This window comes from Dasypus novemcinctus, chromosome 7 (genome assembly GCF_030445035.2).
Source record: "Dasypus novemcinctus isolate mDasNov1 chromosome 7, mDasNov1.1.hap2, whole genome shotgun sequence".
Taxonomy (NCBI): Eukaryota; Metazoa; Chordata; class Mammalia; order Cingulata; family Dasypodidae; genus Dasypus; species Dasypus novemcinctus.
The window spans coordinates 6353441-6497619 of record NC_080679.1 but is presented as its reverse complement, the minus strand read 5'-3'; the positions used below and the strand labels follow the sequence as shown (position 1 = coordinate 6497619).

The 144179-nt window shown below is 46.5% G+C and overlaps 1 protein-coding gene across 6 annotated transcripts; it reads right to left on the bottom strand.

Moving 5' to 3' along the window:
• Positions 1-50219: 50219 nt before the first annotated feature.
• COL6A3 (collagen type VI alpha 3 chain) lies at positions 50220-134971 on the bottom strand. Of its 6 annotated transcripts, XM_058299841.2 has the most exons (45): positions 134859-134971; positions 134541-134671; positions 119936-120053; positions 117851-118468; positions 111601-112203; positions 105945-106532; positions 103646-104245; positions 101801-102373; positions 99421-100029; positions 96345-96950; positions 94057-94671; positions 92084-92683; positions 91102-91439; positions 90376-90454; positions 89299-89444; positions 87892-87984; positions 87307-87360; positions 86373-86444; positions 85659-85685; positions 85393-85437; positions 85220-85273; positions 84715-84777; positions 84026-84091; positions 83545-83598; positions 81263-81298; positions 80605-80667; positions 79825-79887; positions 78420-78482; positions 77232-77294; positions 74914-74964; positions 74651-74686; positions 74115-74177; positions 72748-72810; positions 71502-71534; positions 71378-71414; positions 71265-71276; positions 70668-71161; positions 68790-68886; positions 67513-68211; positions 65652-65754; positions 62975-63321; positions 61452-61715; positions 60294-60389; positions 52215-52379; positions 50220-51008 (listed from the first exon to the last, which is right to left on the bottom strand). In XM_058299841.2, exons 3-45 carry the CDS (start codon positions 120021-120023, stop codon positions 50962-50964), a joined length of 9486 nt encoding a protein of 3161 aa, XP_058155824.1. In that variant the 5' UTR covers positions 120024-120053; positions 134541-134671; positions 134859-134971; the 3' UTR covers positions 50220-50961. The 6 variants fall into 6 exon arrangements, with proteins under 6 accessions (XP_058155824.1, XP_058155825.1, XP_058155826.1 ...); XM_058299842.2 differs by lacking the exon at positions 134859-134971 and having other exon boundaries at positions 99421-100023; positions 134541-134753; XM_058299843.2 differs by lacking the exons at positions 103646-104245; positions 134859-134971 and having other exon boundaries at positions 134541-134752.
• Positions 134972-144179: the final 9208 nt, after the last annotated feature.

Below are 144179 nucleotides of genomic sequence, written 5' to 3'. Positions count from 1 at the left end.
CAAGAAGAGGAGACTAGATTTTGTTGTCCAGCATCCCTCCACTATAATGTAAGTTCCTTGAAGACAGTAACTTTGTCTGTGTTATTCATTGTCATATCCACAATGCCTAGAACAATTCCTGGAACATAGTAGATATTCAACATATTCTCATGAAGGAATTTAAAATGAACAAAAGCACATATGATTAGAATATAGCCTAAAGAAGCTACGATTATCATCCAGGGCATAAAAGAAAACAAATTCACCAAGACTCACAACCCTGTTTATTTTTCTCCATGCTCCTTCAGGGCATTAAATTCAGAACTCAGGGAGATTAAAAACCCCCAAAGCTGCCTAGGCAAGTGCAGTTTCCTTTAGTGGGCCTGGTGATTAAAAATCATCATTATCCGACATTTCTGACATTGAAAATTGACAAATGTATTCCTCAAGAACAAAAGAGAAAAGAATCTTACCAGCATTTGAAGGTAGTTACATCACCAGAAAACTCTCAAACTTAGCTAAGAGGGTATTGAGACTTTTCCATCAACCTTCCAGGTCTAAATACCCAGGAATAAATTGGGCTGATAAATAGTCCGTACAGTCCCAGAAAAATCTTTCCTTTTCCAGTGTCTCTCTTAACCCTGCCCATAAGGACACTTGAACAAGGGAATCCTTCAAACAGGCAGAAGCTACAGGCACTAGATGGACTTACCAAGGAGTTCAGTCCATTTCCAAGGCAATGAGTCAACAAAAATACATGTGTTGCTTTTTCTGTGCAGAAGAAAACATGTGCTCTGGTCCTTTGACCAATGCATGGTGCTTCCCAATAGTTACTTTGTTTAGTCTCCAACAGTTCACATCAAATGTGATGGACATTTAGTGCCTGTGTTTCAGGCTGGGAAGAACCAGATCAAGACTGCACAGGGGCAAATGGTTTTGACCAGAGATCCTGTACTTGGTGAAAAACAGCTATGTGATATCACCTGTAGATAAAGTGACTGCAGTGACTGTGTATGTGAGCATGAGTCTGTGCAATTGCATGCCACTAGACACCCAAGGGTTTGGCTCTAATGCTCTTCTATCGAACTATTTGGCTAACCCTACTTTTCTAGAAAAGCCCTGTCTTAGTATTCATACAACTGATTAGATCAGGTTTGGGTAGGTACCTGAGCCAAAGACTGGCAGGTGGGCCAATCTTTCCCCAGATATTGGAACAAGAAAGTCAGGTGAGCTGTGGATCTAGATCCTAGTGATGATATTTTCTTATGCAAGGGAAGCATGAGATGTATTAGGAGGTCCTCTCAAGGTAGAAGACTATATTGATTACTCTTACAGATATTCTGTGACAGCTAAATGATGTTGGGGGAAAATCACACATTAAACTGATTTTCATAATAATGACAGTGACTCTCATTTTATTGGACACTTACAATATGTCAAGTAGGACAATATGCAAGAATTCTAGGAAGTACATATTATTGATATCTCTGTTTTTATAAAGGAGAAAATTGGCTCAAATTAACCTAAATGCATTAGTTTTCTATTGCAGTTGTAACAAATACCATAATTTAGTGGCTTAAAACAACACAGATTTATTATCTTTCAGTTCTGTAGGTCAGGCACCCAACATGGGCCGCACTAGGCTAAAATCTAGGTACGGGCAGAGCCATGTTCCTTTCTGGAGGCGCTAGGATAAAATTAATTTCCTTGCCCTTCCCAGCTTCTCGACACTGCCCACCTTCTTTTACTCAGGGCCCAACTTCCACCATCACATCCCTTTCTCTGACTCTCTTTTCCTGCCTCCATCTTCCATTTTTAAGGACTCTTGATTATGTTGGGTCTACTCAGACTAATTAGAATAATCTCCCTATTCGTTGATTACCAACTTTAATTCCACCTGAAACCTTAATTCCCCTTTGTCATGTAATGTAACATATTCACAAATTCCAGAGATTAGGGCATGGATGTCTACCGTTATTCTATCCACAAGTCCAAGTTTGCGTAGCTAGCAAGTGACAGGGTTTGGATTCAAATACAAGTCTAACTACAAAGCTCATATTCATAACCATCACATTCTCATGCCTCTCACCAATTGCTATGCTCCTTTTTCTTCCTTCTGAATGATTTCTGGATATACTTGTAGCATCCTTGTATCCAAAGCCTCATTCTTCAAAGCCCAGTGTGACTTTCATCTCATGAAGCATTTCCTGAATAAACTCTCAGAGGGACCTGAAAGTCATGTGGTCAAACTCCCATCTGCAGTATCCCTTTCCAAGTGTTTGTATAATCTGGACTAGAGTGCATCTAGGAAAAAGAGATGCATCCAGCCCTGTGTAGCCTTCTTATCTTATAGCATCTCCCCATCTGGCGTAAGCCTTAGGGATAAAGAGAACAAGAAGACTCTTTCGTCCATATGAAAGCTTCTTATGTATATAATGGAAATGGCCATTGACCTCTTACCCCACAGCTTCTCTTTTCCAGTAAAAAAACTCTCATTCCTTCAACCATTTCTTGTAGACCCAGGGCTAGAAACACCTCCCCAGCCTGACGAACTCTCCTGCGCGAACTTCAGTTTGCCTAAGGGCCCCTTAAAGCGTGGCAATGAATTAGATGTGACCTAATCAGACTCTATCCAGTTACCATATTTCTATAAACTTACAGGGGATCAAACTAGACTTTTAGTGGGCCCATTGCAGTGTTCATTCACTCTGAATTGATATTGATATGGATTAAACTCGCTGTGCTATTTGCAATATGGTACTATTGCTTTAGCCTAGTTTGGAAGGCAATTTATTTGAGGGATTTGGGAGTGGGGAGCAAATAAAGATATTTATATTTATGGCTGTTAAAACATATCTTTTTAGATTCAACTCTCCCAGTTTCATGTCATCTGTAAATGTGACAGTTGTGACTTTTATGTTTCTGTCCATGGCACTGATAAGAGTGCTAAACAGAATAGAGTTTCTAAGATCTAGAATAGACAGAGTTCTGCAACACAGGACCAAACCCTCCTCCGGGTTGCTGAATCACTGATTCCTTTAGACATCTTTAACCAGTTAGTAATCCCTCTAAATCTACCAGCCTCCACCCCACATTTCTCCTGTGTGCCTACAAGCTTGTCAAATGCCTTGATGAAGAACAGATGATATAGTGTGTCAGCAACATTGCCAGCTCAACTCTTGTCAAAAAAGGAAAAGGGATCTGGGGATAATAGCAGCTCTACTTAGAGTGGGGATTTTTCTCCTATCTTCCATTGGAGAGCAAAGCAAATACATCGATTTCAAACTAGTCACCTTATAAATAATTACAAGGATCTCCCCCAGCCTTGTGCAAAGAATACCAGAGTCACATGACCAAGTCTGCCTTGCACACCCTTGAAAAAGACCTGAGCTCCTTGATTTCCTGTCAATGAAAGGAAAATAGTGCATGTCTGCCAGTCTCGCTGAGATAACAAGCTCATGCTGTGACAATCACAGATACGTCCTCAGGGGCTTTGTGCTTGAGGCAAGCGACATCCTCCGCAGCACACCTTCACCCTTCTGCCCTAGTATCTTCAGCCTGCTCACCCCAGGTGAGTTCTATTTGCAATGACTTCCCTCAAAGTGCATCTATAACATATGGATAGCTTTGAGATAGACTACAATTGAAATGACTGAAAATGTTAGTAGTACGAATACCAAGAGAAAGTTAAGACTACTTTGCTTTGGTAGAACAAGTTTCATACTTCACAGCCCAATTTCTACTAATGAAAGTACTTGAGCCACATCTTTAGCATTGTTGGGATGGTTCATTTAAAAAAAAAAAGGAGTAAAGGAGTTATACTATTGATCACTTATGGCACGAATGGGGCTTGTGCTCTGAGCTGCAGGATAGGCTAAAACGTCATCCCTGCCCCCCAAAACTTCAGGTCACTCAGGAGATCGCATACAGGCACAGGATGCTTGCTAATTGGCAAGCATTGCCAAATAACCAAAGAGATGATCCATACTGAGGACAAGTGTATGTTTTCTAGAACTCCCATCTGCTGCTATTGGAAGTGGATGAGATGTGGTAAAATAAGGATTATAGGCAAGAGACGAGCACTCCTCACTCACCAAAAGAATGACCTTGACTTTAACTTAGTCTCAGAGCTTAATTTCCTTGTCTGGAAAGTAGGGTCATAGAACCTTCTTCATCACGGTATCTTTTTCATAGGACTATTGTAAGAGGTAAGTACATGAAATAGCCAACTCCCAAACCATGCTAGACCACAGGATTTTCCATGACTAACAGCAACAAATGTTTTCCTTAAAATGAATCATGCTTAATTCATACAAGACTAGCTTCTACAGATGCTTGAACATTCCTTTTGTCTCGAGCTTAATATTCATCATGGTGTCCATTCTTCCAGTCTTTCTATCACAATCCCAGGTTGATCTACATTTAGTCAAAAATAAAAACTTTCTAGAATGTATAAGCACTTTGAGATAATAAACGGAAGTTATTGGGATTCATAATGAAACTTCTCAACTTAAAAAGTCACTTAAAACTAAAGTACATGATACTAGTTGCTCTTTAAAAATATTAAATAACAAAACTGTACTGCGTGATGGAGCTGGACTCAGATGTGATCTCTTTTCACAAGCCTTTCATGCTACTTTACTGGAATTGTATTTGGTGCTGGGGTTTAAGATATATCTAGGGTTATTTGAATCTCTGGACTGACAATATGATAGCCAGGCCCTGAGCCTCAACAGACTTCAGCTCCTACACTCTGATTTATTGGACTTACCCCACTCAGCTAACATGGAGTTGAAGAATGTCAACCACCACACCATGAAGCCTAGAGTGCCTACAACTGAAAGCAGGAGAATTGCATCCAGTATCCATGTGGAATCTAAGCCCCTCTTGACATAGATGTGGAATGGACACAACCAAGGCAAGGTCCACAGGAAGGAGGAATACAGTAAGGAATAGAGTGGACTTAATGATATTCTATTCATGAACTATTGTGGTTAATAATCGAGAAAATGTGGCGTTGATGTGGAAAAAGTGGCCATGGTGGCTGCTGGGTGCGGGGAATGGGAGGAAGAGATGAGATGTGGAGGCATTTTCGGGACTTGGAGTTGTCCTGAGTGGTGCTGCAGGGACAATTGCCGGACATTGTATGTCCTCCCATGGCCCACTGGATGGAACGTGGGAGAGTATGGGCTATGGTGTGGCCCATAGGCCATGGGGTGCAGCAATGCCCAGAGATGTACTCACCAGATGCAATGAATGTGTCATGATGATGGGGGAGAGTGTTACTGTGGAGGGAGTGGTGGGGTGGAGGAGGTGGGGGTGAATGGGGACCTCATATTTTTTTAATGTACCTTTTTTTTTTAAATGAATAAATAAAATAAAATTTTCAAAATATATATTAAATAACAAAACTGTACCATAACTGCTAGCCTCAACATCAATACTAGAACACCTTTTGATAGTGAGGAAAAATAGCATTCTATACTATAAAAGTAAATATTCATTAAATACTTAAAATAAAATATTACACTAAATCGTGCAGTTCATGAAGAATGTTTCACGTACATCGGCTCCATGAACTTCTATTTTTCAGAGGAGAAAACTGAAGCCTGGGTAGATTAGGACACCTTCTGGACACAGGCATACCCTTTTTTATTGTCCTTTGATTAATGTGCTTTGAGGATAATGTGGTTTTTTATAAATCAAAGGTTTGTGGCAATCCTGCATCGAGCCAGTCTATTGGCACCATTTGTCTAACCACAAATGCCAATTTGTGTTTCTGTGTCACATTTTAATTAAGGTATGAACATTGAAGTTTTAGACATAATGCTATTGCACACTTAATAGACTACAGTAAACATAAACATAACTTTTATATGCACTGGGAAACCCAAAAAATTATGTGACTTGCTTCATTGCGATATTCACTTTATTGCCATGGTCGGTACCCGAACCTGCGACATCTCTGAGGGAGGCCTGTATTCAGTGCCTGAGCTGCCATTCAAGCCCAGTGTTTCCCTCTTGCTTTTCCTGCTACAATCCAGGTTCTTTCCACTATTCCAGACTGCCTCCAACTTCTAAACTCAAATCTGTCCTCCAGAAGTTTGCCTTTCTGGTTGCTCCTCAAGAGGACTTGGGCACAAGGCAAGCTGGAGGCTGCTCTCTTGACCACACAGGCCATGGAGTTGGGGAGGGGTCAGACCTGGCTGGAGGCAGCCAGGAAGACTAATGTCTGGTGTCCATCAGACATGTCCAGGCAGATGGCCCAAGGAAGGACCATCAGGTCATGGGGCAGTGCATCAGCACGTACCTGGGATGGGAGCGTAGTGGGCAGGCACCTCTGCAGTCAGGGGTCACCATAGAGGAACAAAGACCCAGCCCTCCTGGAGGGATGGGCAGGACCCAGGCAAGAGTCAGAGTGTCGGCCAGGAGGCGGGACTTCAGGCTGACCTCCGATCTCAAGGTGAAAGGCAGCATCAGGCAGGGAAACAGGTAGGCGGTCAGTCACAGGGACAGGTCACACTTGAAGCCAGGGACGCAGGGATTAAATATCGAGCAGAAGTAGAATTCAGGACTGTACCAAAGGATAAGCCAAGGATGCTGTCCTATCTCCTGCTCTGGTCAGACCTGACCCAGAAAGCGTGAGCACTGAACCGTCTAAGGTGGTAGGTCAAGGTGAGCCTGGCTGGGTGGGGCTGAGAAACAAGGGGCTCTGTGCCTCCCCCATCCCTGCTCCTCTGTCAGCCCCATTATTTGGGTCTCAGGAATTCAAAGTTCTATTTATTTGTTTTAATAATTTAAGGTTATCCTGGCTTTCTCTTCTGATAACAAAATAATTTGTGCACTTATCCACCAAGATTCATTGAGTTCCAGCAATGTACCCAGTGGTGTTCAGGCAACGGTGAGCTCATTAGAACATTCTGTCACCTTTGAGATGTACAGGCCGCGAGGCCACTGGTGATGGGGTGGTGCATAGGCAGCCACCTTGGGCGTGAAATTTCAGGGGGCACCAAAAACTCAGCCATCAAGATAGACAAATGATTAATGCAATATTTTTAAGAATCAAAATGAATGCAATGAAATCCATGATGAGCACAATATCAAAGTAAAGGCAGGATCCAGCAGGGAAAAGGAGCACAGAAAAGGCAAAAAACATCCACTTCCAGATGGAGGCACTAAAGTGGTGAATCTTCCTTCTTGTTTTTCTACACATACACACACACACGCACACACACTTATATATATATATATATACATTTAAACCTTTATTGGGGAAATTTACAACATATGTAAAAATAGAAAAAGAAGAATACTAGGATCCTCCCTGAACCCAAAAACAAGTTCCAACTATCACTAGTTTTCTTTTTTTTTAAAAGATAAATAGATCACACAAAACATTACATTAAAAACCATAAGAGGTTCCCATATCCCCACTCCCCACCCCACCCCCCACTCCTCCCACATCAACATCCCCTTTCATCAATGAGGCACATTCATTGCATTTGGTGAATATACCCTGGAACACTGCCACACTGCATGGACCATAGTTTACATTGTAGTTCACACTCTTCCCCCATTCATCCAGTGGGTTATGTATGGCAGGATAAACAATGTCCTGCATCTGTCCCTGCGATATCATTCAGGACAACTCCAAGTCCCAAAAATGCCCCATATCACTCCTCTTCCTCCCTCTCCCAGCCCTCAGAAATTCCCATGACCAATGTCTCCACATCAATGATACAATTACTTCCATTGCTAGAGTCACAACAGTTCTATAGTAGAATACCAGCAAGTCCACTCCAATCCATATTATATTCCTCCATCCTGCAGACCCTGGAATGGCGATGTCCACTCCACCTCTAAACTGAGAAGGGGCTTAGATCCCACATGGCTAATGGATGTGATTCTCCTGCTTGCAGTTGTAGACACTCTCAATTCCCTGGTGTGGTGGTGGTTGACCATTCTCACCACCCCATCAGCTGGCCTGGGTATGTCCAATGAATCAGAGAGTAGGTGTTGCAACTCTGCTGAGGCTCAGGGCCCAGCTGGCACATGGAGCGTCTAGAGATTCAAATCTCCTGAGCATACACAAACCTCAGAGCTCACTTCAAGTTCAGTAAAAGTGACAGAAAAGTCATGTGCAGACAGGTCAAATCTGAGTCCAACTCCATCACACTCAAGAACACAAATTCCAAAGTAAGACCCACTGGCAAGGCACTGAATTCTAGAGTCATCTGTCATGACCATAGGACCTGTGTGCCTCCATAGCCTTCAGGAGCACCAGTACCTGGGATTGTATCTACTTTCGCTATCTCTGGGGTCCTGCTGAGGTGTGCATAAATGCAACCCCTCTAATGACCTCCCAACTCATTTTGAAGTCTCTTAGCCATATAAATTAATTTACCTTTACCATTTCCCCCTTTTATTCAAGGTCTTTTTCTAGTTGCATCACCAGCTGGTGATGGTAGTAATTCCTCAGTGCCAGGGAAGCTCATCCTCAGGAGTCATGTCCCATGCTTGGGGAAGATAATGTATTTATATGCTGAGTTTGGCTTAGAGAGTGGCCATGTCTGAGCAACATGGAGGCTCTCAGGAGGTAACTCTTAGGTACCCTGCAGCTCTAGGCCTAGTTGAAATTACAAGAACACATGCTCATAAGCATAGTCATCAGTATCAAGGGCCCATCATTGGACTATCCTTCTTCACTGATCTTTGTCCTTGCATTTGGGGGATTGTTGCTGTTTCATTGGGGAATGTAACAGAGCTCCCCAGGATGGGAACTCAGCACTCCCTCAGTTGTCATGTGTAACTCTATCCACTATGACAATACCCAAAGAACATCCAAACATATCTATATACCCTATATGCATGCCCTGGAGAATTTCTTCCCACCCATGCATCCCCCATCAATGACACCCCATAATAGTGCTCCTCCCCTGCTATAGTTAAATCCCTCTATGATCCAAAATTTCTTCAAAAAAGAAGCCTAATATATTGCCAAATTCCTTCAGTAGGAAAATGAAATAGTATTGACAGGTTTAAAGATTAGAAATAGAATACATAATAATTTAGGAAAACTAAAATAATGTAAAAAATGAATTGTGGTTTTAAAAATGAAAAATATCATAAAACTTTGTTTTTGGCACTTTGCCTTTCATCACAGTAATAGGTATTGCCCTACATGTACAGTGGCAAGGCAATCTCCTCCATTCCTTCCTCTGTATCTATATCCTTTTCTTTTTTTAATTTTGTCTTGTAAAAAGTTTTAGACCACAGTAAAGTCACATATACAAAATAGAAGACTCCCATACACCCAACATCAAACCCTTTTCCCACTTCCCCAGCAATGATCTTTTTACATGTGGATGTTAAATATTTGCTACAACTGATATATAGATATTGAAACATAGCTATTAACCATGGTTCCATTATGGCTTACATTATAGTTTCTATTTTAGACTGTACACTTTTCTAAATTTTTTGTTACATAATGGTTTACATTATGGTTTACATTTTACAGTATACACTTTCATATATTTTTGGTGAAATTTAACATGACTTATATCCATTGTTGCACAGTCTTGTGGAACACTTCCATCTGGAGGCACTAATGTGGTGAGTCTTCCTTCTTGCTTTCCTACACATACACACACTCACATATACTCATATACATTTTTGAATGTATAATAGGAGTGACAGCCTACCTTCGGTTGATCCTGGATTCAAAGTTTTGTTTTGATCAGCCTTCGTCACTCAAAGTGTTTTCAGTTTCACCGCTTACTAGTTGTGGTTGATTTGCTGTGGTTTGAATTCTCCAAGCTTATTACACTCATGCCTTCTTGCTTAATTACTGTTTTTTCCAGCGTGAGTTTGCAGGGAACTGTACTCATCCTAGCCCCTTGAAGACCCAGACTCAATTGAGAGGCAGGGAAAAGGAGCGTAGACCATCGTGCACTAACTCATCAAACCCCCACCCCAAGGCGTGGCATGCTGGTCCCTATCACATAGTCATTAATCAAAGCTAGGTACTTGGCCATGAATGACCTACAGGGGCAGGTTAGGACCATTCTACCATGTGCCAGAGGAGGGGAGCTGGAATTGCTGCAATCAGCCTTAATAACTACCACAGTCATCCTTTGGCTAAGCCAGGGCAGTGAGGTGCCACTGTCCCATCTGGCTACCATGGAGGGAGGTGGGCACCAGGTTTGCCTTCCAAGAGCAAAGAAACTGGCATGGTGTTTGGAACTGGGCAGTCAGGAAGTGACAGTTGTCCACTCCAGTGAAGCTCTTGGGCTGCCCAATACTATGTGTCCTTTATAAGGGCATTCTCCACAGAACATATGCCCAGTTTATGTTTTCCATTTAGAACATCAGGGAGCTTTTAATAGCCAAACCTCATATTGTATTTCTTACTACAATGCACTTCAGTCCATGTTTATATAGGAAAAACTATAAAGCATGAACATCCCCCAAACTCAACAAAACAATTTTACCAAATTATGTGTAGGAAAAGTCTTAACTTACATTCTAAATAAATTGTTACAACATTTAGAATTACAGGAAGACATTTGAAAAAGCATGTTGGGGTGAGCAAAGGTGATGGGCAACTGTGATATTGCTGGTACTGAGAAGCATCACACCATGTAAAGAAACTGCTATTAATAGCTGCCACATAAAATAAATCGTTTGAGATCAGAAAGTGCTGTTCTGAATATTTTACAGCCCAGTGTGGTAGTTTGTTACTCATACGTGAGTGTTTTACTGTTGGGTTGTAGTTCCATTTAAGGAAGATATTTTGGGGTTTTGTTTTGACATGAAATGTGTCATATTTTCTTCCACTTGAAATGATGATAAATGGGCTCCCAGTTAGCATTTTCCTTCAGAATATCTGATTTTCAGAAATGAATTACTTGTATTAAGTGATAGATGCCTGTATTTCCAAAAATAAGCCACCCAACTCAAAGCAACTCTTCTCTCTACAACTGAAAATGCTCTCATTTCTCCCAAAAAGGAATATCCTGCATCCCATTGGCATCCAAATGTAGCCACAAGCCTGGGTTCTTGTGGGTGACCAGTCTTTCTCTGACTCTATAATGATTCCTTCTCAATATTCTGCAAACTATGGACTAAAGGCACATCTAACTACCATCAATGTACTTCATATGAAAGAAAGAAAAGGAAGGAAGGAAGGAAGGAAGGAAGGAAGGAAGGAAGGAAGGAAGGAAGGAAGGAAGGAAGGAAGGAAGGAAGGAAGGAAGGAAGGAAGGAAGGAAGGAAGGAAGGAAGGAAGGAAGGAAGGAAGGAAAGGATAAAAATCAATTAAAACATGTAGGTAAATAGATCACATAGAAAGGAAAAAAAAATATTGGTAGATGCTTCAGTCCTTGTTTCTGGTCAGGAAGCCACAGCTGGTAGGTCTGGCCTTCTCTCCTCCACTCTCCATCCCACGGTTTTCCTGCTTGGCACTTCAGTTGGTTGGGAGGGTGGATCTTACTCCGGGAGAAACCTCAGTTTTCATGGCTTAGGAGTCTTCTGAAGACCTTGTGGTCCTGCCTCTGTGAAATTGCAATAGTCTTTAGTTAACCTTCAGTTAACCTTAACTAATGGGATTTTTGGTCCAGGGGGGCAAAGCAGGGAAGCCTGTGGGCCCCACCCATATTACCACCCACCCCAATTTCTAGTAAATAGATTATTTATCCTTGAACATCAACATCAGTTAACCTAGGCACTATAACCCACTTCTTTTGCTGATTGGCTCAATAGCATGAAAAACCATGAATGATCAATAGATGTATTACCTCCTACTTGGTGGATGGGAGCATTTGCTGTGAGACCTGGTAGAGGCAGTCCTTCCCAGAGGACTAAATTCTCTAATCCAGAAGAGCCCAGAATCATGGGTTGAGAAAGTAGTAAATTGCAATCGGGTTGTCAGAGATTCATTGTGGGAAATTCCACATCCTCTCCCATCTCGTTGTTCCTGGGCCTATATATATTAGTTGTGGGAGAAGCAGCACCCTATAGTCATCCTTGACTCAGTTTATAGCACAGCCTATAGACAACACCACAAATTCATGAGGTGGCATTTCCCAGCTGACACAGAACCTGTTTTCAGTAAGCCATTGATATTAGGCATTAGGGTGATCACACATTTTCTAGTTCTCTAGTTTTCTTCCTCACCTTCTAAAAGTTAAGTTTGGCCTTGTGACTTGATTTGACCAGTGACATGTAAGTGCAAGTGATCACCCATTTTTTTCCAAACTCAGTGGTTTTAGAAGCATTTGTCAAGATGAAACCTGAGTCAGCCCAAGTCCAGGCTGGGTTGAGCCTGAAAATTGAATGAGAAATCATTCTTTGTTGTTTTTGAGTTTGTGGTGGACTGAATTATGTACCACAATTTAGACTGTGCTTGGTCTTGATCTGCATTCACATGGGTGTGAACCACTTGTAAATAGGATCTCTTGAGGGTGTTATTTCAGTTAAGGTGTGGCCCAACCAAATAAGAGTAGGATTTAATCAGATTACTGAAGCCCTTTAGAAGCAGAAGAAATTCAGACTTAAAGAGAAAAAGCCACAGGGAGAAGCTAGAAGCCAGAAGTCAGCAGGAACCAGGAAGAGAAAGGAGAGGGCATCTCCAGTGATGGGAAAGCCAAGTGAGTCAACGACTTCTAGCCAGAACACTGCTCTCCCTGGGAGGAAGCAAGCCTTCTAGCCTCCAAAACCATGTGCCAATAAATTCCTGTTGTTTAAGCCATCCTGTTGTATGCCATTTGTCTTAGCAGCGAAAACTGAAATTACTTCACCATAACCTAACCCATACTAACTGATTCATCATTTCTTCTATAAAGTCAGCTGCTTTTGGACTACAGAGTACCTAATAAGACTAGTGACCACTACTTTTGCCATAAAGTGATTTTTCTTGATTGGAAGCAATGGTGCATGGCATCCCATGATAGAGAATAAGGCTATCAGATCATGGTGCCCAAGAAAAGCAAACTCAAATTCAGAATGTGTCCATTTCAAGTACACAAATAACTGTTCTCTCATGGTGGAATATGTCCAATGTTATCAAGTTGCCACCAGGTTGTTGGTTGACTCCTTCAAGGTACCACATCAGGAAATCAGGGTTGGTCATGGATGCTTGGCAGGTTGGCCACACAGCAGCAGCAATGGTCAGGCCAGCTTGGAGAAGTAGATTCCATGTCATTAATCCCATACAGAGTCTCCATTCTAAGACCCAAGGCCACCTTGTCTTTTAGCTCATTGTAAAAATCCTTGGGGCAGCTGAGGAAAGGAAGAATTAACCTCACCCACTTGATTATTATGAGAATCCCATGCATTGGAAGTTTTGGGGTGAGGTTTTATATGGAATGTGAATATTTTCAGTTTCTAGGTTTATTTTCAAAGGACCAGTCTTTTATCCCAGCCTCCTTTTCTTGTTCCTTGTGGGGGCCTGACTCTTCTATCACAGCCCATGAATTACTATAGATCCTCATCTCTTGCCATTTCTTTTCCCTGACTCTATGAAAGCAGTTAACCTGACAGATGTGTGGTCCAAAGCACTAAAATGCCATTTGGTATTATCCTCACTGTCATGATTAATCCATGCAACATAGACAAGACAATCCCTTCACATTCTGCCACCTGGGGCTTTTTCCATTCTCTGCCATCTTTCAGGGGCACCCTTGAATAAAGGCTAAACATTTTATTGATCCACTTCCATGGGACATCGGCATATCTTGCAGAGACATCTATAAATTATGTAGCGTATTTCTTCTCAGTAAACTGGTCGTAGGTGTGGGTTGAACAAGGTATGGCATGTGGCCAAAGTAAGCAACTTGGGAGTGTGAGTTGCTTGTTAATGCCAATTTTTTGTGTCTGCAGATCCTAATTGGGCCAACCCACACCTTCACAGAATGACGGAGTGCTGCTGGGCACCCCAACTCCATGGCTAGGGGGTTGGGTGACACCTGGTTCCAGACTGATGCTTGGAGCATGACAGGAGATGCTTTAAAAGGAGAGTCCCTTTGCGCTTGAGGGGATATGGATTGGCTCCAAAATCTGCAAGAGTTCTGCTCTAACTCTGCGCAACTTCCCACAGGCTCCTTCCAGCTTCCTCTGGCCACAGAGAGTTTGAGAAAGATCAGGTCTGCTGGATCAAAGGAACACACAGGGCTCACAGCTGCTCCCCACATCCTAATTCCAGCTGTCTTACAATAAACTAAAATGTCTTTAAAGAAAACAAGCTAAAATAAGCTCAGATAACAATAGTGCAGCAATTTTACAATAGCAGTAAAAACAAATGTAAAAGACACAAAGCCTGAAGTTTATAAAGCTAATTTTTAAAGAAATGGAAAAATGATTAAACAGCAAAAAAGTTTTTAAATTTACAGAGGTGAAATAAAATAACATAAACTGGGTGTATGAACAACTAAGGTACCATGACAAAGGGTTAAAGGATTATAAAATGAAACTTTAAAATGATCCAAGAAGAATAAAATAAAAATAATTTAAAGACTAAAGGTAATACAGTACTATATATGTCTCCATTTATATAAAATGTGAATATAAATCAATTTATAATTTATAAAGATAAAAGATTAGTTGTTATGTAGGTCTGAGAAGGGAATGCTAAGGGGTTTGGAGTCTTTTTTTTTTTTTTGGAGTAATGAAATTGTTCTAAAAAATTTGAGATGATGCATGTACAACATTGTGATTATACTAAAAGCCATTGATTATACACTTTGGATAAAATAGCCAGAAACAGCAGCTATGTACAGTAGGGGAAGCATAGAGAGATTGAGAGGTGAGGAATTTTCTTATTTGTTTGTCTGTTTTTTTTTATTGTTTATTATTATTATTTAAATACTGAAAGTGCTCTAATAATGGCTGAAGTAATGAATGCACTGCACAACTATGTGATTATAGCAAATACCATTGTACACTTTGGATGAATTGTATGCTTTATTAATATGTATCAATAAAATTGATTTGTTTAAAAAAATTTTTTAATGGAAAAACTGAAAGACGCTAGTGAAATAGAATGGCATTTCTATTCCATACACTTGGCTTGAAAGGATTTATAGGAAATATTATGTTCAATAATTTCAAATTTACAAAAAATGTTGCAAAAATAGTACAAAGAATTCCTCAGATGTTAACATCTTATTAAAGTACAGCATAACAATCAGAATCAGGAAACTGGCATTGATACAATATCTAGTCTATAGATCCACTTCAAATTTTATTTCATTTTTCCATTCCTAGATCCAAGCCAAGATCATAATTTTCATTTAGTTGCTATGCCAACACAGCATCCTTTACTATGGAGCAATTCCTCTGTCTTTCTTTGTCTTTTGTGTTCTTAACACCCTTGAAGAGCTCTAGTCAGTTACTTCATAGATTCTTTCTTAATTTTGCCAGTTATTTTGTAGAATCATTCTCCATATATACCCTCCAACCTAGTAGCAGCCCAGGCATTGACCTCAGTTTGGCATTGAATCAAACAAGGAGCTTCCTGACTTACTCAGGCAAGGATTTGAAAGAATCTGTAGCTGAGGGAAGAGGCTGCCCTCAGTAGAACTTGAGGTATCCTAATATCCAGGATATTCCTAGAGATATCCTAATATCCTTCACCACCCAGCAGCCAACATCTGCTCATGCATTCAACATTCAATACATGTACATTGAGCATGAGGCCTTATGGGTCTATGAGGGACATAGACATGAACCAAACTAAGACCTGCTATTTTAGTTTGCTGAAGGTGCTGGGAGCAAAATACCAGAAATGGGTTGGTTTTACTATAAGGATTTATTAGGGTAAGATCTTATTCTTCTGAGTCTATGAAAATGTCCAAATCAAAACATCATCAGAGAGACTGTCTCACCAAATGTTGGTTGCGGGTAGATTCTGGTCTCCTGCAAGGCAAAATGGTGGCCAATCTCTATGTTTCCTTTAGGCTCACTTTCTCCCCAGGCTCAGCTATGGGAAATCAGGCATATGGCTTATCTCTCCCCAGTCTTTGTCTCTTCAGCTTCAGGCTGCTCCAATGATTCCAACCCCTGTCCTCTCTCAGCCTCTCAGGGTTTCTTCTCTTTCTGCAGCTGTAAGCAATCCTGGAGTCCTCTCTTACATGGCAGGGTAAAATGGCCATGGCTCTCTTTTTCTGTGCCTCTCTTTCATGTTTCTACCATTTATAAAGGACTCCAGCAAGAGGCCCAGCCCACTCTAGGTCATGCTTCACTGAAATGTTACACTCAAAGGTCCCAATTGAATCCAATGCAATCAAAGGTTCCATACTCACAGGAATGGATTTCTGGGATTCATAAAATCTTCAAACTTCACACCTGCTCCCCACGGCCTCATGGAATAAGGATTATAAGTTATTATATTATATATAAAAATTATTGGAACCCAAATGCCTGTTTTCTCCACCTCACTAGCCTCCAGCCTTGGTCTTCTCCCAACTTCATGGTATGACTTTGTTTTGGTTTCATGCCAACCTTGAACTAATCAGTCACATAAGGAGGGTCCTTTTTTAAAAAGTCTGTGGGGCCTTAGGAGGCAACACATTACATATATAGCCTTTCACTGGTAAAGTCCCCATTCACACCTATTTGCCAGATCTCTCTTTCACGGCACCCAGTCACTAGGCATCTCCTTATTGCCACCAGTCGTGCTTATTGAAATAGAATCTGAGATGGAAATTTGCATGCAGAAAGCTTATTGGGGCAGGCATTCAGGATCAACACCTATCTTGGGGAGAAAGAAGCAGGGTTGGGCATAGAGAAAGGCTAGACTGTGATGCAATTGCAAAGAGACTCAGCTGACCCCATAGGTAGCTCTGAAGCTGAGATGGCCCTTCAGAATTGTCCCAGATTGAGGGAGTTGTGCCTTTGTGCCCACCAATGACTGGTGGTTGGATGAAGGCTACCCCCAGGGAAGAGGTACAACCTTTGGCTGACGGCAATTCTCAGAGGGCATCTCAGCTAAGAGCTGAAAGCAGCTAGCACTCACGGTAGCTGGGGAAATGAGTGCCTCGGTCCTGAAGGAGGACTTGGGCAGCACAGCTTCACGTCCCCTCCTTCTGCCTACCTTGGCCTCCTTAATGACGTAAGTAGCTTTCTCCCTGTGCAGGCTCAGCAGCCTGGGGTTATGCTTTACGTAGGAGAATTTTCAAACAAGCTGCTACAGAAGAAACATTTCCCCCTCCTCATTCCTGAGTGAATTCTCAGCAACAGAGAATCCACAGTTACAAGCTTATCAGAAAGGCAAAAAAAAAAAAAAAAAAAAATTACAACCAGAAAATATTCACTGAAGAACTAAGCACTATCAAATTAGCCCCCACCCAATCACTCCCACCTGCTTAACAGCTGCAGCTTTCACAGGTCATTCTCCTCTTGATTGGGGGATATTATTAATACTCAACAATGCAAATTAATTGCAAGCTTAAATTTTCAAATTTGCAAGGAGGTAGGATTTTGTGTGCTAGTGTTGGTAAAGGACTGCTGAAATCACAGAAACCAATAGACCATGGTAATAGTCAGTGCCCTAGGGAAACAGAACTGATAGATTACTATCTATCTATCTATCTATCTATCTATCTATCTATCACATAAATATCATAAGAGTTTTTGTAGGAGTAGGCTCATGCAATTGTGGGGATGGGCAAGTCTAAATTCTACAGGGCAGGCTGCAAACTGGAATTCCAACGAAGATTTTGATAAATTCCCTAGGGGAAGCTGGTGACTGGCTGAAGTAGAGATGGAAATTCTCTCTTCTGACTGCTGAAATATTTCTCCTTGTAAGGCCTTCAACTGATTGGATGAGACTTCTCTCATTGTTGATTGCAGATGTAAATATCTTCTCATTTGATTATAGATGTAAACAGTCATAGATGCAATCAGTTGACTGATGGTTTAAATCCGCAAAATACCCATGAAATAACTATCAGGCAAGTGCTTGCTTTGACCAGACAACTGGACACCATAACCCTGCCAAGGTGACATATGAACTTAACCATTACAACTAGTTATAATCGAAAAGGAAAAAATTAAAGAAACTGGTGGCATTATCAGGGATTCACAACAGAACACTTCAAATATCAAAGGATTAAGAGAGGGAAGTGGCTGTGGCTCAATCAGATGAGCTCCCATCTACCGTATGGGAGGCCCTCGGTTCGCATCCCAGGGCCTCCTTGTGAAGGCAGTTTCGCCCACACACTGCAGAGAGCTGCCCAGCCCACAAGCACCACAGAGCACCACCGGGCATGCAGATGCCATGGAGAGCTGACTCAGCAAAGGTGATGCAACAAAAGAAGGGAAACAAGCAAGAACACAGGAAGAGCTGGCATCGAATGAACACAGAGAGCAGATGGCAAGCAAGCCGCAAGGGAGGAGGGGAAAATAAATAAATACAGACACAGAAGAACATACAGTGAAATGGACATAGAGAGCAGACAGCACACAAAAAGTTGCAAGGGAGGGGTAAAAAATAAAAAAAGATTAAGAGAGACCTTTGAAAAAATGGATGAATCTTTGGAATATTTGTACAAAAGTGACCAGCTCCATGAATTTGCTGAGAGTCAGATAAAAGAATTTACATTTTTTTAGTCTCAGATAAAGTCTAGCTTGATCCATTTAAGAGTCTGGAATAAATCACGCTGTAAGAGTTGCTTTGCCTGGAGGAGAGGTTATGAATAGAATAAACTTTCAAAGGCATTAAAGAAATAAAGACGTTTTCTGAATTGTAATTGTCTGTCTGAAGAAAATATTGTGATAAAATTCAACATTTCCTCCTAATTTAAAGACTCAATAAGCTAAAAAGAGAAAAAAAAAGTGTATCATGATTTTTAAAAATCTTATTTCAGAGATAATATCAAACAATAAGGAATGGGGCATTCCCAGTGAAGAGAGAAGAATTTATCATCATTATGTATATCATTATGTTTATTAGTACATATTACTTATTTGTATGAGGCAGTTTAATAACACAAGTGTTAGAGGTTTGCAATAATTAACAAGCTGTAGCTCAGTTTCCCCTGATATGCACTGGGGAAAGGCTAACCCCATCCCCCATAAGCCTACGTGCCTAAGGGCACAGCCCTTCCCCACAGGTTAAATAAAGAAACCACCTAGAGACAGGAGTAAAAGGAAATGGAAACCTTCCCTACATACATATCAGAGGGAAATAAAATTCCTACAGAACAAAGAAATATCTGCTCCTGCAGCACTCCAAGAAACCATAACTCCCTAACCCACTATCTTCTAGTCACTATCAGGAAAAATTTTCACCTCTAGGGCTTTCTATTGGCCCCTGCACTTCACTCGGACCCTCGACCCCCTCCCACAAACTATCATTTCCCAGCCTAGGAAAGTTCTGTATAAATTCAAGTTCCCCCCTTCCAAGGGGGGGCTAAAGTCTCTTCTTCAGACTCCCTCCATTGGAAAAGCTTCTCAATAAATCTTTCTTTGTCTATAGTCATATCATTCTCTGGGTCCCAGTTAGCACTATATTTTCTCCAACAATAAGAAAACTAACAGCTATAAAAGTTGGAAATTAATAGCAAAATGCTATTATTTATAGTACTATTATATGGTAGTTTACCAACATATAGAATTGGGACAATTGCCTAAAAATTTGGGGAAAACTAAAGTCCTTATCTTATACCTCACACCAAAATAAAATCCACGTGCTGTAGATAATTGTTTTAGTTTGCTAAAGGCTGCCAGGCCAATATACCAGAAATGGGTTGGCTCTTACAGTGGGGACATATTAGTTTAAAAGGCCGAGAACAGTGTCCAAATCAAGGCTCCATCAGGCAATGCGCTTTCTCCCTGAAGACCAGCCGTGGGCGATCCTGGACTCCTCTCTACAGGGCACGGCCCCTGGAGGTGTCTGCGGGGTGCTCCCTCCTCCAGGCTCCATGCCCACAGCTTCCTGCTTCAGGGCTTTCTCTCTGCTTCTGTGTCCCATTGCCTGCCGCTTCTGGCTTCTGGGGAGTTCTCTCTGAATCTGCAGCCCCTTCTCTCCATATTCATCCATTTATAAAGGACTTCAGTAAGAGGATTAATACCGCCTGGGGTCACTCCTTGCTGAAGTAATCCAATCAAACAGTCCCACCTGCACAGGGAAGTTCACACCCACAGGGATCGGCCGGTTTCAAGAACCTGCTTTTCTGGGGTACATACAGTCTCTAGTTATATTTGAAAAAAATACCAGAATAACATAGAGGTGACTATTTTATATGGTCATTACTATTTTGCTTGCAAGTAATAGAAAAACACTCAAGCTACATAAAGATAAAAAGGGACTTTCTTACAATTTACGATACACTACCCGCTCTTTCATTGAAAGGAAGGTGGTTGCAGTGAGGTCCCAAAGGAACTGAAGTAGGATCTGGTTGGACAAGTCTGAGAAATCAAGATGGCTCTTCTCTGGTCTTGCCTTCTCCTGTCCTTCATTCCCTTCCCTTTCCTCCTTTCCCTTGCTTTCCCTCTCCTTCCCTTCCTTTCACTTCCCTTCTCTCAGTTTCTCCCACTCTCTCTCCCACCCCTTCTTTTAGTGCCACATTTCCTGTCTCTAAAATTCATCAACTGAGAATGAGAGAGAAGAAAGGATTTGGAAGGTGTGAGAAAAAAAGGAAGGTGTGAAACAGTCATCTTGTAGAGTAGGAGATTAAACCTCTTAGAGATCCATAGATTTACAGGCACCCTTGAGTACCAATATGACAACCGAGGGCATTAATTTCCTCTCCACAAGCAGCTCGGTTGCATGATTTTCATCACCAATGTAAAGGGGGCTGGAGAAGACAGAGGGAAGAAGGTGGTACTTTGCCATACTTGGGAGAGAAAAAAAAAGTATGTTGGTGATAGTTTTGGAAGTGTAGTAGACTCTCTTATTGTTTCCAAAATTCCCAAGTCTACTCTTGGGGGATGATTATACTTACTGCCTTCTCAAGATCATGCTGGATCATGTATTTCCTCCGTTGAATGATTGTGAGCAGAAGTACATGTGTCCCTTGCAGGAAAAAACCTTTTGAATCAGCTTGTAGTTTACTGTGTTCTTTCCCTCTGCCATTATGACTGGCACAATTCCAGAAGAAGCCTGTACCACCAGCCTGGGTCCTGTCTCAGCCTGGATTGGAGTAAAGACAATGTGGAGTAGAGTCACAGCCATCCCATAAATAAATGCCACAAGATTCGGGGGTCATTTGTTACTGTGGCAGAACCCACCCTAACCTGACTGATACAAGGATAGAATAATTCTGATGGAATGTGGAAACTAAGCTAAACGAAGAGGAAACTAAAGCAGGCTAAAAGATAAAGAAGAACTGAGACAGGGAGTGGTTCAAAAAAATGGAGTATTTGCTGAAGAGAAGGATTGTGGTAGTGGAGGGACTTGAACAGGTTGAACCAGGATGTATGGATGAGACTGCAGAAGGATGTTTGAAACTGAGTTTTTTAAAAAGGTAAATTTCCTGAAGTGTCATGGTGGGCGTGGGTGGCTAAGTGAAATTAAGGGAAAGATCCAGAGTCATAAGGAGGTCAAGGAACCAAAATTCCAGGTTCTTGGTTGGCTACTTAAGCCCTGTCTGAGAATGGCAAAGAGCATCAGGGTGGAGAAGGAGAGTGCAATTCCCTGATGACAAAGAGGTGGGTAGATGCAACAATGGAAATGGAAGAGAGTAATTTTCACGAGGTTAGGGGTGGGGTGGTGACAGCTCTGGGGAGTAGAGATGGAAACAAAGATGGCAAGCCCAATCTTGTGGCATAGCTAGGACTGAAAGGGAAATCTTTGACAGGGCTGAGGCAGAAAGCATCACTCTGGGCAGAAGTCAGCTTTCAAAAAAGGCAAATGGGAGAAAAGAATTATTCTGAGAATTTTATAGGTGATACAAAGAGAGTCTGATGATTATAGAGGCAATTCAGAAAGCACAGTGGAAACAGTGGAAAGGGCGGGGAGGCATGAGTAGGTGGAGGATAGAGGCAAATTGAAGGATGGAAAGAACAGCCTGGGAGGGAGATGAGGGCAGCAAATAGGCTTGGGCCGCTGTGATAACACCTCCCATTTAGTAAACTCCCAGAGCAGCCTCATTCTAACCAGTCCAGGGTTATTGCAGAATGGCTTCTGGGATGCTTGTGTAACTTACAAACAGCCTAATTCTATTCTTCTAGCCTGCCTGCATTTTTCAACCAAATATAGCACTCTTCCAGACCCTAACTAAAGAAAAGGAAGCTGATACCCTAGGGTGTTGGGAATCAAGAAGGAAAAGTCAGATGTGGCACCACTGGTCACTTCTCCCATGCCTCAGCCATAGAAGGGGTAAGAAGCAATCTTGGTCCAGGCATCCTGCCATGGGCAGCGTGGCTGGTGACAAATTCTCCACCATGTTGCTACTGATGGCCTGTTCTTTTCTCCATTAGCAAGCAACTACAGCTGGCATTGACCCATTTGTTCTTGGCCCCAAGGGTGTCCTGAAATGCTGTTTTAGTTTCTTTGGCAGCTCCAAACAATGATCAGCTTAAACAGTGGGAATTTATTTGCTTAAGGTTTGAGACTGGGAAAAGCCCAAATGAAGGCCTGGTCAAGGCAATGCTTTCTTCCCATAGACTGGCTGCTGGCAATCCAAGGCTCTTCTGTCATGTGACAAGGTGTATGGTGGTGTCTCCTGGGCTTTTCCTTCTCTTCTAGTTTCCCTTCCAGCTTCTTGCCTCATTGACTTTCTCTCTCTCTGTCTGAATTTAATTCTTTTATAAAAGAGTTCCAGTAGTAGGATTAAGATCCACCCTAATTGAAGTGGGTCACATCTTAACTGAAGTGCTTCATCAAAATGTCCTACTTGGGAAGCAAATTTGGCTCAATGGATAGAGCACCCACCTACCACATGGGAGGTACAGGGTTCAAACCCAGGGCCTCCTGAACCATGTGATGTGCTGGCCCATGTTCAGTGCTAATGCCTGCAAGGAGTGCTGTGCCACATAGAGGAACCCCATGTGCAAGGAGTGCGCCCCATAAGGAGAGCCACCCAGCACAAAAAAGTGCAGCCTGCCCAGGAGTGGCACCACACACACAGAGAGCTGATGCAGCAAGATGACGCAACAAAAAGAGACACAGATTCCCAGTTCTGCTGACAAGAATACAAGCATACACAGGAAAACACACGGCAAATGGACACAGAGATCAGACAACTGGGGGGGGGGGCGGGCAGGGAAGGGGAGGGAAATAAAAAATAAATCTTTAAAAAAAAATATTCTACTTACTATGGGTTTGCACCCATAGGAATGGATTAAATTTAAGAACATGTTTCTCTGGGGCACACACAGCTTCAAACCATCACAGATGCCAAGGCACCTGGGACCTCCGTCCACCCACCTGGGTAGGTATGCCCGCAGAGCCCCAGCCCCTCCCTGGGACCTTGGGGACTGCCTCTCAGTTTCAGTTGCAGTGTCCACAGTTTCTGAGCCACAATCAGAGATCTCTGAGTATCAGCCACTCCTAAGCCCCTGGCTGCCTAATGTGATCAGTGAAATCCACTGTTTTTGGTCATGAACTCTTTATCCTTGGATTTTACACTTTGCTGTGGTTCGTTGAATAAAACATGGGTCTGGGGCCTACATATGGGGATGGAGGTGGGCAAAAGACATGGGCTTGGAAGATATCCAACAGCCTCTACTACACCATTTTGCTAAACTGAAAGCAGAGGTGGCACATAAAAACATGGCAGCCAAGGGGGAAACCAAGATAGCAGCAGAGAAAGGAGCTCCTAGAGTCAGCTTGTGATACACAGTGATTGGTGGTCACCCAGAGTTACCTAAAGCACCTGTTTGGAGGACCCAGGAGACCAAAGGAGTAGCCTGCAACATCCTTGAGAGTGTGGAAGGAGACTGCCCATCTGCACAGAGGATTTGTGAGTAGAGTACTCCACACTGCAAAGGTTGGTGCCCATGGCACGCAAGCCACCTTGGGAGCTATTCCATGGTTGGAGTTGGAAGCTCCATTTCCCCCCAAAAAACAGTGGAGGAAGACACAGTGTGGCACCGACTTCAGCTACTGATTAGTGGATTTGGATGACTGAAGTAGAATCCTAGGAACAACTAAACTTTGAGCCTGTCCAGGTCAGAGGGAAGCGGGTGGCTGCCATTCTGACTCCACCCCAGGCACAAGGGGAAGCGGTGCTGACTGAAAATCATAGTGTTTGTAAGGACTGGGCTTCTTTCCACCCAGGTTGGTTGCAGGTCTGGTCTAAATCCCAGCTACCTCTGGCAGGGAGGAAGCTGGGGGAACCTGCACCACCTCTCTGGGAAGCTGCAAGCCACACCACAGAAGCTGGTGCCCATCCTGCTCTAGGGACACAAGACGCCTCAGGAGATATTTTGTGACTGGAGTTAGAAGCTCCATTTCCCATAAACAGTGGAGGAAGAGACAGTTGTTCACTGAACTCAGGTACTAATTAGTGGGCTTGGCTGGCTAAAGTATAATCCTAGAAACAGCTAGGGTCTGAGCCTGTCCAAGCAGGAAAGAGACTGGTGGCTGCCATTTTGATTCCACCCCAGGCGTGAGAGGAAGCCTGGCTGACTGAAATCGAGTGAAGTTAGGGACAGGCTTCCTTTCACCAAGATCAGACTGCAGCCCTAGCCTAGGGTCCAGCCCCACCTCCAGCAGAGAGGTAGCTGGTGGGACCTGTACCAGACTCTCCAGACAACTGCAAGTGCTCTCCGCTAGCACAGGCTGAATAGTCTAACACATGGGACTGCATCCCCACACCCCAAGAGAATAGGAGAGGATTTGGGTATCCTTGACCTCTCCAGGTTGGTAGGAGATTTCAGCCCACACAAATGGGTTTGTTGAGTACCTTTAAGCCCATTTCCACCTCTGTCCTCCCACAGAATATGAGGGGGCTGGTGTACCCTCAGCCTCTCAGGGCAACCTCAGGCAGTTTGGGCCTGCACAATCCTGACTGTTGGGTACCTGTGGCCCCACCTCCATCCCCAAAAGGACAAGAGATGGATTGTGTTTGCTCAACCGCTCTGGGTAACTGCAGGTGCTTTTGGCCCACACAGCCTGGGCTGGTGGGTACTTGTGGACTCACCTTCACCCCCTAATAGGAAGTAAGGGGGCTGGTGTTTCCACAGACTTTCTGGGCAACAGTGGACCTTCAGCCTGCATGGACTGGACTACTGGATGCCTATGAATCCAATAGTCTGGAGAGGAGGGGGTCTAGTGTCTCCACAGCCTCTCTGGACAAAGGTGGGTACTTTCAGCCAACAGAGACTGAACTGTTGGGGGCCTGTGAATCCAACCCTATACCTTACTAGGATAGGAGGGGGCTGGTGTTTCCCCAGCCTCTCTCTCAGCAACAGCAGGTATTTTGGGCCTACAGGGACTGAACTGTTGAGCATTGGTGGTTCCGTTCCCACCTCCTAAAGGGACAGTACTCCCTCAGCCTCTCAGGTCAAGTGCAGGCATATTTAGCCCACAGATATTAGAATGTTGGGCACTCTAGAGAGTCCATTCCCACCCCTGGCAGAGAGAGGGTCTGGTGCTATGTCAGTTTACCTGAGCAACTGTGGTCATTTTGGACCCACACAGCATAGATTGCTGACCACAACTATAGCTCCATCCTTGCCTAAGGTAGGGGAGAAAGGGGTGTGAAGCTTTATTAGTTTCTCTGAGTGACTACAGACAGTCTTGTTGTGCCCAACTTGGATTATTATACACAGCTGCAGTTCTGTCCCTACCCCTGCCAGAGGAAAAAGGTGGGAGAAACTTCATCAATTCCTAGGACAACATGGGAAGCTTCAGCCTCCATAGCTTAAACACCAACTATATCCTTGGTTCCTACTACACAACCAGCAAAGGAGAAAAGACAAGAAATCCCTAAACTAAAGGGAGAAACTGCACCCAGAATAAATACATCTAGCAAGTCAGATGCAGAAACACCAACAAAAAAGTACAATCCATACCAAGAAACAGGAAGAGATGGCCCAGTTAAAGGAACAAGATATGTAGATGACATAAAGGAGTTAAGACAATGAATCTCAGATGTTCAAACAAATCTCCTTAATAAATTCAATGAGATGGCTAAAGAGATAGAGATATTAAGAAGACATTGGATGAGCACGAAGAAGAATTTGAAAGCATACATAGGAAAAGAGAAGACCTTAGGGAATTAAAGGTGCACTAAATGAAATTTAAAATACACTGAATCTCTGGACTGACCATGTGATAGCCAGGCCCTAACCTCAACAGACTTGCAACTACTACACTCCGGTTTATTGGACTTACCCCACTCAGCAAACATGGAGGTGAAGAAGGTCAACCACCACACCAGGGAGCCAAGAGTGCCTACAACTGAAAGCAGGAGGATTGCATCCAGCATCCATGTGGAATCTAAGCCCCCTCTTGATATAGATGTGGAGTGAACACAACCATTACAAGGTCCACAGGATGGAGGAATAGAGTATGGATTAGAGTGGAGTTACTGATATTCTATTCATGAACTATTGTGATTAGTAATTGAAGAAACTGTGGTGTGGAGAGAGTGGCCATGGTGACTGCTGTGGGTAGGGAGTGGGAGGAAGAGATGTGATGTGGGGGCATTTTTGGGACTTGGAGTTGTCCTGGGTGGTGCTGCAGGAACAGTTACTGGACATTGTATGACCTCCTATGGCTCACTGGGTGGACTATAGGAGAGTGTGGGCTATGGTGTGGACCATTGACCATGAGGTGCAGCAGTGCTCAGAGATGTATTCGCCAAGTGCAATGAATGTCTCATGATGAAGGAGGTTGTTGTTATGGGGGGAGGAGTGGGGGAGGGGGGTGGGGGTATATTTTTTTAATGTAACATTAAAAAAATAAATAATGACAAAAAAAAGAATTAAAAAAAATACACTGGAGGTGTATACTAGCAGATTTGAGGAAGCAGAAGAAAGGATTGGTGAACTTGAAGACGTGGCCTCCAAAAGCCAATATACAAAAGAACAGATGAAGGAAAGAATGGGGGAAAAAATGAACAGAGTCTCAGGGAAATAAGTGACTGCAAGAGATGTGCAAACATATGTGTATGGGCATCCCAGAAAGAAAAGAGAAGGGAAAAGAGGCAGAAGGAATATTTGAAGAAATAATGGCAGAAAATTTCCAACCCTATTGAAGGACATAGATATCCATGTCCAAGAAGCACAAAGTACTCCCATCCAAATAAATCCAAATAGACCAACTCTGAGACACATAATCATCAGAATGTCAAATGCCAGAGACAAAGAGAGAATTCTGAGAGCAGCAAGAGAAAAGCATATAAGGGATACCCAATAAGATTAAGTGCCTATTTCTCATCAGAAACCAGAGGCAAGAAGGCAGTGGTATAATATATTTAAGATACTGCAGGAGAAAAACTGCCAGCCAAGAATTTTATACCCAGCAAGATTATCTTTTAAAAATGAGAGTGAGATTAGAATATTCACAGATAAACAGAAACTGAGAAAGTTTATAACAAAAAGACCAGCTTTGCAGGAAACACTAAAGGAAGTGTTACAGCCTGAAAAGAAAAGACAAGAGAGAGGCCTGGAAGAGAGTCTAGAAATGAGGACTGTATCAGTTACAGTAACTAAAATGTTAAAAATTAAATGACATAAAATTTAAAGAAAAAAATGGATGAAATAAGAACCGTCTTTACAGTAATAACATTGAATGTTAATGGATTAAACTCCCCAAGAAAACACATAGACTGGCAGAATGGATAAGAAAATATAAGCCATCTATATGTTTTCTGCAAGAAACTCACCTTAGACTCAAGGATACCAGTAAATTGAAATCAAAAGATTGGAAAAAGATATTCCATACATGCAGTAATGAAAAAAAAAGCTGAGGTAACTATACTTATATCAGATGATATAGATTTTAAAAGCAAAATTGTTATTAGAGACAAGGAAGCACATTACATATTAATAAAAGGAATGATTCACCAGGAAGAAATAACAAGCATAAATATATATGTACCTAACCAGGATGCCCCAAGATACATAAAGCAAATACTAGCAAAACTGAAGGGAGAAATAGACATCTCTACAATAATAGTTGGAAACTTCAATACACCACTCTCAGCATTGGATAGAACATCTGGCCTGAAGATTAACAAAGAAACAGAAAGCTTGAGTAACATGATAAGTGGACTAAACCTAATAGACATATACAGAACATTGCACCCCAAAAGAGCAGGATATACATTCTTTTCAAGTGCTCATGGATTTTTCTCCAGGATAGACCATATGCTGGGTCACAAAGCATATCTCAATAAATTCAACAAATCGAAATTATACAAAACACTTTCTCTGATCATAATGGAATGAAGTTGGAATCAACAAGCAGCAAAAAAAAGGGGGGGGGGGAATTCACATATAAATGGAGATTAAATAACACACTCTTAAATAATCAGTGGGTCAAAGAAGAACTTTCAAGAGAAATCAATAAATATCTCGAGATGAATGACACTGAGAGTACAACATATCAGAACGTATGGAATGACACAAAGGCAGTGTTGAGAGGAAAATTTATAGCCCTCAATGTTTTCATTAAAAAAGAAGAAAGAGCTAAAATCAATGACCTACTTACACAGCTGCAGGAACTAGAAGAAGAACAGCAAACTAATCCCAAAGCAAATAGAAGGAATGCAATAGCAAAGATCAGAGCAGAAATAAATGAAATGAGCACAAAAACACAATAGAGAGAATTAACAAAATCAAAAGTTGGTTCTTCAAGAAGATTAATAAAATCAACAAACCCTTAGCTAGACTGACTAAGAAAAAAGAAAGAAGATGCAAGTAAATGAAATAAAAAAATGAAAAGGGTAACATTACTACTGACCCCACAAAAGTAAGAGAGATCATAAGAGGATACTATAAACAACTTTATGCTAAAAAACTAGGCAATATAGATGAAATGGAAAAATTCCTAGATATGTACAAACCACCTATACTAATGCTAAAAGAAATAGAAGACCTCAACAAACGAATCACAAGTGAAGAGATTGAAACAGTCATCATCAAACAGATCCCCAAAATGAAAAGCCCAGGACCAGACATTTTCACAGGTGAGTTCTACCAAACTTTCAAAGAAGATTTAATATCAGTCAAAGAAGATTTAGTACCATTTAATACCAGCTCTTCCAAAAAAATTAAACAAGAAAGAACACTACCAAACTCATTCTGTGAAGCCAATATCACTCTAATAGCAAAGCCAGACAAAGATATTGCAAAAAAAAAGAAAATTAAGGACCCATTTCTCTAATGAATACAGATGTAAAAATCCTCAATAAAATACTTGCTAATTGAATGCAACAACACATTGAAAGAATTATCTATCATGATCAGGTGGGTTTTATACCAGGCACGTGAAGCTGGTTCAACACAACAAAATCAATCAGCATAATGCACCACATTAATAAATCAAAGAAGAAAAATCACATAATCTTATCAATTGATGCAGAAAAAGAATTTGACAAAATATAGTTTTCTTTCTTGATAAAAATATTACAAAAAATAGGAATTGAAGGAAACTTTCTCAACATGATAAAAGCCATATATGAAAAACCCACAGTTAACATTGTACTCAATGGTGAAAGACAGAAAGCTTTCCCTTTGAGATCAGGGACAAGACAGATGCCCATTTACATTGTTCACTATAGTGCTAGAGGTTCTAGCTAGAGCAGTCAGGCAAGAAAAAGAAATAAAAGGCATCCAAATTGGAAAGGAAGAATTAAAACGTTCACTATTCACAGATGATATGATTGTATATCTGGAAAGTCCCAAAAAATCTACAACAAAGCTGCTAGAGGTAATAAATGATTTCAGTAGAGTACAAAAATCAGTGGTGTTTCTATACACTAAATAATGTGCAATCTGAAGAGGAAGTCAGGGGAAAAAATCCATTTACAATAGCAACTAAAAGAATCAAATATTTAGGAATAAACTTAACCAAGGATGCAAAGTACTTGTATTCATAAAACTATGATGCATTGCTAAAAGAAATTTTAAAAGACCTAAATAATTGGAAGAACATTCCATGCTCATAGATTGAAAGATTAAATATCATTAAGATGTCAATTCTACCCAAATTGATATACAGATTCAATGCAAACCAATAAAAATTTCACCAGCATTTTTTAAGCAAATGGAAAACATAATTAACAAATTTATCTGGAAGGGTAAGAGGCCCCAAACAGCCAGAGACACCTTAAAAAGGAAAAGTGAAGTTGGAAGACTCTCTCACTTCCAGACTTTAAATCATATTACCCAGTTACGGTGGTAAAAACAGCATAGTATTTGTCATAAACATAGACACATAGACCTATGGAACCAAATTGATGGTTCAGAAACAGACCCTCATATCTATGGCCAAGTGATATTTGACAAGCCTGTCCATCCCACCCAGTTGGGGCAGAACAATTTATTCAACAAATGGTGTTGGGAGAACTGAATGAATATCCATAGCCAAAAGAAAGAAAGAAGACCCCTACCTCACACCTTATACAAAAATTAACTTAAAATGGATCAAAGACCTAATTTAAAAGGAAGTAAAATAAAGCTCCTAGAAGAAAATGTAGGGAAACATCTTCAAGACCTGATGGTGGGTGGTGAATTCTTAAACCTTATACCAAAAGCACAAGAACAAAAGAAAACATGGATAAATGGGACCTTCTCAAATTTAAACAATTCTGTAATTCAAAGGACTTCACTAAGAAGGTGAAAATGCAGCCCAATTGATGGGAGAAAATATTTAGAAACCACTTATCCAATAAGGGTTTGATTTCCATTCTATATAAAGAGATCATACAACTCAACAATGAAAGAGCAAGCAATCCAATTTTAAAATGTGCAAAAGATTTAAATAGACATTTCTCCAAAGAGGAAATACAAATGACCAAAAAGCAAATGAAATAATGTTCCATATCGCTAGCTATTAGGGAAATGTAAATTAAAACAACAATGAGATATCATCTAACAAAACATAGAATGGCCATTAATAAAAAAAACAGACAACAGTAAGTGCCGGAGAGGTTGTGGAGAAATGGGAACACTCTGTCACTATTGGTGGGAGTGTAAAATGGTGCGGCCTCTGTGGAAGACAGTTTGGCTGTTCCTCAGGAAGCTAAATATAGAACTGCCACATGATCCAGCAATTCCTCTACTAGGAATATATCCAGAAGAACTAAAAACTCTGACACGAACAGATATCTGCACAACGATATTCATTGTGGCTTATTGACAATTGCCAAAAGATGGAAACAACCCAAGTGTCCACCCACCAATGAATGGATAAGCAAAATGTGGCATGTACATATACTGGAATACTATGCTGCAGGAAGAAGAAATGAAATTGGGACACATGTATTAACATGGATGAATCTTGAAGACATTATACTAAACAAAGTAAGTCAGACACAAAAGGACAAATATTGCATGGTCTCAAATGTGAACTAAATGCAAATAATAAACACATGGAATTAAAACCCAGAGTATAAGTTATTAGGAGATAAGAGGAGGGTTGAGAAGAACTACTGATGCTTAATGCATGTAGAAGTTTTAATTAACTTGACTGTAAAAGTGTGGAAATGGTTAGAGTTGATGGTAACACATTATAGTGAGTAGAAACTGGGTATATAAATGGGATTGTGGCTGAAAAAGGTAGTTTGGGGAAGTAAATGTCAATAGAAAGAAAGCTAAACAATAACCTAGGGACTGAATAACACAGTGAACCCAGAGATGGATGAAGATAGTGGTTGAGGATACAAATGCAAGAGAGTCCTTCTGTGAGCTAGAGCAGATGTACTTCATTATTGCAGGGTGATGGAAATATGGAGAAGCCTGGGAAAACTTCAACTGGTGTAACCTATTGACTGTGGTTAATTAACAGCAATACTATAATATTCCTTCATCAACGCCAAAGCTTACTGTGTTGATAATGGAGATGTATGGAAAAAGTGTGCCAAATGTATGCTATGGACCAAGGTTGGTGGTAATAGTCTGATGATATTGTCTCATAATCAGAAACAAATGTTCCACCATGGTGTGGTGTTGCAGGGGAAATCTACACACATGTATGATTGTTTTGCAAGTTCACAACATCTGTAAAAAAATATATTTAAAAAAAAATAGTGTGAGTTGGGGTTAAAATACACCAAATGTAAGATAAGGTCTATAGTTGTTAGTAATATTTTGACAATGCTCTTGCATACTTTGTAACAAATGTTTCACAACAATGCAAAGTGTTGGTAGAGGGGTGATGTATGAGACCCCTGTGTGATGCTATGTATGTTTATTTTGTAAGTTCACAATCTTTACTACACACTTATTGTTTATGCATGTTCATATATGAATGATATACTTCAATTAAAAATACATTTAAAAAAACAAAAACATGGCAGCTGAGCTGAAGATTATAAAGAAAAAAATGTACTAGATTTGAGTTCATAAAAATTTAACGCAATAAAAATAAAATAAAAGGTAAGTGATAAGTAGTTTAAATATTTGCAATTTTGTCAAAGTGTTCAAGAATTAAAGAACTCTAAAGACAATGATCAACAGGCCCAAAGAAAAATATAACAGGCCACCCACTGGCAACACAAATGTTCAGACTCTGTAGAATTCAAAAGCCAGATACCCCTCTTACCAGCGGCACAGCTCAGGGCGTTTGCGAAGCCCCAGTCCCCCGTCTACAGAGTGAAGGGCTGTCTTCAACACTGCAAGGATTGAAGGTGATGGTAAGAGCCGGCAGGAGCATGGTCTCTGACCCAAGGAAGTCCTTCTGCAGGTTACTGTTCTTTCTGCGATTGTTTAGGATAAATTTGGTTTGTTTGAAACTTTAACCTCACTAGGAATTAAAGCAGGGGTTCTTAACAAGGAGTCAATGACCTTGGCTTTAAATTAAAAAAAAACATTACTCTTATGGGGACGTGTTGGTGCAGGTGTGATATGTTTATTGAATACTACACAGTACAGTGTGGACTTAGTAAGTAAGGCATCTGTGGTTTTCACCTGACTGGCAAGGGGGTCCGTGGAACAAAAAAGTTTAAGAGCCCCTGAATTAAAGAAACTAAAATAATGCAACTTTATTTCTCCTATACCAAATTAGCAAAGATTTAATAAAATGAATATATCCTTATCAGAGAGATGAGATGTTTCAAAGACCGTTATTGGCAGTATAAATGGGTATAGCTTTTCTAGCAGGCAATTTGATCCTATCTACCAAAAGGCTTAAAAATGTGCATGCCCTTTGAACCATCTATTCTATTTCCTCTAATTTACACTGAAGTAATAATCAGATAGCCGTGTAAATATCTATGCACAGGGTTAATTATCACTGTGTCATTAATATACGTATATGTAAACTCAAAGAACTCAAAGAGTAGGAACGATGTAGTAAAAAAATAAATGAGATGGTATACCTGTGGTATGTGCATGTGAAGGAGCATGAGTTTATTAAAATGATACTGCAGAATCGCAATCAGTAATGAGACACATAATCATGACCTTTTTATAAATGACTACCAAGCAAAAGGCACTGCTGGCAGCATTCTTCTTGAAATTCTCCCCCACCCTTGTTTCCAGAATCAACCCTCCTCCTCTCCTGCTCCCCCTCCCACTCCCCATCAATCTCCCTGAATGTTCCTCTTTAATCGCTGATGTTTCCCAGTGCCTGCCCTTGCTCCTCATTACTCTCTGCCTGTTCTCTCCCGACACTGAAATCCAAGGTTTTGACTCTACAGGGATTTCTCCCAAATCTATGTCACCCGACTGATTTTCTTTTCCAGCTTCAGATGCAGAAATCCACCTGCCTGCTTATTGGCTTATGCCCCATAAGAACCTCAAAACCATTACTTACTTGGAGTCATTATTTTCGTGTCCAGTCTCTAACTCACCATGTGTTCCCCATCTCAAGGAAGGGCTCCACCACGCACCCAGCTACACAAACCAGACAGCGGGAAGCCACCTTCCACCCAGCCCTCTGGTGACAGCCACATCAAGCCAGCCACCAAGTCCTCTCCTTCTGTCTCCTTTGCAGCTCTTGAGCCCATGCACTTCTTTCCGTTCCCCAGACATGCTCTAATTAGGACCTTTATCATCCCTCCGTAGCTAGCCTGATAATAGCCTCATTTCCTGCCTCTCCATTCCCTTGATATGAAGTTAATAGTTCATTACAGCAGAAAGTGGAGAGTAGACTGACCTGCTGTAATGAACTATAGTCATGCCATTTGCCTGCTTAAATGTTTTGGTCAATGTCCCTCTCCCTTTGCCCGATTGAACGTAAAGTCTTTCCTTGGCTAACAGTGTCCATCAGCATCCACATCTCTCCATCTTATCTCTACCCTCCTAGAGGAGTCCAGCCATCACAGACTTCACGTCCCCTAAACACCCTCCTCTCCCTGGAGCCTCCAAGCTTTCCACGTGCTCACCGAGTGGGAACATCTCATCCTAGCCCCTCTGTTAATTAAATCTCCCCTGTGCTTCTCCTCATGTCCCACTCTTCTTCACACACACCTCCATCGGGGCAAACATCACCCTGCATTGACTTGCCTGCACGTCCAGAACCTTTTCATTTTCTTGTCCCTACAGCCTTGCACGCTGCTCAGAGGACCTCGTCACATGCTTGCCTCTGCCACAATACTTATCACTCTGCACCACAATTAGTTTTTGGGAAGTGGATTTGGCTCAACTGATAGAGCATCCACCTACCACATGGGAGGTCCAGGGTTCAAACCCAGGGCCTCCTGACACGTGTGGTGAGCTGGCCCATGCACAGTGCTGATGTGCTCAAGGAGTGCCATGCCACACAGGGTGTTCCCCACATAGGGGAGCCCCAGGAGCAAGGAGTGTGCCCTGCAAGGAGAGCCACCCTGCGTGAAAAAAGTACAACCTGCTCAGGAGTGGCACCGCACACACGGAGAGCTGACGCAGCAAGATGACTCAACAAAAAGAGACACAGATACCCAGGGCTGCTGACAAGAATACAAGCGGACACAGAAGAACACACAGTGAATGGACCCAGAGAGCAGACAATGGGGGTGGGGGCAGGGGGAAGGGGAGAGAAATAAATTTAAAAAATAAATCTTAAAAAAAAATTTTTTCACATCTGCTTCCACCACTAAACAAGATAAAGACCATCAAATTCACCACTGCGTACGTGATATTCAGCAGATGCCACCAAGCATGGAGTGTTTGCCAACTAAACACCAGCGTAGTTATTAGACATGCAGACTTCTCACATGGCCCACCCATGCTCTCACGATTGTGCTCAGATCTGCCTGGATTTCAAAATGACCAGATATGACGATGACCAGTGGCGGCCAAATCCCCAAGGCCAATTTGAGGAGAACCTGGCCTGCAGCTTCCCTTCCAGAAGCTTCTTTCTACAAGCTCTTCATTGATGTTGCTGCTTGGTCTCCTCTGTCCTTACGACCCTGAACAGTCAGTACCTCCAGGACACTCACCTGCTTTTGGGTCAGGCTCTCTGGTTTTTACACAACTAGACCTTCAAACTGCCTCAGTAACTTCGCCGTGCAGGCCCATAGCCATTGGGGCCATGCCATTGGGGCCAGTCTTTTGCTCAGATCATTCAATGAACCTGATGTCAAGGGGTGTCCAGGCCACAACTGCAAAGTTCTGCAAAGTCATACATAGCAGATCAGATGCAACAACATGCAGTCAGAAATCAGTTTTAACTCTACCTTTAACCAGGGACTGCAAACTGTTGGTTCACGGCTGGGTTTGCCTAGAAAACGATTTATTTGCCAGCAATACGTTTCAATCTTCCAACCTGAAAATATTTATTTAAACACAGTAAATGAGTAAGGCTACAGGATAAGGCAACAGGGACTGCTGGGGCTTGAGACCAATTAAAGAGAAAGGTCCAAAATAAGGATATTCAAGTTGGAAAATTTAAATATATTATTTTGACCTTTCTCTCCAATTTGCCTCAAGCCCCAGCAGTCTCTGTCGCCTTACCCCTCTAGCCTTACTCATTTATAAAACCTGGCTAGTCCTTGAAGGCATTTGAGCCTGTGGTCTCATCTCAGATAAGTTGCAAAACACCCACAAGGGGTTGAGACTGAGGGTGGTCTCTGAGACCGTCTTGGTGGCCGCCCTGGCTGCTAATACGTGTCCTTGGCTTTGTTTCGTTCTGCCCATTCTCTGATGAGAAAGGTGCAGACTCCTGAGCTCTAGGAGGCGAATGGGGCATGACCCTCGCTACCAGGGAGATTCTAAAGGGAAAGCCAGGCACACTCCACACTGGGGCCACTTCTCTGAAAACCAAAGATTCATTTAAAGTGGGGTTTGAATACAGACTCTGCCAAACAGGGGGCTCGCAGCACAGTCCCAACGAGACCCGACAGACAGCCCCTGGAGCTTAGCAGCAGATGAAACGGTTGCAGCGGCAGAGCCCGTCGAGTGACGCCCGGCTATTTTTAGCTCCGCTCTCTGCCACGCTGGCAGATTCTCCTGCTAAACGGCAGGCAATGGGTTCCATGTGTGCAAGCTGGAATGCGGCGGCTGAAATGCTTCCAGAGGCAGAGCGTTTCCTTAAAAGGCATGAGAAAGTCAAAGAGGACCGCCACGGGACCGGAGCCTGGACCCAGGACCCTGGAGCTGGGAAAGGACGGTTTCCATCCTGGAGAGCGCTTTGAAGACAAGAAATGAATTAAGGAGTGCCCCCTACTCGTGAACATGCTTTATGTGAAAATACATGTCTCTTTTGAAATTCAAATAAGGACGGGATTTGAGCCGATGGTGATAGTCACTTTGCATTCTGGTCCTTGGAGGAAAGACAATCCTGGTGTGATTCATTTGCGGTCAGGACTCCAGAGACACTCATTAAATGCCCTTTAGACATTTACTTTACATATTGAAGCAGTTTGGCCAGTTGGTTGGAGCTTGATGCTAAACAGTCCCAGTCCTCAGCACAAGGCTCTGCCAGGAGAACCTCACAGAAGGAAAGTTTTCTGAATATGTTCTAAGACCGAATGGAATGAACAAGATGGGATGAGATGGGATGGGATGGGATGGAATGGGATGGAATCAAATTGTGTAGAACAGAATAAATTAATAGAATAGAATACAACAGATTTAGAATATATTCTAATTTGGGAACTTTCTTTGGAATAATATAAAAAGATACATATGCTTTTGTATCTGAGAATAGTTCATTCTTTTTGTAAGCCTGAGGTCTTATTAGAAGAATTAATGCCCTTTGAGTTGGGAAGCTCAGCACTCATTTGTGCACAGATAAGGCACAGATACTCTACTGCCAAAGTCCTCTTTCGCCACACTGAAGTACAGGCAAACCAGGATGGAGAAAAAATTTTTTCAAGTCTTTTTACACAGATATAAACTCATACTCAGCCCCGTACTGTCTTCCAAATCACTGACGACGGTCACAAGACTTCAATCTGGCCCCAGCGTTAACAAAAGTCACCAGAAAATCAAAAAAGTAGGGGGTCAGATGTGGCCCTGAGTGTGGGCACAGGCCACCGATGCCTGAGTCTAGAGATGCAGCAAAGCTAGCACCTACTGGAGGTGGCTGCTCGACAGCCACGGAAGGGCCCGGATGTCCTGGCATGTACGGAGGGCACCAGCACCGGTCATTGAGTGCTTCCCTTTAACAAAGCAGTAAAAGCTTTGCTTCTGCTCTGTTTTTCCCATAGGAGCCTCATAAAAACATCGAGATGTCTAGTCAGGCAGACGAAAGCTGACACCACAGGATGAGCCTTACATGGCGTGTTGAAGGGTGCATTTCACTGGGCATGGGGGTGGGGACACATGAACCCAGGCACGCCCAGGCACAGGCACCGTTGGCAAAGGGCTTGGCCCATATCCTCCTGGCCAGGGCCCCACTGACATGCTGGGCACCATCACTCCACCACGGGAGGCGGGCTTGCGGGGTCTAAGTGTGATCCCTTCATCCTGCCCGTGATTGGCTTCAGAAAGGCCAGTGGCCCAGTTTTAAGCAGTGGAATGCCAGAAGACACCTGCTGGGAGCTTTGGGAGAAGTTTCTTACTCCTGAGAGAACCCCAGAAGAGGCTGGTCTTCCATCTTCCTTTAAATACTGCCTTGTCTGAGGAAGACCTTTTTGTTGCCAGCCTGGGAGTGGAGCCCATGCTGGAAACCAGCAGAGTCGAGTGATGGAAAAAGCCTCGGTCCCCCATGACATCACCAAGCCTCTAGCTGTTGCTGAGCACGGCCTCTGCTCTGGACTTCCTGTGAAATGGAGGTGATAAATGTCCCCCTGGTCTATGCCAGCTTGAGATGGGGTTCCAATTCCTGGCTACAGATACATGGACAGACACCTGAAATCCACATGAATACTTCTCATCTTAGCAAACCTCTCAGCAGCAGGCAACACAGCAACCCCTCCATTTTCTTGAAATAGTTGCATTTCATGCTTTCCACAATCCCTCTCTCTCCAGGTTATCTTTCCATTTCTCCAAATGTTCCTTCTCAGCCCCTTTTGCTGAGTCTGTTTCCTCTGATTAACCTCTATGTTAGCGGATTGAGAGTTCCTTTGTGACCCCCTTTCTCTTCTTTATCTACATCTCAAACCAGGTCATCTCCTCTGGCTACATGGCTGAAGACAGTCTGGTCCAAGCCTGCCAAGAGTGGTCCTAGCCATAGCTGCTCCTTGCTACTTCAGCTGCCTTGGTAATATCTCACTAGGCATCTAAGATGAAATATGCACATAGAATTCTTGATTACACCATTTTACCTCCAAAGCCAAACAAAAGCCATGCAAAAAACACTATTCCTCCCACAATTTTTCTCCTCTCAGTGAAAGACATCATCAGCCACTTAACTTCTTTTCCTTACCCAGATGTCTAATTCATAAGCAAGTCCTATTCACACTACTTCCAAAATAGGTCCAAATCCATCCTTTCTTTTCTCTCTCTATGGCCAACACTCTGGTGCAACCTCCATCCTCTCCAGCCAGTGTCAAGCCCTCAGCATTGTTGCAAGTATCTGTGAATCTGTCCTTCAAGCAGTGAAGCTTGGTTGTCACTAGGGCCCTGAGGGAAGGGGGAGAGAGAAATAGAATAGAGGGAAGAGGGGGTATTGGGGGGCAAAAAAAGTGTTCTGCAAGATCATGCAATGGTAGATAGAGGCCATATTAAATTTCACCAAAAATTTATTGAAGCGTATAGTCTAAAATGTAAACCATAATGGAAACAAAAATGTATAAATGGGTACAGTCTAAAATGGAAACCATAATGGAAACCATAATGGAACCATGGTTGGTAGCTGTGTTTCAATATCTGTACATCAGTTGGAGCAAATATAACATCCAAATGTAAAAAGATTATTGCTGGGAAACAGGGAAAAGGGTTTGATGTTGGGTATATGGGAGTCCTCTATATTCTATATGTGACTTTAGTATGACCTAAAACTTTTTTGAAAACATAATAAAAAATTTTTTAAAAAGGATGCAGATACTGAGGAAGAAATGGAAGAGGTTGCCTTGCCACTGTACATACAGGGCAACACCTATTACAGTGATGAAAGGCTAAATGTAAAAAAAAAATTGTAATATTTTTCATTTTTTAATATCCCAATTTATTTTTTGTTTTATTATAGTTTTTCTAAACTATTATATATTCTATTCCTAATCTTTGAACCTGTCATTACTACTTTTCATTTTCCTATTAATTGAATTTGGCCATATATTAGGCTTCATTTTTAAAGAAGTTTTGAATCACAGAGTGGTTCAACTGTCGCAGGAGAGGAGCACTGGTGTGGGGTGTCATTGATGGGGGATGCATGGGTGGGAGGGATTTCTCCAGGGCATACATATAGAGTATATAGATAGTTTCGGATGTTCATTGGGTATTGACATAGTGGGTAGAGTTTTACACGACAACTGAGGGAGTGCTGAGTTCCCATCCTGGGGAGTTCTGTCACATTCCCCAATGGATTAGCAACAATCTCCCAAGTGCAAGGGTAAAGACCAGTGAAGAAGGATGTTCCAGTGATGGGCCCTTGATACTGATGACTATGCTTATGAGACTGTGTGCTTGAAATTTCAACTAGGTCTAGAGCTGCAGGGTACATAAGTTACCTCCTGAGAGCCTCCATGTTGCTCAAATGTGGTCACTCTCTAAGCCAAACTCAGTATATGAATGCATTACCTTCCCCCCAGCATGGAACATGACTCCTGGGGATGAACCTACCTGGCACCAAGGGATTACTACCAAGCACCAACTGGTGATGCAACTAGAGAAAGACCTTGAATGAAAATGGGACATGGTAAAGACAAATGAGTTTATATGGCTAAGAGACTTCAAAATGAGTCAAGAGGTCATCAGAGGGGTCACACTTATGCACATCTCAGCAGGATTTCAGAGATAGCCAAAGTAGATACAACCCCAGGTACTGGTGCTCCTGAGGGCTACAGAGACACACAGATCCTATGGTCATGGCAGATGGCTCTTGATTCCTGTGCCTTGCCAGTGGGCCCTACTTTGGAATTTGTGTTCCTGAGAGTGATGGAGTTGGACTCAGATGTGACCACTCTGTACATGCCTCTTCTGTCACTTTTACTGAACCTGTGCTTGGTGCTGGGGTTTGTGTATGCTTAGGAGACTTGAGTCTCTGGACTGTCCATGTGCCAGTTGGGCCCTAAGCCTCAGCAGAGTTGCAACACCTACTCTCTGGTTCATTGGACATACCCAAGGTCAGCTGATGGGGAGGTGAGAATGGTCAACCACTACACCAGGGAACTGAGTGTCGACAACTGCAAGCAGGAGAATCACATCTATCAGCCATGTGGGATCTAAGCCCCCTCTCAATATATACAGGTGGAGTAGACATTGACATCCCAGGGTCCTCAGGATGGAGGAATAAAATATGGATTAGAGTGGATGTATTGGTATTCTACTATAGAAATATTGTGACTCTAGCAATGGAAGAAATTGTGTCCTTGATGTGGAGGCAGTGGCCACGGGAGTTGCTGAGGGCAGGGAGAGGGAAGAAGAGGTGTGATATGGGGCATTTTGGGGACTTGGAGTTGTCCTGAATGATATTGCAGGGATAATGTAGGATATTATATATCCTTCTATAAGAAGGATATCTCTTTTATAAGAGAGTGTAAACAACAACGTAAACTATAATCCATGTGGTATACCAGTGTGCCAAAATATGTTCATCAAATGCAATGAATGTACCTTACTGATGAAAGAGGTTGTTGATGTGAGAGAATTGGGGGGTGTTGGGAGTGGGTTATATGGAAACCTCTTATATTTTTTAATGTAACATTGTGCGTGATCTATGTATCTTTTTTAAAAAGAGAGAGGTAAATAAATAAATAAATAAATAAATAAATAAATAAATAAATAAAAAAGAGTGACTCTACCCACTTCTCTCCTTAGAGTAATCAGTAGTGGCCAGAATAAGGTCTGTTATAGTTATCATCTAGAGAACCCTCACTCATCAACTTGATCATATGCCTCCACTTCAATTTCTATAGGTTCATGTCCAGGCTGGCTGGTAGCCAGTGCTATTTACGTCCTGCCACAGCCCTCAGCCCTGTGCCTGCAGGGCTCAGTGCAGCTCTAGTGGACAGTTCCAGGTGTGCTGACAGCTGCCAGTCCCCCAGCCCACGGCTGTCTGCTTCCCTGCAGCTGTGCATGCAGGACACCCCGGGCGTGCTGGGCATCCACCACCCCCATGGCGTAGATAAATGCCAGCTTCCTGTCCCTCACTGTGTTCCCGGCAATCCCTCCACAGATCCACAGTGGGTCCTGGGAGGTTGGGCCCCTGTTGCCCGCAGTGGCAAGCTGCTCACTAACACACATTGTAGAGACTTTTCTCACTTTTTGTCTTGGTTCTCAGTTTCCTTATTTGTGCTCTCAGGATACCTTCACAAAGTGACTAGCTGGAACCAAAATTTTGTCAGGATCCATTTTTGAGCGGTACTAAAACCAAACTAAATCTGGTTTACAAATGACCAGCCAAGTCCTTAAACCAGAACTCTTCCATCAAATGCAATTACTCCAAATTGAGATTTTAAAAGCAGAAATGTTTTTTCCAAGTGTATAGTCTCCTCCAATTTTTTTTGTTATGTTATTTCTGTTTCTAACATCACCTGGAAAATTCATGCAAATACTGGAAATTCAGCATTCCTCCTGAATTCAAACATGCTTGGCTAATGCCCTTTGCAGATGCCCCAAGGCTTCTCTGAGATGTCTCTTTGCAACAGCAGTAGCGCGAGGGTTTTTGCAGACACCCATGACTTAAGGCAAGAAAATTGTCTTGATTCTCCCAGCCCAGGATTTGTTGCAAGGTGGTCCCAGGACACAGAGGCCCATCCTTCTTCAGTTGTTTCCCACCACCCACTCCCTAATGTTTCTGGCTGCCACAGCTGCTCTTTAAAATGCTACTTCTTTGGTGTTTTGCTCTTCAGTAGCTTTACGTCCACCACTTGGGTCACAGAATCATTAATCATGTGGAAAGGGCTTTGGGAACTGGGTCCAAGTTGGGTCTCGGGACCTCTAAAGGGTGGTCCAGCTCTGATTTCACATGATTCCAAGGAAGACCCCCTGGGAATTCAGTGATCTAAGATCAGTTCCCCAGAGCACTTCAGTTCCCAGGGAAGCAGCAGGCCAGGCAGAGCTCAGGCCAGCCAGCCCCCATCGGGAAGGGGCAGACTAGGGGGCAGCAGGCAACTGGACAGTGGCCCGACTCTCCATGCCCTTCTCCAGAAGAGTGGCCCTCGGGAGCCTGGCACCTGGGAGGCTGGCTCCTGAAGAACAGCTCAATCCAGTTGGAATTCCGACTACAAGGGAAAATTGGCAGGAAAATAGGAACCATTCCCCAAAAATGAATCATCACGGGGAAAGAAACTGAAAATTGATGTTGAGGGGTCAAAATATTGGCTTCATACAGAAAGCCTGGCAGTCATTCACATGGGTTGTGATCTCTTTTTAATTATATAGAAAATTGTAAAGGGTGGGGGGGGGAGAGAAGAAGGCACTTGTATTCACAAAGACAGAGAAGATGATGACAGAATGACCAAAATGTGCTAACAGTTGAGTCTGAGCAGATGTCTCAGCGACTGGCCTCAGGGCAGCCCGTGCTGGCACAGGTCACTTTCTGCAAAGCTCCTAACCATGCACCAGACACCCGAACTTTCCAAACCCCTTCCTTAGTCGAGGCAGCTCAGGATAATGAAAAAAGGATGAAGGGAGACGCTAACAGAAGGAAGAGGGAGGACTGGAGGAACAGAAGGTCTCAGATGGGGTCTGGGGAAGCACACCACCAGGTCTGCTTTGCGAGGGAAGAAAAGAGCCTAATTCAAATCCCACTTCCAGAATCAGTGAGAAGCCTTCGGCAAAAGGCAAGAGTCCCGGGGGAACCAATAAGCTCCTGGGAGCCCTGGAAGAGCTCCTGGATCAGGACGGCTTGATTAGAAGCAGCCTCTGCTACGTAGAGGTTGGGTGAACTGGACCACTCAGCCTCAGTTTCATCATCTGTCACGTGAGGATCTGATGGCTCCTGAATGGTAACTTTTCACATGGCCAGGCTGGGGGGATCAGTGTGGTTATTGGGGTCAGGAGTAGTGTGGAACATGGTGGCCATGTCCTGAATCCCTGACCATCCTCTCTCCAAAGCTCCGATGCTCAAATCATGCTCTTCTGAAACTTAAATTGGGACATGTGAGCTAACAAAGTGTTTATTTGCTTTTTAGAAATAGAAATTGTGAAACACTGAGCTGAACGCAAACATTGTATCAATTCTTGCATATTTTGTATCAAGATGGATGGGAGTCTTGCTTGGCACTGCTTCCTCTTTTAGCCTCTGGTCCCAGTCGCCATCGCCACTGCCCTGGACATCTGCAGAAGCCTCATGACCGCTGGCCCTGCCCAGCTCTGCTGCTCGGTCATCTTGTACACGCACGGCAACCCGGGGGCCTTTTAAAACCCAAGACAGTCCTCCTGAACAAGCTGCAAAGGGTCACTTTTCCCTGGACAAAGGGCTACCGATGACTCGCTGGCCCATCCCCATGCCTCAGTGTCCCTCCTGCACCCTGGGCTCCTTGCTCTAGAGGCTTTCTCTGCCACAACTCCCTCACCACCGAGACCCACTAGACACCCCTCACCTGCTTCAGCTCTTTCCTAGGCCACCTTCTCGATGACACCTGCTGAGCGATGCCCCTCTTCTGAATCCTGGTGACCGAGCACTGACAGCACTGCCAGTCCTCCTTACCTCCTCGCTCCGCCATCTCTGTCCCCACCCCAGTTATCACCTTCCGTTGCAATTACTATTTTGCTCATTTGTCATGTTTATTGCATTTTGTCCGTCTTCCTCCACTATGCTATAAGCTCCTCGGGGGCAGGACTCTGCTTTGTCCCCAAAGTCTGGTGCATCTGAAACACATTTGCTGGGCTTCTGTTGAATGAAGTAGGCTACTCAATTCATTGTCCTTATTGGAAAAAAAATAGAATAAAATAGAAATACATGGAAATGGGGCCTTCAGATAAAATTGAGAGGCTGGGGCGGCTGCACCCATTCATTGGCCCTGCGGTCCATCTTAGAACTCGTGCTGGGTGCAATGGCACCTTTGGGATTAGCGTCTGCACGGGCAGGGAGGAAGGGGCTGCAGCTGGAGAAGGGGAGGGGCCTGGCGGACAGCTCTGAGAAGCGCTGGCGGCCAGCGGGGCTCTGGTGCCCTCGGCCCACCCCAGCCAGTTCTCAACTCCACATGCCAGCACCTCTGTGTGGGGGTACAAGGTACAGACATGGGGGGCGGGGGGCGTGCACCCTCGGGCACCCTGAAGTCCAGGCTTTCTCTTCCTCTGGATCACCAAGTGCCAACTGCATGAGGGTGGGATGAAAAACCGAGGGAGTGGGAAAGGCCACAGGGGTTCTTTGTCCCCTCCCACTTCCCACTTCCTCACGTTTTAAAGCTGTCCTTGAGTTTTGCCTGCTGCCCCTCTAGGTCTGTGTTCCATCAGAACTGTGATTCCAGTGACCAGCCCAAGGTCAGATGTGGTGGACATTCAGTAAATTCTTGTGGGAGAATGAACCAAGGAGTGAATGAATGGTTAAGTACATTCGTACACACAGATTATAAAGCAATTCAAATTTACAAATAGTATAATTCATACAGGAAAATAGCTGCAGATTTGAAAAAACGTTTAACCAAAGTACCATGTCTGGTGTAGAAAAAAATATTTAATTGCGGAAATATATAGAGAAGAACATTTAAATCACCACACTAGAAATAGCCACTGTTTCAATTTTTGTATTTGCTTCCAGTAACTTTTCTTTGCAAAACAGCAACATATACCTGGGTTGAGGACATGTGCACATACACATACGTAGGGAATTACCATATTACACACATGGATTTGTATCCTCCTCTTCAACATTCTATTATAAATATTGATAGATTAATTGCATGGAACATTTACTGACATTACACTCTATTAAAGGCTACTTTTTAATTTCATGGAGGAAGCATGTTGAACTTAAGCAACTGCCTCTTGCTGTCCATTAAATGATCTCCAATACATTTTTCTCATTTTGAACCATGTCTTGATGAATATCCTTGAAGATCAATCTTTGCGACTCTGATTGTTTCCTTAGTATACATTTCTGGATGAAAATCTACTGGCAGAAAAGTTAAGAAAACTCTAAACGCTCTTTGTACACAATGCCAGAGGGGATGATGAAAATGCTGCATGTCTTAAGACCAGTGATGATTACATGATTAGCCAAAACTCATCAAACTCTACACTTAAAATGGAGTATTTTATTGCATGTAAAGTATCTCTGAGATACATGTCATTGCATGTAAAGATGATTTTTTAAATTTTGATGGTGTGAACAAACCCCATGTGAATATTCTGATAAGCAAGAGAAGTCCTGGGAGCCAGACGCCCACCAGTCGGCCACCCCTAGACAAGGCCGGGTCTTGTGGGATGTGGGCTGGGCGTCCTCTTGTTTCCAAACCCCTTCTCCTCCTTTCTCCTTCAAACCGCCGGGTTCCTTGACACTATGCTGCCCAGTTCAGCTCAACCACCACCCACGACTCCTCCTCATCACTGGCCCTGGCCAGCCTCCAGGGCCGTCTCCAGGGTTTCGGTGTTCAGAGGGACACTCCTCCAGCCTCGTCTCTCAGCTCCAGGACTCCTCACCCCAGTCACCTCCCCTGGACCCTGACTCAGTCACACGTGTCTGTGGTCGCACCTGGGGGACCATCAGCACCAGTGGCTGAAATCCACTTGGCATCACCAGTCCCTCAGCACTGCCACCTGCCTTCCAGGCACTCACCTCCGTGGTGAGGAGTTCCCTCTTTGGTCCTATGAGCTGCCATCGTGGCCACTCTCTTGAAACCCCACAACTGCCTTGCCCACCTCTTTCTCTCCTAAGTCCACCCAGGGACACTCCAACCCTGGGGGAGCCCAACTGGTTGCTGTCCTTGAGGGAATCCTACCACCAAGAAATATGGTTTCACCTCAAAGTCATGGTCAAAATCCACAAGCACACTGCACCCTGCCTGCAAGTCCATTGCATCCACTGCTGGGGCTTCGTTCCCACCCCCAAGAGGACTCTGCAGACCCACCCTTCCTCTCACGCCAGTTCCTTCCCTCTGTCCATGACCACGCCTCTTCCGTCACTGAGAAATTGGAAGCCACAAAGAAGAGCTTCCTCCAATGAGCCCCGCCCCTCAGGCCTCAGGACACCACACATCTCTCCCCTCTCACCCATCGCTCTCAAAGCAACACCTGTGCTGTGCATGTGTCTGCAGCTCCTCGGAGACCCCTCACTTCGCTTCCCCTCCCTCTGCTGTACTCCCCTCAGCTGTCCCCACAGCTGGCTGGCCCTCCTCCCTCCCATTCGACCCACCACCTGGGGTTGACTGTCTACTGCCCGAGAGCGGCCCCCCTCCAGCCACTAATTTCCAGCTAGAGTTTCTATCCTGACTCAGATGAGACTGTTGGTGAGGTTTTCCCAGCAGACTTCAGCAGCCAGGGGATCAGTGCAGAGAAGGAGCCAACCGACCTCAGAGGTGTAGGGGGGTGCTGGAAATCGGAAAGGAGAGTGGGCAGAGAGGGTCCTGTCTGGAGCAGGTGGAAGCGAACCCCCCGTGACGGGCCCCACCACTGCCATATCTGTGGTCAGCTCTGTTGCTGCCCCACCCATACACCTTGGAACTGGCCCCTTCCCTGTGCTCCAGAAACTTCCACAAGTGCTCTTTGTGCCTTTGCAGAAGGCTTTCTCCCATGCCTCCAAAAGGCACCTTGCCCATGTGCCTGCAAACTAGAAGAACCAGGGAATTAGTGCACCCAGCACCCCAGGGAAGTTGGTGAATAAGCACCCTCTCCCTTGCACCTCTGCTGGGGTACTCCTGCAGCATGTGTGCTTGGGTGGCTCCCCAAGATCGCCTGTGGGGTTAAGCTTCAGGCGACCCCAGGGGTAGCTGACCGCACACCCCTTAACTGCTCTTCCTCCCCTGTCTCACTTCCCCAGCTCAGCTGCTCAGTGATTTCCTTTCCCTTCAAATCAGCTCCTTGCACTCAAACCCTTAGCCTTTGGGGCTGCTTCTGGGGGAACCCAAAATGACAGCAGGGGTTGATGCCTGTTTTAGGTGCATTGCGATACCTCAGCAGGGGAGCTCATCGGGTTCAGCCGCCCACCATCGGGTTTGGCTCAGAGCTCACCACTCTCCAAACTGCCAGACGCTGCTGTTGGCACCACTGACCCTGTTTCCCCAGAGAGTCACAGCTCAGGGCACACTACACGGAGCGCCCCACAGTCATGCCGATGTAGGAGGGGATGCTGGGGGAGGGGAGGTGGCACTCGAGGGCATGCAGAGTTTGTGAAAAAGAGGCCATCCTCTTCCTTCACCCTCCATGGGGAAGGAAAGGAGCTCGCTTCCCCATGGGCGCTGGAGGGTGTGCTCAGGGGGCTCCCTTCCCTGAAGCCGAGGCCCTAAGAGAAGCACTCAGAGTTGGGGGTTTCTGAATCATTCCTTCATACCACCCCCACACCAGGAGCCCAGCTCTCGACTGGAAGCGGCCTGGCCGCTGGGTCTGCAGAGGAGCCCTGGCTGAGCTGGAAGAGGGAGGCCGGCCAGTGTGGCAAAGGCACGTGGGTTTCCTGTGGACTCACTGACCCCCCGGAGGGGTCACTTGCACTCTACCCCAAGAGGGTGGTCCGCTGGAGGAAGGGGCCTAGCACCGAGGGTCTGGGGAGGGTGGGCTCCCACCAGGGGGTACAGGAGGGGACAGAGGCTTACCTGACCCGGACTGGCTAAGCTGGGTGCCCCCAGGCTCCTCCTGAAAACAGATCTGTGCCCCACAAGAGAGTCCACTTGGGGACACCTGGTACAGATGGGGAGCACAGGCAGGTCCAGGTGAGTCAGCAGAGCCAGTGGACAGGGAGCTCACCTTGCCGTGGGAGGCCAGGAAGGAGCTCCCACCATTGCCCCACAGGCCTGGAGAATCAAGAGGGAGATGCAGGAGGGCCGGCCAGCCCTTCTCACCCAAGCTCCCCCAGACCAGAGCTGGGGGGCCCTGACCCACGTTCTCAAATGACGGGACTCAGCCTTAACGTGCAATGGGTGCTTTAAGAATCCAGGGTGACTAGGAAGTGATGGCAGTACGCCAAGGTCTCTTCAGGGAGCTGTGACCTAGCAGCTAGTGGTGGAGCAACATAGCAGCGTTGGAACCAGGTATTGGGAACGTGGAGACTGTCATGTTTCATATCCACCCCCTCCTAAACCAGGGATGCCCCCCTCCTTAGACCACCACAAGCAGGTTCCCGTTCCAAGGAGAGGAACTTGGTGCAAACACACACAGCCTGAGAGGACGTGGGCAGGCTCATGCATATGCAAAGGGCCTGAGAGGATGTGGGCAGGCTCACGCGTGTGCAAAGGGCCTGAGAGGACGTGGGCAGGCTCATGCATATGCAAAGGGCCTGAGAGGATGTGGGCAGGCTCACGCATGTGCAAAGGGGCTGATGCTGTGGGGCTGGAGAACTTGGAGAACATTCCAGAATGTACATCTCCCACTCAGGACAAAAGGCCATTTGTGGACATTACTGAGCTCTTCTGGGCCCACTAGGTTGGCCTGGGAGTCAGCATGGCCAGGGGGCAGAAGGACCCTGCTGGAAGGAAGGGTGGTTTGCCACACCGCTCACCAGAACAGCAATGGAGAGAGGCTGGCCAGGGCCTTCTGACTGTGGGAGTCGAGGCAGTCCAGGGGCGGCCGGGGGGTGAGAGCTGGTGAGGCGGCCCCAGGGCTTCGTGCCTCCCCTGCAGGCCCCTCCTGGTCTCAGAGAGATGCAGGGAAATGCAGACCCCCAATGTCCTGGACTGTGAAGCCCTGAGTCTTTACCCAGATTCCAGCAAATTCCCAGCAGGACCCCTCTGCACACACCAGCCTTCCACGCGGACAGAGCTCAGAGCTCGGGTCTCTCACCAGCTTCTCCAGAGCGGGACACTCTTGGAGAATCCTGAGAAGTTAGAAATTTCCCTGAAGAATCTGGGCAACCACGGTCTTTGTATCCCATGGTGGCCCCTCATCTCCCGTGTCTAAGCACACACTCTCTCCCCCGCTCTCCCTCCCAACGGGTCACCAGACAAGCACACCCCCTGTTCTCCCAGAAGGCACTTCTGCACACGCCTGGGGCCCCATAGCTCCACCATGAGCGCTTGGCTGGGTGGCTGCAGCTTGACAAATTCAGGCTCCTTCCTAAGCGGAATTCGGTTGCCAACTAAATACGTATTCTTTTGTTTTTCATGCTATTTCCAAAGACAGGAACAGAAGGTCCTTCAGGAAAAGCAAAGCTCTGGAATCTTGGAGACACCAGGAAAAGGCGGACACCTGGGGTCCTGGGGAAACAGCATCTCGGTTCTCAGCCGCGGTGGGTGGGGCAGAGAGGACCCCGGAGAGAGAGTCCCTTAGAGGAGGACAGGCGGGGAGGCCGAGTCCTGCGCCACCCGGACCGGGGGGCGTTCACCCTGGTTCTTAATCCAGGAGGTCTCTCGCGGTCCCCTTGGCACCTCTGGGAGCGGGAGCACCTGTGGGCTGAACCCCCCGGGCTAAGGGGTGCTCTTCGAGGAGCTCTCTCGTCCTCCTCCCTGGACACAAAAGGTGGGGCACCCCGACCCTGGGCCTCGACCAAGCCCAACGTCCCTGGCCCAGGGGTGACGCCAACAGCCCTGACCGTGGGAACCGGTCAATAATACAAAACCCACAACACTTTCAATATACTTTATTAAAAAGTTTCTTTGTATAAATTTCCTAAAAATTTTAAAATTAAAATTAAACACCACCCCCCCACACACAAAATAAAAACACACATTAGAGGAATGCCAAAAATATTCGCTTTTGCGGCTTTTTAAAAGTTCTTTAATTAAGGCATTGGTCCCAACAGTGCACATAGATTAAGGGATTTTGCTTCCTTCTAACTAGGTCATTTGTAACAAGCTATAAAAGCAGAAACTTAGCTCAAAGGCTAATCAAAGAAATTGCGAAAATAAAAACGTTGGACTCTTACGTATCCATCCTACACAGGCTTTTCATCTAGCGCCATGCTTAACTAAGAAGGGAAAAAGTGACCCAGGCTAAAGCATAGAGAGTAGCTGTGAAATTTGGGGTCATTTTCCAGACCTTCCATTTGCCTGAAACAGGCATAGCATGAAACTCCAGAGGGAATTTGAATTTATAGAAATGTTCACATAAACACGGGCAGTGGAAAACGGTTACACCACGCTCAAAGTATACAATGCAACTGCCCACAGAGGAAGAGCACTGGATCCACAGACACTTTTAGCACCATATTGATAGGTCATGCCGCAGGGGGTTATCCCGAGTTCGAGTGTCAGTCAAAGCAGGAAACAGTACAGTGCAAGGGAATGCACGCCGGGGCTTCTGCACAGATGGGCTGCAAAGGGCTGACTCCTTCTGGAAGAGGTATGTGCGGCTGCTCGGCCGGGCTTAGGTCTCTATTGCATTGATGACTCCAGGTTTGACAACAACTGAGCCTAGTGGGGGGTGGGCAGGGCAGGGGCAGGAAGAGAAGGGGAGAGGAAAAGCCACATTACCCACCAACCGAGAAGGGCCCTATGGGTGCACCATGAGAGGCACCACACCACCTCTGGGTTTCCTGGCCAATCTCATTTTTGCTCGGGCACCTTCAGTGGTTTCCCGTGGCCTGTGTGGCTCGGCACTGGAGGCTCTCGTGCAACGAGCCCGTTCCTTCACCAGGTACCCTCTCCTGGGTGTTTAGGCAAGCTGGACTTGCCATATTCTGCTACCAGCCTAGACTCTGTGCCAAGTCGTTTGTACTTTCTTAGCAATCGAGTTGGCCAATATAATAATAGAGATATTGATTGGGTCCCAGGACCAGCATTATTATTTATAAGAAGCAAAATTATTTAAAGATGAATACAGGGTGGTTCTTTACCATTAGTGTTATCTAAAATTGTTCATTATATTATTTTCCTAATAATCATATTTGGCACAATGTTTTGCGAATAACAGACTTCACAACATTTCCCAAGAGTGACAGGTGGTTGGCCATGTATTTCTTCATCAGCAAAAATAAAAGTATACAAATATGTTTTCAGAAAACCTACTGATAATTCAAAAAATTAATTTTATGTGCTTCTTTTTTTAGATTTATTTTTTATTTATTTCTCTCCCTCCCCCCCCCCCCCCCCCCCGTCCCCAGTTGTCTGCTCTCTGTGTCCATTCACTGTGTGTTCTTCTGTGTCTGCTTCTATCCTTATCAGTGGCACCGGGAATCTGTGTTTCTTTTTTTGTTGCGTCATCTTATTGTGTCAGCTCTCTGTGTGTGTGGCACCATTCCTGGGCAGGCTGCACTTTCTTTCGCGTTGGGCGGCTCTCCTTACGGGGCGCACTCCTTGCGCACGGGGCTCCCCTACACGGGGACACCCTGTGTGGCAGGGCACTCCTTGTGCACATCAGCACTGCGCATGGGCCAGCTCCACACAGGTCAAGGAGGCCCGGGGTTTGAACTGTGGACCTCCCATGTGGTAGGCGGATGCCCTATCCATTGGGCCAAGTCCGCTTTCCTTTATGTGCTCCTTTGAGCAGATTCCTTATCTGAGAATACAGTTTAACTTCTGCATAGAATAACCATAACCATCTTAATATCTTTAAAAGGTGAATTAGTGACCCAGATCTCTTAACTGCAAAAGTCTTAACACAAAAGAAGGACCACTTACCAGAAATGCAAACCTGTTCACATTCTTCCTCTGAATTAAATCTGTTTTTGTTTCCATTACAGCCTCCATACCAGAATCTTGCACAGCTTTTGGTAACTGGGTCATAGTACCACTTCACCACAAAGTCTCCGCAAGTTCCTTCGTCTTTTCCTAGCTTACATATATCTTTAATAACAAGGGAGAAAAGAACATGAATAGGAACCTGCACGTTCCTCTGTTTCCAGGGTTAGGGGCTGATGTGGCGATCACAGCGCTGTTGTGGAGAGAAAAGAGAGAGGGTTTCGAGGTGGGGCGCTCTCTCAGCCTCCCTCCACTTCCGTTTCCTCACCATCCAGTGGACATAGTAACCTTACGGCTTTGTGAGGAATAGCACAGCCGTAACGATGAAGGACTTCATCAGCGGCCGACGGGAACGCCAACGTTAGCAGTCGTTATTGAACTGGGTTTTCCCCTTCTCCAGTCATGGGGCCAATGACATTCTGATTGCTAAATCTCCAGAGAAGAAACCCAAGTTTAAAATCTTGGAGTTTTCTACACCTTGGCAAAATGGCAACTAAATTCTTTCATAATGTGCTTCAACAATAAGGCTCTGTATAGTCCCAACCAGCCAAGCAGATTGAAAATAAAAGTAAAAGTAGAGAAGAAAAACCCTTTAGGAGTATCTGAACATGTGGAAACATTGAGGTCTGCCAAATTAAACAAGCATGTAAAAAGAAGTGTTAACACTGATATAAAATTCACAAAGGCAAAAATGTCACATAGCAAAGCTCTTTTGAAGAAAGAAGCGCATTCTTTTTCCAGTTAAGGAAGTTGGCGTTTAAATGCACAAGTCTGACGTCTGATGTAGCCCAGCTGCACAGTAAGATCTACAGTCCCCTGTGCCTGGAGAGAAGAGTTTACAGCCACATAGAGTAAGACTTCTGTTTATTCTGTGTATAGAGCTTTCTGGTAAATCCCAGGACATGCTGGGAAGGGGGAACATAGATGCCAACTAGTACCTGAAAGCTGGAAAAACGCAAACCTTCCACCAAAGCTCCCTGGAGCTGATAAAACTCTATGTTTACATGAGGAGGAAACATGCAGAAATCACCCGCCTTCCCCCCAAAAGGGCTGCAGTTTCCATTTGTCTTTCTCTTCATCTACACCAGGTGTTCACACATGCAGACGTGGTGAGCCCCTGCAGCTCAGACTAACGCCAACAAGTCAAAGGAACACCTATGTCTTTGAGGTAAGAACCAAAGAATGGGTCAGCCATGATGGCCAAAACTCAAAGGAGCCAGAGAATTGAGGGCTCAGAATATGTCTACAACACTCCAAGGTTGCTGCAGGCAAGATGTCACCCAAGGTGAAGGAAGGCCAGTGCCCCCACAATTTCATCATCTCCTGGTTGCAGACACTCTCGGAGTTCCAGGCATTACCAAGAGCCTCTGAAAGACCTAAAGAGGACCCAGGGAAGGGAGGACAACTTATGAAAACCATCTTCCTTTCCAATGTGCCAAGAATTGAAGGAGAATGCTGGGCTTTCAAGGAACAGCAGGAAGGACTTGAATGAGGCAAGATCATTTCATCATCAAAACATATTACTGGTTTCCCCAAGCATTTTCCAGTGAGTGCAAGGTGCTGGCTAACTGACTGCCTCGTCCCCTCCTATCCCTCCCAAAGCACTCCCCAAATGGACCATTTTGTTCGATTTTATTTGTTCCAAGTGTACTTCAGTCCTGGCCACCTGTGTTTAGCCACACAGTGCCTACTCTGCGAGCTCTGTTGACCCAGACATGGTGCTTCTGCCCAGATCCCAGGACACCTGGCCTCCCTGCAGGTGGACCTCAGCTCTCCTGATGGACTTCCTTTTCAGGCTGCCCTTTATTTTCACCTTAACTTTCCAGGACAAACAATTGTGCTAGCATTTTATATTCTTTATTCTAGAAGAGTCACTGCTGAGAACCTGCAAAGTTTACTAATGATATAGAGGAGATTGTTACAATGGACTAACAGATGTCCAGTAAACCAAGATAAATATATTAATGAGCATCCCACACTATTCAAAGACAAACACCAGATTCTTCAGTTTTAAGGCATGAAAATGAGAACTTTTGGGTTCTTAAGAGACCTTGTGAATTTTAAACATCATGACATTCTTGATGACTGTGATCCTCCATCTAGCCTGGACTCTCCTCAGCTGCATCTACACATGCTAAAACAACTGTTTTAAGGCCAAGAATAAATCAAACTCTCTTGCAATCCAAAGAGGTGATGGTTGGACCTCATGGACTTTACCTAGGTTTTTCCCAGGAATGAGTCTTTGGACACAACCATGATTCCTGCACTCCCTCTAAAATGAGCTTGCCTCTTCCAGAACGACCCTGGAGAGAGCCTGAGGTCCTCTCTTTGATCAGAGAGGAGTCTTTGGCTGTATATTCATTACATTTCTCCTTCTTACATTAAGAACCTAACAGGAGCCTGAAAGACAGGAGGCATTGAAAATTATCAATAACCTTCCCTGGTTCACTTTTGCCTGGAAGTATAATTAACAAAAATGCAAACACATTTCATTTTAAAAGAGAGACATGAAGTGAGTCTGATTCGGAGAGCCATCTGCACGACACCTGGTAAGCCGTCCCACTGCTGGCCATGGAGCTTCAGAGCATTCAAAGGCAAAAGAGGAAACTAATGCAAGCACAAGGTCTGGAGAGAACCCTGTTCTGGAAATCCCTCGTGTTCCCAGAAGTCACCAGGGCCCATTAGAACCTCCTAAAACAGCAGCAATGGGTTGGAAGGCAACTGAAGAAACATTTCTGTAAGAAAGAAGTGTTTGCGTGCTGGCGTGCACACACCTACATGTAATATCCATGGAAAAGGTGGAGAAGAAGACGTGTGGGGCCAGTGGGGCATCAATGTGGTCAGTGGGGCTCTGTGCTGTTCTGGATGTTCTTGCCTTTTTTTACTTTGAGTTTTCTATACAAACATGACTAAAGCTATCACATTTTCCAAACCAGCAAATTATGGCTGTTAGAGTGCTTCCTTGACTGGAGAAGTGTTTATGCTGCAACTGTAAATATGTTCCTCATCAGTTTAATGGTTTAAACAAGAATGTTTAATGGCCTTCAGACCAGACATTGTTGACACGATATAAAATGCCAAATTTTAAGAGTAGGTGTAATTTGCTTAAATGAAAACTACCTTCCTGCATCTAGGTTTTGATTGGCTCAGAAGGTATCAAGGGAGCTTTTTGTATTTTTCACTTGATTTTAAATGTAGTTGTGGTTAAGTTTTGGGCCCTTGGCTCTTCCAGATCTTGACCAATGAACTTAAAAAAAAAACACTTTTATACTTGGAAAAAAATGTCAAATAGCCTTGAGAATCTTCCTAACCAAAACATTGCAGCCGACATAGATACATTCTCACACAACGATAAACAAACAGCCTTAAAGATGGCTATTTCTCTTTACTCAAGTAGAGCAAATATTTGTAGCTATTTAATTTACCTCAACTTGTGGGGTTAACTCCTGAAATTATTATTAATATAGAGTCAGGGCTTTCCCCCTTACATCATTTTGTGCTAACCAATGGAAGAGATTCACAGTGGAGCAAAGACAACCAAATGCTGCATTTCATCAAGTCAAAGACATCTGGATTTTATGATGCACTACTATTTATGTTCCACTAAGTAAGAAATAAACACTGTCAGTAAACACCAATTGTAAGTCATATCCAATTTCAGATATATTACAATGGGGAAAGCCATGCATCTTAGAATCAATAAAATAAGTACTGTGTTGGTGAATTTATTTCCTTTGGAGATGGCAGCTGCATACGTACCATTGTCCCAGTAATGTCGGCTCACTTAAAGTGACATGGGCCATTCGACAGATTCTAGAATGAGTGAAAAAAAATGCTATGCATTTTGTTAACTATGTTGGTTCTTTTGTGCATTCAAACTCTTCTTCAATACATATGGATAAGCCAATAATTTAGGATTTATTGTGTAATACTGCAAAAGGTAAGTTTTCTGAATTAGATTTATCAGTTTTAGCAATAATATGCACAGAAAGTCTCTCCAAGGCTTCTGTAGCTGAAAATGAAGTGGAGAAAGGATGACAAAACCCTACAACTAAAATTAGCAACTACGTACCTCTCCTGAAACCAAATATAGAAACATAGCATGCTGCAAAAATGCCTAAAAGAGTCACTTTTTTAAGGCTTTGGTAACCAATGGAAACATGGTCCCAGTGCTACCAGGTATCATTTAAAGGCAGCAAATGTATCATAGAAAAGCAGCTAGAGTGTGATTCTTTAAGATGCAGCCAAAAGTGGAGTGGGATTTTGGGGTGGGGGGTGAGGCTTTTGTCTTGTTTCATTTTGTTGACAAAAATGTAAGTCTTGATCCTTTGCAACTGCATCATGGAGTATTGCAGAACCTGAAATCCTCAGTGGTTAGTGATGCTTCCCTCCACTTGCTAATGCAATCAGCCTTTTCTCCAAGCTATAGGTCTATGGGCACACACTGTCCCCTTGCAAAATGAGGCAGACCTTGCTTTGGGGACAAAGAATCGCTGAAAACAACTGCCCTTGCCTGTGGGCCTGTGGCAAATGCCTGATGAACAAGTATCTGATCAGGAGAATGCTGAGATGGGCAAACGTTAATATAAGCAAATGAACATGCCAGGGGTCAAACGGATCACCTCCTCTTCCCCTGCTTTAGAGAAGACCAGGACTCAGAAACTTCACATGGCCAGAGTTTGGCCCCCATGTTCCTGCCTAGTCTTAAACACTGGTCACCACATTCTCTAAACTCGAAGAGGTAAACTGGCAAAATCCAGTTCCTGAAGATAAAGTCAACAGCCAGGGAAGCTCGTATTTATGGAGGTAAGAAAGTGAGGAAGGGTATATAACAATACTAGAAAAGGGACACATCTCTGTAAGCAAAAAAACTTGCTTCAAATTAATCCACGATATAGGAAATATAAGGAATTAAAATGCACACTTGGAGATTCCTCCTACTATATAAAAGCTGGTTTTAAAACTTACTTTTGCCTGAATTATCTAGAAAAGACCTCTCTGGAAAAAGATGCATTTTGTGGCCATTGGTATTTGGATGCCAAGTCTAGCTACAACTATTGAGTGAGAATGCAAATACTATATTTCTAAAACATTATTTAACAATGATTAGTTGTTATTCCTTTTTCTGTCTCCAAAAATATAAATATCATTAAAATGTCACCTCACCCTGGGGAAGAAATTCTAAATGACTTAATTATGGGATAGGGAGTAGAAGGGGTAGGCAACATCTTTAATCATGTTTATCCATTTTGAATTCTAAACATTCTAAACTAAATATCCAATTAATTTAATTCAAAAAGCACTCTTACACGTGGCATGTCTATGGGGGTACCGACATGTATTCTTTGTTCAACAAATGCGTTTTAAGCACCTCCTCTGGGCAAAGCACTGCTTTGTTACAGGTGGGTTACAGGGATCGACTATGCAGACCTCGTTCCTAAGAAACCAGGTCGTCATTTACAGTTTCATACTGACTTGTATCACTAAGTGGGCGATACACACAGATACACACACATGTGAAATGGTGAGAGAACTTGCAAGTCCAGGATTGGAGGGTTACATACTAATCAGTATGATAGAGAAAGGTTTAAGTTTCATCTATATCCAACTTTTTGTAGCCTTAGACAAAACATGAGCCCCATTTTCAAAGACTCTTCCCTCTTATCATCTGGCAAGTGGAGTTCTAAATGTGAAAGGTCTGGACCGAAAACATCTTTCCAGTTCTGAAACTTGTGACCCCAATATTCAAAAACAAAACAGCCCAACCGGATTCTTTTTAAAAGATTGGGTTGTTTATGTTAACTCAACACTGTGAATGTATTCCTGTTCCTTCTGGACCACACAGAAGAGAGCCAAAAACATACCCAGATTTTGCTGTCCAACTGGTTTCGCTCTAAGTGATTTTTCTTTCAATGAAGCCGTGAGTTTGTAGAAATTTTACATTTCCCTTGCTCTATTAAGGGTAAATTTAACTCGTGCATGAGAAAGCTCACTTACAGATTTTAGCGACTTTAAAGTTAGGGTTGAATCTTTCCTGACCTACCTTTGGGGACATTCTAGTGTGTTACCTCCTCACTCAGCTGAAGCCCCAGACTGGGGAGACCTGAGGGTGGAAACACAGGAAAGAGCTGGAGTGGTCTAGGCGCCATGGGGCACGAGCAGTGGAGGGATCAAGCTTAACGTGGGAGGCAAGAACTGCTTGTGAGCAGAAACCAGACGGGCGAGACTTCAGTGTTCTCCATCCCCAATCCTGGCTCCACATCCACGTTTTAAAATTTGAGTTGAAAAATCATAACATTGAGTTTTTATAAAATTTTTTTATTCCATCCCTAAGGAGTTACAACTTAATTTCTCAATTTATCATGAATTTCTGAATAGTTCCTATAAATTATATCTAGAATAGATAATTTCCCGGTTTCCTGTCATTCTTTCCACTGGAAAGCCTAGAAGAGCTTGAAATGCCCGTAACTATCTCTATAATGCAATTCTTAAACTCATTTCCAGAAGAAAACTATTTTACACCTTTTTCATGCCTACAAGTGATTCTGTGAGTTGACCTTATTATACATCTATGTTTATAATAGCTTCACAGTCCCTGCATTGACTTGTCGCCTTCTTTACAGGAACTCAGAGGCCATGTGTCGACCTGTGTCACGGCCCACCAAGGGATGGCAGCCATCGACAGAGTCATAAATATATAGATAGACAAACATTTCTATTATACCCTATTTTCAAAGTAAAGTCCATCCATGGAGTGACTTACTCTAGCAATAGAGAACATTTCCTGTAGAAGTGATTAAAAGAATCAAGCAGCCTCTACACTCCAGTAGTCCCAGAGAGATGGAAATGTGGATGCTACAGAATACTTAGAATCACCTAATTTTATTTAAACACAGATGAGATAGGGGGCAGACTCTTCAGAAAGGGTAAGATGTAAGAATAAACATCATTTAAGAACTGGCAGTGGAAAGAATACAATGAGGAAGCTGTGCATGGCAGCTCAAAAATGATGTGCTTTTGCTTCTGACAATGGAATGCATATTGAAAGGGCACATGTGCTTTGAAATCTAGCCTGACACCAAAGCAGCCAGGCAGGCAACAAATGCCTGGATCATAATCAATATAAACATAATAAAGAGATATGCTTTCTTCTTCTTGACTGTGGCCAACGCACACGAAAAATAATGAATATCCCAATAGCTAGTGGAAACTGTTTTGCTTTGGGGTCTATAAAACAATATAACGAAATTCTCATGCAATTTCTATTCTTGACATAAGTACTACCATCTTATGCTGAACACTGTTAAACAAAACATATCGACTATTAAATCACCGGCTTCTCATAGAGGAACACTGGAGCTTGTGTTCCCCTGAACGAAGGACTCCAGCTTTCATGACCATCCAAGTTCCACTGCCCTGGGACCAAGATGAACAAGCCCCAATTCCTGAATCATGTCTGAACTCCCACTGATTTAATCTGAAATGCACACACACTCTCTGTGGATCAGGCACAAAGGATGGCAGAATAACAGATGAAACCAGGAGACAGATGTATGTGGGGAATCAGGGCCGGAACATCCCATGGATCTCGTTCTGGAGTGCATTTGCCAGGTTGCAGTCTGGGTTGGCTGGTGTGCATCAGCAGTTTTTTATTATATTAAATTACTGAGTGAATGAAGCCCTGTGCTTTATAGCATCACAGACCGCAAATCAACTCCAGTCCCAATATGAGACTTGAGGGAGATGACTAATAGGTACAAGAACCGCTGGTCACAGCCCCAAGAGCACCTCCCGGCCCATTTCCCTAAGAGCCTGCAGACAGGCAACAGCAGGTCCCATTTACAACTGGGGACAGGGTGGGCTGCCCAGAGTGGACCTGGGGCTTTCCCCATGGAAGTCGTGGGGGCCTGGGAATCAGAACTCAGTCAGACCACCTAGACTCCAGACCTCAAAGGTCTGACCATTTTTTGGAGATTTCCTTCTAGTGCCATTAACAGACCAAATATTTTCACAGCTCACCTGTTACAGGATCAGTCGAAGGCTTAGAGTTCACCATTAGATTGATGGCTGAACCAGAAGCTGACCTTGGTTGTGGAGGCAGAGGCTGGGTTTTCTCTGTAAAAGAAAAATATTTGCAACTAGTGTTTAGATCAGAAACAGATGGACTTAAGAACCCTGAGCAATTGATGCAAGCTCCGCTTTCCTGATAAATGTCTTACCTAAGGCCATTGCAGCAGACACCTCAGAAGTCTCTACCTGTACTATTTATAGGTAGAGGCTCCGACTTGGAGCTGACTGCTAATAAACAGAGAAGCTCTCTGAACAAAATCCTCTCGTCTCCAACATAGCTTCTACTGCTGCCATCCCAATAACTAGAGCGCTGGCTCGGCTGGCTGGCTTGCACTCACATCTCTCTGGCATAATCCATGGTGTCTGAGGGGCTTCCTTCCACTCAAGCCACGTGCCTTGATCTGAGTCGCACTGGCAGGGAGAGCAGGCTGTGAGCCTCCCCTCCACATCCCAGGAGCAGTGGGGTCAAGGGAAATGGAAAGGCAAAACCCAGAAGCTCTTACACAGAGGAGAGGAGAGGGGCCAGGAAAGGCTGTGAGGGACCCCCAGAACAGGCCTCCAGGAAGCAGGGGCGCTGGGGGGAGAGGACAAGGACAGGGAAGAGAGCAGAAGACAGGCCAGGGCCTGGGGGCACCGGGGCTGGGAAGCCCACCTCCCCTTCTGCAGGGGCCTTGGAGGCTGGGTCCTGGCAGTGAGACTTCCTGGACTCCTTGGTTGCTCCCCCGAGAAGGCGGGGCCCCTTGGTGGGTCTGGTCTTTTGCTCTCTAAACATGGAAATGTGCTTCTGAACCTCGGAAGCGGCGCTGGGCAGAGAGCTCCAGCCAGCTCAGGCGGACTGATTTCCCCAGGTGCTGGAGGGCAAGGGGCTGCACCTCCCTCCACAGAGCCCCCCAGGACCTCAAGGTCAGGGCAGGTTTTCAGCCGGCATCACGTTTTCCATTCTGGGGATTTATAAGGTAGGGCACAACCAAAGCATGGAGGAATTTGTCTAAATCTTGTTGCTACCTCTGAATAGATTCAGTAGATAAGAACTCTTCCCTTAGGCTCCATTTGATGTTCAGGCTAGAAAGCAGAAGCCGGCTCTTGGTCAACCATCTCCGTACTCACGTGTACTGAAGCTTCCTTGGTAGGTGGCCCTGACTTGGGATTTCAGGTAGCAGATGACCGCCACGTGGTACGTCTGCCCGGAGAGCAGCCCTCCGATGACGCGGTCGGTGCCCGTAAGGTTCTGCTTCAGAACCAGGGACTGGTCATGGGCGGAGGAGACGGTGAGATGGTAGAAATAAGGTCCAGGGGGCTCGGGTCTCGCCCAGTGGAGCTTGGCGCTGTTCTCTGTGACGTCAGTCACCTGTACCTCTCGGGGTACCCTCACTGCGGACAAATCAAAGCAGTCAGGAGAACTGATCAAAAATACAATTCTGAGCGACTACAATGCATAGGCAAGAGCTAAGAGCTGCACAACGTCAGCGCACAGATGTTCTGAAATTTAGATGGGCCACACCTGTGTCTCCTGAGAGGTAGGGTTCTTGTAATTTAGCAGCCTACATGAAACAGGAAATTCATGCAATTAAAAATCTGATTATTCATCATCAAGGTCCATATACCATATCTGTCCCATTGAAAATTCCTTCTATTGAGGAAATGCTCAGCAAACGTCAGGCCTGAAGGTAAGTGCTGCATTCAAAAAGCACCCCATCATCCAAGATGTGCCGAGTATTTAAGAACATGGCATGAAATTATTCTCAAGGAACCTCTGATCTCTCTTTGAACTAGAAAGACATTTTCTGTCTTTTCACAAGCATGTACATCTGCCTTCACCTTTCCATACGCTTTGCGATCCTCTTCAATACCTCCTAACATCTTTAAGGGGAAAATAAAGGAGTAGCTTCTGGTGCATAACACCCACCGTCCCCTCTGATCTAGCTCAGCCTGGAGGACGTCCTCCTCGGGGTCAGTGCTAGGACTTAGTCCTGAGAGGGGCCGATCCACCAGGTGCTGGCCCTTCCCTTTGCCACCCCGAGCCCCCAGCTGTTGCCTCAGCACACGTGGCGGGGCCTCTTCTCTGCGGGTGGCATGCTTCAGCGTCTGCGGTCACGCGGGACACCAGCCGGCTCTGCTAGAGGCAGCCTCTCGCGGAGGCAGATTTGGCTCCAGAACCCGGGAATGGCAACACTGCCCTGCCGCGGCATCAGCCACCCGCTGGCTTCCCCTTCTGTCCTCTCTCACTCCCTAGATGGGACCTCAAAACCTGCTTCGACTTAGAACCTCATCCCTTTGGCTTAAGACAATGGGTTTCCCAGCTCAGACAGAGGAGGCACCCCCACGCACGCCCCAAGGCTGGGGCCGGGGCAACAGGTGGAGAAAGGAGCTGCCCAGGGGCCGGAGGCTCATTCTACCTGCGCTTTCTGGAACGCACCAGCCTCACAGAGGGTCCCAGGAGAAGGACTCCTTTCTCACCCAGAAGAAAGGCTGGACACCGTCGCCCTAGCCAGCACCTTCTAAAGCCCATAGCCCAGAATTACACAGCCCGCCCAAGGCAGTATCTCCAGGGCTCTGTAGAAGGCCCCAGAGTCCCGCTGTGCGGCAGGAGATGAGGACATAGAGCCACGCCGCCTCCAGGCCTTGCTCACCTATGGGCTTGGCGGTGGCCGGCTTGACGGCGGCCACTTTGGCTGCCTGTGGCCTGGTGGCCTCGGGCTTCGTGGCTGAGGGTTTTGCAGGGGTGACCGGTCTTGCGGCTGCCAGCTTCGCCGCCGCGGGCTTCGCCGGCACAGGCTTGGCCGCCACTGGCTTGGCGGTGGCCGTCTTGGTGGCATCGGGCTTGGTGGCCACAGGCCTGGCGGCCACGGGCCTTGCAGCGGCAGGCTTCGCCGACGGCTGGTTTACGATGCTCACTGGTTTTGTGGTTGTGGTCGCTGGCTTCGTTGTGGTCGTGGGTTTGGACGTAGGCTTGGCAGTGACATTATTCGGAACGTTTCTGTCAAAACAAATTAAATATGATCTCCGCCAACACGGGTTTTGGCCTGCTATCTAAAATAGATGGGCAGGACCCCATGAGTGACCTGAAGTTTGCCGCTTTAGCAAAACCACGTGGAGCACACTATTTTTATAAATTACAGGTGGTACAGTGTATACACCAAATTCCTTCTTTTTAGGATCTATACCACAGAAGAGTTATTGAACAGCATATAAAAACAGACTCAGGATGCAGATGTAGCTCAAGTGGCCGAGCACCTGCTTCCCAGGTACAAGGACCTGGGTTTGATCCCTGGTACCTCCTAAAAACAAAAAACAAAACAAAAGAGAAAACAAAAACAAAAACAACTCGGAGAGGCTGGTGTAGCTCAGTGGCTGAGCACTGAGTTCCCACATACAAGGTGCCAGGTTCACTCCCTGGTCCTGATAACACACACAAAAAAACCATAGGCATCAGAAATAAACCCAACATTGTGCTATAAATATGTTTGATATCTTCTTTTAATTTATAAAATAAAGGCAGGGAAGAGAGTAAAAGAGACAGTCATAAATAATAGTATTTGAACAATGTTCTAATTATAAGAACTAAGCAGCTGAAGTACATACACCAGAAGTTAAATAAAAGTTAATAGCTACTCTCATTTTAAGAAAGTAATCACAAAAAATCAACAAAATGCCACAATGGGCTGGAAAACTATAAAGTCAGTGTATACTGTTTTACTCCCAAGGTTTGTTGCTGGGTGTGTGTGGATATATGTTTTTTCTGTATTACTGGTTTTTTTAGTCTTGCTGTATTGCTAATCTCGAAGGAGAATAGCAACACAAATTCAACAGCCGTAACAGCATAGACCCACACTTTAATTTGTTGCTCTTAGATGAAAATTCGTTATTTTATAGCTATATGATGTCAAATGTCATTTACAGTATATTTTCTAGTTGATACCATAAAACTTCAAACACTCGGTTACTTTCTTCATTCTGTTTTCTTAAAGATAAGGAGATTGAGCCAAGTTTAAGGAAGATTCCAAAGAAATAATAGGGATAATTAAAGGCTAGAGAAATAGGACCCATGAGTCTAAGTCAAGCAGGACCAGAACCAGAGAAGTGTCACAGCTGCCTGAGCAAGGATTTTCAACCTAAGATGCTGAGATGTGAAACCATTTCTTCCAGGGACAAGGTGAGCAGAAGGACTCTGAGTGAGAGAGGGGAAGGTTTGCAGTGGGAAGAGCCCGGCTCTCTTTACCTGCCTGCAGGGCTGCCAGCAGATCCTCACGTTTCAAGGATAAATCGAATCCACATCTCATCTGGGTACAGAGGCCAGAACCCTATTTCTGCCACATGCCACACAGTGGCATTCTGTCAAGGGGCATGCTTTGCCGACGCACTGGTGGAGCTCAGCCCCCCGCCCAGCCCTCTGTGCCCTGGCCACACTGCCTTCTCTCTGCTCCCAGGGATGGCACCAATGAGGAGGCAGCGCCAGGCGAATGGGCCACCAGGCAGCCCGCATCGCTGCGGGCACCCCAGTCCCACCGCCTCCCAGCCCTCTGCTGAGTCTTCCTAGCACAACGTACACGTTGCCTCCTGTTGTCACCAGAAGCACCACCATGGCATCACCACCTGTGTAATTGCAACACCCATAATCTTAAGATTTGGGGTCCATCTTCTGTTTAATGTATCCAGTCACTCTACATGAAGCCATTTCCCACCAGGTATGGCAGGTCAGCTTGCACGAACAGTCCCAGTGAGCCACTCCTGTGTCCATGACCTCGACACTGCGATGCTGCTGCTTCTCCCACCGAGCTTGGTTTCCCACCCCGAATCTAGGCTGGCTTTGGAGCACAGGGCAGAAGCAGCAGTGTACTGGTTCCAGCCTCAGCCTTCAAGGCCCTGCACACCTCCTCTGCCACTCGTGGCACCCTGCCCAGGCTCCTTGTAAGCAAACCTAGGCTAGCCTATTTGAGAACAAGAGACCACTCAGAGTACAGGTGAGCCACCATCCTACCACAGTCCACAGCTGACTGGTAGCTGACCAGGTGAGTCCAATAGAGACAAGGAGAACAGTCAGGCTGAGCCCAGCCAAAAATGCTAATGCACAGAATTATAAATTAAATAAATGGTGGTTGTTTTAAGTCATCAAGATTGGAGTCATTTGTTATGCAGCAAAAACTAACTGATACATCAGAGTCTCTGAGAACAATGACCCAGGTGGCCTTGGGAAGTGACATTTTCTACATCTCTTTGCCCTCACCCATAAAGTAAGGGGCTGGTTGGAGGACCTCTGTGTCCCTTCTAGCACTGCAGCTTTTCCAGGCAATGATTATAAACACTTACACTTGCTTGTGACCAAACTTCATTGAATTCTTTGCAGGATGGTCCCCTTGGAACCAATCACATTGCTTCTTAATATCTGGGGGCAAGTAAAATGCATTTTCACCTAGAAAGAAACAGGGAAAATATGTATTAACTGCATTTGAAGCACATGCAAATTAAAATTAACCTACTAACGAGTTAAATGGGTCACATAGGAGATGGTCCATAAATAGGTGTTGAATTAATCAATTCTGCCAGACAAGGCACGTGCAGTAATTTTAAACCTGAAGTATGATGGTGCCTAATCTACTAAACATCCGAAGCCAATGTTGTCTTCTATTTGGCAATATTTGCATGATTAAGTTAAAAGTAATATTTATTCAATACTAGAGAGAAAACATGAAAAGATAAATCAAGTGGCCTGTTGAACAAGTTCCAAGATCTTGAGCTTCAATTAATAATCAAATTACTTTCAATATATTCCCAATGTTTTATTTAACAATTTTTTTTTTTTCTTTAGTCTTCTGAAGACAGGGATAATGGCTCCTGGGTGAACTTGCTAACTTACACTTCCTTCACATTTTGCCCTAATTCTTTTTTGGGGGATAGGCTTTCACAAAGGTAAATACTGTTTTCATAGACCTCAGCTTTCCCTTGAAAGCCACATCTTCAGCATATCCCTGTTTATTCATACTTTATAAGCCTCCCTCATTTGTTCTATGCGTTTTCCACGCCCTCTCTGGAACAGTCATCTTGCTGAGTTCTGGAGGTTTACCCAGTGGATTCAACTCCTCCTCATGGAACATGCCAGCTACGGGGACCCCAGACCCATAAATGAGCGGCAACCTGGCCATGTGAGAGAGGCTGTACTTATGGACAGTACAGGGTGCAGGCCATGGGAGTGGGGAGATCCATGGCGGGCAGGGTTTCTTGGAGCTGAGATTTCAAGACCAGTGTGGATTTGCTGCTAGAGGGCATTCTGGGGAGGCAAGGGCCCAGGGGGGTCCAGGCATAAGAGCCGGTGGCTGTTATGCAGTGAACTATGTCCCCAAAGCTCAATTGAAGGTTTCCTCCCCAGTACCCCAGAATGAAGACCTAGGTCATTGCAGATGAAATTAAGCATGTCAAAACCAGATCATATTGGAGTAGGCTGAGCCTTGGTCCAGTGTGACTGGTGTTCTTAGAAGAAGGGGAGAAGAGACATGGAGAGTCACAGGCAGAGAGAAGCCAGCTGTGTGACAAAAGGGGCTGAGCTGTGCCAGAAGCCAAGGAACTTCCAGGACCACCGGCCACCACCAGAAGCCAGGAGAGAAGCAGGGGACAGATTTTTCCCTGCAGACTTCCAAGGGAGCACCTTCTGACCCCTTGATGCCAGACTTCCAGCCTCCAGAACGGACAGACAATAACTGGTTATTGTAAGCCCTAGTCTGGGGTCCTTACTGTGGCAGCCCTAGTGCACGGGGACAGCAGCAAAGCCCAGCTCCCTGCAGCTCCCTGACTGCCCTGCCAGGAGGCACCTCTTCCATGACACAGCAGCACGTCGCGGCTTATATAATAAACGTGCACTTGACCGATCTGCTGACCAGGGCTGTAAACTCACAGGGACACCAAGAGTGCCTTATTGCTAAGAGGTGCCCAGCAAATTTGGTCGAACAAATGAATGAGCAGAGGGATTTTTGTCTGCTATTCATTGTTGTCGTGGCTCCTGGAGGAGTGCCTGGCACGTGGCAGGTGCTCAGTCTAGAAACTGAATGAATGAACACGTCAGCACCGGCACACTGGTTGTATTTCCCGTACCCGTGTCCCCCCATCCCTGATGGCCGAGGCTGTGAGTTCACAAAAAGCCACGGGCAGGGTCCCTGCTATCCCAGACAGGACTTACTGCTGACAAAGGACGGCAACAACCGCCCAAAGCGCATCAAAGGCTCCTCGTTGAGCTCCGACGCCTTATCCACCAGCTTGAAGAAGACATCGTTTGGCTCGCTGGCAAAGCTGTACACCTCCTTGACATTCACCTTCCTGCCGATGCCCAGAATCACGAAGAAGTAGCCCCTGCATTTGGCCTGCAGGATGACCCTCTGGGCCTCCTCCAGCTGCTGCTTCGACAGCTCCCCTGTCAGCATCAGGACCATGATCTTCAGGTCCCGCGGGTTGGGCGCGCTCTCGAAGATGTTCTCCATGGTGTATTCAATGGCGTCGCCCAAGGCCCTGGCTCCCTGCAGCTGCGTCATTCCTCTGCTGAGGAACTTCACCAGCTTCTCCTTGGAGCCCCAGTCGGTTAGGGAGAACTCCACCTTCACGGGCGGCAGGCTGGCATTCCCCAGGGACGCGTAGGGCGCGTGCTGGACCACCGCCACCCTTGCGAAATGCTGGGAGACCTTGGGATCTGGGCTCAGGTCCAGCTGTCGGATTAGGTACCCTATGTACTTCTTCATCTCATTGAACTGGAACAGAGTGGTGGACTCAGAGCCATCTAAGATGAAGGCCATGTCGATGTCCGCGTCACTGCCTGCCGCCCTCCTGTCCCGGAAAACGGGCTTCCAGTTGCCGAATCCACAGGATGGGTCAATGTTGCAGATGTCTAGAAGGAAGCACAGCAGCTCGTTCAGGCGGCGGCTCGCAAGCAGGCAGCCGTGCCTCACCCTACTGCAAGTCCAAGGTCATGCAGGTGGTCACAGAACATAGAAACCTATTTCTATCTCCCTGCCATTATTGGGACCATATTTTAGTTTCCATCCCCTAATGCTTTTTAGACAAAACAAATCCATGAACTAAAATCCTTCATAGGTTGGCATTAAAAAAATACAATAAAACAACCTTAGTTTCTTGCCACACTTTCCAGAATGGTGTTCTAGAAAAGCCACTAGAGCCAGACATTTAAATTCTGAATACAAAGGTCCAACCACAGCAGAGCCCAATTTCTGCTTTGTTGTTTATAAAGCAAATTGTTCTTTCATCTAAGAAAAGGTCCTTCTTGGGGACAACGTTAAACACAGAAACTACTTACACAGTGTTTACACTGGTAGATAGGAAATTTATTCATCTTATTTTAACTCGAGCGCCTTACAGAGATTGTAATATCCGCTCAAAAGTCCCTTTATGGATTTCACTTTTTGCTACGGCAGCGGGGCAGATTTTCCCATCAGAGGCGAGCCTTACCCAAGCAAACATGGCAAGTCAGGACGTTCTTCAAGAAGTCAGTGAGGTCCCTCCGGGCGGGTAGGACCAGCACGTGGCCCACTGCAGTGTTATTGATCTGGGTTCAAGAGAAGGACATGCGGGATGAGAGTGCACTCGACGGCAGGTGAGGAATCAACAGAGCCGATGCCATAAAATAATGTTTGTGTTGAGATTGGGGGAGATGGAGTAGAGAATGACGGAAGAACTGAAGAAGTTGTGCTCTGATATGACGAGCTAGAGTTCAAAGTCTATGCCTGTGCTTTCTGCTTGACCTGAAGCAAAATAATTTCACCTCTCTGGGCCTCCGTTTCCCCAGCTATGGAAGAGGGATAATGGTCCCTTTTGAATAGGATTATCTGGAGGGGAGATTTACATAATGTATGTAAGGTGCCTGGCATGTCGTCTAGCAAATGGAGGGGACTTAAGTGTCACCACTACTTTTAGCAATCATAGTAGCTGCTAACACATGTTGGTGCCATCCCTTACGACTCTCCCAGGTCTAGAAAGAGATTTAATGACAAAACAAGTAACAAACTCACTGTGATAGAGCCCAAAAGCCCTGCCTTTCACAACGCCTGGCACCTGATCAGTAATTATTGGCCACGTGTGTTTCGTACATGCTGAAATGATGCCATGACGTACATGCAGGTCTGGGTCCCTTGGCTCACGTAAGAGAAGGCGCACATTCATGTGCAAGTGCATAAGGTCCAAGTTTACAATTGGAGTCCCAAGCCCAGGGCTCTGGGACCAAACTGGCCTGGAATTTGGCAGCCTAAGCACAAAGAGATGGTGGCAGTAACACAACTGCCTCTTGCTGTCCCAGGCAATGGTGAAACCGTCGAACATCCAGGTTGGAAGGAAAGACATTAGGGACCACGCCACCCCAGCTCCTCTCTTACAGAGGAGGATCTGAGGCACAGAAGTGACATGCCCATGTTGTAGGAAATGGCTCAAAGCTGAGTGAGGGACTGGAACTAGACCCGAGGCCTCCCGACTCCTGGTCACCAGGCCAGGCACTTGCCCTCCGTACCCATCACCCGCATGCCCTGAGCAGAACTGGCACTGCCTAGTACTTGATTGTAGTGATTAAACGATTGACTTATGTAGGCAAATGACAAGGGGCTCTTCCCTTCAGTGCAGCTGAAGAAAATTTCGAACAGTGGTGCAGATTGGGGATGCTGGGATCCCCGAGCTTTCGGGGACATCACCAACCAGGGCCAGCTCCAGGACATCCTCCTCCAAGGCTGGTTGGGGCCGAGTGGGGCAGAGTGTGGATAGCATGTGGCCTTCCGACAGACCAGGGCCTCATCCTCGTTTGAGCCCCACATTAACTCCAAGATCTTCCTAGCCATCAGGTGAGAGGAATGATACAAACCTCCCCAGCCTGTTCTGAGAGGTCAGTGCCCAGCACGGGGTCCTAAGCAGCTCAGAGGGAGCCCCCGGCGCCATCTTGGATGTGCCATTACCTCAGGGAGGAGCCGGAGCTCACCCAAACCTCCAGGGACCTCATGGACAAAGCAAAGAAGTCAAACTACCACCCCTGAAGGTAGACAGAAGGTGTCCACCAGCTCTTGATCTGGCTGATGAGGAGATGGGGCCTTGCCACCTGACAGGAACGGTCAGCATGTAAGGGGGGTCCTGTGGAAAACAGGCCCAGACGTTTGGAGGTCGGTCTAGTGCCGAGCCATTAGGCCATCCCAGGAATCTGACACGACAAGTTCTCAGTCAGAGCAGCCCCACAGGGGCCTTTCAGAACCCTTGGGCCGTGAACCTACAAGGAGACGGCGGATGTGCCCGAGAACCTTCTCAGAGCCCAGCAGGCAGAGGGAGACGCGGGCACATTCCACGGGCACCGACCTGCAGGGCGTTGGCGAGCTGCCGGTCCTCCTGGCTCGTGAGGAACAGGGGCGTGATGCCAGCGTCGGAAAGCTTCAGCACCGCCTCCCTGAGCTGCGGGGACGCCCTCGTGGGCCGGTTGCTGAAGAACACGGCCACTCTCCTCATCAGGAAGCCGCTCCTCACCCGCTTGAACGTGTTCCGGGCCACGAACGCCATGGCGGTCTCCAGGCTGGGCTGCTTGGAGTTGAGAGACACCTGGAGGTTCCGGATGCTGTCCAGGAGCGCCGACTTCTTCTTGGAGTCGGCAAACCGGATCTCCGTGGTCACCTCGTTGTTGTAGGTGACCACAGCCACGCGGGCCCCCCGCGGGCAGTTGCTCTCGGCGATGGTGAGCTCGCCCACGAGCCCCAAGAGCACGTCCCTCATCCTCCTGAACGTGTCCTGGGTGACCCCCTCGGAGGTGTCCAGGGCGAAGGCCAGCTCGGTGGGGAAGACGGGGCACTCCAGGGGTCCTGAGGAAGCGGGAGGTGGGCATGGGGTGAAAACCACGTCTTACTTACAGGAAAGGGCATTCTCTCTCTTCAAAAGAAGGTCAGACTGCTGAGATCAACTCACCGTAACAGCAAGCTGTAAACGAAACAAAGAAGAGAGTGAGCTGTACGTCTCCCCGGCGGAAATCTCAAATGTAAACGTTCAGATTTGTCCTAGACAGAAAATCGTGTACTTACGACACTTGTCCTTGATGCTTTGGACAAGGGCGCATTGCTGTAAAAGGAAACAAAAGAACATGTACCAAGAGCAGATCAGGGGCTTCTGCGGCCATGATTCACACATGGGACATGCACAACTTACATCAACGGAGTCGCCTCTGTTGCCCTTGGGACCCTGTAAAATCAAGGAAGAAGAGGCTGAGAAACACGGAAGCGTGCTGGGTGCGGAACTCAAAGTAACGGCCCCAGCCCGCAGGAACTTGGCAAAGGAGGTGAAGGCGGACATGGGCAAAACGGGATCGTTTATGAAAGCAGACTGGCCTCACAAGTTTGACTTTACTCTTGAATAGCAAAACTAGAGCAGGCTTTGAGAGCAAAAGTGTTTTTGCAAGGGGGCAATGTGATTTTTTGCTGAGTTCCACATCCTGAAAACCTGGACGCTCCTTACAAATTGAGGTAAACCTTGCACGTTTAGGCATGAGACTGAACGCCTCTCGGGAGAGAAAAGCCTCCTTCCACTGCCTTGCTTCGTACATCCTATTCCAGAAGGAACTGCTCAGTCAATCCCTTCACCTCGGTAGCTAAAGAATCTCAGCTGGATTCTACCCTGAGGATCTCCAAGGAGAACCCCCGCAGCCCTCAGCATCTCGTCCCAAAGCATTGCCTCCCCGACGGTCAGGAAGTCAGCTCTTTCCAGAGGCTGGGACTTCGGTAGTAAACTGACTTACTGATCCCCCATGGAGCACCTCCCTCCCCTAAGCTCCCTTAGCTTTCGTCTTCCTGGGTTCAACGGAGTTCATCCTCAGCCTTTCCTCCTTGGAGTGACTTTTCACCGCCCAAGTTACCTTTCCCATTCTTCTTTGAACCTCATTAATTTCAATCAGAACTTCAAGTGTGGAAACAGAGATGGGAGTAACCAAGAGCCTGTGGGAGGCTGTGGAGGGAAGCCTCCTGGCCCAGGGGTGCTGAGAGATGCCGGGCATTACCCGTGACCCAGCAGCTCCTGCGAGGATCTGCTAGACCAGAGGAAGAGTTTCCAAAGGAAGGTCTGACAGAATTTTACTACTGGTACCAGATGCAACCAAGAGGCACTTAAGTCTGCTCTCTCTTGTTTTCCCTCTACAAAAACCTGAAACTAACTTACACCAGGAACTTCTAAAGGCAAATTACAAAATGCCTGGGCTGCAGAGCGTCACGTGCAACTTAAAAAAAAAAAAAAGGTCTCGTTCCTCTGAAACCCCAAAATTATTTTCCCCATTGTGGGTATCAGAAAGGAAGTGGCTTACAAAAATGCAGCACTACTTTATGAGGAAAGGAGAAAGTTCTCAGAAACCAGGCATCAAGCCACAAAGCCCCAGGCCCTTGGGGGGAAGAGGGGAAGTACTCACAGATGGGCCTGGGTAGCCCGGGTCTCCCTTCTGTCCAGCTGGCCCTGGAGGTCCTGAATTTCCCTAGAGGGGCAGAGCAAGGATTGCTAAATAGTGGCAGAAGACTTCAGACCTCAACTCCTGCCATGCGAAGTCCAAGTAAAGGTGATTTAGTCTAAATTTCCCCATGGCCATGGGTGATTTCTCACCTGGAAGGGATTCACGTGTCTCCAAACTTCAAGAGGAGGGACACATGACCTTGACAAAGCTGAAGTGCAGATCCCTCAACTAAGGACTCTGGCAGGTCAAGAACCAGTGCCCAAGAACCCTTAACGAGGCTATCTGTGCATGTGCAAGGGAGTCAGTAACTGGCAATTAATCAGATAGCCGGTCAGTACAGACAACTAATTCAATGTTTTAAAACCTTGCCTTGAGTAGTGAACAATCTGGTTGGATTGTCTTCACTGGTTTAACAGGATAATTATGAGGGGCTTTTTTAAAACTGTGTTTCAGGCTAAAAATAATGCCAGCAACTTTTACCTGGATGTAGAGCACAACTCAAGCCTTGGTGCAACCTTAGTGGTGTGAGTAAACAACCATGGAAGAGGTCAATCCAGAACCAGGAGGACTCTACAGAACTGTAAGTTTCCTAGCCTGTGGCTGAGGAGCCCCTGGTCTCATGCTGGCTGGCCCCGGAGCCTGTGGCCTCGTAAATCCTCGTCCCCTCACCATTGGGTAGCCATGGCCAACGGGGACCACACATGATTCCACTTCCCACTCCGAGGATTCAGCCTCACTGGCTGTGCTGAGTCAATCTTGGGGTAGTGACCCTGGATGTTTATTAGAGGAAGGGACTCTCGTGGCCTTCCTGGGAGGGCAGCGTGGCTGAAGGACAGCCTCAGACCACAACCGCGGGGCCTTCTGAGGCCTGGGGCCATCTGCAATGCTTTCAGATGGCCAGGGAATATCTCAATGTTTCTGGACCAAGGTACAGGAGAGGAATATTTCCTGCTCCTACCCCGTCTTCCAGGTGTAAAGCGAGACCATCTCTAAGCACTTGGCTCAAAGGACTCACTAGCAAAATGGCGCTGGTGCTCTAAAAATGTAGAGAAATCACTAATCCTTTCTAGTAAAGAGAATGTCTTGTACAATCAAAGGGTCATGGGACCAGGGAATCTGAGTGTTGGAAGGAAACTTTACGGCCCCCTTGATTCTAGGCAGCTCTGAGTTGACGGGCTGCTCTGGATTCCTTTACTTCCACCTGGTACCACCACCGGCCAGGTTGCCAAGAAGATAACGCTCAAGGCAGCAGTGGCGCCTTCAGCATTTGGAGGTGCCACCGGCAAGCTCCCCTGCCCCATCTGCAGCCCAGGAGCAGGCACACTCACCCTTCGGCCTCGGATCCCTTTGGGTCCTGATGTTCCGTCTACCCCTGGCTCACCGGGGGTTCCCTGGGAAGAGAGCCAAGAAGCAGCACATCAAGCTCTGGACTGGGAAGGTCCATCCGAGCTCCTGGGCAGCAGCTTTAGGGGTGTCTGGGTCCCCTTTTCCAGGGCAGCCAAATGGTTCACTCTCATTTACTTTTCCACTGGGCTACTAGTCTTTTGCGTACCTTTTCAGATTCAGCCTTACTTTATTTAACCAATAATGATAGTAACATAGAGATTATAGCATTTCATCGGTTACTAAACACTTCTATTACATCATTATTTCATTTCTTTCTCCCAAACACCAGAAGTGCGTGTTGCTGTGTCCATTGACAGATGAGGGAGCCATATGTCAGAGAGGAGGGAGCCTCTCCCACGATCATTGCTAATAAATAGCAAATCCAAAGCCAGAGCCAAGATGTTCTGATTTTCAGTCCACAGTCATATCAGAATTATCCTAAAACACAGTCATATTTTAGCCCTGGAGGAACAGTTACCTTTGGTCCTGGGTATCCAGGGAATCCTCTTTCTCCCTATAAAAGATAAATAAATGACTCCACATAGGGTTCCAAATAAAATTCATTTAAAATAAATTGATCTTGATTAAAAAAAAATTGTCTATAGAGTCATCAAAAGAAAAAAAGCACTATAATATGGTTTAATTGACAGAAATAATTCCCCAAAAATGCAACATGTGACTAGTCGTCCTTGGAGACTCCTGGCAGCAGAGCATCTTCAAGAACTTGCCGTTGATACCTACTTTTTTGCCTTTACGTCCTTCACCGCCAAGGCCATCTCGTCCATCATCACCCTAAAACAGAAAGACGCCATTACTGCAGGCGGTCACGTTGGGCACCCCGTAGGCACCTCTGTCTGAAGACGCCTCTGCCCTGATGCCCTGAACAGAGGGTCTCTGGGTCCCTGAAATGTTTCAGGAACAAGGTACAGGCACAGGAACACTTCCGGCTCCTACCCCATCCTCCAGGGGTAGACGAGAACGCGGCTGTAAGTGGTGGCTTAAACGACACCCTTAGCAAAATTGTGCAGTACATGGAATACATGAAGAACTCCTGCTGGCTGTTGGTAGACACTGCCTTGATGTACAACCAAAGACTCATCGAACAAGGGAATCTCGGAGTTGGGAGGCATCTTCAAGACCACCTTGATTCTAGGCATCCCTGAATCTTGATTTACGTCAAGCAAGAGCAGGAACCGACCCCTCGGGCCCTCCTGAGTCTTCTGTGCTCAGGTCTTAGCTCCTGCCCCCCACACCCCTCCCTTCCTTCCTTGTCGCCTCATTGCCTCTAGAGCACCCTCTTTCCCACTCGCCCTCCTCCCTTTATTCTCAAACCTGTCCCATCACTCTCTCCTGTGAACCAACACCATTAATCAGTTCAAAAGAATCAGAATAATGGATGTTTAGTGTAACTAGTATCTCTAAAGCATGCACAGAATGCACTGCTTTGCAATGGACACCACGTGTTTTTAATAGTCTCTTCAGCGGTTGCCCCCAAATTTATAGAAACAGAAGCAGGAAGAGATTTCCTTTAACGGTTTAAATAGATCGCAAAGTCTGACATTTTCCCCTCCGCTTCTCAGACTAACAGTAATAGAAATACATTTTTAAAGCTTCAGTTAGTGGAAGTTTTAATATTTCAAACTTTGGGGTTATAACAGACAAATCAACCTGGTCCACTTGTGTAGTTTTCAGGTGGGGTGACTCATTCTAGAAAAAAGCTCCAGTGTGCTGTGGTTTATTTTTCCTACATTGAAGTATATATTGTGGAATTATTATTAGTGGCCATTTAGAGTTTTCTCTTTTTTTATGTTTTTTCTTTTTTTTTTTTTTCCTTTATTTTCTTTTAAATGTTACATTAAAAAATATGAGGTCCCCATATAACCCCCACCCCACCCACGCCACCCCGCCCACATCAACAAACTCTTCATCACTGTGGCACGTCGAATGCACCCGGAGAATACATTCTGGAGCACCGCTGCAGCACATGGACAGTGGTGCACATTGTAGTCCACACTCTCCCCCAGTCCACCCAGTGGGCCATAGCAGGACATACAATGTCCAGCATCCGTCCCTGCAGCACCACCCAGGACAACTCCAACTCCTGAAAATGCCCCCACACCATATCTCTTCTTCCCTCTCCCAACCATCAGCAGCCACCGTGGCCACCCTCTCCACATCACTACTACAATTTCTTCCCTTACTAATCACAGTAGTTCCCCAGCAGAACACCAGTAAGTCCACTCTAATCCATACTCTATTCCTCCATCCTGTGGACCTGGGATGGTGATGTCCAGTCTCCCTCTACATCAAGAGGGGCCTAACATTTTAAAACATCATAAAAATTTTTTTGTCCAAAAAAGTTCCATCAGGCCAAGCTTGAAAAATGTTTGCAGGTCCTAAAATGAAGGTGCTTTGAGCTTTGGTAAATCACCAATTCACACACTGATCAGGAAAATAAAGAATCCTCAATGAAATGACACTATTCTGAAACTACTTTGATGTTTACAAACAGCATGTTTCAATGTTTTCGATTATATCCTTGTAGTACAAAGAAGCAAAAATCAAGTCACCTCTAGTTTTTATTAACTCATCTCAACATTGGTGATATTTGCTACTGAAAACCTTATCATGCAACTTACCTCATCTAAAGTCAATTATTTTCATTTCTTTTCTCTCTTCCTAAAATTCTACAGAAACTTTTAGTGCAACAGGATATAATGATCATTTTTCCAACCCTAAATTTTGATGTCTAATACCTAATAGATTCATTACACCTTTGGTAATTGAAGATAGGGTTTGCAGGTGTGCAACTTAGTGAAAACATAAGGCATTAAAAAACTAATGAAGGTAGCATCTACATGCAATACGAAATATTTTAATGTTGGACACTGTACATGTGTTTTTATTCTAATAAACACAGTTGTGCTAAAACAACAACCACCACCCCAGTTTGCAAGGAATAAAAAGCTGACCCAGAGGGGGCCCACCTCCTCACTTCTTGAATCTTTCAGCAAAGAGTCAGAGAGACCCCCTGGGCCCTGAGCACATTTTGGCCTTACCGTCTCCCCACGAGGGCCGTTGCTCCCAGCTCCTCCTTTCGGTCCTGGCGGGCCAGGCTCACCCTAGACAAGAGAAGCAATGCTGAGACTTTCATGGGTCCAAGAGCCATTTAAAATGTGACTTCAAGTCCTGCCTCCGTCCCAGGGGAGGTCATCGGCAGGGTTGCCTCAAGCCACTGAGCCTCCCCTTCCTGCACCTTTTAGGCTTTGATGAAATAATTTTAAAAATATCAATATTCATGTCTGGACTCCTGGGAAAGAATCTAGGAAATTTTGTGTTTGTTCTTTTCATCAGCATGGTGGAGGGGCTGGCTGAAGAGAAGAGAGAAATGGGGGGAAGAAGGCATGAGAAGTGGTGAGCTTTGAAGCCAGCGGTTAAACCCTCCACACCACTGAGGCAAAGAGTGGTCTGGAGTCCCAGGAGCACATTTCCTTCACTGGGGGAATATTTAAACAAAGATCAAAGGAAGCATTTGTTGTATAGTTGTTGTTTTCACTACTGGAACAATCAACCTCTAGTCGAAAACCATACAGTTTATCAAAAAGAACCTTAAGGCACCACATATGCTAAGCGTATTTCCGAAGAAGATACTTTGAAAGAGACTGTCTTTTCAGCTTTGTTGTGAAAAAATTGTCATTTTTCTCTAGGTTTATAGAAAGAAATAAAACTTATTCTGAAACTTCTTTGATGTTTACAAGCAGCAGGTTTCAATGTTTTCAATTATATCCTTGATAATACAGCTTCTCAGACAGCCTACCTGTAACAAACTTGCTATTATGCAAAATAGCTGGGGGTCTGGGCATCTTGGGTTTTCTAAGCATAGTTAGCAGGGCTGCTTTATGTGCATTGCCAATGTTTTAAAAAGGTGTGTTTGTGACACTCAGAAACTGGGCTAAAAGCTAATGCTGCCAGTCAACTCTGAAGGCCCAGATAGCGGGTTGGCTATCCTTATAAGCAGATCAGATAATCCACCAGCTGATGGAATGTTCTGGAAATGAGAATGCTAACCCACTGAGCCCCAGCCGTGGATTCCTCGTTGTGGGAAAGTTGATGGCACTATAGAGCCACCCACAGGGTAAGGCTGGGGTGGGAAACATGAGTGGTAAGGAGAGGAGCTGTTCTCATGTAGCAGAGGCTAGCATGGCGCCGGCAGGTGCCTGTCCATCGCTCAACCTTGCTTGACAAACCTTTCTCCCCAGGGGGCCGGTTCTGCCTCGTTCTCCTGGAGGACCAGCGGTGCCTCCGCTTCCCTGGAGGAGAGGAGAGGAGGTTGTCAGGGAAACATTCTGCCACCCAGAAAAAGCATCTCCGGACCCTCCCTCTTCCCCTGCATAGAGGTCTGAGCTCCCCAGGGGAGGGACCCGTCCTACCTCCAAGTCCCCAGCCCTCAGTACTTCCCCCAGTGCTGTAGACTCAAATATAAACATATGTAGAAATGACCTTTTAAACTGGGAAGTACTGAGCAAATTTAAGATATTAGTGTGCCCTCTCAGCACTGGTTTTCACAAATTAATGCATGTCACAAATATCAATGTGCATCTCCTATATACTTGATTAAATGACAAGCACTCTGATTTAATGTGACTTTGTTTCCCCTCTCTGTCCATACCCCCCACAATGAGCACCTGATGTATACAAGTATGCAAATGCGTGTTGAGTGAATGAAACCATCAGTGAATGAAAATAACTCTTATAATATTGTGCAACATTTAGAGCCCAGAAATGGCCCTAACATAAATTACAAACAATGGACGGTGGATATGTTTCAACTAATAAATGGTTCTGGAGCCATTGCTTAACTATTTGAATAGCCTTGCATCTACACTATCTGAAACTCTTGGTGACTGAAAGTTAAAGACATGTCTTAAAAAACACAAAACCTTTAAAAATAGGTATTTATTACCTCTCCAGATGGGGAGGGTTTTCTAAGCAAGCATCAGATTTCACAAAGTACCTTCCAGCTTTGATTGTAAAATAGGTTTGTGCATTTATGTAGCAATAGGCAAGAACGTTGCCAGGGCATTCGTCATCACAATTTTCTTGTGACAAATGATAGGGTGGCTTCTTGATAGCTTATCAGAAAAGAGGTAGACCAGAACACATGGTGCCATGGCTCCTGGCGCCAGCTCAGCAGTGACATGTCTCTGTTTGTTCCTAGCTGACCTCTGAGCTATATGTTGACATCTGAGGTCAGGGCAGTGTAAGGAACATCATCAGTGTTGAACTTGACGATGAAGAATGCCTTGCACGGAACACCTAAGCACAGGGGCCATTGTGAAATGCATGAGCACAATCTAAGAACCTCTGTAGATTTTACACGTTTCTGCTGTGAGGCACATCCTCCTCTTGCTTGCCACCAGCTGTCCTACATTTGGAGGAAGCAGCATGGAGACCTAGAAGTCCCCGGAGTGCTAAGGACAGGGGTCTCTCAGCAAGTCACTGTGAGGCTGAGGTTGGACCCAGAGTCTGTGTCAGCAGAGAGGAGAGCCAAGGGGAAGGTCTGCCTGCACCATCACGGGACAAGGAGGCCTCGTTCTTTGGGTCCCGCGTCTGTTTGGCTCGAGACACGGGGTGGAAGAGATGGGGACTCACCCGAGGCCCGGAAAGGCCTTGTTCACCTATCAGCCCTGGAGGACCCGTGGGACCAGGTGGGCCCTGCAGAAGGAAAAGGGCGACATCAGAGCCGAGCTCAGGGGAGGCTCCCCCCGAGCACAGAGCCCCACTGCTGCCAACAGCACATTCCTGCGGCTCAGCTGCAGAAGCCGCAGCCTCCATCCGCAGCACGAGCGGGAAAGTTTGTTTAAAAAGAATACAAGGAACAGGTATTCGAACAAGTACATGTACACAAATGTTCCAGCGATATTATTCATAATAACCAAAGGGGGAAGCACCCCAAATATCCGTCAGCAGATGAACGAATGAACAAAACGTGGAATAGCCTACAACGGAATATTATGCAGCCATAAAAAGGAAAGGATTTCTGATAAACACTACAATGTGGATGAACCTCAAACACATTACACCAAGTAAAACAAGCCAAGGAAACCTAATGTAGGACTCCATTACATGAACTATCCAGAATGTGTAAACCCGGAGAGACAGATAGCAGAAGGGGGACTCCCAGGGCTGGGGCAGGGGAAGGGGTGTGACTGCTTAGGAGGTACAAGATTTCCTTGGGGGGAGATGGAAGTGTTTTGAAACTAAATAGAGATGATGGCTGCACGACACTGAGAATAAACAAAATGTCACTGAATTGTGCACTGTAAAATAGCTAATTTTACGTTCTGTGAATTTCACGTCAATTAAAAAAATGCAAAGTCACCAGGAAAATACCACAAGGCATGCGAGCGTGGGGGGGGGTCGGGTACTGACCTGTGCTCCTCTGGTGCCCTGTTCTCCCTCAAAGCCCGGCTGGCCTGGACCGCCCCTGTTACCCTGGAGACAAGAGAAGGTGTGGGAGGGGTCAGCGGGGTTTATAAAGCATCAGCTCCCTGGGTTACACCCGTTTCCGGACAAGGGAAACAAGTAAAGGGCAGCTTTAAGAGGTGGTGACAGGTGAGCGACACCAGCCCTCAGGTAAGGCACTGCACAGTGAGGACAACTTTGTGCTTGGTGCTTGGACAACTGCTTCCCCCTTAGCCTCAACTTTTCTTGGAAGAGGACTTTGTGAAATAAGGCTCTTTTAGACCATCCTCTCTTCCTCGTGTGGGAAGGTCGAGTCACCCAGAGATTGTGACTCTACAGTGATCAGACACCTGGGCATGTTAGGAGATGCCCAGGACCCCACTCCTCCTCGCCCCCCATCGTCCCCCCTCGTGTCTGCTGGGAATCATTTCCACGAGTCTACGGAGAGGCTGACTGAAGGCACATGGTGCTGGTTGAGCTACCAGAGCACGGGCAGCCTACGGAGGGGGCATCGTTAACTGCCCGGGCTGGACGGCTTGTGCATTCCTGGGAGAAGAGTCTCCTGGGAACTCACAGCGAGTCCAGTCGTGGTTACAATGATGAGGTGCCGACCTTGGAGACTCACCTTAGCTCCTGCAGGTCCCCTGCGGCCAAACCCACCCTGCAGAAGAAGAAGTAACACCAAGTGAGGGGGAGACGGCGCTCCAGGGGGCCAAGGGTGGGGAGCTGGTCCGTGCAAGTTCGCCCGCACCTGCGCCCGCCTGTCAGAGGACGTCTCCTGCCTACTCAGCCGGGGGAGACCGGGGCCCACCCTCCTGCTTCCAGGCCCTGGCGAATTCTGGCTTCCAGGCTGCCTCTGTTAATCACCCACAGGGAAGTCCGGGGAAGGACTGCAGACCTGCCAAGCAAAATAATGGCCGCTTCTGGCTGCGCAATCCCACCCCATTTCAAATAAGGAATGCGAAACACGACTGCGAACCTGTCTATTTTTCTTACATTTTCCTAACGGTAGTGAGCAGCAAGGAAACCCATTAATTATCATGGGAGTCCCAAACTCTCCAAGTTATCCTGGCCAAATTCAACACACAGTTAAGTGAAGTATCCAAAGCGCACACATGTGCGCCTAAGGGCGGGTGTGGCGGGGCTCGGCTCGTGACTTGGCAACATCTTCCTCGGTGCTCCAGGGGTGACCCTCAGTTCAAATAAAGGTGGACTCACGGCATGCACAGTCCACTAGTGCCCACTTGTGCTTGCTTCCTGCGTGGTGGAGAGGTCTGGGTGGGAATGCAGGAATGTTCTGGGAATGTCTTTCCAAGGTTAGGGGAAGGTATTCAGAGCCTGTACCAGGCCAGCTCCATCTGCAGCATCAACTCAAGGACCAGGCTCGCTGCTCCCAGGAGACCCGCCCGGCCATCTTCTGGGGTGACCGTTCCATCACCCTTCGCTGCAGTGGCTGCTTCCTTCCAGTGGACAAGGGGCTGAGTGGGTGCAGGAGTCGCCCCTTCCTCTGCAGAGTCGCACCTGGCCCCTGGCCTCTCCCAGGAGCGCCATCCTGGAGTAATCTCCGAGGCCACCAGGGCTCAGTAACTCATTGCTTGGGACAGAAGGGGCCCGTGCAGGACGATGCCGAGAGCGGCGTGGCCGGTGGGAGGGACACGCTTCGTCTTGGCATGAGCTTGGGCCCCTGAGGTCCTAGAGGAGGGGTAGGAGGCCCTGCCACCTCCTCACCCTTCTGCAGAGAGCTCGTGACCGTACGCGTTCAAAGCCAAGTTTCTCTCTTGTGTACCAAGGGAAAACGAATTATCTGTGTTCCTCTATTGTAAGGCATTTCCACAAAAATGTTCATGAGCAGAGTTGTAATAGCACGTGGTAACAATCAGGGAGGAGTTCCTCATTTCTTTTTCGTTTTATAGCTCAGGTTCACTCTTCAAAAATAACACTCACATGATTTTCGATTACATTTTAAAAATTCAAGGTTTCTTCTGAATTTTAAAAGCCAAGTTCTGTCCATGGCATATCATCTGTTCCCCTTGAGAGGAATTCCTTTGAAAAGCTCCTTACCGCCGAGGGTATTTGCTCTGACCAGTTAACTGGTGGTGCCCTAGACACGCCAGCGGCCACGGGGGACATGGCTGAAGTGCCGGTTCTTGGCCGAACGGCCCCCCCTTGCCGCTTGCGTGCTCCGCTGGGTTCTGAACAGAGACTGCGTGAGACCCCCACCAAAACCCTGCACCTCCCGGAGGGTTGGCGGGCTTCCAGACCACTTCCTCCTCAGGCAGGCCCCATGTCCTCGCAGCCACTAGGCCCCTGCTCCCCATGTCCTGGTTCTGGAAGCTTCCACATGGCATCGAAAAGTCATCTACATCACTTCGGCTTTCGCCAGAGACTCAAGGGTTAGGCACACAGTGAGCTATTCTGCAATAGACATTTCCGAAATGTCTGGAAAGAGCAATTCCAAATAAAAGTGTTTCAATGGCGCACACGCACACAAACGATTCTGAAATGACCACAAACACACAACCCCCTCAGCCTTCTTTCCCCATATGTCCTCACTCCCCTGGTATTTCTGTTTTGATTTTGAAAATATTTAGTGGGATAAAACCTAGCCAAACATTCGAAAGCAGCAAAGATGTTATTTTTAAAAATAGTTTCGTTGTTTTTTTTTTTTTTTTTTTGAGGAACAGGACTAGGGGAGGGAAAAGGAGTGCCGTACAGAGTAAATTATTAAAATAAAAAATTTCTACGAGCAGCAAGATATGGGTGACAACGGTTTCAGAAATCCCATTAAGCATCTTACATACAAGTTGCTGAGGCACTGTGCACCAAGTAGCATTTGGTGGATTTATACGGTTCTTGTTATTAATAAATACCACCTCAGAGCCCCCTAACACCCGAAGAGTCACTCACATTCTTTCCAGGTTCTCCAGGTCCTCCAGATGCTCCATCTTTCCCAGGAAGACCCTGATTGGGGGGGGGGGGTGGAGATTGACATAAGATTCTCATCCTCAGAAAAGGAAGGAATTTCTAACTCTGGGATATCGCAGACACTACGAGAAATCGATCAATAAGCAGAGAACAGTCACGCTGGCCCCAGAGCCATCCTAGTCTTCAGCATTCACACCTTGACAAGCCTTGGGCTCGACAGGCATTTTCTGGAAATATCTAAGGCATCAAACTCTGCAGAGAAGGCGGCCCCGTTCAAATGTACACCCAGGCCCGCCTGGCCCAGGCCCTCGGGCCCCAACCCCATGTCACTCTACAGTAGGTGGCCCTCGCCTCCCAGGGGTCCAGGTGAGGTCCGCAGCCTCTGAGGATGATGACAAACCCACGGGAGTTTTGTTTCTTTGACCCTCAGCGCAGAGGCGTCTCTGAATGGGGGAGCACTCACCATGGGGCCGATTTCACCAATTTCTCCTTTGGGGCCACGTTGCTGGCTGTCCCTTCCCGAATCACCCTAAATCAAGAACACAGATCAGGGAAACGAGTCGCGTGTGCAAGGAACCCACCGCCACCTGTGCGGGACGGTCAGTGCACAACACAAATGCAAGGCTCCAAGGGGACAGGCCCTCGGGCCATGGCCACCCGACCGTGACAGACCCTAGCCACGGGGTCAGCAAACCACTCCTAGCCCCACCCTGGGGGGCTGGTCTTTCCTCCCCAGGAGAGGAGGCCCCCATGGCCAACCCTGGGCGACGCGTCCTCGTCCTGGCCCACAGAGGACAGGGGCTGACCCACGACAGGCCCACATGTAAATGCTTTACAGAGCCAGAGACTGGAAAGGGGTGTCAAATCTTCCTCTCCAAAAGCACATTTGAAGTGTGCTGAGATTGCAGTTTGGAGAAACTTCTTAAGTCTTTGCAAGCTGGACCCCGTGACCACTCAGCTTTGCAGCTGGAGAATGAGCTCAGCTCCACCAATCCGAAGGCAGTGGGAGAAGAGCTGCCCACACATTTTAGCAACACATCCCCAGCAATTTCCAGAGTAAAACATTTTCTTTGATCCCCACTACTCCCCCAGCCCCTCCCCCTTCCCCACCTGACCCAGGTCTAAGATTGTCAATAAAGAGATTGTCCTCACCGGGTCGCCTCTGATCCCAACGTCTCCTCTTTCTCCTTTGTCCCCTTTGGGTCCTTTGTCACCCTAAATTTAAAGAAAACGAGGGAGGAGGCTAAAGATTAGCTATACTCCCAAATTTTTCTCACTCTCAAAATGTTTTTCAATTCAAAAATCTCAAACAGAATTCTGTATACCATTTACTCATTTGCCATGAAGGTAAAATCACTTCCAGACATTTCTGACTTAGTCAACCCACAAATATTTATTGGTGTCCCACTCTGTGCCACCCACTGGAATATATTTATAGCAAACAACCTCCTCAGTCCCTCTGCCCTATGGGATGCACCAACTAAACAAGAAAATGTAGCAAATCAAAGAGGACCCAGAACTAAGGGGCGCAGGAAGAAGTAAGGGAAGACCGCCTGGAGGAAGTGAGCTTAACATACAGGAGCAAAGATAATAGACATTCCCTAAAGTGAAACGTTTCTGTCTTTCCATAATAGCAACAGTATGGAAATATACCTACCCGTCTTCCAGGACTTCCTATGTCTCCAGAAGAACCAGCCAATCCTTTGTCTCCCTGCCAAGAACAATGGTAAAATGTCACTCCTGGCACAAGAGCCACAGTAGATTTAGGTGCTGACCACTGAAATCATCGAAACCCAAAGCATACTGGACTCGGAGTGGAAAATCACTTACATCTTCACCATCAAGACCATCTAGCCCAATTTCTCCTAATTCACCCTGTGGGGGAAGAAGACACACGGATGAGTGTAAAAAGATATTTCAGCAAAGTGTTAAATTAAAAAAGAAAGAAGGCAGGGGAGGAAGGGAGGGAGGGAAAAAGAGAGGAAGGGATGGAGGAAGAAAAAAGGAGAGAAGGAAGGAAACAAGGAAGGAAAGAAGGAAAGAAAGGGAGAGAGTGAGAGAGAAAGAAAGAGAGAAGAGTAGTAGAGCTTGGATACCTTCTCTCCTGGGAATCCACGAGAGCCCTAGAGCAAAGGGAGAGGGGAAGCCATTAGCACCCTTTCCACAAGGCTGTCCCCCAGGCAGAGGAGGACTAGGGCGCCCCCCCTGCACCCCCCAGTTTTATTGCCATGGTGCCTGGAGCTTCGTGTTAGAAGCGTGTCTGCCTGGATCCCTCTCTCGTGGGGGTGGCTATAAAGCTACTTTGCCTGGAACTGAACTCTCGGGTGGTCTGGGCTCCCTGGCCAGCGCGGCAGGGAGAGGGGCGTGAGGGGTGGGCCCTAAGTGCCGGGACAAGGGGCTCCCCGGGCCGCCGCCAGTGGGCTCTGCAGGCTGCGCGCCTCTGCATGCTGACGGCCCTTCCTCGCAGCATGTTTTCAGTTGCATCCGCAAATGAAGGAGAAAGTTCTTCAGCTCTTGAATCCAAGCATTTCGTATCAAAGAACCTTCCAGAGCATTCAGCTGCCTCCTCGCTGCCCGAGCCCGCCCTCCGCCCTGGCCCCGCATTCTCCCTCTGGAACGTTTCCTGGCGGAACCGGCCCATCTAGCAAGAGGCCCCCGGGCGCCGGGCGCGGGACGTCGGGGCCCCTCTCCCACCACCTGGAGGGGCCTCTTTCACTTCCCCAGGCCCACCCGAGGCCCCAGGGCAGTGGGCCGTGGTCCCCTCCCCAAACTCAGGGTCACCATGCCCCCCGCCCCCCCCCCCGCCGTACCTTGACCCCTCTCTGGCCGGGGCAGCCCTGGAAGCCTTGAGTGCCGTTCACGCCAGGAGGCCCTCGTTCACCCTGTGGTCAGAAGAAGGGCGTTTACCAGCGGGAGCTCCTCGGCCCCGTCCCTCCACCGAGAGTCTGCGGCTCCGCGAGAGCGTGGCGGAGGGCATGGCCCCCGGGCCTGCACGGTGCCAGGCGGGTGGCCCGGCAGGTGGCCTGGCAGGTGGCCTCTCGAGGTCCCTGGCCACCCCAGGCTCTCGCCCTGGGCCTGGCCTTGAGCTGCACCTCCCTCCCCGGGAGCAAGTGGGGCGTGGGGCGGGCATCGGCCTGGTCCCTGGTCCCCCCAGCTCTCCACCGGGCACGGAGGCCGGGGCCCTGCTGACCTCACCCAGCTCCTGGGAGCCCACGGACCCACCCCCCGGGCTGGCCTTTAGTGTGCCAGGACCCCACCCGGCAGAGCAGCGGGGGTCCAGGAGCCGCCTCCGCAGGCCCTGCTGCTTGGGTCTAACTCTGTTTACCCTCAACTGGACCCCGAGGCTTCCCGAGACCCCTTTTGGACAAATGCCCAGGTGGCGACTTCACCCAGAGGTCATAACCTCTGCACCCCTGCCCCCACCCCCCGCTCCGGCTCACTCCCACATCCGCTGGGAAGTCTCCTTTTAGCAGATGCCCAGGTCCACATATTTATTGGCTCTCTGTCTCAGAAACCATGAATGCCTACTTCTGAAATCCAATAGCAAAAGCTCTGCCCCTCACGTTCACATTCGTCATGCTCAGGTGACTGTGCTCTTTTCCATAATGTAGCAAAATTAGGGATGTTAGAAATTAAGTTTTCTCCCAATGGGAAAATCATGGGAAATGGAATAGATTCAGTCCCAACATGGCAGGGAAGAGGGGGCAATAAAAAGTTAAGACAATAAAACAGCTTTTTCCTTACCGGTCCACCTTCGTCCCCAGGATAGCCTCGGTAGCCGTCTTCTCCAGAAATGCCCTAAAGCAAAGGCAGTTGGTTCCTTCATTAAACACTGTCATCATCTTTAAATGGCCCCGTGAGCCCACTGCGTTTGCTAGAGTAGTGCTAGAATTGAGCATGGCTTTGCTTCCTAAAACTTCGGCGCTTCCCGCTCTTTCTGTCAGTGTAATGATTCCTTCCATCAGGAGCTCGAATGCCCTTGCTTTACCAAGACCAGAAAGAGGGTCAGTTTCCCACCAACTCAGAGGCAAATGCTGAGCCTCCAGGCAGACGCTCGGCACCCACAGAGAGGTCACGAGTCTAGGATGCCTGCTGGGGTGAGCGTCATTTGATGGCATGAGTCGGCACTGTGATAAAGGAAAGATCGCCGCACGTCCTGGGAGGGGAGAAGGCACTGGGCCCTTCCTAAACCATCGCAGCCACAGCTCTGGACCTGAGACCGCCCCTCCTACCAAACGGGAATACTCTTTCTTCTCCCTTCCACCTGCTGGGCAGGATAGTAGAGAAATCACCCGGCCAACGTGGGTGTCAGGTGTAAACGGCACATACCTTTGGCCCGATGGTGCCAATGGGCCCCCGGTCACCCCTCTGTCCTGAGCACTTGCAGGGAACTCCGCAGCAAGCCTTCTCAGCAATGTTGTCCTACCAAGACAGAAAGAAGAAAAAGTTCAAGCCTCAGGCAACGCGTAGAAGAAAGCATTCATTACCTGTAAGGGGCAAAACTGATATAAATGGGTTTTCACATCTCAGAGAGAGATGAAGTCTCTCCCAGGGGCATAAGGACTGGATTAGGCTGGGTAGGGGGCACGCTGGGTCTTATTTCTAGGACTTTTCAACATAACAATTCATGTTTCCAATATTAAGTAGAACTTCTGAATTTTTAAGCAATGAACAGCCAAGCCTAACAAACGAATCTCAAATTGCCAGGACTAAAGGTGGCTCTAGAACAGATACGTAGCATGCCCTTCCTTGGAACGATAGTCACAGAAAACAGTGCCAGCCGAAAGGAGTCCTCTGGAACAGGCACAGGTCACAAGTGCTCCCTGTCTCTTAGTCACACGCAAAACAAACTCTGGGACACCCGTGCATCTAGCCCCCACCAAGCTTTGACATTCCCTACCCATCCCAGGCCCTGACCTTCCGTGGGAAAGCACACACCCAAAACATGTTTCCATCTGCTAAACTGGTGGTTGCCAAATGCTTTTTCTTGCAATGAGCTTCCTAGAGCTTTCATTATCTCCCATGTCCCTGATTATTCATCTACTCACCTCTTTTCACCCAACAAAAAAATTCCTAAGTCCAGCCCTGGGAAGCAGGGTGGGAGGGAAGTGGCAGAGTCAATTAATTCCATTCACAAAGTCATAGACCCCTGTTGTCAACAATTGAGCACTGAATCCGAGACTCAGCCTCGCCTTTCCCATAAAAATCCAGCCCAATTCCCAAACCCCTGACCTCTGCCCCAACTTTGCCCACCCGTAGGAGCTGCTCCTCCAGCTGAGTGAGAATTAGGAAGCCTCAGAGGGGTTCCCTTGCTCCAAAGGCAATAAAGAAGAAGACCATAAAGCACTTCTCCACCCAGAAGTGAATTTTCTTGTCCTGCACATTCTTGTCTGCATCGTGCAAGCTTTTTGATCCTGGGCACACTGATTCCTGTTTGGGGACAGTCACCGCAATGTTTTGTGTTCCCAGCAATCTTATGAATGAAAAGACTTTGAAAGGGCAGCTACTGAAGAGAGGTGAGGAAATCCTAAGGCTACAAAATCAATGTAGTTTCCAGTGTGCTATCTTTCAGCCATTTGATCTCTCCATGTGGCAACTAGGCAGATCCCCATGATTTAAATGAATTAAATCACCCACCCAGAGACCCCTACCCCATTTGCCTGGTGCTAACTGACTTCCCTGTCTTGAAATGCCAAAACATTGTAGTATCTAAATGTAAAGACATGGAAGACTCACAAGTTGCTCAGCTAGTTCGTAATCTAAATCCAGCAAGTTCAGACTCAGGGGCCTGTTGTACATGAACCCCCGCCCGAACTCCAGCTGCATCACCCTCTCCAAGTTGGCGACGTGTTCAAGGCCCACGAAGATCAGCGCTTGGACACCTGCGGGAAAGGCACGTTTAATAGGGCTCACCCGGCCCCCGAGTGATGCCATGTCTTTTTTTTTGGACTTTCTTTTTTCTTTTTAGAAAACTTACTTGAACATTTTTAATCAAGCTAATTGGCTTCTTTGAAGAGCAGAAGTACTGACACTTTGGACTCCTCTGAGGAGTTATTTCTGATGTCAATAACTAAACCTGCTATCTTAAGTGTAGCCAGTGACGTATATTTGCACATTTATTCTTAAGCTCTGCTCACACACAGCAAGGGGATGCTGCAGGAGGAATTGAAATACTATACCTTCAAAATCAAATCATAGCAGTCTCATCTCCATTGCTCAGGGCAAGTCAACTAACAAATAAAATGTTCTTATGATAAATTATGCTTCCATAAATTCTTCTCAAACCTCTGGCATTGGCAACCACTTTTTGTTCACCAGTGCTACAGAATTCCAAAGCCAATGAACAGGCAAGCATTACATCTGATCCAAGGCATCTCTGATTAGTATCCGATCACCTTAAGTTTGGCAAGTGTCTTTACATTATCTATTTTATATAACGTAACTATTTTCTTTCAAGATTTAGCATTTTTGAACTGTGGAGACTGCAAACAGAAAATACAGCAATAATTTTGCTAGCAGCATCATTCCTAGTTCATATGCCAGAGTTAAATGAATCAATACTTTTTTCATGTTGCCCTCCCTATGTGCTGCTACCCTCTGAGCGAGTCTGAGAGCCTGGGGGCCCATGCCCAGGCTTTGTAATAAATCTCTCTCTCTCTGGTCCATAACAATCCTCGTTAGAACCACTCCCCTGGCCCCAGCGGGCGATGAAGGGTGAACAGGCCGGGAGGAGGATTCAGCTCTCTCCAGCAAAGCCCCATGCCCCTGCCTCCCCAGGTTTACTTCTCACATTCAGAAAGCCATAGAACTCACCTTCTTGGCGGAGTTCCTCAGATGCCTTTTGTAAATTAGCCATGTCGCCGTCCACCCCATCAGTAAAGTGAATGACCACCTGAAAAGCAAAGCTCTGTCAAGCCCCAGTCCAATTGAAGAAGCTGCCTCCAGACTGGTGTAAGGGAACTGAGAGACGACCTCATTTTACAGGAAACCGAGGGCCAAGGTTGAGAGGCAATTCTCCCAGGTTCACACTTCTTGGATATTGCACAACCCACGAGGTATAAAATAAATGTGTATATGTTAGTGTTGATCTATTAAAAAAACAAAACCAACTTTAACAATAAAAACGAAACCAACACTAGCAATAAAATCAGCTTGTCTCATCTATGTGTTGGAATCTCTGAAAACCATATATGTGCTTGTGTATACAATATCTATGTAAGAATACACCCACATACAAAGAGAAAGAAATATAAAAAGGGAACATGGCATTTAAAATACAGAACCATAATTAATCTCAAGTGCAACTCAATCAAGCTTACTCACTAATATCTAGGATGCTTTTATTCTTTGTAGAGCTTAAGTAAAACTAGCAAAATCGGGGATATAGTACACTGCCGGCTGTGAAAGGACTTTTGTGTGTACTCGTGGCCAACCCGGCCAAACAGGAAGAGTATTTACATAAGCACAACTTGGAGGAGGGTGCTTCCAGGCACCCAGGTATTCCTAACTACTACTTAAAAATTCAGCGTTTGCGCTCACCTTCACGTTGTCGCCTGAGGACTGCCTGAACTTGTTCTGATAGACCTTCAGTGTGTCCGCAGTGAGGACATAGGGGTGCTGGCTGCGCATGTTCTGGAACTTCTCGAACAGCTCCGGCCGGTACTCGTCGAAGTCGAAGGCCTCCACCGGCCCAGTGGGCGTGTTGGCCGCCACCGACACCCGCACGGTGGGTGCCTGCCCGCCGGTACAGCTGATCCTCTGCATCTGGCTGATTCTATTCAAGATGTCGTCCACCTTGGACTCGAGCCCCTTCTGGCTCACAAATACATTCTGATCTCTTGAACCATCAAACCCCAGAATCACATCCAGATTACAGACTGAAAAGGAGAAAAGCAAGTGATGCGGGGTGAGTCAAGGCTGCAGAGACCAGCTCTGCTTCCACCCGCACCAGGTACAATCCCAGGGCAGGGACTGGGACGGCGTGGTCACACAAAAGATGAGGTCTTCTGCAGATGAGCTTTAAGGAGCAACGACATCTGCTTCTTTCATAAGAAAAAGTGATGCTAACTGTTAGGAAACAAAATTGTGGCCCATACAACCAAGAAAAAACAAGTTTGATTTTTGGTGATGTTCATCAGTTTTGATGTGATAATAGTTGTTTTTCAGATGCATCCCAACTCTACATTTTAAATTAAAAACACTTGAGTCCTCAAGCTATAGATCTAATAAACCTGTAAACAGGGTCAATAAATCTGAATGTGGGGAGGAGGGACAAAGGATAGGGGAAAAAAATTAACACTCATAAGGACAAAAAAAGAGACAGAAGTTCATTCTTATCCTGGAAGAGCATCCAACAAGCCACTTAGGTGTCTCCAGGACCTAGTCCACATGGGCATAAGGAACCTTCAGAAGCAACCAACTGCATGAGGAATCCGAAGGCCAGCAGTGGGCACCCACATAACTAAATAGCTCCCACCTATCAGAAGGACAGGATGGAAAATAAGCACCCAGTGGGGATTACCTTTGGAAACGTCAGACACACCAGGGCATAAGGTCTCAAGCATCGCATCATGCAAAGTTTCCAACACTTGCTCGCTCAACTCTGACAGCTCCTGGACGTTCCCCACGCGGAAGGCAGTTGCGCTGTTGGACGCGATCTTCCCAAGCTCCTCCGAGTCGATGTTCCTCACGCCGACCGCGAAGACTTTGACGCCTCTCTGGGTGAGCGCCAGGCTCGCCTCCTGAGCGTCCTCCACCGACTTCCCTCCCGTGATGACGAAGGCAATCTGGGGGACCCTCTGATCCAGCCGGCTGCCTGCCTCGGGCACGAAGTGTTTGAGGCGCAGGTGCTGGAGGCCCACTTTGGTGTTGGCATGCCTCCCCCCCTTGTAGACCACTTTGCTGATGGCGTCGATAATCTCCTGCTTGGTGGTGTACTCCCTCAGGAAGAATTCGTCGGTGGGGTCAGAGTTGTACTGGACCAGCCCCACTTGGATGGAATCCCCCGCTTCATAGAGCGTGTCTACAATCTCCGACACGAAACGGAGCACTTCCTGGAAACTGTCCCTCCTGAAATTGATGGAGCCGTCCAACAGGAACACAATGTCTGCTTTCTTTTTCTCTGAAAATGATTAAAATGAAAGTGAGGAGAAATTTGGCTTTTCAAATTCTCAAGGATGCAAATATACTAAAAGGAAAATTGAAATAAGACCTTCTTACAGCTTATTCTCAGTGAAAACATTCTCTTTTTCGTACTTCCCTAGTTCCCTAATTCATAGCCCTCAAAAAGTGCTACAAACAAATAAGTAAATGACAGAAAGGAAAGGAAACATGTGAACTCAGAGGAACTGGGCCCTGGTTATCCCATGCAAATTGGGATTATGCCAAGAATTCATGAGGGACCTAGATTGGGCAATCTATGGTCTCAGGTGTTTCAGGAAAGGCTGCCAAACATTTCTGTCCAGTCAAACATAAATGAGAGTCATAGCCAAAAGGTAGAAACAACCCAAGTGTCCACCAATAAATGGATGGATAAACAAAATATGGTCTATCTACACAATGGAATATCATTCAGCCATTAAAAAAAGGAATGAGGCTCTCATACTTGCAGCACATGGATGAATCTTGAAAATACCATGTTGAGTGTGAGAAGCCAGACATGAAAGAACAAATATTATATGATTCCATTTACAGGATATATCTAGAATAAGCAAATTCATAAAGGCAGAAAGTAGACTAGAATTTACCAGGTTACCAGGGGCCATGCAGGAGGGGGAGTTAGTGCTTAATGGGACCATTGGGAGTGAAAAAATAAGTCCCGGTAATGAATGGTGATGATGATAGCATGACATTGTAAAATTTAATCAATGCCACCATCCTGTACACTTAAAACTGTTTAAAATGGCAAATTTTATGTTTTATATATATTGCCACAATAAAATTTAATTTTTAAAAATGAGGCTCTCTGGCAAGAGTGGGGGGCGGGGCGAGGAAGAGCTGGAAGAGGCTGGTTGGTAAAAGGGAAGGAGTCCTCTAAACTTTCGAAAGCTTCAGGGAGGCCGGTTGAACATCAATGGCATTTGGGGATAATTTCCTAATTATAATCAAGCAATCAAGGCATAAGCGGGTGGGGATAAAGAAACGGTGTGAGAGGTGCCACAACCATGCTGGAGGGATACTGTGAACACAGATTCTCCCAGGAAAACCAGCCCTGGCTTCAGACACCTGACCAGCCACCAGGTGGACGAGGGGCAAGAAAAAAGGCAGTGTGGGGAAGGCATTAGATTTGCTCTCAGCAGCCCCAAAGGTGAGAAGCAGGAATGCAGGCAGAAGCTTTAAGCGAACAGCTGTAGGCTCTCCCCAGGCAGATGCTGCCTGGTGGTCACACCTGCCCAGTGGAGGAACAGGGCCTGGACCTGGTGGGGACCCCTGATTCATAGTAAACAGAACGCTCGTTGACAACACCATCCGCGGTCATGGTCACACAGCTTGTACCTGGCCGTGAAGGAGAAGGCGTGTCCACTCCCCGAGGTGCAGGCGTGGCTCTGGAGGGTCCAAATGAGTTAATGACTCTGTATTCTATGTTGGGAAGGTCTGAAAATTCTCGCACAGTCACGACCGAGTTGGGGTCACCGGTGATGGTCTGCAGCTCAGCCTGGTCCACGTTTCGGTCTCCTATCCCCAAGCTGGCGATTCCAGAGGAGCTTATCACCTGGGAGAACCTGGAAACATCATCCTGGGACTTTCCGCCAAGAAAGAGGACTAGGTGTTGGGGCACCCCGTCTTCGATCCTGCTGCCAGCAGACTTAACGAAGAGATTTCTCGCCACAAACTCGAGAGCTCTGCCAATGTTCCGCGGGGAGCCTCCTTTGAACCTCAGGCGACGTACGGCCTCAAGCACAGCGGCCTGGGATTTGTGGGTCCTCAGGTAGAATTCCGGGGCAGGACTGTTGCTAAACTGCACAACACCAATCCTTACTTTGTTAGGGCCGATGCTGAGTCTTCGAACAATCTTGCTAATGAAATCTCGAATATGTGCGATGTCATCTGGCTGAACGCCATCAGAACTATCAATTAGAAACACGATGTCTGCAGCATCACTCTCAACAGCTGTGGATAAAAGAACAAAAAGAGGAAAATTCAGTCCTCATCTGTTTTTGTTTTTTTCCGTTTGTCTGTTGTGGGTTTTTTTTTAAAGCATTTATTTATTTTTTTATTGAATTTTTTGGAAGATACATAGATCACAAAAAATGTTACATTGAAAAATACAAGAGGTTCTTATGTTATAAACTTTACATTATATTACACCATAAAATTACTTCAGAAGCATTAAAATTATACCTTGATACACATGTGTTGCTCACCTCTTGGGCTCTAAGTTATTCATTGAAACTTGAGCCTTTTTTGCCTTTATTATCTTCAAGACAATTTTCTACTTCTTTAAATATTATAAGTTCTCCAAGACTTTCTTTTCCTGAGTTTACTCAATTTTAATTTGGCTTTGTGGTCTAGGTTGCTACGAATTTTTCAAAGTTAAGCAGTGTTAAGAAATTAATCCTGGATTACCACAGTTACAGAATCATGAACCTTACTACCACAAGATGAAAGGGATGGCTGAGGTTAAAGAAGCTTGAGGGACTGGTCCACACCACTAAGCTAGTGACCGCCTGAGTATCCAACTCCCCAGCCTTCATGGCCACCCCATCCCAACCCACTGGTGGCAGGTCCATATCATACTATACTATGTGCACTATACGCACCAAGCCACAATCAACCTCCCCAGATATGTATTCCTCAGTATTTCTTTTTGTTCACTTATCTCTACTGTTTATACAAAGTTTTTCTTTTCACTCTTATTTTCCATGCTTTCTTTACATGAATTGATTCGTCACTATGAAATTAAGACAAACACCCTGGAAAAGATGAGCTCATGCTTTCCCATCAGTCAGAAATAGAGGTATTGTACTTCTCAGATGACTTTTTTTCAGACTATTCATTTGTTGCCACTCAAAAATTTCAAACTGTCTTTTGCCTCATGAGTTGCCAGGCTATTGAAGTAGAAATGCAGCACTGCAAAAGCTGAGCAGGTTGTGTAATTGAGTCATTGGCATTGTGAATGAGAAAAGCAGACCCTGGCATCAGAGTGCTGGCCTGGCACACGGAGCTGGGCCTTGGGCTTCTCCCATTGGACATAAGCAATTTTGCAGAATGTCAACATCAGAAAAAGTCAGTCTGTGGCCATAATGCATCGGAACAAAAATGAGATCACTTGGTAATCATATCTGAACACAGACAAAAAGAAGAATGTGTCCAAAGCATGCATGCACGCACACACACACAGGAAATATTGCCTTATCCTGACTAATATAAGAGACTGAGGCTTCTTGTCCAATCTCAGCTTTGCCTCACTCCAATCTTTCCTCTAGGTAAGATTTGTGAAGATACTCAATTGGAGCATTATCCCCATTTCTTGACAACATTCAACCAAAAGCAAAACCCGTCTTCCTTAAAATTACCTTCCCCAAAAGCACCTACCACAAGTCCATATCCTTACTGAAACACCCAATGATTCATCATGGTATACATTCTCCCTCAATGCAAGAAGCAATAAATCCATCTTGCAAAAACCAGTGTGTCCTGGTGGTTTTGGTCTGGAGTACATTGAAAATACAAAGGCGAATGAGCACCACCAAGCATTCCTTTCTTCTGATTTAACTTATCATGCATACCATGACCTGTCTATATATACATACCAAAAGCACTCCAAGTAAAACAAATCTTACCTGGAGGAGGGTACCTCGTGCTGGCCAGGATCTGTTGTATTTGCTCGGACGTCAGGGTCCTGATGGGAGTCAGCAGCTTCTGCTCCAGGGTGGGCAGCTCCCTGAAGGTGCTCACCGAGAACACATATTCCGGGCTAAGAGAGATCTTCACCATCTCCTCCTGGTCGGCGCTCCTTGCGATGGCGAAGGGTGCTACCCCGAACTGCTTGAGCACGGCCGCTGAGTCTTCCACCTCATCGTCAGACCTCCCAGATGAGATGAGGACCAGAAACTGAGGGACGCCCTCCTCCAGCCGGCTTCCCAGGGGCCTCTTGAAGATGTTCTTTGCCACGTACTCCAGGGCACCCCCAATGTTGACCTGCCTCCCGCCTTTGGGCCTCAGCCTCCTCACTGCATTCTGCACTTCCTCCTTGCTGGAGTGAGCGTTCAGCAGAAACTCCACCTTGGGGTCCTCGCTGAACTGGATCACCGCTACCCGGGTTGTGTCAAAACCCACGTCCAGGTTGTCCACCAGCCTTTCAATGAGGGTGCGGATGTACTGGAACTCTGGTCCAGCACTCTGGGATCCATCGATAAGAAAGACCACATCCTTCTTGTCACCGACACCTGTGAATCAAACATCAGCATGGGCTTCGCCTTGGCAGACACTAAATTCTTTACTTAAATGGACCACCTCCCAGTTTGTTGCAGAGTCACCACCTGACAGGAAAAGGATCCTAATCACGACTATTGTATATAAAACACCAGTTGGGTGAGGGCAGAAGGAGTCCTGGACATTTCAGTGTTAGAGGTCAGGGAGAAGGGGAGGAGCCAGCCAAGGAAAGAGAAAAGAGAGACCCTAAGTGAGGAAGAAAACTGGAAGAGTGGGTGCCTCATGTTTCAGGAAGGAGGGAGCCTCAACTGTGTCAGATGCCTCTCAAAGACCAAGTGAGGTGGCACTTGAGAATCTATCGTTGGCATTAGCCAGGTGGCAGGATCTTGACACAAGCAAGAGTGAACACCTGACTGGGGGTGGGCTCAAGAAAGACTGAAAGGAGAGCAATTGTAGATGGAGTATAGGGGAGTCTACACAAAGGCGGAGAGGACAGCAGAGGGGGAAGTGGGGTCTTCAAGAGAGAGTTTTCTATGATAGAAGAAAAGGCACCTGTTTGGTAAAGGAATCCTAAAGTAGAGTAGAGAATGGATGATGCAAGAGAGAGAAGGATAACTGCCAGCTGATGCCCTCGAGCAGGTGAGAGGTGATAGGAATAGGTCCCCCAGGAAGAAGAGACAGTTCCAGCGAGTGGTAGGAGGGGGGCTGGGCATAGGAAGGACACGGTGCTGGGAGAGAGCGCACAGAGCTTTTGGAGCTCTCTTCTAGCTTACTTGTATGTTCCCAGTGAAATGGGAAATGAGATCACCAGCTGAGAGTAAGCTGGGGAAGGAGAGGCTTTGAAGAGGAGCAAGAGAGGGCAAAAGAAGGCAGAAAAGAGTCATTTTATAGAGTGGGAGAGAGAACAGACTAGGAATCATATTGATGTAGGAATATGTGCTGTAATTAAAGGGAAGAAGCTGCTCGTGCACCGTGACAACATTTCCAAAGTCCATTCTCAGGACTAGTGGTAACTCAAGAAGCGGCATTTTAAAAAGATTCCTGCAGCCAAGTAAGTTCTGGAAATATCGCATTCTTCTTGGTCTGGAGATATCGAAGCACAGCAATTTGAAAAAAAACCAAAACCTCTTTGGCTTTGTTTATCCCACTGCTTCCCAGATTGATAACATTCCTTGGAAAGCTGACGTGGACTCCTTTGCTCAGCCCCGGTGCCAATGAGAAGAAGCTCGCCGCCCCTCTTACCAGTTACCCTCCTGCTCCCTCATTTTCCCCAGGGCCCTTGCCACATGCTCTGGCTTTTCTTTCTTTCCCCCTCCCTGCTTTGGGCCCTGGGTTTCCTTCTTTCTTCCCCTCCCATGCACAGGGCGGCTGACAGTATTCTGTAGAATAAAAGCAACAAGAGAGCACAGACAAGACCGCTTCACTCCCCACCGTGAGCCGCCCCGCCAGGGCCCCAGGAGCGCAGGCCCAGGGCGCAGTTATCTGGGGGGAGTGGACCTTCCTTCTCAGCAGCCAGGGCTCCCCTGTTTACATTTATTGCCTGAGGCCTAGAGAAAAGGTAAGGAAGGGAGGAAAGAGAGAACTTACTGCCAGTTAAGACGCTTACTTCTCAGCACCATGCAAATCCCAACACCATCTTCCCACTTTGACTCTGGAAATACCAACATTCAAGGTACTACGTCCAGATGTCAAAGAGCGCCTGTGGCCATGCTGCATCCCTGACCACAGAAGGCGGCTGGTTTAAGCTACAGGGGTAGATTGGAACCAGGGTGGCCGATGAGCAGGTACATCGAGATGTCTAATTTGGACATTGGGGCAGAACCCTCTATGCACAGTCTGAACTATGAGACCCTATGTGTCTCCCTTTAAGAGTTTCATACAGGGAAGCAGATTTGGCTAAACTGATAGAGTGTCCGCCTACCACATGGGGGGTCCAGGGTTCAAACCCAGGGCCTCCTGACCTGTGTGGTGAGCTGGCTCACGCGCAGTGCTGATGTGCACAAGGAGTGCCCTGCCACACAGGGGTGTCCCTCCACGTGCAAGGAGTGCACCCCATAAGGAGAGCCACCCAGCGTGAAGAAAGCACAGCCTGCCCAGGAATGGTGCCGCATACAAAGAGATCTGACACAGCAAGATGACGCAACGAAAAGAAACACAAGATTCCCATGCTGCTGACAAGAATCCAAACAGATACAGAAGAACACACAGCAAATGGATACAAGAGCAGACAATGGGGTGGGGGGAGAGAAATAAATAAAAAATAAATTTAAAAAAAAAAAGAGTTTTATATGACCAAAACATAAATCTTAGCATCTCTGCCATCCTTTCTCTGCCATTTCCAGCCACTGAGGTTCAAGGAGATCCAGGGTTCCTGATGTTTCGTGGAACCAGAGTTTTTGCTCTCTACTGCAGATGCAACAACAGTCCAAACAAGGAGATACAGACGATGACGAGAAACAAGTAACCAAAGAATCCCCTCCTTACCTGGACTCGTGGGAGAGACCAGCACCGGCTGCAGCCTGCTCAGCTCTTCGCGGCTGAGCCGGGTTACCCGCTCCGAGATGTCCTGCTGGACGGTCGCCAGCTGCAGGAAGGTGGGGACAGCCACAGCATAGTCTGGGATGAACGAGATGGTCTGCATCTCGGTGATGTCGGCATTCCCGATGCCAATGCCGATGGGCACGGCCCCGCCCCTCTTCAGGACCACCGAGGGACCCCGCACGTCGTCCTCGGACCTCTCGGCCGTGAGGACGATCAGCAGCTGCGGCACGCCTTCGGCGATCCTGCTGCCCGCCGAGGAGATGAGGATGTGCCTCAGGACGAATTCCAGGGCCGCCCCGGTGTTGGGAGCCCTTCCCCCCAGCAGGGTCAGCCGGCGGACGGCGTTGACCACGCCCTGATGGTCCAGGTACGAGTTCAGGTAGAACTCAGGCCGGGTCCGGTCGCTGTACTGCACCACGGCCACGCGGACCCGGTCTGGACCCACGTCCAAGCTCTCCACCACTCTCTGGACAAAGTCTTTCAACTGAGGGAAGCCGCTTCTGACCCCATCAGAGCCATCAATCAGGAACACCACATCCTTCTCCTCTGAAACTGAGACGAACACAGCCCTGACAATTCACATAGGACACAACAGCGGCAACTTCATACCAACAATGGCCCCTGGGATGGATTGAGTTTTGTCCCCCAAAAAGACAAAGCTCACGTCCTAACTGTGTTACCGTGTTTGGGACCCCATTTGGAAGAGGGTCCTTGAAGATGTTATTTAAGATGAGACCAAACAGGATTAGGGTCAATTGAATTCCAGTATGGCTGGCGTCCCTATCAGATGAGGAACTTTGGGCCCATCAGTAAAAGAGGGATGCCATGTGACAGAGGCAGAGACTGACTTATGGCGCCACAAGCCAAGGACCGCTCTGGGCTGCCAGCCACCCACCAGGAGTCAGAGCCAAAGCCTGGAACGGATTCTCCAAAATCAATGTGCCCACCTGACACCTTGAGTTTGGAGCTCTGTTTCCAGAACTGTGAGGCTAGAACTGTTTGATGTTCAAGTCAGCTAGTCTGTGGTCCTTTGTTCCAGCAGCCCTGAAAAAGTATACCCCCAAAGACCAAATCCCTGGAGCCTGTGAACATATCACCTTATGAAAGGGACTTGGCAGATGGGATTGAATCGAGGATCTTAGTATGGGGAGGTTATCCTGGACTGTCTGGGTGGACCAGTGGAATCACAGGCTCCCAAGAAGAGGAAGCAGGAGAGTCAGAGCTAGGGAGAGAGATGCATGGGCAGACAGAGGTCGGGGAAGAGAGGAGATGCTGTGCTGCTGGCTTTGACGATGGAGGAGCTGGAAGAGGCCAGGAAATTGAATCTCCTTTGGGATAGGACACCTTCATTTTAGCCCAGTGAAACCAATTTCAGACTCTTGACCCCAGAGCTGTATGGTAATGAATGTGTGTTGTTTTAAGCCACCGAGTTCGTGTTAATTTGCTATGGCAGCAGCAGGAAACTAATACATCAATATATAGCCCTTTTCTTTGTAGGACCTTTCTGTAGAACAGTGTTGTCTTTTTAACTTTTCAAGGGTGCACTCAAGAAGATTGGGAGTAGGGATGGGTGGATACGGGGTGGAGGAGCCACCATAAACATTACCACTTTATGCATGGAAAAGTAAGATTTCAAGTGATCTGACAGTCACGACTGAACAGATGGGGAGGGGAATGTAACCCAGATCTCTGGGAAGGATCCCAAACCATCAGTGACTGCCCAGTAGTCAACATAGAATCTTCAGATTCTTGGTTTTTAATCAAAAGGATATAATGTGAAATTGATTATGCTTTTCACTGAATTTTAATCAGCAATGGAAAGTGGTTAAACAAAGCCATCGTCATGTAGGTTAGGAGTTGGAAACTTTAACATAACATTGTGATGGAAATGTGTCTGCCTCCCCAAATGCCTTATATTTTCACTAAAAATAAAGACATTGGGGAATATGACGACCATTTCAGCTGTAGTTTAACCATATTGTATAGCTTGTATTATGTAGATGGAAAGGGTGTGTTTTCAAAAGGGGGGTTTTTATCCACCCATCTGTCCCAGTCTCTATAATGAAACTTACTAGGAAATGTTCTGACGTTGTTAAAAAATAATCAAACTCCACTTCCCCAGTTTGACCTAGAGAGTAGGAAAAGTTGAAGCAGAAAAGGAAATGTCATATTCTACTGTTCCTGCAGAAACTCCCTGTGAAATTTGCCTCTTCCACATAAGCCTATGGAGGCTTCTGTCTGAGGATGTGAGCCCGCGGCCCACCCTTTAACTCACGCACTGGAAAACTGGGCTGCAGAAGCAGTGAGCATTTCTCTACCATACCTGGTACCGGTGCACTCTCGTGCACCGACGTTAAGAGATTCACGATCTGCGGCTGAAGCTCTCCGATCTTGGGAAGCGACTCCACAGCCAGAATAAAGGCAGGGGACGGGACCATCAGCTCCAGCTGCGCGGGGTCTGCGTTCTTGGCTTGCAGGATGAAGGGCACGACGCTGCTCTGCTTCAGGTTGCTGGCCGGCACGTCCACGCGGTCCGAGGACCTGCCCGCGGCCAGCAGCACCAGAAACTGTGGCACCCCATCCTCGATCCGGCTCCCGGCCGACTTGACGAAGATGTGCCGCTGCGCGTAGTCCAGCGCGTAGCCCAGGTTGAGGACTTTGCCCGTCTTGATCTTCATCTTCTTCACAAGGCTCAGGATCTCAGGCTTATTCTGGTGCTCGTTGAAACGGGACTCCACCCTGACGTTGTCACTGTACTGAGCCACCGCGACCCGAGTTCCATCTGGTTTCACATCGAGCTCATCCACAATCTTATGGACGAAGTCACGGACAAGGGGGAACTGGCCCATGACATTGGCTGAGCCGTCGAGGAGGAAGAGAATGTCTCGCTTGCTTTCTGCAACACAAGTAGACCAGGACACAGTGAGGGAAGGAAGCATCACGGCGCGTGCCTGCCGTCAGCCCAGCACCACCAGCCTTCGCTCATGGGTATTGACAAAATCCATCTGAGGACCACTGTACCAGCAAGAGACGAGAAAGCCTGAAATGCCCAATTTCAAAGCAGCTTATATTTGTGGAGGGATAACACGACTAGATGGGGCTGCCCAACGCAGTGCCATGCAAGCACAGCGAGCTAAGGAAAGAGCCCAGAGGATTCTGAACTTGCTTCAGGTGGCAATCTCTCTAGGAGACTAGGCAGCATTCACAAACTGTTATAAATAAAATTATTGAAAATGTGGTACTTATTGTACCTTTGCTAAAAAATGACATCAAGGTCTAGTGATAAAAGGCTGACATTGATTAACCTCCCAAGGATGACCGAATTGCCTCACATCTGCTCTAACTGGATTATCTTTTCATTAAATTTGAGGTTATGGGTTAAGAACCAAAATGGTGCCCTTGCAGACCTGTGGCTTGTGTCCTCACTCAGTGCTTTCTAATCTGTTATAAAAAGACAACAGAAAGCTCAGATGACAGCCTGCAGGAGGCTGCACAATGCAAAATGATCATGATTTTCAGCTCAAACCCTTAGAAGTATTTTGATTAAGTGTCAATTGGTTCAAACTTGCTACCTATTAGTGGGATGTTATGGCTGGTAGATCTAATGCTTCCACATCTCACTGCCATCAATTTGTTAAATTTTTTAAACTCCAGACTTCCTTTGGAGACTAGTCTACCATCTTGCGTGAAGATACAGTCTTTGCTGGGTTTATAATAAATAATTTTCTAGATACAATGGATCTTGAACATGAAAAATGTCATATAATGGAAATAATGTCAATGTTCAAATGATCCCAATGCAACTCACTGTGAAAGGAAATCTCTCTCTCTTTTTCTCTTTTCATTACTTCTATTTGGATTTTCACTCCAGAAATCTTCACAGGCCTTGGGGAGAGGTGGGGGAGCTTCTGAATAAAGGTTGGGACAACATGGGCAGAACAGAGCCTGGCTTTCTCTCTACTTCCTTTCATCAACGAGCACCCTTTGGACAGAGAATCTGAAGTTGCTGGTACAGTGTCTCAAGCACCCACTCAAATCTTTTTAACCCAGATGAGCCAGTGATCTTTGTAGAATTCTACAACCCTCTTGACTTGGAAGTGGCCAGCTGCCCTCCAAGGGGGTCTCTGAGGAGGGAGAGGGGGTCCCCGTACAGCAAGGTGATGTTTACCTGGCAGGGTGAATGGCACTTCCTCCACACCTCCACTAACATATGTGGTTAGGGGCTGAATCAGCTGCTGAGGCAAAGCCGGCAGGGAGCTGAAATCATCCATGAGATACACCAGGCTTGGGTTAAAAGCGATCTGCTCAAGCTCTGCTCTGTTCGCCTGGCTAGCGCCCACACAAAAGGTCAGGACGCCCGCACGCGCCAGGGCATTGGCCGCTTGCAAATAGGCATCCTCAGACTGCCCGCCCGTGAGCAGGAGCAGGAGCTGCGGCACGTGTTCGCGGATCCTGCTGCCGCCAGCTTCAGTGAAGTGGTTGGCATGGACAAAGCTCAGGGCCGAGCCAGTGTTGCGGCCCGAACCCCCCTTAAGCTGCAACTGCCTCAGGCGCGCAAGCAAATCTGACTTGGTCTGGTATGTGTTTAGAGAGAACTCCGTGACGGGAGTGTCACTAAATTGCACTAAACCAACACGAATATTGTCATTTCCGACATCGAGGCTGTTTACTAGGTTCATTACAAAGTCACGCACGTAAGGGAAATTGGTTTTTCCAACGCTGAGCGATCCATCCAAAAGAAAGATGATATCCCTTTTGTTTATGCGAACTGCAGTGAAGCACAGAAAACAAAGTGAGACACACACCACGGAAGGGCTCTCATGTGTGCTTACAACATGTGCACACATGCCAACAACATTCAGAACACAGAAAAACCAGGGTGGCGAAGCATGTCCATCTCGTAAAATATGGCAAGCGGCTACATATTTTCTGCTTGCAGTGGCCGGTGTTTGTGAGGCACATCAACAGCCAAGTTGACAAAACTGTGTTGGCTCACAGAAAGATACAGTGCCAAAGGTAGAGTATTTGCAACCAACATTAATGACGGGAATCCTTGAAACAGAGCATTTCCTCCCAGGAAATAAAGTCTACAAGGGTGCTGGGCCCCTCTACATCTCATGGAACCCCAGTTTTGCAGCCAGGTTTGTATATGCAAAGTTGGGTCATTCTTGTTTACCTGTGTACCTTCCATTGAGCTTTCCATCTATAGCTTAAAAGCAGTTTACCCAAGTCTACTGGAGGACAAGAGTTCCTCAAAGCTAAATTAATAAATACAAGAAGCTCTTCTCATCTTTAGATATGCCTAGGACCTCCCATTTGTCTTTCTCAGCTAGTGTTCCCCTATCGTCAGGGAGTCTATGCAATAATGAAATGGGTGCTCTGAGTACTCCCCCAAAGTGTGATTTCAGGATCATAGGAACAAGTTAGAATACAGAGATGGTTTGCTATGCATGGCTGAGGTCATACACATGAAGAATAAAAAGTGTAACCCTAAAATTACAGATTTTCCCAAAACACATTTAGCACATGCCTTTAAAAATATGTATTTTCCATTTCTTTCCTGATGCCTTGCTAAAACTTATACCTAACAATGAATTTGATCCTACATTCTTTCAAATTGAACATTGACTACAAAACTGTGAATTAGAAGTTTGAAAGAATGAAAAAGGAGCCAGAAAGAAAGAGAGAGAGGCTTCTAGAAGACCAGAGTCTCAAGAGAAAGCATGCAAGCATGCAACACAGTTCATGCATCAAACAGTGCTTCAGAAACCCGTGAGGTGGACGATCTCATTTCGGTGATATTCATCTTCATTAAGGACGGCGATGTGACACATTCGATTCCCAGGCTCACAGACTTTTATACTATCTTCAGAAATAGCTTTTCACTGATAATCATATGAGGGATTAGAAGAGCCACTGGGTTATCATCTCCATACCATCTCACCCAGTATGCTTTCCCCCAGAAGGGAGCCCCTTAAAGACAGAGGAGGGTGGGTAAACAGCTGGAGACTCCACGTCCTACCCTAGGCAGACGTGGGCCATCTAGAAGTGGACTGTCAGCCGTAGGAAGCCAGAGTCACACTAAATATTTGTGGTAAGGAGAAGGAGGCTGGGCAGGTGTCGCCATTCAAAAGGAAAAGAAAGGAAAGACGAGCCCTGGGAGCTGACCAGCGATAAAAACTGAGGAGTGACCTCCTCAACCAGAAGCTTCACCAACTGGCAGTCCCCAGCCCTAGAGTCTAAGGTCTATGATTCTCAGGGTCTGGAATTCTGAGTCCTACAATTCTCAGCTCAGGGTGCGAGGAACCCTGAAGCGAATCTCGTCTGCTGCTGTTGTTTCCACCCCTTGACCGTTGTCTAGCCCAGGTTCTCCTTAGCTCCGTACCAATAAAATCTCTTTTCTTTCTGTCCCAAAGTGTCGACCTCCAGACCACCCCCAGAGAGTCTGAAGCCAAGACCCCCCCTACCTTCAGTGGTTCCGGAGAGGGTCTTGAGAGGTGCCAGCAGGCCGGGCAGCAGGCCTTGCAAGGGGGCGGCTCGGAACTCGGCGGGCAGGAACACCAGGGAGGAATCGAACGCAATCTCCTGCAGCTCTGCCTGGTCGGCCTCCTTGTTCCCAATGGCGAAGGCCATGATGCCGCTTCCCTTCAGCTCCTGGGCGGGCTGGCTGATCTCATCCTGGGACTTACCGCCCGTGAGCAGCACCAAAAGCTTAGGGACGCCCTCCGCGGCCCGGTAGCCGGCCGCGCTGGTGAACAGGTTGTTCCGAGCGAAGTCGAGAGCCGAGCCTGTGTAGCGGGCCGGGCCTTCCTGGGCCTTCATTCTCCGCACAGCGCTCAGGACGTCTTTTTTGTTTGGGTAGCTGTTGAAATAAAACTCTGGCCTCACGGTATCCGCATACTGAGCCACCGCCACCTGGATAAGGTCCTGTCCGATTTCCAGCCTCTGGATGACTTTGGCAATGAAATCACGGATGGCATTGTAGTTGGCCGGTCCCAGAGCAGAGGAGCCATCCACCAGGAAGACTATGTCCCTCTTGTTGACTTCAATGATTGCTGCAGGTAGCAACATTACACTGTGAGTGGAGAGGCCTTAACCAATCGCACTCAGCAACAACCCTCTAAAAGCTCACTCTGTTTCAAGCGGGCTCCCATTAGCTCTGGCCAATGTGAAGTTAGTGGAAGCCCAAAAAGGAATTTGTCAGGATACAAATGTTACTTACAGCTGCACCCTTTCCTACTGAATGATAGCCCGAGGTGACTTCCCATCCCACCCACTCTTAGTCCTTTTTACAAAATAGTCACACAAGAACAAATTTAGTTTAGCAGTGTTGCCACTTCCAAGTCAGTAAGCTCTTTTCAGCAGTAAATATACAGCCTGGAATTGAGAGGCCAGAGGAAGCCACAGTTCTAATAATTTAAGGAGAAAATGGTATCTGCTCAGAGAACCCTTTGCCCTACTCTCTTGTGTTCAAAGACCAGGTATTGCCAAATGCAGAAGCAGAAAGATGGCAAACTTCCCCACTCCCTCCAGTTCTATGGTCAGGCAAAAACAATTGCTTGGCACCGTGAAATTTCTTTAAAGGAAATCAACATCAAAACTAGCAAGTGCCCCAGAAGTATAACATGTTAAGAGTACGGTCACTTGAAGACCAATCACCAAGTAAAATCACTGCCCTGAGACGACTGCCATGCAGTGACATCCAAACTCCACTCCAGCCAGAGAAAAGCTGGCTCAGGGCTGCCGACCCCCCGCTGGGTCATGGAACAAAGGGCGGCCCCAGTATCCGGAGACCAGCTAGATCTCTCAAGACTTGTAAGAACACAAATGGTTAAACCTGGGGAGGGGGCAGTTCTCACTGTATTAAACACTCGTACGAGCGGAGCATCCCTCCATACTCTTCCCCATCTGATATACTAGATGGCAACTGGATTTCGGAACACTTCAACTCATTTGAAATTTGACTATGTTAATATAATTGGTCCAAATGCTCCTTTTTAAGAGAAAATCCATCAATGCACCAGAGATACAAAATGAGTGGGGACAGGCACTTAGGGACCGTTGCTTTAGCATCAAATAAGATATAAACAAAGACTTGTAGGTCCTCAAACTCCTCAAGCAGACATGCAGACGCATGGAATTTCCACTGCACATGCATGCTGGAAGATATTGAGCCTTCTCCTTCTCTCCATATATAGATAAAAGACTAGTGAATACATAACTATACATACGGTTACCGACTATATCCTTTTTATCCACATTCAAATACAGTGAGCATACCTGGGTACACACTCTCATCCACTCACCCCTTATTATATATCACAGGTGGTGTAGACATTGATAGATACACAAATACATGGATTCCTACATTAAATAAGTTGATATAATGTATATAGTAGATAAACAGAAAGATCAATTGTTACTCCCTGGTCACCAGGGCTGAGCCGGCATCCCCACTGCCTGCCCCCACTCCAGTTGGCATAAAAGACCCAGGGCAACCTCTTCAGTGGAAGGGCCAGTGTGCTCTACTCTGGGCTGAGCAAGTCTGGAGGACCACTGAGAAGAGCAAGGCTTCTCGGCAGCCCTTTCCTGACTGGGCAGACCTTCCTGGACTACCTCCTCTCCATGCTGCTCCTTCCTGGATCAGCTGTAGTTTAGAATGACATATTTCTGGGTATATTCCATTAGTGCCTATCTTCTCTGCCAGACTCTGAGCTCAAAAAGAGAAAGGACATATCTGAAGGTCAATAAATGATTTGTCAAATAGATGGAAAGGAATGAAATACAGAACTCAGGCCAATGGCCAAAGGAAAGTAGGTTTGGGATAAGTGTGAAGAACTTCCTAGGGATGAGAGCTACCATCTATGCCACACCCGTAAAATTTTTGGACCAAAGGCCGTGAGCATAATGGATGGTGCTTGAACCGCAAGTGGCTGCCTTGAGCTGCTGTTTTAGGGTGGTGGCTCCTCAGACTTACAACAAAACCCTGGATTCCCGTCGTCCTCAACCAGTTCTCAGGTTTCCATTGATCAAGTAAGTCTGATTCCCTGTCCCCTGCCCCTGACAGCGCTGAGAGGAGGCTGAACCCCCCCGGCTGAGGCCACCACGCCCGCTGTCCACTCCTCGCCCCTTTTCCCTCTGCGGCTTGTTTGCTTGTCTCCTTTCTGTCCTGCAGCTCCCCAGACAGGTCATCCTGGCCAGCCTCTCCAGTGCTCCCGTCCCCATCCTTCAGTCACAACCCCTGCTGAGGTCCCTCATGGAACATCCCAGCAATGGATGTTGTACCCTCAGGGGTTTACATTTGTTCTCCATCTTCCCATTAGGCTGTAGTGGGAGGGCGCCCACATCCAAGTCCCTCGCCAGCACTGTGCCCCCAGGGCTTGGCATTGTGTCTGTCAAGAATATTTGTTGAGTCTTCATGAATGAATCACTAAGATTGAAGCTGATGTTTGTAAATGAGTTAAAACTCAAATTAGCTAGGGAAAAACTGAAATGAGGATAATGTACTGGACAGTAAAGAATTTGAATCCTGTCCTGGAACAAACGTATCTCCTTCTACTGTAACTTCTTTGCCATAAATTCAAGAAACAGAGCCCAGTGAGGTCGAGGCTCCTGCTGAGGGTCACCCAGCAGGAGAGCACAAGACCCGGGGCCCAAGGTCAGGTCTCCCCAGCTGCACCGCTGCTGCCCCCTCGATGTTTACAAAACACATGGAAAGGTCTGCGTCCGCCTTGGTTCCAAAGGTTTGCAAGCCCAGAGAAACCTCAGAAGAATGTAAGTTTTCACTAGATGGCTACCACAATTGTCAGGATGTGGAAATGGTGCCTCAATGGAAATGAGCTTCAGCAGGTCGAGGCACCAGGGCGGGTGGGCTGTGGGAAACTTCCATGGTTCTCCTCTGCCCAGTTCCACTCAGGACAGTTTGTTCAAAGCTCCGACCTCTCTAGTGGCTCCCCTGAAGGGTTTCGGTGAGTGCTACGGTCCCATCGAAGGAGGAGGGAGATCTGGAAACCTAAATGAGCTGAAATGCAAGCTGCTCAGGGCTGGTGTTATGACTTAGACAGCCATTAAAGGAAGTGTTCTCTACAAAGTCATCTTCATCCTCGCTCTTCTCGCCACATCACCAGGACCCGGGGGTCCTTTAGCCAAGATGCCACAGTCCTGTGCTTCCTACCTACTGTTGTTACAATAAAAGCCATATTTTAAAATGATATGGAGAACATTTGAGCTAACTTCACTTGTGCTCTCCAGCTCTTGTAAGGAAATGTGGTGATATTACCGTCACCTCTATACAATAACTAGAACTAATGATAGCAGAATACTAGTAAGCAGAGGTCAGTTCTGCAGGTGGATTAATACAGTTGTTTTTCATTGAGACTTGAAAATGCTTCACTCTTTATTTCGTACAGTGGTATGCCACTGGGGAAAAAAGCTTATTTTTCATGTATTGACCCCCTTTCAAAGGAAAGCCTATCTGGAACTCCAATTTACCAAATGGGTAAAAGCAATATTTTATTGGAGTAATTATTTTTGTAGTACAGATAGGTTACATTTATTTAGAAACTAAGCATATCAGAACTGTGGAGCTCTGTTGATCCGCACAAGAAAATGCAAGTCATCGGATGCAGATGAGAAGCAACGTCTTATATTAACCTCAGTATCCAATTGACAAATATGGAAACCCTACTGCACACTCAAATCTATTTAGACACCAGAAGGACAGAGACGAGTGAGACCGACCAGGTCTTGTACTCAAGGATTAGCCTTATTAGAGTGACCTATGCCGGGAAATAAGTTGGCTGCTTCTGGAAACTGTTGGGCACCCAAGGTCGTAAAATTGATGCAGTCTAAAAAATAATTGATATCTCAGAAAACGAGGTCAGGTGGCAGAGCATGTGCATTTCCGGTGCCCCCTGTCTGCATCTAAGAGCCCTGACATCACAGATGAGAGACGCCTCTGCCCTTCGGAGAAGCGGGCAGTTCTTGCCCTCGAGATGGAAACCTAGCACTGCCACCTCCCAGCTATGGGGTTTCTAAAAGTTCCTTCAATTCCAGGGCCCCAGCTTCCTCTTCTGTAAACTGGAATGAGTATCATTCAAATCAAAGGAAAGGCACTTGCATTATTTTACAATTAAAATTATTCCCATCAAGGGATGTCTAGGAATATCAAGAAAATTTTCAAGATAAAATTTCAGGTCAACGCTAATTGACCCCTCCCAGCAATATGTTTACAATCTCCAGCGGTTGGAGAAACTGTGAGCGCAACTGGATCTGCTTTATTTTATTTTATTTTATTTTATTTTATTTTATTTTATTTTATTTTATTTTTATTTATTTATTTAATTTTTTTGCCACGGCATTGAGTACGTCTGTATTCCGATTTAAATTTTAAAATTCCGCCTCCTGCCTCCCATGTCTCTTAAACGGATGTGTGTCCCATGATTCAGGTGTTGGCTTTTTTTAATCACTCCTACCGGCTATTTTGCAAAGGCCCTATGTTTGAGTTTATGTCACCATCTTGCTGCTCAAAAGAATTATTCCTCAACTTGATAAGCACAGGGAAAGCATTTTCATAAATCCTCCCTGCTAGAACGCTTTCTTATCTCTTACCTTCAGACGGAGTTCAACTCTCAAGACTCCAGAGTGGAGGGACTTGGCAGGGCCCACCCTCGCCTCGTGCTGCTCGGTGGATTTGAGAAAGAGGCTCCTTACGTCTGAGCACACTTCTGGACATGCTGACTTTGAGAGAGCAATGCCATTTTACCCCGGAGGAATTTCCTCAGCCTTGCAATGAGCCCCTCAAATCCATTGACAAGATCAAAAAGATCAGGCAAGGACATTTCATTATCTCTAAGAGAGAGGCTTGCTGAGTTGGCCTGCAAAGTATACTTTCTTGGCAGCTCATACTCTAAAAGCACTTCCCACGCATGCATTGAGTGAAAACACAGCCACAAAAGTAAACACCAGACCAGGTAGTGATCCCAGGAGTTCCTTCCAGAAGCCCTGGCCTGTGGGTACTTACAGGTTCTTCCGTGGTGAATCGTTCCATGCCCGCCTTACTTCTACAAAAACCAGCACCCAAATGACCCCACGCCCGTACATTGGCGAGAAGAGCATACATACCTTGGGTGATAACGGTTGGGGGTTTCAAGACAATTTCTCTTTGGGCCACGCCATGAAGGTACCGCAGTAATTGCTCCTGGATGTCCCCTAAGTTACGGAATTCCGGGACAGTGAACACCAAGCTGTCATCGGTAGCTATGTGCTGAAGTTCTACCCTGGGGGCGGCCTGGGCTCCGAGGCCAAACGAGAACACGCCCGCCTGCTTCACTGCCACCACCGCATCGCGGATCTCATCGCTAGAAGGCCCGGCGCTTATAAGGACCAGCACCCGGGGGACCCCTTCCTCCGCTTCGCTGCCCCCTGCCTGGGTGAAGTGATGCTCCATCACAAACTCAAGGGCCAGGCCGACATTGGCCCACTCGCCACCGGCGAAGCGGAGGGCTTTCACTGCACGCTGGACCTGAGCCTTGGTGGAGTAGGTGTTCAACGAGAACATAGTTCTGGGCTCATCACTATACTGGACCACCCCCACTCGAATCTGCTGAGCTCCAACTGAGAGGCCCTCAATGAGATTTACAAGGAAGTCTTGAATGACCATGAAATTGGCACTTCCGGTGTTGTTTGATCCATCAATAAGGAAAATAATGTCAGCAGAGTCTTGTGCTTTAAAAGAAAGAAATGCAAAAAACGTGAAAGCGTTAGAACAAGTGATTCCATGCATCTGTTCAGTGTTCTGACATGTTTCTTTGGAAACCAATAAGAAACACAATATGGACAGTGAAACACATGTTGCTTAAGGAATTTGAAATCCTCTTTTCGTTCTGCATTCTGAATGAATAAGAGGCAACTGCTCAGTAATTATGGGACACCATGGGAGCATTTATATCGACTTTTCCTCTGTGCCATTTTTGTAGTTAAAGTTCAAAATATCATCTGCACGTTTCTCGAGGAGAAATCTTGGACACAGTTCTGGAGCTGTCTACTAAAGTTGGAGACAGAAATGCAGTTGCATGACATTCTGCATTGCATCCCTATAGGTAAACTAAATGGGTATGTAAACAAAAATCCAAAGATTTCTAAAATCTGTGCATCTCTCCAGCTTTCTGGAGTGATTGTAAGAATTGTTTCCAAACAAACTGATAGCCACAAAGCAGAATCTCACATCGGTGGTTTGGTGACTCAACCTCCCAGAATGCTAAACCCTTAATTCCTTGAGTAATTGGTGTTTCTTCCTTTTTCTTACCCACCAAAAGGCTGAGTCCACGCAACTTTGTGAATCTGCAAGGAAGACCTAAAATGGCATCTGAAGCTTGCTTGAATTTTTAAAAAAATACCTTGATGAACTTTGGGTTTGATTTTCTTTTCTCATGTAATTCTTGGTTGTATGAAACTCAGATGCAGGTCTGGGAGGGGTCATAAATGACCTTTTTTTCTCTTATTTTTTTTTTCCTATTGCCTCTGTATTCAATCAAATAATGCAGAACAATGTTAGGTAGGTGACATGAAACCAGTCATGACATAATTATCCAACCTTATTTTTATGACATCTTAAATTGATTGCCTTGTGGGCCTAAGCGTCTAGTCAACCCTCGATCAGAATTGACTGTGGACAGAAAACTGGCTGGCCAAGACCTCTCTTCTCCCTACAACGGTGAACATGAAACTTTCACTCTGTTCCTGAATGGAGGTTAACAGGGCATGCTGAGCAAGGAATAACCATCAAAAAATCTACAAACCAAGACACAATACTGCAAAGACTCAGCTAGAATATTTAAATCATAATGATTTAAGCTACAGGAAAAACAAAACAATTTCAATAAATATTTTTAATAACTTAAGTGTGTGTGAATGCACATAATATTTATATTCTGGGATTCAATGAAGCTATGTTTAGGGTATAAATGTAATATTCTAGGTAAGACCCTTCATTCAGATCTTTTGAATAACAAGGAACACTTTATATTTACAATGTTGTTTTCCTTACTACTTGCTTTTGTTTTCACTGTGGAAACGGGATACAAATCTTGTCTCATAAAATTGAAGAATTTTGCTGCAGTGAAATCAGATTCTTTCCCAAGCTATCTCATTGAATATGCTGAAACAGAGGTTTGCTAGAATCAAAACTGCTCTCTTCCTCTGCTTGCATTCACAAAAATTCCTGACAGCAATTTTGCAGATGAATTATTTTCATAAGGAAAGATAATAACATGGAAATATTGATGTCACAATCTTTTTACAAGATATAATGTGAAGGATAATTACTACAGTAATTAAGATCTTGTGCTTTCCACAACTGTTACACAGAAATATTAAATAAGTCTGGGCCTTTGCTAAGAAATTCAAGGTATTTGTCATTTTTCAGCCATAACTTAAGTTTCCCGAAGGATCTTCAGGTGGGTGTGGCAACAGGAAGTATGAACCGTGTTGCAGATTATAGCAATGGCCCACATCATCCCATCAGGTGGAGGTTCGCAAAATCACACCACACAAAACCCTCAACCTTTCTCAGGCCCAAACCAGGGACCCAAAGGGACCTGGGAGAATTACCACTTACTCAGCACATCAAGCCTTAGGGTCAATAAAAGAAAAGTGGCATTGAAATCATAGGCTGACACTGTTCCTGTTAATTTATTCCTTACTTGGGGGTTGCAATTTACAATAGTATAAATGAGAAGATGAAAGAACCCTGAGAGCAAATCCTTGAGCCTTTCTCTTCTCAAAGGCTGATCATCTACAACAGCAGGTCATAGAAAAACGTTGGATAATTTGTCATCACTGCAAAATAAACCCCTGTCCTCTCCCACACACAGCGACATGACACACACGAAGCCATGCTTGTTATCCAGGGGATAACACACAGAAACGGAAACCACGGCAAGGCACACCTCGGAGCAAATTTTAATTCTAAAGTAAAACAGTCAGAGTTGCCTGGTTTTCTCCATTTTTGGCTCATGTCTCATACGTTCTGTGGCATTTTCTATGGTGGAAACGTTTTGAAAATGTCCATGGGAAAGCCAAAGGCCACTTAGCATTGGAAACACTATTTTCCTGAGCACATTTGTGTGGCCCCAACACCTTCCTTCACTCAGGTGATGCTTCCCTTTAAAAAAAAATTGCACTCTTATTTCCTGGGCAAATTTTAAATTGCAGTACATTTCATGAATTTTTTTTAAATCTTCATATTTTGCAAAGAAATGAATGCTTATGCCAAGATCTTCACTTTAGTGAGCTTTCACTTTAAAGTTTTGTTATCTTAGTCACATCTGTTCTTAAAAGCTTGTCAAAGGAATTGTTAAAAACCACACACAGCTGATCACTGTAGAGATTAATTACTTAAGTAGTGTTCATTTAGAACAGTGGCAGCCATTTACATTTAAACACATCCTCACATACACTTTAAGGGGAAAATGTACCCAGTGAATGAACAGGCAGCCAATGGGAAGAAAAGATCCTAAATTAACAGCCTAAATGTAATGACCTCCATACTTCCCTTCCCCAAAAGCTTAAGTAGAGACATCATCATTATTATTGTTTCATGTTTATGCTACAAAACATGCAGTGGGACACAATACTGGAGGAATGGCAGAGTGAAGTTAATTAGAAAAGACAACATAAATGGATTATTAGTCCACCCTGGTGCTGCTAGTGGCTTGGACACTAGAAGACAGAGATGCATTCTTGGCATAAAAACAAAGGTTTTTATCATCTGTGTGGTAACTTACTATGTTGACTGGCTTCCTTATCATTCAATATGGCAATCTAGTCTTTTTTTTCATTTACACTTTGGTTAAACATAAAGGCAAGCTCATCAATTCTTCTTCCTGAGTTTTCTAAAACATCAATAAAGATGTCCCATTTCTCAACTAATCCTCTTCACTGTTTTTCAGTGTGCTTTTGTTATTGTCCCCTATATTCAGAAATCTGACGGATCAGCGAATTCTGAAGACTATTGAAGAAATAGAGTGGGTCACTACAGACACCTCTTTTGTCATTTCCCTGTAACCTGGAGTGTCTGGTCTCACGTACTCACAGGGTACTCACCTTCTTTTCCTGTAAGCTGGCAGAATCCACACTTGTGTGCTAATGATAAGAGGAGAGACCTAACATTTGGAAGCAAGAAGCCTCCCCTCTTACAAATGCCAATTCAAAGTCTTTTCAGTGCTACAGATAAATAATCCAGACTGTAGCTCTCCCTCCTCTCTTGTGCACAGATGGGGTAGTGGGGAAAACAGCACTCCCACCACTCTCAAAGCCAAAATCGTGTGTAACTGCTGGGGGACCATTTGACCATCAACCTTCTGTAACACCTCAGGGCTGCTGGGTTCTGAAAACCCTTCTCCTAAGCCTGCTTGCCTGCTCCAGATAGCCGGCCCCTCTCAGCTGACATCCGGCCATCTCATTTCCTACCCCCAGCTTCCCGGACCCCTATTACGAGAAGTGGTCACCTAGTCCTCTTCCCTGCAACCCCCCCACCGGGGTGCTCGCAGTTAAGAAGGCTTTACCTTTCTCCAGACTTCCTCGGGGCTGCCTGCCCTTCTACAGGTCCCTCCCATTAAGTCCATTATATTTCTTGACGTGTCTCAGAGCCTCACGCCCTCTTCTTCCAGCTCCATCCACCTTCTTGAGCTAGCCTGACTTTCCCCCAGTCACCCCCTGCCTCTTACCTTCTCAGCCCTCCCGATGGTAACTAGTCTCAGGAACATAGGAGAAAAGCCCGCCATAAATTTTGCTTGCTATGACCACTTCCTCTGTGTCCTTCCTACCTAGGCTTGCTAGACCACTCAGTCTTTTTTGTTGTTGTTCAAATATCATCCACTTCCTTTTGGCCGTTGAGTACACTGAAGGAGTTTCCACCTTCCTAAATGTTTTTAGTTACATCTTGCTTGTCTGCACACATACTTCATGCCCCCCTGAGAACCAGCCTCCTGGATCTTTGACGTCTTCTTCCCCAGTGGTCCTCTGTCCATTGCCCTCTATCCACTGAAGTTCCCATTGTCAGCATCACTGAAACTCCTCCACCTCGACCATCTGCCTTCCAAAGTCTCCCCCTCTACACACTGGCCTTGGCCTCACTGTTCACACACTCGGCCCTGCTAAGGCTCCTGCCCCTCATCCTGACTGCTCATCCTTTGGCTCTGCAATAGTCTTCCAACCCATTTCAGCTCACATTAGCTTCCCCACCCAGCCAGGACCCCACAGGGGCTACTTCAGGCTTACCTGCTGCCACTCTAGATTTTCCTCCCAAGAAGATTTTCTTCTTGCCTCTCTGTCATCTCTTTTTTGCCAACCCTAAACCCACTAACTCCTTCTGTTCCTGAAGTGCTGAAATATCTGCTGAAGGTCATGGATAAGGCTAAAGATGACCAACAGCATACTCGATGCCAACAGTGGAGAATTCAGGAGTTGCTTCATGAATGTTCTGGGGCTCCTCATCATATCCCTGTAGCAACTATTCAGAAATAACCCCCATTCCTCCAAGCTCCAAAGCCTAACTGCTTCCCTCCTCTGCCATCTTCCTTTGTTGAGATGATTAATGCCGATTCAACTGGAACTGTCTCAACTTCCTTCTTACCCACCTCAAAATCTCAGAAACACCACCCCCTTTCTTTTCCCTTCCCTCCATCTCAGAGGACGTGCCATGTCTCCTTTCTGGAGCTCATCTCCTATCTCCATGCCCTTGATGCCAGTCCAATTCCATGCCCAATCTCCCCAGAATTTGCTGCCAGCAACTATCAAAGGGCTGCATGGACTCATTTTCTAAAACAGGGAAGGGGTCCCTCTGACATGCCCTCCCACCACTTATGAGGAGGTCAATACCTGGGCTCTACATAAAATTGCCATAGTATGGTACATATTGAAATTTACTTATCAAATTCATTCTCCATCAATCTTTTAGGCATCAGGCACAGAAACGGGAGTTAATTGGTTTGATTGGTTAAATAATTTGTCAGACAACTAGTTCCACACATAACAATGCCAAATATTATGTCAATGCAATTTTCATGCATTAGCGATATTTCCAGAATGGCACTGAAGGGTACCGTAAGAACCAGAAGAGCCTCTGCGGGCACAGCCATGGCCATGGCACAGAGGAGATGCAAGAGAACCTCTTGGATATGGGAAGATTCTCTATTTTGGAAGGACATCACAGAAGAATATTCAAACCTTTGTTTTTAAAGCTCTGAATACTCATCTCTTCCCTAAGCGACCCGCCATTTTTTAGCCACAGTGTTGCTTTAATGCCAGCAGTTGCCAAGCTCATCTCCAAAGAACAGCAAGGCAGGGAGCAGCCTGGTGGCGTTGCCATTACCTGTGATGTCTTTAAGGGTTCCTGTGTCTCCAGACCTTTCTGGAGTCAGGGACGACAGAACAGAGGACACTAAGTTTCCTACTATGTCATGAAGGGAGGTAAAATTCTCTAGGTTGAAAATGTGCTTATTGAGTGGTTCGCTTGCTATTTCTTTTAACGCTCCTTCATCTGCATCCTCAACTCCAATTGCAAACACGTTAACGTCAGCAGACTTAAGTCCAGCTGAGGGCAGAGCCAGGCCGTCCTCCGAGTGTCCATAGGTCAACACTACAATAACCTGAGGGACTCCGTCACCGGCCCGGCTCCCAGCAGCCGCAGTGAGGTGATTTTCTATTACGTACTCTAATCCTTTTCCAGTCTGATTGCGTCCCCCAATATAAGACATGTTGGAAATATGGGAAAGGACTTCTCGTTCGGTACGGTATGTATTTAACAGGAACTCGGTATGTGGGTTTCCGTTGAACTGGACCAGAGCAAAATGGAAATCATTTTCTCCCACAGCTAAAGATTTTATAACATCATACAGAAACTCTCGAACAAGTTGGAAATGTTCCTTTCCAATGCTCCAAGAGGAATCCACTAGAAATATTATATCAGCCGCCGCACCGTTTTTGACATCTTTAAAAAAAGACATTGGTTTAGATTTGTCTACTGTTCAAGCAATCACTTTCTATCAGTACAAAATCCTCCTACATCAGATTCAGCTTCTGCTCACTCTTACTAAATAACTCACACCTCCCTTACAACACAGGCGGGCAACTGACTTACCTGGGAAGCAGGGGCCTGGACCCGTGGACTCAACAGCTGATAGTCCAGTCACTGTCCCAAGTTCTACATGCAATGGCTAATGTACCTGAACTGGTAAAGTACTCCAGAATGGGAAAAAATATCATTTTCCTGGGGTGTGTTTTAACTCAGGCATGGTTCTTTGTGACAGTTTGAGCTCTAAGACCCACCCTCCTAGCCCAGAAGGCTCTCTGGATAGCTAACCAATCATGATTTTATAAACTCATTCTTCAGTTTGGAGTATGAAACTGGACCTTGACAAGAAGGAAAAGTGAAAACTTCTGTTTTACCTTAACTAATGCCCAGTGCTTTGGGGAATTCGCTAGAAAAATCAGTGTATCAAATACATCTTCCCTGTGTAAATGAAGAGGAGGGCAAAAGCCTCATTTCCCCCCTATTTCTAGCTTGATAAAAGGTTCCTACATGTTTTTCAGAGCCAGAAAAGCCTTTGTAAACGTTGACCACGACTTATCTCTTTCGAAAATGGAAGCCATTTCCCTCAAAAGTAGGAGCAAGAGGCTGGGGGGGCCAGGCCTTCTGCGGCTGTGGGCGGGCTAGCTCTCCCCAGTGGGCCCCCAGGCTCTACTTACCTCGGGCTGCCGTGCCACCCCCACCAACGTCCCTCAGCCACTGGGGGGAATGGCCTTCCTTCCCTCTAAGGACAGCTCGCCTGGTAGGAGCAGCCCTGCCAGAGGCCTCAGCTCTCCAGCCAAAGGAGAGGGGCCCCGAGCCAGTCATTCTGAGCTTGTAAGCTACTATTATAAATGCAGGAGGCATTTCTCACTTTTCTAAAATTCTGTGAGTCAACTCTTAATAGGATTAATTAGAATCTATTTTTTAAAATGGTTTTGGAGAAACTGGTTTTTTAAAGGTCCAACGATTAGAACGATGAGAAAATGTCTTTCTGTGTACAAAGTTAGAGAGAGAGGGTGAACTTTGTTCTCTCAAGGAAATCCATTTGTACTCTTAATAGTTAACTTCTCACGATTTCATGTGTTCAGAGACCAGAAAATTTGAGAAGCTCTTCAGATAATAAGACATTCAAGACACAGGTGTTCTGCTCACACCCAATGTAAATCCTAACCACCTGCAAAGCAACTCCAAGAGAGGAAACCCAAGTTTTAGTAAAAATAAGCATTTCTCACTGGATAAAGCGTATCTGCAAAGCTCTGTAAACTAAATGAATATCCTTTAATACATGGTTTGTCTGTCTCATGAAAACATTCCTTATGAGGCCTTAGATCTAAAATCAGAGAACTGCTTCTTCGTCTGAAATGAAGAGACGTTTCTGGACCTTACCCGCTTGTTGCTGGGCGCAAGTCGTGGAGAGGCCTGAGAGAAGGAGGCAGAGCCCGGTCAGCAGGGGCAGTGGCCGGTGCCGCCTCATTTTGAATATGTCTAAGCACCAAGTGTGGACCTAAAGGAGAAAAGAAGACCAAGAGAAATGGTCAGTTTTTAACTTGCGCTGGACAATCCCTCAGAGAATAAGCAACACTGTTTTCTCGACCATTTTCAGACTTCCAAGGGGATTTGTGTCCGATTCATTCTTGGCACCAGAGGCAAATGGCTAGAGCTATCAATGGATGATCAATAGATAGGTAACAGATGATGGAGAGAGAGAGAAATAGATGATAAAACATAAATATATGTGTGTGCGTGAATATATACATAAATGATAGAATAAAATGGATAAAGAAGAAAAGGTGCAAAGAAGGAAGGAAGGGAGAAAGGGAAGGAGGAAGAAAGGAAAGTAGGAAGGAGGGAGAGGAAAGAACTATAAATGTCCATAAATTTATATCTATACTATATCTATAAATCAGGTGACTACGAGGTGGAAAGAGAGCACCCTGCCTCCAAGGGGAGCCCTGACTTCTTGTAAACAGATGCCCCTGATGGGGCCCACTCACTCCTCTGACTGAACGTTCTTAAACGTAACTCAAACATAGTTTGAAGAACACAATGACCTATTTTTTAAATGGATATTCATTGTGATTTCTCTGCCATCTGAAAGCATTCGTTTCTTCAATCAAAGTACTATCTAATGAATCAAGGATTTATCTCTCTTGTTAAAAATAGTTTTGATTCAACATATAAATGAGAATATTGGAATGAGCGACTATTACTTTGGCCACCTAAGGCCTAAAGCCTTTGCAATTATACCTATTTTCCTCTCAAATCGAGGCAGGTAGCACTGGGATATTTCTAAACAAATGCCAGAACCAAAAAGAGTGAGGCGTGAAGGTACAAAGGGGCACACAAGGTGGCAGGTTTGTGACACGCAGCCTCGCTCTGTAAACCACGCGTGAAGCAAAAGCAAGCCCGCAGGAAAGGCTCAGTTCTCGGGTCTCCACATGTGGAAACCCAGCCGCAGGCTCCGGCACTATTTCGAGTCTTGCCCTTATTCTCTATTAACATCTGCCCTGTCCCGCTAATGAAAACCTGCTGCCTGCCAACCCCCAACCTCAGACTGGACAAGCCCAGGGACAGTCAATTAGCAGGACTTCCAGCCAGACCGAAGGCTGCGTCGTGACACACGCTCTCCCACAGCCGTGCACCAGCCGGCGGCTGCAAACAGGACTCCGAGCCGGCCAGGCTCACCTTCAGAGTAGCCCGTGCCACCCGAGAACGTGTCCCTGCAAACGGCACCTTCTCCCCCCACCCAAATCAGAAAAACACTGTCATCCCCAAACCGTCATGGCTGCCTCTTCCCCTCCAAGCCCTGGGCCACCCCAAGACCCTTCCTGGGTGCTGGGCTTCTCTGCCCCAGCTGGAGCCCTCTTGCCAGGGCAGCCCCCCTTTCCTCCTCACCTTGGCTCAAGGCTCTGGTTTCTCCAACATTTTCTTAGGCTGCGCCCAGGGCCCCCTCCATGGGCACGTGGCCCATCCAGCCATAGATGGTAAACTATCTTGACATATTTAACAACGTTTGGGCAAGCCCCCCACTCCATTTTCATTTTGCACTGGCCCACAAATAATATCACTGGTCCTGGCTGCTGCTGTTGCCAGAGTCTTCTGTCTAGAGCAGGCAGCTTTTCAAGACAGTGATGCGTCTTTTGCAGACTGCACAGGGGCTGCCTGGTCAGGGCTTGGGTAACCGTATGGGGCGGGGGCACACTGGCAACACAAGTAGGCTAGAACATTGGCCATCTTTGCGAAAGTTATTAAGCACCTACTATGTTTTTCATCCTTTATCTTTGCTTTTTCCTTCCAGGAGGATGCTAATCTCCATGTTTACACTGAAGACTGGGGCTTAGAGAGTTATTGGCTCAAGTCACACAGCTGCTCAGGGGCATCCTAGTGCTTAAGGCACCCACCCCCCTGAAGGTGAAACAGAGAGGACAACGAGAGCAACTTGTAATACTCCGTGACAGCTTGTCAATCACAGTCAACGGCCCGAATCTGGAGGTGTTTAGGAATCAGATAAGGGGCCCGTGACATTGAGCAAAGACACAGCACTTGGAGGCAGATAAACGTGGACCTGGACCTGCTGCCCCCTCCCATGGGAAGATCAGTTAATTGCTCTAAACCCCAGTTTCTTCACCTATAAAAGGAGAACAATAATAACAATAAAACCTCCCTTCTGTGAGGGTTATGTGGCAGCCTCGTGCTAAATGCTCAACACAGACTGGAGAGGACGTGAATTACAACTACCACTCTTTTCCAAGGTGCGTGAGCCACCACAGTTCGGGAAGTATTGACTGCCGAGCCCCCTTCTGGAAGAGTCTGAACATGTGCTGAACTTACTGGCTCTGAGAAGAAAGCTCTTGCACTTTCCTCAACCCAGCATGTCCCAAACGTATTTGTCATGAAAATCCTTTTTCAAAGATACCTGTTAACATCCCATGACACGAGTTGCACAGAGCACCCCTGGGGAGCAGGAGACCCGTCCTTCCTGCATCCTTCCCGCATCTGAGCTTCCTAAAAGAATCCGCAGTTCTGAAGCACCCGCTAAAGGCAGCACGGCCTGCCCAGCCTCCCCCAACCAAGACCAGGGCGGGTGGCAGATGTCTGTTCTATCAGACTCTTTTAGTTGCCAAGAGAGACCCTGATCCCTGCCCTGAGGATGGAGTTAACCACCTCCCAGTGACAGAGTGAGGGGCTAGGAATATAAATTCTCTTCTAGAAATCTGTATCACCTGCAGGGCCAATGCTGTCACCAGCACAAACCTTCAAGGCGCCAGCTGATCTTATTGGTTGTTTTTCCTTCGTGTGTGTTTTCCAGAAATACTATATGATTTTGAACTAATACAACATAGACAGTTAAGTGGGAAATTCCATTGGGTTTTTAAAAAGGGAGATGCACTTACTCTAGGGAGACTGGCTCACCATCATAATTTACATTTCACTGTCATGGTTTGGTTTTAAGGTTCAAGGAAAGGCCTGGTAGTGAATTCCATGCAAAGGCATTTGGCATCAGTATGAGTGAAAATCAAAACACCTTCCTCTCTGCCTTTCAAGTATATGTTGGGTTTTCCAATGTGAATTTTTCCATTTTATAATCCTGAAAGTCCAAATGCTTATAAATTGGTTTGCTATCCTCGGCCTTGGCAAGGGTTTGGTCTCCCCTGGGAGCACTAGAGGGACCCAGAGTGAACTGGCACGTGAGCTGGCTTGAGCAACACCCCACCGTTGAGAACTTGGGAAGACTAACAAGACTACATGCTACCCAGGAAGAAAGAGGGCCAGGAAAATTCACCCACCAGTTCTTCAAAGCATGGGTAACTCTGTACACCCAAAATGTAGCCATTGATTTAACAGATATGCTGTAATGTGGCATGCCCTTGTAGGTGAGATAGAGTTTAGAAGCTAAAAGGGGAAAAATGAACAACTAAACATTTTGGTCCACATATGTGCTTGGACCCCTGTGCTATATTTAAATAACATGAAATCCATCCTTGCTCCAAAATAAATTTTGGAAAGGAAGACTTCTATGGCAGCAAGATGTTAAGGTTTAGAAAGAAGATTTGAGTCAGATGAAAGTGAAAAAGAATCTGATGAAACATACAGATGTGACACAGAAGTTTTCTGCCCCCCAAGTGGTATCATCAGAGCGGTAAAATCAGCCACACCGAAGGCCTACGCTTCAGTACCTCTTGACAAGCTGCTGACCTGGTAGTTCTGTGCATCATTGTCAACTGGACAATGCAAGAATTCCATTGTCTGCACACAGACAGTGCAGCCAATGAGAAAGACGGTCCCGTTCTCTCAACCCCGACACCTAGAGATGGGTGGTGTAGGAAAGTCTTTCTGGCTAGAGGCAGGGAACTGGTGTCCAGACAGACCACTGAGCAAATGGCAAGGAGGGCCAAGGAGAACAAAGGGCAGCCCCTCAGTGAGGCCCCAGGTCAGGGCCAAGTGGATGCCCAGGAAACCTGGAGCTGAGCCCTGTCCTCCTGCATAATTCCCTCCTGCCGAGTTCAGGGGGGAGCTGGGGTGGAAACTGCAGCCCAGCTGTGCAGAGGGGCAGGCCACTGAGTGCGGGTCCTCCGCATGGCGGAACAGAGGAGGATAAAACCATGAACAAGGGAAGCAATCGCTTTGCATTTCAAGGAAAATCAACAAAAAGTATCACCTGTGGTGAAACTCCCCTGCTCTGCAATTCAGATTCAGGGAGCTTGAAAATGCAATGGCATTGGCTAAACCAGGACCCTCTGTCCCTGCAACTTTTTCTTGGACATGGATGAGCAGTGAGGAGGAAATGTTGTTATAATGATATTTAGGAGGCCAGTCACCCGAATAACAGACTGCGTTCTCCAATAAAGCGACCGTGAGTGGTGAGCATGACCACATTGCAGAAGTAGAGTCCAATTGTCCAGGCTTAAAATGGTCAACTCGGCTGGACACTGAGATATACTACCCAGAAGAGCCATCGTCAACTCCTAGTGCTTGCATCCAGTGGTTTGGTCCCAGCCACATCGGTGCTCGTGGCACTTCCCAGAGGTGGGGTGGAACCTCGGTGCCCGGCTGTGCAGTCCACTGTCTCCACCCAGGATGACCCCAAGGTGCCCACAGCCCAGCAGCCTGCCCCAGCCGTGCTCTCAGAATCCCTTGCACCCATGCTGTGCCCTGGGAATCATCCAGGCCCTCCCCTCAAGCCTACCTTCCTTCTGCATAACTGGCTAGATGTGTTCCTGAGTTTTTTGGGTTTTTTTTCAATTGAAAGCTGGGGAGAGGGTGCAGCTCAGTGGTTGAGTGCCTGCTTCCCATGTACTAGGTCTGGGGTTCAATCCCCAGTACCTCCTTAAAAAAAAAATGGAAAGCAAATGCAGTGTCTGTGATTTTGTATGTGTGCCCTCAACTAATTGATGATCTCTATCCTTTCGATTGATGTAAAAGTGCATTGTGGGGAAGCAACTTTGGCTCAATCAGATGAGCTCCCATCTACCATATAGGAGGCCCACAGTTCGCGTCCGGGAGCCTCCTTGGAAAGATAGATTCGCCCACATGCTGTGGAGTGCTGCGCAGCCTGCAGATGCCCCGGAGAGCCAACTCAGCAAGGTGACACAACAAAAAGAAGGGAGACAAGCAAGAACACAGAAGAGCCAGCAGCAAATGACACAGAGAGCAGACAGCAAGCAAGTCGCAAGGGAGAGGGGAATAAAGAAATACAGACACAGAAGAACGTACAGAGAATGGACACAGAGAGCAGACAGCACGCAAAAAGCTGCAAGGTGGGGGGATATTTTTAAAAGTGCATTGTGCATGTGCTATTCTTGATTCTTTCTATTAAAATTGTAGATCAGTTTTTTATTAACAAATCAATTTTATCGATACATATTAATAAAGCATACAATTCATCCAATGTGTACAATCAATAGTATTTGGTATAATCACATAGTTGTGCATTCATCACTTCAAGAAGATCAGATTTTTTAATCAGAAATAAACATCCTACTAGAACATTATTTTTAAGGGAAATTGGGTCTGCCCGCTTCATTGAAATTTACCAAATTCTTCCCAGGAATATGGCCTGTCCTTTGCAAACTAACTTGTAATATTATAATGGTCTAGACCAATTTGCTAATGTGGGGTCTACGTATGCAAAGGACCTGTGACCTTCCACAGTTGTGTGCAAAATTGTGTCTGTGTGATTTTTCTGGGAATGGGGACCCTGTTCATAGGCAATTCTAAAAGACATCGACCATCCCTGCCCCCCCAAAGTGCAGGTGGCATGCTTCAATCAAAGCTGGTAGTATAAATCCTTTCCAGGGGTTCAGTCAATTCATTTAAATATTTGACCTATGTATGAAATGCAAGATTTTCAATGTTCTTTATTTGAGAACTAGAGCACAAGCATTTTCAAGAATCTCATCGCGAAGCACTGGGCTGCGTAATCTACATGGGACCGCGGGACACAAGCAGAGAGCTGCCTGCGCACGGCTGGCGTCGCCTAGGGCAGAGCGCAGCCTCCTCTGCAGACGCTGGCGGAGAAGGCAGGGAGAAGCCTGCTCTCAAAGTGCGGCCTGTTAAGCCGCTGGGGCTCAGCCTTCTTTGCCACACACACACTCCCCCCCTGTGCCTGGAACGGCACCGGAGCTGATTTCTTTGAACCCACTAATCCTGTTGTATGCTAAACACTGAGCAGTTCCAAAATACTTGAGCAGTCCTGTCTAGGGTCAACCTGATCTGTGTCGGAATATGATGAATTCTGCCACATCTCTTCAAGCGACTGCTCGCTGATTTCAGCCATCAGCTCAGGAGAATGAATTTTAGATGGGTCAAAAAATCCTATGGAAAGATTTTTGTTTCCAAGACATCGATCTTTAAAAGGGTAGCTCCCTAAAAGAAGTGCTTCCCCTTGGGACAGAAAGTAATGAAACATATATATATATATATATAATTCCTGTGTACTGTATATATATACAGGTTGTAAGGAGAGGGGAGGGAGAGAAAAGGAGAGAGGAGAAGAAAAATGAGGAAAGAGGAGGGGGAAGTGGGAAGGGGGGAGAGGTGAGAGGAAGGGGAGAGAAGGGAGAGGAGGAAAAGAAGGAGAAGGAAACAGAGGAGGGGGAGGATGTGGGAGAAGACGGGGAGGGGAGCTCATCAAACTGAAAAGGACAGAAGCTCTGCCTGTGCAGACAGGGTGGCCAGGGGCCAGAGGTGACTAACACCCAGGCCCCGCCCGGGCCCAGCTGAGCTCCCAGGTGGGTGAAAGGCCCTGTGGCCACATCCCCTCCCCCTGCCATCAGGCTTAGGAATCACGTGGCTCAAGGGTTCCCAGGCCAGCTGGTGTTTTCCTTTGGGGTAAAATCTGTTCTACCATTTATCACGTCCTAGAGTCCGAGTTTTTAACACAGAATTTTCCGGTGGCAAATGTGGGAGCTCTTTTTCACTTCGATTATTAAAAGATATCAAACACCATCTCCCCAGGTGATTGCCCGCCCTGTCCATTTTAATGACACCGGCCCAAGGCCAGAGCGCTCAAGGGTGTCCACCGACTTGCGTGAAGCCCGCACTCCCAGGAGGCCAGCAGGCGCCGTGGGAAGTCCGGGGAGGCGGTGCGATTTGCCCAAGGTCACGTCCACAAGCCAGGACCGAAGCAGGATCCTACGCAATGCCGGGATTCCCAAGCCCACGAGAAGAACCCTAGGAAACCCCGGGCCTGTGCCAGATCTGGCCCAGCTCCCCGAGAAACTGGCGCTGTCTTTTTGGGGAAAAATAGACTTTCTGGCTGTTAACAAAGTACAGATTCTGTATCCGATCTGTTCTTCCAAATAAGATTAAATTTAAAAAGAAGTCAAAATTGGTTTTTTAGACTCCTTGGGGAAGAGGATCATATATTTGACGTTCCAAAGGCAAAGCATTCAATAACAGGAATGCATTCCATTTTCATTCTTATGTCCCTGTGTAGCAGTATTCGTTCTTTTTTCACTCTCCCATTTAGTAGCTGTCTACTTGAAACTTAGAGCGATGCCTCTCATTATAAAGGTCGCCCTATGTGGCCTTTCTCTCAAAATCATATTTAATCGTATTCCAAAGACTTCCCCAAGCTATTTTGCAAAATTAGTTTTCATTAAGCCTATTCAAAAGCTCTCCCCCCCCCCCACCCCCCCTTTTTCCACGTCTGGAAATCTTTTTTAAGAAAAAAAAAAACATACACATGCACACAAGGAAATAATTTTCAAGCAAAGGCTTAAATACATCCAGAGCTCCCATTTTGAAGCCTTTTATTTGGGCTTCTGCAAGCACTGCTTCTTTTAAAATTGGACCATTCCTCCTAGCAACTTCTGAGACTTCTTCTTTTAACCCCTAACTGTCCAGTTAGGAGTTACGGGAGCTGCAGAAATAGCCAGAGACCCCAGGAAGGGAGCGGAGACCCACCCACCGCGGAGTTTTCACCACAGAGTAGAAAGAACCACAGTGGTCTCAAGCCCACAGCATCTGTCCTCCCTTTAACACCCGCTCCTTGACGGTGAGGATGGGTGCAGCCTCGTTCTCTTTTTCTTACTCTTTCTTCCCTTTCTTGCCTGAGCCCTGGGAAAGGACTCCCATCCTTGTCCTCAAAAGGGAAGCCTGGAGAGAGTTTATTAAATGGTCCAGTTCAGGGGGAGATGAGCTGGTATTTAACACAGGTTGTTGCCATTTGAAAGACTTGGAGGAGCCTCAGAAGTAAATTACTAGGAAGGACTCTAAGAAAATCCCTCCAAAGGAAGATATCAGAAACTGGGGAGTTTTCACCTCGGTTTTGCCATTTATTTTACAGCCTCAGCCTCACATTTCTGTTGGATGAAAGTCCTCTAAAGGGCAAAAAAGAGCAGCAAGGCACACATGTCCACCAGCAATGGGCTCTTGGACTCGGCATCCTAACGTGGTTCCAGCGATCACAAGAGTTGAAGACGCTGCTGGTGCAGGTGTGGTGACCTTCAGGTACCCAGCCCCTGGGTACCCACCGAATGTGGGACATTCAGCCGCCGACGATGGCCCGTCAGCCCCTCCTGATAACACCAAACAAAACAAAACCTTTCCAGCAGCTGATGCCTTATAATAAAGCAATCAAGCAATCAAGAAAGGCAGGGTTTGGGCAACCCTCGCCGCTGCCCTCCTCTGTAAATAAGGGGTGCTGTGAGAAGGGGCTGAGCTCGGCTCAAGGCTGCTCAATGTCTGTTTCCTTGCCCTTGTAAAGACGACTTTAAGAGCTTCCCGAGAAATGCCCAGATATTTGGAAATTTCTTTACAAACATATTCTCAGGGTCCAAGACAATAACCAGGAGGCGGAAGTTCCCGTATCTGCAATACTGTGAACAGCTAGGCTCCGCCACCCAAGTATGGAAAGCATCTGCATGTGTGGACAAGGCTGTCTCCATTTAGAGTCTGCTCGTTGTAAATGTCACGCTGAGATTAGTGCCGGTTTAACATGAAGGAAGAGAGTACATTACCAAGAAAAGCTTCAAAAGAAATCACACGTGCTTCAAGATGTGTTCAATTGTGGCAAATGTACCACACTAATAGAGGACGTTGTTAATGTGGGAAACTGTGGGAGGGCCAGGAAGCAGGACATATGGGAATTTCTTATATTTTTTTACATAACATTTATGTAATCTGTTTCTTTTTTAAAAAAATAAATAAATAAAAAAGAAATGGCACAAACATCCATTTGATTCCGTCCCGTAATATATTTCTCTGCCAGATCCACGTTAGTGTTCAGCAGTTACTCTCTCTTCCTTTCTTAGCCACCGATTTCAGGATTCCTGACCTTTCCAAAGCCACAGTGTTCTGTTATGAAAGTGTTAAAACAGAGTGGCTGAAATAGTCTCATGTTGTAAGGGAAAACTAAACATTTGTGTTTGTTTTCTAATCGGGTTCATAATCAAGTACTATTTAAAATCACGACTCAAAAAACGTAAGTTTGAAATATGATAAAATGTCACCAACTCTGGGTTTACCGTAAGATCCTGGAAAATCTCTGCTTTTTTACAACCCTTTCGGTAATAGGCAGTGACTCTCTTCCAGCTTCAATTTTTTCGTGTGTAAAATAAGGATAAAGAAGGATAACTGCCTCTGGTCCCCCAGCATCAGTTAGCCTAAGGTTTGACAGGGAAAACTTTCCTGCTGTCGGCAGTGGAGACCCCCGATGGGCACCTGTGGGCTGCGCTGAGCTGGCGCTGGGTGCCACGCCAGGCTGCTGCATCAGCAAGTGAAGATTCCAGAAGTGAAAATCCAGTTTCCTGGAACGGCTTCCCTCGAGACCTGAGTCATCTCCAGCTGCTGTTCAAGTTTTAATTTTGAAATTGAACCAACTCTTCAGTTTCCTTCCAGGGGCCAAGTCCTGATGGTTTTGGATTTATAACAATCAAACGTGTAGCAAACCCAGGTGATTTTACAGAAATGGTGCCACTTGTACTTTTCTCTAGCCACTCCTAACTCTTAAATATATCTCCGTGTTTCTTGAGTCTTAAAGTCAGGGGAACAGCAAGATTGTGCTGTGCTAAACGCAACCAGTCCCCTGAAAGAGATGAACAATTTGCCTTTGGGAGATGGTTTGGCAGAACTTTTAGTATTTGTTTCATTTTTCTTCTTTCTCTTTTCTGTCCAGATTTTTTTTACCAACAATTATCCCTCTGCTAAATAGAGTTAAACTGCTATTCCAATGGTCTCCAAAGAAGACATAAATAAAAAGAAATCTCTGTCTTCATATGGTACTTTAAAATATACTTTTAAAGGCGGTCCCTCCCTCTGATGTACTGGTCCCAAATAGTTGTCTGTTGTAAGACATTGTGTTTGAAGCACCAGGCTGTGCTGGAGGAGAGCCCTGGAAATGTCAGGACGTTGATTGACCTCTCTGGATTTCTGTTTCTCCTACTGAAATAAAAAGGGTCTGAAGAAAGCACCCACCAATGTAGTAATGGTTCGATATTTCACATAGCCAAGTGGCAATCCAGAAAGGCCTGCTGTCCCCATCCCCTAACCCCCAAGCTCAGTCCACGGAGGACAAAGAGACCAACTAAAAACTGGCATCCTTTGCGCTGAGCCGGAATTCTTTAACTCAAGGTCCTAACAGCAGCTCCCTCAGGCCAGCGATGATATGTCTGAGAGCCAGTTATACTTGTTTATTAACAATTATTAAGAATAGGACTTTCAAAAGTTACAGTTTGCGTGAATTTTTAAAAATATGTTAAAAGCAAGTTGTCTAGTAGGGGGAAATAGCCAAGGGAAAGTAGTGAAAAACTTGGGAGTTATTGGATCTCTTAAAGCTCTTCTAATTCTAAAATTCAAAACTTCTACATGGATACAGTGTGGCATGTTATGCAAACTTTCTTTGGTTCCAAGCACTTATTGTTAATTTAAATTTTTTTATTAGATGTGAGTAAAACGTTTCTTTCAAAAGTTCTTGTTTTCTTAACGCCCTTGTAATGCAATTGTTTTATAGTGCAGAATGCCTTATTTCAATGGGCTTAATTTCATCTCCATACACTCTAGCTACACATAAGGAGAAGAAAAGCAATCCTCTGAGTGGATGTCCGTTTCAGATAATATGGAAGGCACATTTTTTTCACAAGTGGATGAATTGAAACAGTCCCTAGGTCAGTACTAAATTCAGTCACGAGTTGTGTTGAGACCGGCATCAACCGACTGGCCACATATCCTGGACCCCACCTGCAGGCACCCACCCTGCAGGCACACCCCTGCAGCCCTTGGAGATGTTTCAGGAGCTGGGAGGAATACACTGCCCTCTAGTGGAAATAAAACCAGCCTGCATTTCCAGTAACGTTTCTGTAGGGATGAATGCGCTACTCAAAATTTCATCTTCTTCCCAAAATAGACGTGTGACACCAAAAGGTAGGAAAACTTATATTTTCTAAAATTAACTTAAAGATTACCTGAATGACAGGATTCCTCTTTGCAAACCAGGACGCTGCATGTGTTTCTTGAGATTGAGGCACATATTCATTTTCAAAAATGGGATTGTCTCCCAAAATGTTTACATAAATGGAGAAAATATATCTAGGAACGAAGAGAGCCTCCTTTGTCTAATTTACAGCTGTGAGAAAAAAGCAGGAGTTGTAGAGCTTTCCTGCTTTAAAATTTTAATCATTTCGAGCTTTCCTTTCCTTAGCCAGAGCTACTAACAGATTTTTTTAAATGTCAGGTCACCCTTCAAATCGTCAACTATTTATGTAGTAGCGGTGGTTTTTTTTACTGCCCACTTTCCACAGCTAAGCCACCACTGTACGTCGCTGTGGAAAACTGTGCGAGGAACACGACGTCCCGCCCGGGCAGGGAACTGCCTTTGAAGCTTCCCCAGGAGATCCCAAATACTCAGCTACTTCTGCAAAAGGAACCCTGACAGAAACCGATTTCCCAATAAAACTTTCGGCTAAACTCATTAGCATGCCTGCAAGAAAGCCTAATGCAACCGAATGTGTTACTTGCCACTGAATTTTAAATTCTCAATGTGGAATTTCACATGCAAGTGGGTGGTGAAGCAGACAGCTAGTGGAAACTACACTTTATCCAGTTGTCCCAAAGCTTCGAGCAATGAAATAAATGAAGCCTCCACGGCAAAAACTCTCCGCCAGCTTTCAGAGCCTGGGTGGCCAGCCGTAGGCTCCTGCCCCAAAACCAGGCCAGGATGGAAGGCTTCGCCGGAATCACAAATAATAAATTGATCGACTAGAGGCGCATCTTCCTATTTTTTCTTCTGGACATATTAAATTCAAATATTTAAAATCATGAAAGGCACTTAGGATGAGAGCATGAGATGTAATGAATCTAATTACTTCGGAAATAAAGGGAGGTAGAGACAGTTTCTATTTAGAAAAATGCTTATCACATATCAAAAATTTCATTAAGACCCCAGATTTGAATACTTGCCATATAGCCAATGAGCCGAGCCAAAGGCACAGTGGTGGGGGAGGGGGCACACCCCCTTCCCAAGTTGAAAGAAGTGTCTTGGCAAAAGGCTGATATTCTAGAGGCTTCCCCAGCCACCTCCCAGGAAGGCGTGGCCACACCCTCCCTGGCCTGAACAGCCGCTCTTCACCACTGGCTGCGGCACGCTTTTCCCATGTCCTCTTCCCCACCCAGCGTCCTCTTAAGGGGTTTCCACTGCCTCTTCAGGGGTTTCCTCCAGCCACGAGAGGTGAGAAGAAAAAAATAAACTCGAGGTAATGGAAATACTCGCCTAAACATGGCTGTTCCTACATCTCGCATTTCTACAAAAGTCCCCGGCCCTTCTTATGCCTTCACCCTCTGCTACAAACCCACCCAAGACCAGCACAGACTTCAGGCTTTTACTCGGGCCTCTGGTCCCAGAGCGGCCCGTGTGCGAGATGACTGCTCAGGTACCCGGCCACCCAGCCGAGGCTCTGTGCTGGGGGCCAGTGCACCTGCAGGACCCTTCTTTCTCCATTAGTGGGTAGAACCTTGGATACGGCAAACCAATTTTCACATTAGTCTTCATAGAACACAACAGGAGGGCATTATCTTCTGGGCGAACAAAGCAAATATCACATCCCAAGTCCAGCTGTCAAGCAGTTTGGGATCCCCCATGGCTCGGCTCATCGGCTTTCTTGGTCTTGTGAGCAGGAAAGGGTTTTACCACCATCTCAGCCACCTACTAGTTCTGTGACCTTGGCCATGTAATTAGCAGCTCAGGGAGTGACTACATCAGTGGCTTCCAACTGAGAATCTCTTCCATTATCTTGATCCCAGCCAAGAACTCAGAAGTTCCGATAATGTCAGCCACCGACCAGTTTTCTATATAATTTTGGTTAGGAGCGAACTAAAGCTCAGTTTAAAAGCCATTTTTCTTCTCTTTTTTTCCTTAAGTTTTGAGATCGGGCCATTGGGAATTTGGGGCTCCAGGCTAAGATAGGTGTGCAAGAGCTCTTAGCACACTTGCAGCTCCGAGGGCCTAGGGTCGCCCCTAGTGCGAGCCGATGAAAGGCAGCGAATGGGTCGGCGCGGCTCAGCGGCCCTAGGTCCCCGCTGGCAGCAGGGCGCACCCCTCTGCTCAGAGCTGTTGGTTCTTGGGGTCCAGAACAGCCTCCAGATTGGCTCCTCAGACCTGCTGTGAAAGGCTACCTTTCCTTCAGCCGCTCCCCAGTGCCCCGTCCAGGCCCGCTCCTGCTTGGGTCCCCGCTGGTTTTCTAGCTAGTGGGCCTTGACGCAGGTCCCCCAAACAGGCTGGGACCGCCAGGGACCCCCACCCGGCGGCCTGCCCCTGCTCGGCGGGGTCTACCCCCGTTCGTCCCCAGCCACGGGACAGCCCTTGGCCTCCCGGCTTGGCACCACCACATCTGGCAACGCGCGCCGCCCGAGGCCCCAGGCGCCCTGCCTTATCCACTCGGCAGGCTGCCCAGGCACCACATTCCTCCCCGGCCAAGCGCCGCAGCTCCTCGCGGCAACCCCCAAGGACGGGCGCCGACAGTGCCTTCGGGTTCCGACCGAGACACGGGCCCTGATGGTGACTCCTGAGCAGCTCTTGGCTTGGACCAAAAAGGCTCCGGCTGCCCCTCGAATGCGGGGCTGAGGCAGGCAATCACCAGAAACCCCCTAACCTGATGTCACCCCTCAGAGAGGGCAAAGAGAAAATCTCCAACTGTAGCTGCCCCGCAGGTAGCTCGTGTTCTCCTCGGCAGAGACACGTTCTCCAACAAGGCAGGTTCCGGTGGGGCAGCACAGGGACGAGCTGATGCTTGCCATCAGACACAGAAAAGCCAAGTACGCGGGTAGAAAGCCCACGGCAGCCCACGCCTGGAACCCGGTCACATGCTCAGGCAACCGGGGCCAAAGCAGACCGAGCAACACAAATCAGCTGAACCTTCCAGAGCCCTAAACCACGTACAGAACCAGGCTCTGCAGGAGCGCACCGAGAGGCTGCTAATCCCCCTGGAAACAGCCGGCGCAGGGTTTCCTTCGTGCAGGCAAACTTGGCGAAACAGAGGGGGCACCCTGCACTTACCCCTGAGCGCACTGAGGAATCCTAGGTCCCTGGGCGTCTCTGTTGGCTTACGTGTGCATCTGCCGCATCGTTCTCCGGCTGCGGGGCTCCTTCGCTTCCACCGGCCTTGCTGCACCGGAGGCGAGAGTCTCCTGGGCAGGAGAAGGAGGTTCAAGGGCAGCCGGGGAACTGGGAGAACTGAGCGGCGCCTGGTGGAGGCTGAGCTCTCCACTGGACCGGGGCCAGGGAGCCAGCCAGGGCTTCCTCCAGCTCCTCCCCCCGCCTCCCTCCCTCCCGCCCTCCCAGACCCCTCCTCTCCCCCCCTGGTGCGGGACTGACCCAAACCATAAATGAAAACCAGACTCCTGCGCTCTGTTGCTTCTGGCCGCCGTGGCAGGCTGATGTCACCCTCCGAGCGCCGTCTTCACCCCACGAGCCGTTAGCTGGACTCCCGCAAGCCCCAACTCTTGAAAAAAAGAAAAGGAAAATCAACCGCTGCCGCTCGTCACCTTTGGGGCTGGGCCTCTGGGGGCAGAGAGAACGAATGTTGGAATTTCTTCGTGGGTATCCATGGTTTTCCTGCAATGTTTTCCAACACCCTCTGGAAGGAAAACAGGAAATGCAACCCCCCCTCCACCCTCGCCACACCCTCCCTCTTCTCTTGAAGTTTCTGAATTGGGACTTCTCCTAAGAGTCCCCCTTTCAAATAGGAAAACCAGCCATTGAAATCGCTTTGGCTTGCCCTCCTCCAGAGCCCTGCCTGCCCGCCACACGGCAGCAAAGGGAGACTATGAATTTTTGAAAGTTCTGTGTAGATTCAGATTGTGAGGTTAGGGTCCCATTCTAGGTCACACCCAAGAGGAATAAAAGCGTTACCTTGCTCAGGTTTTCCAGAAACTTCTTCCCTAAGAATGGGTGTTTCTAGGAGGCTTTGCAAATTTCCCCACACTTGCTGGGTGGTGCACGGTCATGAGCATCCCCCTGCGAGGCCCTGCTCAGTAGATCGCTGTCGTTTTGTGCCCGAGGAAAGCAGGACCCATTCTACAGGTGAGAAGAGCACACGGCGCAGAGCAGGTGCGTGGCGCAGCCGACGCCCCGCCTTGGATTGGCGGTGGACCTCAGATGGGAGCCCGGGCCTCGGACTGCCCCGCGCTCTCCCGCTCCTGCCGCAGGACCTCGGTGCAAAGTCAGTTTCTGCAAACTAGCAGGAGTCCTCCAACGGCTGCTGGGGACTTCGAGAGCCTTCCAAAGCCCACTTTGAAGAGTAAAGACTGTTCTCCCCACGGATTTCAGAGAGAAGGAGAAGAGGCGCATGAGGGAGCCTCTTCTCCCCTCCAGCCATTCCCGGGCGCCTTTGCCCACGCGTGCGAGGGCTTGTGGGCAGTCTGCCCCCTGGGGTTCAGCTCCCAGCATGCAGGGCCGGGGAGCAGACCTGCTCACGCGGCTTGTGGCCTCTGAATGGGAAGGAAGACGAGAGCAGACGCACGGGGTGCGGGCCCACCTCGCTGGTGTGTGGAGGGGGCGAGTGCATCCCAGGTGGAGGTAGCTGGCCCTCCCACCCGGCCACGGCCGCTCTCCACGGGGCGGCACGGGTTTGGGCCCACGGGGTGCTGGGACATTCGCTACCACTTTTTGGTTAGAGTTTGCAAGTTCGGCACAAGGGAGAACAATTTCTCCGAGGCTCGTTGCCGGCCAGCAAGACAACCTTTGATTACAGCCTTGTGTTCCAAGCCGCTCGGCTCGCCATGCTGAGGTCCACTGAACGAGCGTGTCAGTTTGTATCCCCGCCGTGTGGTTCCTTTTCTCAAGTGCAAATGCGACTCTTGTTTTTCAAAATTGCCAAGAAGATACATTCCTTGGTGTTTTAAAAATTACTATTATTTACATTTCAAGAGTGGTCAATCATATAGAACAAGATTTAAAGAAAAAAACCCTGTGTCCCATACGGGACCTTACTCTTCAATGAGTAACTGTTACTCATCTGTTTTATTCCAGACCCTCTCCACCTCTGCCCATGGCTCTAGAAACACTAGAGAGAAAATTGGGGTCCCGACCAGCTTCGCACTCAATCATCAGGATTTGGGATTCTTACTTAAACTTCCGGTTCCTCTTGGGCACCTAGTCTAGGAGGAAACCACCTCCAAAAGCAGCTCTAAACCAAACATCAAGAGTCCTACATTTTGGGTCTTTACTGACTACCAACCATCTGCAGGGCCTCACGAGTCACAGAATCTCTGGACTCAGTTTCCCTTTCCTTACGGCATCCTTCCCTGTACTGAGAAAGTTAGAAAGTTAAAAACCACACTTCCCAGGGTCCCCTGTAGCTATGGCTCTGGGTGGGATTAGGTTTCCCACTTAGATGCGCTGGTGTTGTATATGGAAGATGGCGTGAGGCCTCGACAATGCTCCTGCTGCTTGGGCTGGTTCATTTCCTGCTGGCAAGCACAGTGTTGCAGATGCTCCGGGGGGCCCTCCCAAGCTCCTTTACCAACTGGGGAACCCATCCCCCAGGTGCTGTGGGTGTCAGCTGCTAATGGCCCGTGTCTATGCTCTTTTCTGCATGATGTCCCTTGGCCACTCAGAGTTGCTCCATCTGGAAATGCTGGGCACTGGGGAGGCAGAATTCTAAGGTGACCCCCAAAGAGGCGCACCCTTGCATAACCTTTCCCCTTCAGTATGGGCAGAACCTGAGTCTTGCTTCAGCCAATAGACTATGACATATGTGGTGGGACATAACTCTCTGATTAAGTTTGTTATGTGGCCGAGGTGATTGCATGCCCCTCTCTTGGCTAGGCTATGTTCTATGGCAAAGGTGATGAGAGCTTGACTCCAGTGATTACATTATAATGGAGTGAGAGATTGTCCTGCTGGCTTTGCAGAAGCAAGCTGCTATATTGGGAGAGGGACCGTGAATGGGGTCCATGGCAAAGAGATACAGGACCTCCAGGAGCTGAGAGCAGAGCCTGACTCACACCAAGAAAGCAGGGACCTCAGGAACCACAAAGAACTGAAGACTGCCATGACCACAAGAGCTTGGAAAAGGACCCTGAGTTCCAGAAAGAAACACGGCCCAACCAACATCTGTGTTGCAGCCCTCTGAGACCACGAGCACAGGACCCAGCTAAGCCATGCCAAATTCCTGACCCACAAACAATAAGTGGATCTTACACTGTTAAGTTTGGGGTAATTTGTTACTCAGCAATAGATAACTAATAACACTGGGAGAGGTCCAGAGCCGATACTGGTTGATGAGAGACACAGCGCTCCAGGCCCACTGACTCTGGGCAGGACAACCTCGCAGTACAGTTCACGCTCCAGAGCTACCCGGGGCATCCGCCTGAAGCTGGGCTTCTCCTGAAGCCACACCTTGCCTGACTTCTTCCCCCGCCCTCCTCGTGCTTCCCCCACCCCTCACTGGTCCCACCTGTGAGCCCCTCAACAAGTCACTTGATAAGCACCCTGCCCCCATTCTGCTTCAAGGGAACATGGCACAGACACAGCCACAGAGAAGCCAGGACCAGACTCCAGCTGCCTGGTTGTAAAGAGACGGGGTGGGTGGAGCTGGGCTCAGTATCCAGAGCCCATCACGGCTGCAGGGGAGTCCAAGGGCAGCTGTAAAGCAGCAGCAGCCACTTTCAGTACTTTGTTCCCTAACCCGGACAAATCCCTAAACTTGGTTGCCCCGGTGCAGGCTCCTGCATCCCACGCCTTCCTCGAGCCCACACCTCTGGCTCCCCAACTACTTCCTAGTGAAGAATCCCTTTCTGCTTACTGTAGCTAAAGCCTGCTCTGTTTCCCACGCAGAACCCTGACTAGTGCAGCTGTATTATATCAGCTCCAAAGTTTCTTTCCATTTCTAACAGTCTAGGCGTATGCATGTCACATGACTGATAAAAAGAACTAAGAGTGACCCAAGAGGGTTTGTAGATATGTTATCGAACTTAATTTATCTCTTCTTAATCATAGAAAGGTTTTTCAGGACGACTGCTTCTCAGCTTTACCATCTCTTCTGGCAAAAAGATTGGCTTTGAGAAATGGATGTGTTTCAAGCAGTTGGGCTCCTGTCTACCATGTAGGAGGTCCAGGGTTCAATGCCAAGGGCCTCCTGGTGAGGGCAAGCTGACCCGTGCAACGAGCTGGCCCACACTGGGTGCCAGCCCATGCAGGAATGCTACCCCACGCAGGAGTGCCAGCTGACGCAGAGGGCTGCCACAGCAAGATGATGCAACAAGAGACACAGAGGAGAGAAAATAAGAAAACGTAACAGAACAGGGAGCTGAGGTAGCACAAGAGAGTAATAGCCTCTCTTCCCCTTCAGAAGGTCCCAGGATTGGTTCCTGGAGCCACCAAATGAGAACACAAGCAGACACAGAAGAACACACAGCAAATGGACACAGAGAGCAGACAACAGGCGGGGAATAAATAAATCTTTAAAAAAAAAAAAAAGATTGGCTCTATTTTCATTCCTCTTGTACCCTCTCTTGACATTTCTTTGATGCATTCTGTCTTAAATTTGCAGTTTACATCAAGCCAGAATACACAGAGTCAAAACTATCAAAATGGATAATAAAGTTCTCATCTATGCCACAATATAAAATGGAAGAATGCACTTAAACTGAATTTGAATCCATTTTTCAAGAAAATGTGAAGTGATTTCTCAATTCACATCTGTTCGTTTTCATTCAACTTAGTAAGTCCTTGCTGGTGGAGAAGAGAATACAGGAAATACCACTCAGTTCTTCTACACAACCCTAGAAAACTAAATGGCGTCTCAGTTAAGATAGAGACCCAGCCAGCTTGTGGGAATCTTAAGAAAGATTATTGGAAAGTAACGTGGGAATAGGGGCTTGAATGATTCACGGGCAGCTCATTAGAGTAAGCTTCCGGAAGTTGACGTAAGCTAAGCCTTTTTCCACATTATATCGTTAATAACCCTTCCCCAAATCAGTTTCCTACCACCATCCCCATCCCCATCACCATAGCAACCCACGTCCCACAGTAAACACTAATAGAAGCAACAAAGCCACAAGTGGCCATTGTGGCCTTTGTCCCCAGGTCAGAGAGTGTGTCCCTGCAGCTGGTCCACCAAGCTCATGGTCCTTGATGGCTCGAGGACTGTCTCACTGCTTTCAGCATTTAAAGGCTTTTTCTGGCTCACAAACATCACCCCCAATTTCTTAACCCCAAGGACACCTCAGAACCAAAAAGATCTTCCCACCATACAGCAACAGCTTCAGCAAATAACAAGCAGGCGGGAAGACGTAAAGATTCCCAGTTCAACATAATTACGTGATCAGAGGCCATAGTAGTTCTAAGAGAAAAGATGACGCCTCTTGTCATCAGGTGCACATTAACTCTAACAAAGTCATTAAGTAAAAAGACAAACAGTTGCATCTTTCCTGGGTAAGAATTGGGGAGAGAGACAAAAGTTTCTAAAGTACAGGCAGTCAGGGGTCATGCCCTATCAAAATTATCATTAATAATCTTTAATTCATTAATCCCTTAATTAAGGGATATCCTTAATATCCCTTCATCTTCCAGGGAAGTGCAGCATTCCTGGGCTTGCCCAGTCAGTCCTGTGGGTTAAATCCCACACTTGCCAGTATTTAGGAAAGAGTGAGCAAGGAAGAAAAGGAAAATCAATGCGTATTGCTGCCTTTAACATAAAAATCAAAATCCTCGAAGAGACCAAGCATGTCAGGGTACTCTCCAGTGTTTTTCCGCTGGCCTGAAGGGTTTGCCTCGTTCAGTGCTCCCAGCAGCATCTGCAGCTAATAGATTTGCTTGTCAATGTGAGGCTGGGGTTTCATCTCACTTGGAACCAACCACGTGAGGTTGCAGTTCCAATTTACAGTCAAACGCACAAGAGAAGCCACTCTACTATTTCAAGAAAAGAAGGGCTGGGGAGGAATTGTAGGTCCAGCCAATGAGGAGGATTTTGAAGTTGCCGTTGGCCCTACAGCCAGGAGGCCAGCTTGCATTGCTCATTCCATCTCGGAGCCCATGTTAAGCCTCCTCGAGCAGCAGAGAGGAATGTTGCCCGCCTGTCTGGGAATGAGGCCCTTGTGCCTTCTTGGCTACAAAGGTCAACAGGCCTTGGGTGCATCTGCCGAGCTTCCTGTGGCTCAGTTTCCCCATCTGCAGAAGGAATGGTGGCTTTGCAAGCTGACGGCCAGGACCACACGAGCTTGGAGTCCCTGGGAGTCTGAACTGTGTCAGCCATACTTGCCTCTGCCCGATTTCCAGCCTCTACAATCTGTAAACTTCTGATTCTCCACTTCCAGATTCAGCCCCGCCCGGCCCCAATCTCAGGGACAAGGATAGAAAAAGCGCAGTGGGCTAGCTGCCCCTGTCCCCTGCTCCCAAAGCTTTCTTCCCCTACTCTACTGTATTGTACACACACTGCTGTCTCAAAAATATTGGGTCTAAAACTAAATGAAATTTCTCCTCAATCTTCTAAAATACATCAAGCTATGAAGGAAAGTGGCCGTCAGTAGTGGGCATCTCCTGTGCCATTTGCCTAGACTCCCCTGATGCTTGCAAATGCCCTTCCCCGACTTTAATCATGTGGTTCAAGAGGAGCAGCCATTTTTTTGAAGAATCTCCCACAAAACACTGCCTCCACCGCTTGGCCCAGGTATGGACATATTCCAGGTGGGTCAGTCAGAGTCCTTCCCCAGGGTTTCTAGCTTGTACGTAGAGCCAGCCAGTCTCAGGCCCTCTCCGGCCGTGACATGTGATGGTTGGAGCTGCCATGTTTGTTGTCATTTGGGCAAAGCAAGCAGTCAGAGCGAAGCAGAGGGGAGAGGAGAAAGTGCTATCAGCTTCCTGCTTCCGTCACCCTGGAAGTCGAGCCTGAACCACAGTCTGCTCCTACCCTTCCCGTCTAATTCTCGCTCTGATTAAATGAGCCAAAAAGCATTTATTTGTAATGCTAATTCGACTGAAGGAATACTGCCAGGCACACTAATAAAAATTGTTCAAAGACAACAAGTTTCAAAAAACAAACAAACAAACAAACAAAAAAAACAAAGACAGCAAGTTTCTACAACTAGTGCTAGTCTAGCAGAACAGTCAAGCTATTCCAACACCTATCACTGCAATTCCATATACCTCATCCTCCTATCTTGATTTTTTCTTAAAACCATTTTCCCATCAAAACAGACAGGAAATAAAGTCTTTGTCACTAAGTACATTCAGACCCAAAAGTCTGAAAAGTCAGCTAGACATCTGATATGTCCATCCAAGTAACAAGTCAGAGAGACAGGATAACATGGGGCTCCTGAGAGCTAAAGCTGCTCTCTGATTTTAAGTGTGGGGGAAAACGTCATAATAACATAGGTTCTTACAAAGAAAAGTTTGACAATGGAAATTTTATATTTACCTTGAATCAGTAACTTTGGGGGGAACGTATTCCCCCCTCCATCTGGGGGAGAATGAGAAGAAATAACATGCAGCATTGAGCTGGCTTTAGGAAAACTGGTGTAAGATTTGCCCAGTTAAAAATATAGCATTCTGCCTAAAATTTTGTGAGCTATGAACCATGCTCAGCTGATTAATTTTAAGGATGTCAAACCCAAATGTGAGAGCTGCCAAGAAACTTTTTGCAGTTGATTGGAATTCAAAAATTTTAGCAAGATGTTTGGTTTTGTAATTATTGGATTACACCAAAGTTCCAATCTTGCCTCTTTCTTGTTTCACTTTGAAATATAAATTTCCGTTTGCCAAGGACGGGTGCGTTGGTTCTTTCTTTAAGAGAAAAGACTTGCTTTTCTCTTAGGCATAAAATCAAATATCTGCTCATTTTAGCTTCAGTATCCATGTCGTCTCGATTCCTTCATTGGCTCATTTATTCCACAGCGCATGCAGGGGGGCTATTGTATGGAAACGAGCTGCGCTAGGAAGTGAGGTAAGGCCGAGAGGGGTCGGACATGGAGACTTTTCCTAAAGGATTTTCTTGTGGTCCAGGAGAGAACTCAGGTTGAAGAGAGGCCTCAGGGGAAGGACAGGGTAAATGCTCAGGGCGGCCAGAAGAGGGCGCCCCCACTTCCACCTTGAAAAATTAAGAAGGGGTTCCTGGAAGTTGATCTTAGGCAAGAGGACTTGAAAAATAGAAACGTGATGTGCAGAGATAAGGGGCAGTTAGTTCAGGAGCTGAAGGTTCTGGTTATTTCCGAAGAGCACACGGATTGCCTGGGAGCCTGTCAAGGGAGAACGGGGACCCCTAGATCCCACCCACTCCTGCACCTCAAGGGGAAATGGGGGGGTTACTGTTGAGAAACTCCAGGTGCAGGGACACTGGACACAGAAAAGGGCAAGGGCCAGGCTCTAAGGCACCGAAGGCAGTCGGGGTTCTCCTCCCCTGCCCCCTCTCGACCACCATAGCAAGCAGCAGGGGCACCTTCTCTCCCAGAGGGAAACCGGAAAATTCCCCTATCGAGAAACTGCCGGGTTCAAGAGAAATGTCCCGAAGCTGAGCTGTGCAGGCCCCACCCCAAACCAGGAGGTCCTCCCCCTGCAGCGACCCCGGCTCTCCAACAAGCCCCGGCACCCGGAGCCCAGACCGTCCCACTAGCTGTCAGGGCCTCGTTCTTGAATAGGGAGAACCAGTGGAGCCCTCTAAATGCATACAGAGCACTCCTAAATGAGCCGCTGAACTTAAACAGCGGAAATCAGTAAGTAAATAAATAACGTAAGAGCTTCGGAGGGAAAAGATGCATCTCCAGGGAGGGTTCCAGTCTCACCTCTGTCCTCGTGGCCAAACTTGTCCCCTCACTAGAGGGCTGAGGGTGCCGACACCACGCCCGCCCCCACCCCAGCACGGGGCCACGGTCTGGAGACAAACATAAGCGCACGTGTGCCCCAGCCCCTGTCTCATGCCCTTGCTGCCAGCCTCGGGGTCCCAGGGCAGCCGGGCCACACAGGGCTTCAGCACTGACACTACATGAAATGCCCACTGCGGGGGTGGGGGCTCTGCAAGGGAGGGGTGTCAGGGGCTGCCCCCACCCCACCCCACCCCAAGACCCAGCAGGCGCCCCCCAGCCAGCAGGGAGCTTGGCTCTCCCCAAGATTGAAGTGGGCAGAGGGTGCTGGCCAAGGCCTCTGGGGGCAGGCACTTGGGTCCTCCTGAAACCTGAGGTCCAGCTGGTGTCCCCAAGACACCTGCACCCTGACTGCCTTAAAAGCGTTGCGGTGTCGGCTGGGGCAGAGGCCAGGGGGCCACCTCAGAGCCCTGGGACCCTGGCCGGGGGCCACCAGCCTGAGGGCAGAGCACAGGTAACAGGGTAAAGGTTATTGTCCTCTGTCCCAGGACCAGCCCCTCCTCCTGCCCTCCCCCGGGGCAGGCTGTGAGCAGGGCCGCTTGTCCCTGAGACCACAAGTGCTCGGGGGTCTCCCCGTCACCTCTGAATGCTGTATTAGCCTCTTGCTTACCACCTTTCTCAGTCGTTTATGAGCAGAGCAAAATTGAACTACAACTTTGCTAATGTTTGAAAAAGAAGAAGAGTGGCTGTGTGTAATAACCTGGATGGAAGGGGATGGTGGCCGGTCTCTTGATGTCTGGGTTCAATAGTCTGCCATCTAGGAAGCCGACACGAAGAGCATCTTCATTCAAAATGTTTTTGGCTTAGTTCTTCCTCTTCTACAACTGAGTCTCTGACA

What these genes read in the sequence shown, in the direction of transcription:
- COL6A3 (XM_058299841.2), bottom strand. Translation starts at nt 120,023, where the DNA reads ATGAGGCGGCACCGGCCACTGCCCCTGCTGACCGGGCTCTGCCTCCTT. An exon ending in ACGGCCCTCGTGGGGAGACG is followed by an intron (nt 74,965 to 77,231) that starts GTAAGGCCAAAA and finishes TTTCTGTTTTAG; the next exon opens with GGTGATGATGGACGAGATGG. An exon ending in AAGGGATCCGAGGCCGAAGG is followed by an intron (nt 72,811 to 74,114) that starts GTGAGTGTGCCT and finishes CTGCCCCTCTAG; the next exon opens with GGAAATTCAGGACCTCCAGG.